Source organism: Carcharhinus amblyrhynchos, chromosome 1 (assembly GCF_965287045.1).
Source record: "Carcharhinus amblyrhynchos chromosome 1, sCarAmb.v2.hapA, whole genome shotgun sequence".
NCBI classification, from domain to species: Eukaryota; Metazoa; Chordata; class Chondrichthyes; order Carcharhiniformes; family Carcharhinidae; genus Carcharhinus; species Carcharhinus amblyrhynchos.
In genome coordinates, this window is record NC_137324.1 from 62,600,151 (window position 1) to 62,713,166 (window position 113,016).

The following is a 113,016-nucleotide window of genomic DNA, read 5'->3' on the forward strand; positions in this document are numbered from 1 at the left end:
CTCTTCAATTTACCTTTGACTACTTGTTTTCCTATAGAAGGATTTTAGATTAACTTCATGTTAGCTACCATTCCCTTCTTCTATTCTCTCCTTGTTTAATGCATTTTTCTCAATTCTGTTCTGAGCTTTTCAGCCAGGTTCTCATTCACATTATTAACCTGCCACACAGAGCCCTTTCTGCTTCATCTTACTTTCTACATCAGGCTTGTTGCCAACCTCCCCACATTGTGGGAATATACATTGACTGGACCTGAACCATCTTCTCTCTAATGGGAAGCCACTTTTCTGTTCCAATTTTTCCTGTCATTCTTTGATTCCAATTTATCTGAGTCAAGTTTGTTCTTGCCTTACCTAAATTGGCCCTCTTCAATTTAATTACTTTGGATTGCTTCTCTTCTGTAGCTCCCCCAAACCCTATGACACTATGATCACTGCCACTTGAGCCTCTTGAACCCATTTCATTGTCTAGGATGCTGCAGCACATTTCACAACTGTGCTAGAGACTGAAGTGATGTGTACGTAGGTAGTTCAATCTAATTTTTCTTTTGATCCAGATAGCATGGAAAAATTAAACGTAAAGGGAGGAATTTCCTCATCCCGCGTAGCGGATGGGACAGGACCATGCAAAGGCCCATTGCCTTCGGGTGGGATTTTTTTGGTCTGGAGCAAGTGCAAATGGAACATCCTGCCTAAAGATTACTGATATCAACATCTGGGAACTGAAGAAACAGGAGCCCATAGCATGGTGGGAGTGATCATCTTTGAATAAACTTAAAGCATTTTAAATTAATTTACTGCTGATTTGAAAAACTGCCCCACGTTAGTGCTGGAAGGAAAGGTTACCAAATTGTGCAAAGGTGAGAAACAAAATGCTCTCTGATCCAGCACAAAGAGCATCTGGTGAAAATTTAGCCAGCTATCTGATGAAACGGTTGGATTCTTTGAAAATTTTGAAGCGTCCTTTCATTATTGACTCAGCAATAGAATCAGTTATTCATTCCCATGTAAAGCAACAATAGAACTAAAAGGGAAGCTTGAAAGATAGAAGAAAAGAAACTGATTGCCAGAGTCATAATGCTCATAGCTTGGGTAAGTTCCATTGTATTAAGTGTGAAGACAAATGGACAGCTAAGATTTTGCCTGAATCCAAAAGTTCTTAATCAAGTGAAGTGAAAAATCACTACCCCATTCCAACACTGGAAGAGATCACACCAGCACTGACAGAGACAAAATATTTCAGTAAGTTTAATGCCTGAAAGGTTTCTACAACATACAACTAGGTGTGGAATCTTCACTATTGATAAAAGTCAACACATCCTTTGGATGGCACAAATTCCTGCATTTATTTTTTGGCCTTAAAGTAAACCAGGATATGTTCCAGAAAATAGATAAGACACATTGAGGATGCAAAGGAACAGTCGGCTTGGCAGATGATATCCAGATACATGGTGTTAATGAAAAAGATCATGACACATGAAGCCATGGGGAGAAAGGGGAAAGCTGGGATCAAATGAAATTGAGACAAATGTATTGTAAAAGTTGCAGAATGCGTGACAGAATCATACGAAGGTACAAAAATTTGAATTAGGAACAAGAGTAGGCCCCTCAGCTCCTCAAGCCTGCTCTGCCTTTAGTAACATCCTGGCTGATCATTTGGAGCCCTGAAAGAATCATAGTTATTGCATCACAGACTACTTTACCCAGGCCCTTTCCCCATCTTATAAATTCCTGTCCCTAATCCTATAAATTTACCATGGCTAATAGAAACAGAAATTAGAAGCAGGAGTAGGCCATTCGGCTCTTTGAGCCTGCTCCACCATTCATTTTGATTGTGGCTGATCATCGATTTCTGATCATCCTGATCCCTCCTTCCCCTCATTTCCCTGGACCCCTTTAGCCTCTACAGCTGTATCTAATAGGGAGAAAGTGGGGCCTCTTGAGGATCGACAAGGTCATCTATGTATGGATCCACAAGAGATTGGTGTGATCCTAAATTAATATTTCTCATCAATATCTACTGTTGAGAAAGGCAAGGATGTTAGAGAACTTGGGGAAATAAATAGTGATTTCTTGAGGAGTGTACATATTACAGAGAAGGAGGTGCTGGAAGTCTTAAAGTGCATCAAGGTAGATAAATCCCCAGGACCTGATGCAGTGTGTCCCAGAACATTATAGGAGTCTAGGGAGGAAATTGCGGGTCCCCTAGCAGAGATATTTGAATCATTGATAGTCACGAGTGAGATGCATGAAGATTGAAAGGTGGCAAATGTTGTGCCTTTGCTTAAAAAGAGCTGCCGGAGAAAGCCTGGGAACTGCAGGCCGGTGAGCCCCACATCTGTGGTGGGTAAGTTGTTGGAAGGTATTTTGAGAGATAAGATCTACAGGCAAGGACAGATTAGGGACAGTCAGCATGGCTTTGTGAGTGGAAAATCAAGTCTCACAAGTTTGATTGAGTTTTTTGAAGGGGTAACCAAGAAGGTAGATGAGTGCAGTGTAGTTGATGTTGTCTACATGGACTTTAGCAAGGTCTCTGACAAGGTACTGAATGTATGTTGTTGCGTAAGGTTAAATCTCACGGGATTCAGGATGAGGTAGCTAAATGGATACAAAATTGGTTTGATGATAGAAGCCACAGGATGGTTGTAGAGGGTTTCTTTCAAATTGGAGGCCTATGACCAGCAGTGTACTTCAGGGATCAGTGTTGGGTCTACTGTTGTTTGTCGTTTATATTAATGATTTAGACGAGAATATAGGACGCATAGTTAGTTAGTTTGCAGATGACATCAAGATTGGTAGCATAGTGGAAAGTGAAGAAGGTTATCTCGGATTGCAATGGGATCTTGATCAATTGGGCCAGGGGGCTGACAAATGGCAGATGGATTTAATTTAGATAAATGCAGGTGATGCATATCGGCAGATTGAACCAGGGCAGGACTTATTCAGTTAACGGCAGGGTGTTGGGGAGAGTCATAGAATAAAGAGATCTAGGAGTACATGTTCATATTTCCTTGGAAGTGGAGTCACAGCTGGACAGATTGGTGAAGAAGGCATTCAGCATGCTTGGTTTCATTGGTCAGAACATTGAATACAGGAATGGGACATCTTGTTGAAGTTGTACAAGACATTGGTTAGGCCACTTCCTGGAATACTGTGTACAGTTCTAATCACTCTATTATAGTGGCCTTTTGATTGAGCGTGGCAGCAGGATTCCAGTGAGCTGCCTTCACAATGAGCATTCATGAGATTCAAAAGTATTTATAAGTTGTTTCTGACATGGTGAGGCAGGAAACGCACTCCGCCATTGAAGTCTGGAGAGGATAATTGTTACCTGTCTTCACGCCAACATTAAATTGACTTTTGTGCTCTCGCAATATTTTCTGCTCCCACCTCCCATTATGCCCGTCTCTGACCAGAGTGAAAACTCCAGCCCACCATTCCTCATAGACTGGCTCCCACAGTATGCCACAGTCTAGGTGAATTTTCAATCATTATTATCTCTTTCTGCTGTAAGATGCTCTTTGCACCTGATCAGAGAGCATTTCATTTTTCACCTTCACATGATTCACTAGCCTTTCCTTCCGGCACTAATGTGGGTCAATTTTACAAATCAACAGTAAATTAATTTAAAATGCTTTAAATTTACTCTAAGGTGCTGCATGTAGACATATTTTCAATGCCTTTGTAAATGCCTATCCAGTGCACAGCCAATCTGACTCTGAGCTTACACTTCTCCATTCTCACATAGACTTTATATATCTTCTGGAGAATGCCTTGCCACATTGTTTTGGACATGATTATTGAGGTTCAAGTTGAGCAAGATTACCATCTTCCTGTGAGATGCTATGCCTGATAGACTAGAACTGCTGTATTGTTGATTTAATGTGTTTTTTGCATTTTATCAAGCCGTGTCTACGTCACTGACTGAGACAACAGATGTGGCCTCTCATCTCTGCTGCTCTTATCATTAATTTTGCTCAGCTTTGATGGTCATACATTTACTAGGCTTGATAGATCTTGATAACTAGATTTCTATTATGGGTTTCTCCTGTGGTGAGACCCAAGATAGTGTTTCTGCCAGCACCATTTCTCATTCTGGCTTGTATCTCAGTGTGAAATTGTAGCCCTGAAACCTTGAGGGCGACCTCTGCAGTCTTGCTGGTGCTTGACACAGATTCCTGGTGTAAACCTACTCCAGTGGACGATGATCTCTAACTAGGAGTTACAACAAACTTCAGCAGACAAGGTTGTCATAGTATAGCAAAGAGAAATCCAGCACTCTGCAAATATATGCTTCTATAACATACTGGGAACAGCCCTGGTATGAGAGAGAAAACTGATAGCATCCAAAGAGGGGCAGCACAATAGCACAGCGGTTAGCACTGCTGCTTCATAGTGCCAGGGACCCAGATTCGATTCTCGGATTGGATCACTGTCCATGTGAAGTTTGCACATTCTCCCCGTGTCTGCATGGGTTTCCTCCAGGTGCTCCGGTTTCTTCACACATTCCGAAAGGCATGCTTGTTAGGTGCATTGACCTGAACAGGAGACGGACTGTCTCCTGAGACAGGAGAGAGTTGGTGCAGACTAAATGGGCCAAATGGCCTCCTTCTACACTATAGGAATTACATAATTCTATGATTTACAATGTACATTCACATTTCATGTCAAGCCCTCTGGAGCATACAGCCTTGGGGCTTTATACAGTTTCCAACCCTTATTGTATCAAGATTTGAGGGCCTAGAGTGGCCTTTCACCATTGAGCCTTTACAACAACAGCCCCAAATGCTCCTGCATCCCTCAACAAATAGTTATGGACCATGGAATGTGCCAGTCTGCAGTATCCAATCATCAAAAGTACTTTGCACAAGAAGAGCAACAACTTTCGAGCATACCACACAGAATATTTCAATGAATTGATGGTTCTATAAGAGCAGTGCCTTCCCCCAGGAACACCCCATAGAGCAAAGAGATGTGCATTACAGTGATGCTTGGCATGACTGGCAACAAAAAACACTGTAGGAGCTGAACTTTACAGGGTGCTATGGTTTTCAACTGCCCGACTCAAAAATTGGTGACCAGGGTCAGATGGTGGAGAGTTCTGAATATGGCCAGAGCTATCCTTTGCAACATTGGAGACAGGTAGGACCTCAGCACATAGTGACACTGGGTATTTGTGTATCTAGGATCTGTGTACAGCTTGATTAAGCTGCACATAAAAGTGGCCATCAGAATGATGGAGTCATCTGAGTATGTTTCTTCTACTTTATAGCTTTCTATGCCACATCTGTGTGGATACAATCCATTGATGATCTCCAGATAAAGCAAAACATGTCTCAGATGACTACCATGGTGCAAGTGTGTATTATGGCCTAGACCTGCTCTGCAGAGAGCAGCACTGAGAGGCCCTCACACCTAACAAAGGGGTTTGTACCTGAGTTCCAGAGGGACAATCACCTTCACGTGTTCAGATTTTGTTTCACTGTGGCTATATGCTTTTTCCAGTTTTGAGTGCACATCGCGATCCCACCAAACCTTCAGGTTTTCCCAGCAGTAGTCTGATTTGAAGGTGAAGGGGGCAAAGGATTTGTCGCCCAGCTCCCAACAAACATGGTCTTGCTCTTGTTGCAAGAATCTTTGGTCCCACAAGGCCGGTTTGAAGTGGTTGAAGATGGAACTTTCAGTCTGTGAATCCAAGCACCATCATTCATACACACTGAGCACCTCCTTCATCTGGAATTGTCATTCCCAATTTCTTTTCTCAAAATATATTTATTCATAAAATCTGCAGAAGTACCATCTGAAGCATTTTGATCTGGACATTAGAGAAAATGCAATAAAATTCAACTTTTCTCCAAGCTGAGTTACCTCAATATAATTGCAATATAAATGGGCTGAAATTCTCCCGACTCGCCTGCCACAGGAATATTAGCAGGCAAGACAGAAAATTTGGTGGATCATCTAAAGGTCAGTTGAGCTCGGGTGAGAACTTCCAGTCTTGGAGCACGCATAGCTGGAGAATCCAACCCATGAACTTTACTATATACACTCAATGCAATGCATACAATATGAGGTGTTTTTTATTCACTGGATATGGACATCACTGGCTAGGCCAGCATTTATTGCCCATCTCGAATTGCCTTTGAGCTGAATGGATTTCTAGGCCAATTTGGTGGGCATTTAAGAGACCATTGCTGTGGATTTGGAGTCACATGTAGGTCAGACTAGGTAAAGGACATTAGTGATCCAGATGGGATGATTTTGCAACAATTGACAATGGTTTCCTAGTCATCAATAAACACTTAATTCCAGATTTTTATTGCGTTCTACTTCCTTGGAGTGGAATTTGAACCTGGGTCCCAAAGCATTACGCTGGATCTCTGATTAGTAATGCAGTGACAGTGCCACTATGCCACAACCTCCCGCTGCAACATTACCAACTCCTTGGTGCACTATGATTGAAAGGACCTAAAGATGGCAGACTTTCCCTGTTATAGATAGAAGGCTGGATTGAGTAATGGACTGGGCTTCATTCACAATCCTTTGTAGTTTCTTACAGTCTTGGACATAACAGGAGCCATACCGAGCTATTGTGAAGTTGTACGAATGAAGTAGTGGCATGATGGGAAAAATGGTCAAGTATTTGGTACGAAATAAGGAAAGCTGATCAAGCTATTCCAAAATGCTAGACCCCTGTAAGACTGACTCCGCATGACCTAAGACATGAATAAGACCGGAAAAGGTCAAGACCTGATAAGGCTGACTCCACATAATTTAGGGCTGGATGAGTGAGGCAAGATAAGGTCAGAAATGACAAAGTCATCTGCCTTCTTCTGTTCTATCAAAAGGACAAAATAAAAGTAGGAATGATGAGACAAAGAGGTCTTGGAGGTCACCGGGTTATAACACAATTAATGATGTTGCTTCTGTTTGTATTCCTACTCGAATTCCTGAAGTCATGTAAACTGATAAGAAAAAGGTCCAACTATTGAATTGATTCTTTATGTAAGGGCAGACTTGAGAGCAGGATTAGCAAGTCATAACGACGGCCCTCTGAAGTCAAGTTTTTGCCAATACTGCATGCAGTCTTTCGGAAATAAAGATAAGTTGTTCTGTTGGAACGAATTTTGTTGACTCTCTGTGCCACAGTTAAGAAGCAGGAAAAATTTCCACGTCAACACTGTGATAGAACCAGAAAGAATGCTTTGTATGGTGCATCTGTAAAAATTGGTGCGAGTCATAGCTGACATGCGAAATTTTGTCAGTCTCTTGAGAAAGAAGAGGCATTGGTGGGTTTTCTTAACTATAGTGTGTGCATGGAGGGACGAGGACAGGTTGTTGGTGATCTGGACACCTAAAAATTTGAAGCTCTCGACTATTTCCACTTTGTCCTCATTGATGTAGACAGAGGCATGTCCTCCACTACTGTTCCTGAAGTCAATGGCTATCTCCTTCATTTTGTTAACATTGATGGAGAGATTATTGCTGTCGCACCAGCCCACCAGATTCTCCATCTCACTTCCGTACTCTGCCTCATGTCAAACTTACAGACTCAGAGACCACAAAGAGAGAGGCATAGAGAGGGAAACAGGAAAACAGTAACTGCTGTGAACAGGAAAGATAAAATACACTTTTGGTTAGCCATCAGGCAGGATGCTGGTGAAAACTCATTCTCTGGTCTAAGAGATAGGGATTTCAGGCTTGTTAGCAAATTAAAAGGGGATAGCTTTTCTGAATATTCATTTATTAGCTGCCTGCTAACTAATGTTTAGTCCAGGTTGATTTTAATTTATTCATTACAGTAAAATACTTAAAAGGAGACATATTACAATGTGATTCTTTGAGTTGGTCACTAAGATATTTATATATCTTTTTAAAAGTTATCAGTTTCTATAGGGATCATGTGAATGACTTGAAGAACAGAAATTGCAGAACTGTGGAACTTGATTGATGGGTATTAATCCATGAGAAACGAAGAAAGGAAAATTGCTTTGGAAAACTCCTTTAGACAAAGCTTCGCTTATTTAACGTATGTAACTGAGCCACAGTGACTAGAAATGACCCAGATTTAATCCTTATGTCAAGTTAACAAACCTCACTCAGACCACATTGCATGTTACAATGTAGCTTTAGTGAAACAAAACCTGGAACATAAGAACATAAAGAAATAGGAGCAGGAGTAGGCCATCCAGCCCTTCGAGCCTGCCCCGCCATTCAATAAGATCATGGCTGATCTGTCGTGGCTCAGTTCCACATCCCCGCCCTCTCCCCATAACCCTTAATCCCCTCTCTTATCAAAAACCCATCAACCCGCGTCTTAAAAATATTTAGTGAAGTAGCCTCCACCACTTCAACGGACAGAGAATTCCAGAGATTCACCATCCTTTGAGTGAAGAAGTTCCTCCTCAACTCCGTTCTAAACCGCTCCCTTTGTCTTGAGGCTGTGCCCCCTAGTCCTACTGTCCTTTCTGAGCAGGAAGAGTCTCTCCACCTCTATCCTATCCATCCCATTCATCATCTTATAAGTCTCGATGAGATCTCCCCTCATTCTTCTAAACTCTAACGAGTACAAGCCTAGTTTATTCAGCCTCTCCTCATAGCTCAACCCCCTCAACTCCGGTATCAGCCTAGTAAACCTCCTCTGCACTCCCTCCAAGGCCAAAATATCCTTGCTTAAGTACGGCGCCTAAAACTGCACACAGTACTCCAGCTGCAGCCTCACCAATGCCCTATACAGCTGCAGCAAGACCTCCCTACTTTTATATTCAATCCCCCTCGCTATGAAGGCCAGCATCCCATTCGCCTTCCTGACCACCTGCTGCACCTGCAAGCTGGGTTTTTGCGACTCATGCACAAGGACCCCAAGGTCCCTCTGCACCGTTGCTTGCTGCAGTTTTTCTCCACGTAAGTAATAATCCTTCCTACCATTATTCCTACCAAAGTGGGCCACCTCGCACTTGTCAACATTAAATTCCATTTGCCATTTCCTGGCCCATTCGCCCAGCCTATCTAGATCCTTCTGTAGACTCTCCACACCCTCCACACAATTTGCCTTTCCTCCAATCTTGGTGTCATCAGCAAATTTCGACACCCTACACTCGGTTCCCTCCTCCAGATCATCTATATAAATGGTAAATAGCTGAGGCCCCAGCACCGACCCCTGAGGCACTCCACTAGTCAGCATCTGCCAATCCGAATAGCACCCATTGACCCCCACTCTCTGCCTCCTATTTGACAACCAATCCTCTATCCACGCTAACACCCTACCCCCAACTCCATGTCCCCTGACCTTCTGCAATAACCTCTTGTGAGGTACCTTGTCAAACATGGAGGAGTGATGGTCCCTCTACAACTCAGGTACAAACCTATTTGTTAGGTGTAAGGCTTGAATGTTCTTGGGTTGAGAAAAGAAAATTTAAAATATTTAATCACTATTCAGTGACCCTTTTCTGAAAATGCGCATGTGGACATCAGCTGCAAACGACATTAGGTTCAGAAGAAATGCTCCCTGCATTCAAATAGTCTGGCAAAACCCACCGGTCAAGGCTCATTCATGAATAATGGTTAACTCGTGGATACTAGAGGATGACTGTGAACCAGCTATGAGCCAAATATTTCAGGAAGATGGAAAGGAAGAAGCTGTCAAGGGAGAAAAGGCCTGAGAGAAACAGCAAGATTAACAGGAAGTAGAGACTCTGAAATGAGAAGTACAGATAGCATGTGCCATCAGAATATGAAACGTCTGTCGATGCAAACTCATAACACTATCGGCTATTTTATCTTTCACAATGCCCCTAAAGATCAGGCAGTATAGTGGAGGAAAATCAGGGAAAATTGAGACTGGAAGCCTATTCTAACATAGATTATGCTTCTACCATCTCAATAAAGAAGGCCACGGATAAGTGCTTTGTCCACAGCATGTAAATAACGCAGGTTGTCAGGGTCCAGTGTCCCATTCAGTTACCTACTCTCTGATATAAATGTTGCTGAATCCAGGAATCATTAGGAGAGGAGTGGTTGTAACCTCTGACACTGTGCCAACAGGCTGGTAAGTTCAATGACTGGAGAAAGAGACCTTACAGTAGCTGCCTTGCCCTCATTGAAAAGCTCCATTCTTCTCTGGCTGAAGGAAAGTTCTCCTTAGGCCAAGAATTGTATTAACATTTCCGAGGTCTGTGAGACATTTCTGGTCCCAGTAACATCAGTCCCCTATCTTCATGTGCTGCAACTAAAGTCCCACTGGAGTGCAGCATAATTCCCCACTCTACAGCAACCACCCTCCCCCATCCTTCCCTCCCCCTTCCTCTCTATGCTGGAGCTTACCCTCTGTGAATAATGTTCTTTCAAAACAGGAAGCTGGGTCAGGGTAATAACAGAGTCAGGAGAACATAGGGTAATCATGTCATATCTTCATCAGGAAAGTAATACAGTTCACTGAATTCTAGCTGTACAATAATGGCATAGCCATTATTATACTACTCTTTAATGATGGACGGCATTTTTGACAACGCTTGTTCACAGATGCTCAATTTGGCTGTCACAGGGCCAATCAGCTCTGGACCTCATTTCAGTCCTGGCTTAAACATGGACAAATCAGTTAAACGAAAGAAGTGAGGTGAGAGTGACTGCCTTTGACAACAAGGATACATTTGACTGTGTGGCATCAAGAAGTCCCAGTAAAACTAGAGTCAATGGTAATCAGGGGCAAACCTCTCTGCTGGTTGGAGTCATACCTGACACAAAGGAAGATGGTTGTGGTGGTTGGAGGTCAATCACCTCTGCTCCAGATTGGGGGGAGCTATCATCACATTTCCAGTGCAAGAGTTCCTCAGGGTAGTGTCCTGGGCCCAACTGTCTTCAGCTGCTTCATCAATGACCTTCCTTTCATCATAAGGTCAGAAGTTGTAGTGTTTACTGATGACAGCACAATGTTCAGCACCAATCACCACTCCTCAGATACTGAAATAGTCCTTGTCCATGTGCAGCAAGACTGGGAGAGTATTCAGTCTTGGGCTGACAAGTACCATATAATATTCACACCACACAAATGCCAGGCAATGACCATCTCCAATAAGAGACAATCCAACCATCTTCCCTTAATAGTCAATATCATTACTACCACTGAATTCTCCACCATCAACATCCAGGGAGGTGTCACTGACCAAAAACTCAACTGCATGGGCAAGCCATATAAATAATGTGGAAACAAGAGCAAGTTAAAGACTCGGAATTCTGCAGTGAGTAACGCACCTCCCGACTCCCCAAATCCTGTCCAGCACATGTCAGGCGCAAGTCAGGAATGTGGTGGAAAGCATTCCATTTACCTGAATGAGTGCAGCTCAAATAGTTCTCTAGATGCTTGAGTTCATAATGGAATACTTTCCTTTATTAGCCAATGCTTACAATATAAAGAGCAGGGAGGTTATGCTGGAGCTATGTAAAACATTAGCTATACCAGAACTTGAATACTGTATGTGGTTCAAGTCACCTCATTACAAAAAGGATATAATTTACACTAGAGAGGGTACAGAGCAGATTTATGAGGATCTTGCTAGGACTGGAAAATTATAATCTAGAAAAAAAATTGGATTGGCTAGAGTTCATTTCCTTGGAATAGAGAAGAAGGTTTGATTAACTATATAAAGTTGTCACAGCCTGGGTGGGAAGGCCCCAATACCCTAAACAGCAAGGTTAATGACTAGATGGTATACAATGTTTTTTTCATACAGAGGGTGGTGAGCATCTGGAACAAGCTGCCAGAGGTAGTCGTAGAGGCAGGTACAATTTTGTCTTTTAAAAAGCATTTAGATAGGTACATGGGTACAATGGCTATGGAGGGATATAGGCCAAATGAGGGCAATTGGGATTAGCTTAGAGGTTTCAAAAAAAAGGTGGCATGGACAAGTTGGGCCGAAGGACCTGCGTCCATGCTGTAAACCTCCATGACTCTATGACTCTAATTAAAGCGGTTGGTAGAAGGATTGGAGGGGAGTTGAGGAAAAACATTTTTCATGCAGAAAATTATGTGTCTGAAACTCACTGTCTGAAAGGGTAGTAGAGCAGAAACCCATAACCTATTTTAAAAGATGCATTAATGTGCACCTGAATTCCTGTAACTTCCAAGGCTACAAGCCAAGTGTTGCAAGATGGAAATAGGCTAGGTAGGTCTGTTTTTAGTCTACACAGTCACAACGGCAGAGTGGACTCCTTCTGTGCCATAATTTATTTGACATTTTCCAAATATCTGAAAAGGTGGAATCTGCAGGGATGTGGGAAGAGCCTCTCCCCACCATTCTCCCCCTCGAGTGGCAATATGTGAATTGCTTCTTAGGAGAGCCAACATGGACACAATGGGCCAAATGGCCTCTTTCAGTAATGATTCTATAAACTTGACACCATCGAAGACAAAGCAGCCTACTTGATTGACACACCATCCATCATCTTAAACATTCATTCTCTCCACTACCGATGCACAATGGCAACAATTTTTATTAACCACTAGATGGTTTGCAGCAATTCACCAAGACTCCTCCAACAGCACCTTCTAAACCTGTGATCCCGACCATCTTGAAGGACAAGTGCAATAGATGCATAGTAACACCACCACCTGCATGTTCCCCTTCAAGCCACTTGGAAAGATATTGCTGTTCCTTCACAGGGTAAAATTCCTAGAACTCCCCTATAAAAGCACTGTGGGTGTACCTACACCACAGGGACAGTAGCAGTTTAAGAAGGCAGATCACCACCATTTTCTCAAGGATAATTCAGGATGGGCGATAAATACTGGACTTCAGTGACACCTACATCCTGTGAAAGAATATATTTTCACTAAACTAAAATTGTAACAATTCTATTCTTCTTTATTATATTTTATATTATGTATGTTAATATAATTATTAAGGATAAATCTTTAGAGGACAGTGCTTTTCGTATGAGTAATCATAATATCATTACAATAACATGTATAATATACACACAATATTTTCAAGAAAATATTGCAAGTATGAAAACAGCTTGTGTTTTTATCAGATTACCTTCATATGTTAAATTATAAATTACAGCTAGTGTTAAAGCTGAAAAATAAAACCATGGTTTGTGGAGTAAATATAGCAAGCATGACAGACATACCACTGATAATTCTGTAATCTTGATGGCTGTTGCTGAGAACTATACAGCCAGGCATATATTTCAAATGCTTATTCTCTCTTACAATCAAAATTAAACAAAAATCTTAATTCTAGTGCTTGGTCCTCAATGGAATGATCTGGAAGATGCTAACGATATAAACATTTCAACTGTGCTTCGGGAAGATTGTTGCATGGGGAATGTTTGGTTAGAAAGCCTTCACAGAATGAAGAAACCTCATTAAATGGTGAGAAGACGATTCTTGAAATTGTCTCCATTATCGTACTTGCCTCACTCACAGTATTAGTACCTCCTTACGTGACTCAATTTCACAATGTTTCTGGGAAGTACCTTGGGATAGCCTGTGACATTAAAGGTGATCAATAACTAAGTTGCCAAGAAAGTAGCAATTATTCATTCATCCCAAAATATTTCTCAATTATTTAAAGAAAAACACAAGTAGAAAAAACTGTAAATAGAAACAGAAGATATAAATATATCTGTTGCCATCTTAAGGAATGACAAGTCACCATTGGCTGGTTTCCAGGGCTTCTTTAAAACTGATTTATTTACTTGCAGAAAGCTTTGAAAGCCGCTTGCTGTCTAACGTTGTCTGACAAATTCACCAAGTGATATTTTACAGCATGAGAAACATTACTAACAATTGTGATAAGATTTTGCAACCTGAATGGTGACTTGTCATTCCTTAAGATGGCAACAGATATATTTATATCTTCTGTTTCTATTTACAGTTTTTTCTACTTGTGTTTTTCTTTAAATAGTTGAGAAATATTTTGGGATGAATGAATAATTGCTACTTTCTTGGCAACTTAGTTATTGATCACCTTTAATGTCACAGGCTATCCCAAGGTACTTCCCAGAAACATTGTGAAATTGAGTCACGTAAGGAGGTACTAAATCAAATAACCAAAAGTTTATTCAAAGGAATAGGTCTAAAGGAGAATCCAAAAAGTGGAAAGTAAAGTAGAGAAGAAAGAAGGTGTATCAAAGGTACAGAGAGTATTCCAGCACTTGGGACCTAAGCAACTGCAGGATGAATAAGAGGCCAAAGTTAGATATCATAGAAGATTGTGGAGGAAGTAAACGGGAAAAAGGCGACCATGTAAAAAATACCATTAAATTGATTTTTTTAGTGGATTTTTGAAATACATTAAGACCATAGACCAGAAATCATAAGAAATAGGAACAGGAGTAGGTCATTCATCCCCTCAAACCTATTCCACCTTTCAATAGGAAATGGCTGATCCAACATTCCCCAGATCTGCTTTCCTGCCCTTTCCTTGCAACCCTTGATTGCCTTACTGATTGAAAATCTTTCTACCTCTGCCTTTAATATGCACCATGAATCTGCCCCACAGCTCTCAGTGACAAGGAGCTCCATAGACTCACAAACCTCTGAGAGAAGAAATTCCTCTTCTCTCAGTTTTAAATTGGTGACCCATTATTCTTGGTCTATGTCCTCTGATGCTAGACTTTACCATGAGGAGAAACATCCTCTCAGCATTTACCCTGTTCAAGCCCTTTAAGTATCCTAAACTGTGATTAAACAGCTTTAACTCTGTGAAAATGAAATCAATAATTCAGGATTCACACAAAAAATTGAAAACTGTCACAACTGGAACTGTTTAAGGATGTGGGTGGCACAGACAATTACCCATTAGCTTGAGAGCATCAAGGTAAATCTCACACAAAAGCAAAACATTCTGACAGTAACACTTATTTAGTTAGACAGCATCTGTGAAAAGATCAGATGTTAACCTGGTGTTGTGAGACTTCTTAGTGTGAACAGATCAAGTGATTAATATTGAACATTTCAACTGAACTGGGGGAAAAACACACTTAAAAGGAACAGAACAAAGTGAAGGAAGAATACAACAGAGAAGTGGAATGACTCATCATGTGTTTAAATAGAAAACTGGAGATGGTTAAATAGCTAAAGTGTTATGAACATGAGGCAATAGAAAGGAGCACAATAAAGAATTTAGAAATATCTAAAACACTCATGTGAATCGCTGAGGTAGTAGAAGAGGAGAAATGAAAGAGCAAAAGATGACAAAGCAGAGCAAGTTCCGGCAGCCTAGGAACTTAAGCATTCCTATGGTTCTTCATTTTCCATGCTGGCAGAGTCTTTCCTGGCCTAGTTAGCTAGATAAGATATCAGTGTCCAACCTTGATGCGTCTAATTAGAATGACCGGCCTCATCTTCTTCAAGGTGGCATGCTGTAAAAATCAAGCAGGAACAACAAGCAGTGAATAAACGGTTGGTGACCAACATGGTGGATCTGATTCCAGCAGGTTGTGTGGATTTGCGCTTGGCTCTTGACTCCATGATGCAATTGTTCTACATCACAAAATGGTTTTGGGGGTGGTGGTGGTGGTGGTGGGGGGGGGGGGGGGGAGGTGGCGGGCTGAGGGGTGATGAGGAGTGAAGGCTTGCAAGCCCCATTAGATTCCTTGGCTCCCACTGAATTCCAATGGGTTCAAGCGTCATTGGTGTCAAGTGGCCCATTAAATGGCCTTATTAACATCCCAACCCAGTGAGTGAAATTCCAGCATCAAGCCCTTCAAAAAGAGAGAGTGATTGCATGAGAGAGAGTGAGGAAAGAATTTTCCAGCACAGTGACTGGGTTCCATGTCGCTTTTTTCATTGGCCGGAATGGCAGTGATTCACTTCCAATTCTGTGTTTGGACACTCATTAAGTATGCGCAGGCAATTATCTTGCCAATTACCTGGAGGGTCAGTAACTGATTCATCCACATTGGCATTACCTGATGGGAATAAAGGTCCAGGTACTCTCCCATGTCATATTTAAATGTCACCCCAGCACACATATGCCACTCTCTCCAGCCAAACTGTCTCCAAAGGGATGTCTAGCAACCAGAGGAAGAAGGCTGCAAGCCACAAGAAGAAGAATGTGCCCCTGCTTCTGCCCTGATACCCTCAAGGCCTTCATCCAAAGAATGTGGCAGCATAGTGTTGTGTGTTATCCAATGGATAGCTCCAAGAAGCATACCAGCCTCACCTCTCTGGCAAGAGGTGCTGTTGTAAAGGAGGTCAGAGTGGCTGCCACTGGACCCACAATGTCATCTAGCGCAAGAAGAAGATGAATGATCTCATCTGCTACACCAGAGTAAGCCCTCTGAGCTCCCTCCAATATCGAACTCTCATCATGGCATCATGTACTCACAGTAAGAAGTCTGACAACACCAGGTTTAAGTCCAACTGATTTATTTGATAGTAAACTCACAAGCTTTCGGGCTTTCTCCCTTCATCGGGTGAATGTCCAGGGCCTTGGAGGGAGTACAGAGAAGGTTCACCAAGCTGATACCAGAGATGAGGGTGTTGGCTTATGAAGAGAGATTGAATAGACTGGATCTGTACTCGTTGGAGTTTAGAAGGCTGAGGGGGGATCTTATAGAGACTTACAAGATAATGAAGGGGCTGGATAGGGTAGAGGTAGAGAGATTCTTCCGGCTTAGAAAGGATAGCAGACCTAGAGGGCACAGCCTCAAAATAAGGGGGGAGGCAGTTTAGAACGGAGTTGAGGAGGAACTTCTTCACTCAAAGGGTGGTGAATCTCTGGAATTCTCTGTCCATTGAAGTGGTGGAGGCCACCTCGTTGAATACATTTAAGTCTTGGGTAGATAGATCTCTGATAGACAGAGGAATTAAGGGTTATGGGGAGCAGGCAGGTAAGTGGAACTGAGCCACTTCAGATTAGTCATGATCTTATTGAATGGCGGGGCAGGCTCGAAGGGCTAGATGGCCTACTCCTGCTCCTATTTCTTATGTTCTTATGTTAGGAAAGTTAAGAAATATTGATACAAGTTTGGGTCACATGTTTGCAATCGTTGTAATGTTTATATGATGTTTACATGAATAGCTTATTCATCTGATGGTATTGCGATTATATACACATGAATCTTCTTACTTCATAAGAACATAAGAACATAAGAAATAGGAGCAGGAGTAGGCCATCTAGCCCTTCGAGCCTGCCCCACCATTCAATAAGATCATGGCTGATCTGTTGTGGCTCAGTTCCACTTTCCCGCCCTCTCCCCATAACCCTTAATCCCCTCTCTTATCAAGAACCCATCAACCCGCTTCTTAAAAATATTTAGCGAGGCAGCCTCCACCACTTCAACGGGCAGAGAATTCCAGAGATTCACCACCCTTTGAGTGAAGAAGTTCCTCCTCAACTCCGTTCTAAACCGCCTCCCCTTTATCTTGAGGCTGTGCCCCCTAGTCCTACTGTCTTTTTTGAGCGGGAAGAGTCTCTCCACCTCTATCCTATCCATCCCATTCATCATCTTATACGTCTCAATGAGATCTCCCCTCATTCTTCTAAACTCTAACGAGTACAAGCCTAGTTTATTCAGCCTCTCCTCATAGCTCAATCCCCTCAACTCCGGTATCAGCCTAGTAAACCTCCTCTGCACTCCCTCCAGGGCCAAAATATCCTTGCGCAGGTGCGGCGCCCAAAACTGCACACAGTACTCCAGCTGCGGCCTCACCAATGCCCTATACAGCTGCAGCAAGACCTCCCTACTTTTATATTCAATCCCCCTCGCTATGAAGGCCAGCATCCCATTCGCCTTCCTGACCACCTGCTGCACCTGCAAGCTGGGTTTTTGCGACTCATGCACAAGGACCCCGAGGTCCCTCTGCACCGTCGCCTGCTGCAGTTTTTCGCCACGTAAGTAATAGTCCTTCCTACCATTCTTCCTACCAAAGTGGACCACCTCACACTTGCCAACATTAAATTCCATTTGCCATTTCCTGGCCCATTCGCCCAGCCTATCTAGATCCTTCTGCAGACTCTCCACACCCTCCGCACAATTTGCCTTTCCCCCAATCTTGGTGTCATCAGCAAATTTCGACACCCTGCACTCGGTTCCTTCCTCCAGATCATCTATATAAATGGTAAATAGCTGAGGCCCCAGCACCGACCCCTGGGGCACCCCACTAGTCACCAACCGCCAATCCGAATAGCACCCATTGACCCCCACTCTCTGCCTCCTATTTGACAACCAATCCTCTATCCACGCTAACACCCTACCCCCAACTCCATGTCCCCTGACCTTCTGCAATAACCTCTTGTGAGGTACCTTGTCAAACGCCTTCTGAAAATCCAGAAAGACCACATCCACCGGCTCTCCTCTATCCACTGCCCTAGACACATCCTCATAGAACTCAAGTAAATTTGTCAGACACGACTTCCCTTTAATGAAACCGTGTTGCGTCCGCCCTATCAAGCAATTCCCTTCAAGATGCCTCGCAATTTCCTGCTTAATGACGGATTCTAACATTTTACCTACCACAGACGTTAAACTAACCAGCCTATAATTCCCCGCCTTTTGCCTGGCACCCTTCTTAAACAACGGCGTAACATTAGCCGTTTTCCAATCTTCCGGCACTTCCCCGGAATCCAGCGACGTCTGGAAAATAACCACCAAGGCATCCACTATCACCTCCGCCATTTCTTTCAGAACCCTCGGATGCATTCCATCCGGTCCTGGGGACTTGTCCACAATCAGCCCCTCCAGTCTGTCGAGCACCACCTCTCTAGTAACAGTAATGTCATTAAGACCCTCCATTCCTACCACCTTTCCATCGCTAACACCCGGCAAATTATTCACGTCCTCCAGTTCAGCCATCCTCCCAGGCAGTGATATTCTCCCTTTGTTAGATTCATATTCATGTGACATTAAGTCTGTGTTTCATATACTTTGAAACCTTTTTCCTCACGACACCCCATTATGTGAGGACAGCTCAGCAGCTATGAGGGACCAGCAGCAATTGTGTCTCCTCAGTGGTAGTGCTCCTCAATGGAATGGCATTAAGGAACAAAGGAATGTGGCACCTCCTGTAGCCTTTGCTTTACTTTTCCCGGAATCTGGTAGCAATTAAAGCGTCATGGGCACATCTTCTATGTCATGCTTCTTCAAAAGCATCATCCCATGTAAACTGACCCTCATTACCCTCTTCAGCATCTTCGCCCTCTTGCTCTTCGAGGCACTGTCAACCTTTTCCAGTTCTCCTTCTGGCAAATCATCACCCCTTTGCAATGCTAGGTTGTGAAAGGTGCAACACATTATGATAAGGGTCACCTCCAACATCATGGTTTGATAGTTACTCAGAGGATGTGGCAAATGTGATCCACCAGAGCTTAGGACAAGCATACACATGCATGGTATTATTGCTCACTCATCTACATATGAAGGAGTCTTTTTCTGTGACCCTTGGTCTAGTAAGTCATCTCCATGGTCTGGGCCTCTCCTCCTGATCCTTATGTTCTTGCTGTGGTTGCCCTGCACCCTGGACTCAGGCCAGGCCTTCTCCTGAAGTTGCAGTTGGCACTGCCTGTCCCTTTTCCTCCTCCTCTATTTTATTAGGAAGGTAGCATTGAGTCTGGGATTGATGATTTTTTTGTCCTTCTCTCTGAAATGACAGATCGAATAAATGAATGATTCACATGTGAAGATGGTGAAGTTTATAATTTTGAACGAAAAGCAACTGTTAGTGGCTTCTGCTTCACTAACCTTCTCGTTAATGCAGTCTGTTTCTGAGGTGCTAACACACACATTGACGAAGATGCCATCCCTGAGATTTAACATCTAAATCCCACAGTGGTTGGAGAAGGTTTGAATGACATGCACAGTGAGATATAACTCAATTCTCCATTCTCAGATCTGGTATCCTAATTAATAATAAACTGCTCATGATTAATGTCCGGATGCCCATTGAGCTGTTATGAGTGCCAACTCTGAACAGCATATAAAAGTCTTTCGTTGATTGGATGCCAGGTATGCAGCACCTGAATCCCCTTAACAGTTACCTCCATTCCCAAATTTCACACTCCTGTTTGCTAATGTTGAAATGCAGTGACTGATATTAAGCCAGTAACTCCTACATTCCTCTCCCAAAGGCATTGGTTCCAATGCCTGGCTTCTCAAGACAGTCTTCTTCCTTTCTTTTCGATTTGATTTATTATTGTCACATGTATTAGTATACAATGAAAAGTACTGTTTCTTGTGCCTACACAAACAAAGCATACCATTCATAGAGAAGGAAAGGAGAGGGTGCAGAATGTAGTGTTACAGTCATAGCTTGACTGTAGAGAAAGATCAACTTAATGCGAAGAAGGTCCATTCAAAAGTCTGATGGCAGCAGGGAAGAAGCTGCTCTTGAGTTGGTTGGTATGTGATCTCATAAGAACATAAGAACATAAGAAATAGGAGCAGGAGTAGGCCATCTAGCCCTTCGAGCCTGCCCCACCATTCAATAAGATCATGGCTGATCTGTTGTGGCTCAGTTCCACTTTCCCGCCCTCTCCCCATAACCCTTAATCCCCTCTCTTATCAAGAACCCATCAACCCGCTTCTTAAAAATATTTAGCGAGGCAGCCTCCACCACTTCAACGGGCAGAGAATTCCAGAGATTCACCACCCTTTGAGTGAAGAAGTTCCTCCTCAACTCCGTTCTAAACCGCCTCCCCTTTATCTTGAGGCTGTGCCCCCTAGTCCTACTGTCTTTTTTGAGCGGGAAGAGTCTCTCCACCTCTATCCTATCCATCCCATTCATCATCTTATACGTCTCAATGAGATCTCCCCTCATTCTTCTAAACTCTAACGAGTACAAGCCTAGTTTATTCAGCCTCTCCTCATAGCTCAATCCCCTCAACTCCGGTATCAGCCTAGTAAACCTCCTCTGCACTCCCTCCAGGGCCAAAATATCCTTGCGCAGGTGCGGCGCCCAAAACTGCACACAGTACTCCAGCTGCGGCCTCACCAATGCCCTATACAGCTGCAGCAAGACCTCCCTACTTTTATATTCAATCCCCCTCGCTATGAAGACTTTTGTATCTTTTTCTTGATGGAAGAAGGTGGAAGAGAGAGTGTCTGGGGTGCGAGGTGTCCTTAATCATGCTGTCTGCTTTTCCGAGACAGTGGGAAGTATAGACAGAGTCAATGGATAGGAGAAAGGTTTGCAGAGCGTCTACTTAGATTAATAATTCGAGCTCTGTTTCACCAATACAGAATGATGAGATAGACCAGCCAAACCAGAGATTAAGACTAAGCATGATTTCAAACAGCTTCTAGTGCTTATCAACTTTGCTGGTTTTAATAGAAAAAAAGATGAAAGATTAGTGATTAAAGATTGCCTGTTAAGACAGATATAATCAATCTGGTCACAGATCACATCCAAGACAAACATTTATTGATAAAATCATATTAACAGACATCTCAGCGTGGTTAGATATTTAACAGGCTCAAAATAGATTACATTTTTAATTTAAATTATTTTCTCTGCAATTGTATTCTAAAGTACTGAACCCTCAGGAATATTTTACAGACATGTGCAAACATAGCCCACTTTCTCAGTGATATTTAATCAGACATGAAGATCCTATTATTGCAGCACATTGGAGAAGGTAAGCAAGTCCAAATGCTAGCATTTCTTAGACGACAAATATCAAACCAACAAGCGCTGAATGCAAGTGGAAATGCTGACAATATTCAATAGATCAGGTAGCATTAAAATTTCACTTGCTCATTACTCTATGACTAAATCGAATGCAATCCAGTATCCCATCAGCTTCTGGGCTCCCATTTCCCTTCTTACTGGAAGTACGTGTCAGACTCACAGTGGAAATACATGGAAGCGGACCCACTCATTGTGGTAAAGAAGGCGAATATTCAGAGGCTCTGGGGTTGGGTATCCTGTCAATTACTTGCAAAGGTCTCAATCACATCAGCATTAATTTTACAAAGCGGATGCTTTCCTTCTTGTCTCTTCCTTTTCATTTCCACGCATAAACATAACTTTCCAATACTGGCGGGTAGCAATTCATAAGAACATAAGAACATAAGAAATAGGAGCAGGAGTAGGCCATCCAGCCCTTCAAGCCTGCCCCGCCATTCAATAAGATCATGGCTGATCTGTCGCTGCTCAGTTCCACTTTCCCGCTTTCTCCCCGTAACCCTTAATCCCCTCTCTTATCAAAAACCCATCAAACCGCATCTTAAAAATGTTTAGCGAGGCAGCCTCCACCACTTCAACGGGCAGAGAATTCCAGAGATTCACCACCCTTTGAGTGAAGAAGTTCCTCCTCAACTCCGTTCTAAACCGCCCCCCTTTTATCTTGAGGCTGTGCCCCCTAGTCCTACTGTCTTTTTTGAGCGGGAAGAGTCTCTCCACCTCTATCCTATGGCAGGTCGACGCTGGGTATGTGGGAGTCTCTCAAGGGAAAACTAAAATCTTTGCAGGAAAGGCACGTGCCGGTCAAGAGGAAGGATGGGAAGGGTAGGATTAGAGAGCCGTGGGTAACTAGGGATATTGAGGACCTGGTCAGGAGGAAGAGGGAGGCGTACATTAGATCTAGGCATTTGAGGACAGAGATAGCGTTAGAAGAATACAGAGAATGTAGGAGAGAACTTAAAAGGGGCATCAGAAAGGCAAAAAGGGGCCACGAAATGGCTTTGGCGGGTAGGATTAAAGAAAATCCTAAGGCATTTTACTCCTATGTTAGAAATAAAAGGATGGTTAGAGGGAAGATTGGTCCTCTCAGGGACAGAGGAGGGGAACTATGCTTGGAGCCTGGGGGAATGGGGGAGATCCTGAATGAATACTTTGCGTCGGTATTCACGCAGGAGAGGGGCCGGATGTCTGGTGCTGTGCTTGAGGAGTTTGAGGATCCGTTGAGGGATATAGTCATCACGAGGGAAGAGGTGTTGGGACTTTTAGACAGTATAAAGACGGATAAATCTCCGGGGCCTGATGGCATCTATCCCAGGCTGCTAAGGGAGGTGAGGGATGAAATTGCTGGGCCTCTGACGCAAATCTTTGTCTCTTCTTTGGACACAGGTGAGGTCCCAGAGGATTGGCGCATTGCAAATGTAGTACCGTTGTTTAAGAAGGGTCAGAGGGATAACCCAGGGAATTATAGGCCGGTGAGCTTGACTTCAGTTATAGGCAAGCTAATGGAGAGGATCCTCAAGGATAGGATGTATGAATATCTGGAGCGCTGCAATCTGATCAGGGATACGCAGCATGGCTTCGTTACAGGGAGGTCGTGCCTTACGAATCTAGTGGAATTTTTTGAAGAGGTGACAAAAACGGTTGACGAAGGACAAGCCGTTGATGTCGTCTATATGGATTTCAGTAAGGCGTTTGACAAGGTCCCTCATGGTAGGCTGATAGAAAAGGTGAAGGCTCATGGGATACAAGGCCAGGTATGTAGATGGGTGGAGAACTGGCTTGGGAGGAGGAGACAGCGAGTAGTAGTGGAAGGCTCCTTTTCCAATTGGAGGCCTGTCACCAGTGGTGTGCCGCAGGGCTCGGTACTTGGACCTCTTCTATTTGTGGTATATATTGTGGTATAGGTGGTGTGATCAGCAAATTTGCTGATGACACTAAGATGGTTGGATTGGCGGGTACTGAGGAGCAGTGCCTGGCAATGCAACAGGACATAGACAGGCTGGTAGATTGGGCAGATAGATGGCAAATGGAATTTAATCCGGAGAAATGCGAGGTGATGCACTTTGGCCGGAATAATGTGGAGGGGAGTTATACGATAAAAGGTAGAACTATCCGGAGTATAGATACGCAGAGAGACCTGGGGGTGCAAGTGCACAAGTCCCTGAAGGTGTCGGTGCAGGTGCAGAATGTGATGAGGAAAGCGTATGGTATGTTAGCCTTCATAGGAAGAGGTATAGAATATAAGAGTAGGAGTCTGATGTTGCAGTTGTATAGAACGTTGGTTAGGCCTCACTTGGAGTACTGCGTCCAGTTCTGGTCGCCGTACTACCGGAAGGATGTAGAGATCCTGGAGAAAGTGCAGAGGAGATTTACCAGGATGTTGCCTGGTATGGAAGGGCTGTCTTACGAGGAAAGATTGAATGAACTTGGGCTGTTTTCCCTTGAGAGACATCGGCTGAGGGGGGATCTAATAGAGGTTTATAAGATTATGAAGGGGATAGATAGAGTAAATGGTGGTAAGCTTTTTCCGCTATTAGAAATGGATAGAACGAGGGGTCACGGGCTTAGAGTGAGGGGGGCTAGGTATAAGACAAATATTAGAGGGCAGTTTTTCACGCAAAGGGTAGTGGGGGTGTGGAATGCACTGCCGAGTAAGGTGGTGGAAGCAGGCACGCTAGGGTTGTTTAAGAGTCACTTAGACAGCCATATGAGCGGTCTACATATAGGGGGATATAGTAGGCCTTACTAAACATTGTAGGCTTGGGAATACGTTTTGCCTCAGGGATGTTAGTCTTTGCCTGTTTAATAATGAATTTTTTTGTCTCCACAGGCATTTAAGTCCAGCAAGGGGCATGCATGCGGCAGGTTGTAGTGGGCTGCTCTTGGACGTTGCTTCGGGAGTTGCCTATTGCTTCATGTCGTTAGTGTGCTTAAACTGGACCATCTCGAGGGCAACATGACAGCTCAGAGACTATCTCTGTTGCTGTGCGGACACATGAATTTGGGCCTGTGTCTGTGGGAGTTTGCACGTTCTCCCCGTGGTTGCGTGGGTTTCCTCCGGGTGCTCCGGTTTCCTCCCACATCCCCCAAAGATGTGCTTTTAGGCTGATTGATTGGGTACTAAATTGTCCCTAAATTGGACCTCCCTGATCCTCGCACGTTAGGTGTAGACTAAAATCATGAATAGGTCACTGAGACAGTGGGACGGCGGCGCGGGCTCGTTGGGCCGAGGGGCCTGTTTCCCGTGCTGTGTTGTTCTTTGTTCTTTGTTCTAATCTCCACCCACAACGATTCCACCCTCTGCTCCTTGGCTCCAATATCATCCCTTGCTACCACCGTGATGCTATCCTTAATCAGCATAGCTACGCCACCCCCTTTTCCCTCCTGCCTATCCTTCCTAAACACTTGATAAGCCCTGTACATTCAGCTCCCAGTCCCTGTCACCCTGCAGCCACGTCTCTGTAATGGCCACCAGATCATATCCATTTGTGTCGATCTGCGCCACCAGCTCATCCACTTTATTCCGAATGCTTCTTGCATTCAGATAAAGCGCTTTCATCCCAGCCTTCACCTGGACCCTATTTGCCGTAACGCCACCAACCATACTCACGCCCCCTACTCCCTCTATTATTGGGACATCCCCGGCCTCTTCCCTTACCTGTACCCTCTCCCTAACTTTAGACCTCGTAACATCACCTACCCTCGCACCCTCCCCCTCCTGCCCAAAATCAATGCACCTTTGGCTAGTCTGATCATTCTGCAGTTGAATTTAGCACAGTTATGGAAAAGAACAAAGCTAGACAATTGCCAAAGCTTTGCAGTGGATTTTCCGATGGCAAATGCGGCAACCCATTGAAATCCCCATTGTCTTCAGCAGGACCGGAGGTTCCTGTCAGAGGGAAGGGCCAGAAAATCTTGACCAATGACTGGGAACAGATGTTTAAAAGTAAATAGACATCAGAGCAGCCAGAAGTATTCGCACATAGATAGAAAGCTTCCCAAATCTAGGTCCCACTGGACGGTAAAGAGCAAAAAGAATAAGAAAAGGCAAAAATAGGATCTTCTGTCAGATGGTGAGGGATCAATCCAACGAAACACTTAAAGTCGTATAGAAAGGTCAGGAGTGAAATTAAAATGGAGATTGCAAAAGCAAGGGGAGAGCATGGAAAAACACAAGCTAGTAAATCAACTAAAACTCAAAGATAATTTATAAATATGCAAAATGACAACTAAGGATAAGTAGAAGAAGAAGATCTGGGCATAGTTCTTAATATATACATTGCATCTGTTTTCACAACAGAAGCGATTAATGAGGCATCGTAATCAAAGGAGAGGGATGTTGGATGGCAAAAACATAGTGAAAAAGGGTTTAGCATCCTGGAAAGTAGATAAATCACCAGACCCAGATAAAATGTATCCCAGGCTATTAAGAGAAGCAAAGGGAGAAATAGGGAAGGTGCTGAACATTATTTTTCATGCTATAGTATGATGCCAGAGGACTGCTGGATTGCTCACATTGTACCTTCATCTAACAAAAGAGACAAGGAGAGCCTGACTATTGCAAGCCTAGCACAGTTAACTGAGTAAGTTATGGGAGGGATTTCTGATTATAAATTACCATTTGGAAAGGCCTGGATTACTGAAGGATATTTAGAATGGATTTGTTAAGGGAAGGTTACGTCTGACTAACTTAATTGAATCTTTTGAAGAGATTAACAAGAAAGGGAAGGAGAATTAAAAAAGTATGCTTTGCCCCAGTGAAGAGCGTTTACTTCTCTCTGAACCAGCAGTGGGCCCCTGGGTTCTGAGTGTAGCACATGTACAGGGATCCCAAATTCCACTGATTTGCGGCATTATAGTTTTTTTCCCACCAGTATGACTGAAGCGATACTCATGTAAAGCAAAGGATGTGAAGTGAGGTGCATACTGATTAAACACAACGTTGACAATGAGAGCCAGACACTCCCTCTTCTTCCAATGTGTAAATATCCCTTTTGATTTTACCATTTGAAGTTGATGATAGTTCTACAAATGTAGAAATGATTAAGCAATTTTATAACTCGTTATAAAATATTTGGCATATATTAAATGGATTTAATCTTATCCCTGGGGTCATGGCAAGTGAACAAGCCTGATTTCAATCTTGCACCCTACTAAGGTGAAGGAGGGCTACTCATGCGGCCCAACTAGCAGCCTACATTGCCCATCACTGCTCTGGACTGTTTTGGGAGTTGGGAGTCAGCTAGAGCCAGTGCTGCGTCTCCTCCCTCTAGACACAACCACTTCATAGGGACTAAGGGCTCATTCATAGAAATGGACTTGGACTTATACAAGAGAAAAATCTACCACAAAGATTACACTGTTGCAGAAATCTACTGCAAAACCTTGATTCCAAAAACTCCATTGATATCAGGGAGTTTGAATGAAAACAAATAACTGAGAAATATTTATGTACAAAAACTACAGAAATCACTAAATACAATAGAATGGGAATGGCTACTGATAGGATTCAAATAAACTGTGGTAACATTTAGGAAGATAGCAAAAGAACTGAAATGTCATGTCATAAATTAACCCATAGCAATATGACATACATGAGAATCTATTGTCCTTCTTGATGGAAAGCTGTATATGTTTTTTTCTGGATGAAAGAAAAAGGTGCTTATTTACTGAGTATTTAACAGCTGGATGTTTTCCAACTTTGATGCAACAACTTACTGTCATTGGCTCCTTGATTATGATGGATGATTCTGGTTTCAGTCAATGCCTTGCAGAATCATCCCAGCCAAAAGATGTCTTTTTGCTTTGTATAAGTTTCATTCATTGAAAAAAATGGGCTTATCTGCTTAGCTGTAAAAACCTAAATTCAACCCAACTATTTAAAATTCTTCAAATTAGCATTTAAAATCCATGGACTGTTTCCCCTGTTTTAGACTCCCTGTTTTGGATCAGAAACATCTTTCTTGCATCTATCCTGTCTAGTCCTGTTAGAATTTTCTAGGTTTCTATGGGATCCCTCCTCATTCTTCTGAACTCCAACAGATACAATCCTAACTGACCCAATTTTTTCCCATACATCAGTCTTGCCATCCCAAGGATTGGTCTGGTAAACCTTCTCTGCACTCCCTCTATAGCAAAAACACCCTTCCTCAGATAGGGGACCAGTACTGCGCACTATATTCCAGGTGTGGCCTCACCAAGGCCTGTATAATTGCGGCAAGATATCCCTGCTTCTGTACTCGAATCCTTTCGCTATCAAGGCCAACAAACCATTTGCTCTCTTTAGCACCTGTTGCAGCTGCATTCTTACCTTCAGCAATTGGTTTACAAGGACACCCAGGTCTCATTGCACATTACCCTCTCTTAGTTTATAGCCATACGCATACAGACTGTTTCAGTATCTGACAAGTCGTGAATGGGAACACTAAATATGTCCTAAGTATCATCCGATATTTCATAGAAAATTCAAAATATAGATGATTACTTGTTCAAACATTTTTAAATAATCTCAGTGAAACTCCAGTTTCCTCATTCTTCAATGTCTTAATATTTGTTGCGATACTCTGATCAGCTTTGGATTGTGTCATGTGGTTCGCTGTAAATAGAACTGAATTACAATAGAAAGGTTGCAACCTCTTAGTGATGACATCAAAGATGACAAACCACATCACTTTGACTTTATTATAAATTAATCGAGAACTTCACTTGTAATCACAATAGAAGTGACGATGAAGTGGTTACAATATACTCTGTCTATTTCTTTGATTGTGATTTCCTTTACTCCAACCTGTAAGTAACAAAATATGCAACTTTTGTACTTGGTATATTTATATTAGGATGTATTATAATAATCCTTAAGCGGTAATAAGTATGTATTAAGAATTTTTATCATAATTAGCCAAAACTCTCAATGTCAAATATATTAATATATTAAAACATATTCCTTACTATATTTACATTTATAGATATTGAGAGTTAACACTTCAGGTTCAGATTATATTCACACTGTATGCTTTGACTCCTGATGAACCATCATTTCGACCTGAAATATTAAATCATTTTATCTTCACAGATGCTGCTTGACCTACTGAGTATTTTCAGCAAATTTTGTTCTTATTTCAGATGTCCACATTTGCAGCATTTTACTTCTGTGTTGTTGTTATGGATATTTACTTCCTCGTATTTGATGTCTTTTTAATTATTACTTTTAGAAAAACCAAAAATATTTTCAAACAAGGCAAAGTATCTCAGTATAGAGAGAAGTAAAATGTTGCCAACCTGTCTGATAAGTTGATGTGAGAAACACAGCTCACAGTTAAACAATTTAGTCAAGTCAAGTTCTGAAGGAGCAAGATTTTATTTGACGTTCTTGCAAGACCGGGTGTCTAGCGAAATAGGCACACCTCACATAGATTTGCAGCACATTTTATACCTTTTTTACAAGCATTGTGATGGCTTTGCAATGTGATGTTCTCCCCTAATTGGTGGTCCCTGTCCCATCTATGTGTTGACATTCCCCTATTGGCTCGAGGTGCCCTAAGTTCCTATCACCTCTACTCCCCATCTAACAATGTCTCCTGTTATCACAAGAGTGCATTAGCAAACTCATCCATCTTATCCAATACTGTTACATGTCCAGTTCAGATTGGCAGTAATCAATCCTTTGCCAACTTAATCACTGCTGTCCCGACTATCTCAGTGACCCCTTCCCCCTTCTATGCTTAGTTGTATAAACAACACATCTTGCAGACCATTTGCTTTTTATAACGTGGGCCTCTTACATTCCTGCAGGATGTGGTGTATGCTTCACTGCACATCACATCTCTGATGTTATCTCTACATTACAGGCAGTCTTTTTATTATCCCTAATTATTGCTGTGTTAGCAGCATCGAACCTTATGTCCTATGTTTGTGACTAAACTCACAGTTGTTTCCATAAAGTGGGTTATCAATGTGCCTGACTATATCCAATCTATTTAACTTTAAGCTATTTCTCTATGCTCTACAGATATATGTGTTAACAGCATCTTTACCTATTGCTCACAGTTGATAAATCTATTGATCACATTGAACTGAAATAACTTTGTGTTGTCCACTGTTCAATAGAATCTGAGAGTGATTACGGCACTGAAGGACGATACTTGGCCCAATGTAATCTATCCAGTTCCAGTTCTCACTCTAATCCCAGGTTCTGCAAGTTTATTTACCTCAAATACACACCCAATTTATAGATTTCAGTTCCATGGAGGGGAATTTAACTTCTCTGTTTTTCTGGGTAATGTTTTGAGACTTTATACCTTCTCTTGCACAAAATTGTTTCCAGGATATCTTCCCCACACACAGCCAACAATTCAGTTCAACATGTCCCCTTAAATAGTCTGTTTCCATTTTATCTTTGATTTAATGATCCTCAGCACCTCTTTGAACTTAGTCTTTCCAAATATATGTAAGTATTTAATGTTTTTTTTATGGCCCCCATTTTCAGGTCAAGTAAAATCTAATAACTTTCCCTTGTTTACTTATGATACCTTTTCAAACTGAGCGGTGAGCTTGTGAACAAACTGTGGGAGAGATGAGAGACATCCAGAGTGAGGGTGAAGCTATCGGGAATTTGGAGCTGAGTGGGAATGAGGTGCAGAGGGGAAAAGAGGCACCTTCTGCCTTTTCTCCTTGCTTTCTAACTTAAATCTCAGGAGTGGTTTTGTCCTACTGTTGTAGCCTACGACACAGGGGAAAGAGCTGATAGGTAAGTAGTAGGTAAGATCGTGTAAGCATTTAATAGTTTTATCACTTATAGTTATCACATAGTTTCAGAGGTAGCTTTTGTGGTTTATAGTTTGCAAGAGTTATATTCAGCAGTAACGAGGAGCAGGGAAGATTGGAATTGGATACATTCTGACATCAATCATCTTCCAATAGTTTAATTTAAAGGGGGAATGTCATGACAGGAGAACTCCAAGCCGTGGTCTGCTCCTCATTCTCCATGTGGGAGGCAATGAATATTTCCTGCATTTGACCAGGAAGTGTCTCCAGCTGCAGTTCTTGGCAATCTGTATTTCAGAGCTAAAGTGGCATCTGGGGACATGGTAGAGCATTTGTGAGGTGGAGGTATTGTTGATAGCAAGCACAGAGAGGTGATCACACCTCAGGCTCAGGCTCCATAGACATGAAGGGAATGGGTGTCAATCAAGCAGAGTAAAAGGGCTAGGCTGGAAGTGCAGGAATCTCCTGTGGCTATTCCCCTGCAAGACAGATATACCATTTTAGATACACAGGGAGCTGGGAAGCAAGCTGAAAAGTACAACCTCAAAGGTAGTGACCTCAGGATTACTACCAATGCCACATGCTAGTCAGAGTAGAAACAGCAGAACATGGGATGCATACGTGGCTGAAAGGATGGTATGAGGGAGAGGGCTTCAGATTCCTGAGGCATTGGGACCAGTTCTGGGGTGGTGGGACCTATGTGAACTAGGCGGGTACACCTGGGCAGGACAAGGGCTGATGTCCTTGGCAGGAGGGGGAGGGGGTGGGGGCAGAGTCAGATAAAGACAGAGTAAAAAATAATAGGAACGGGACAAGAAATGTTAAATGGGTTCACTTTATGGTTTTGTACCTGAATACTTGGAGCGTTCAAAACAAAATAGATTAATTAGTTGCGCAGATAGATGTAAAACGAGATGATATAGTTGGTGTTTCAGAGATTTGGCTCCCAGATGACCAAGGAGGGGAATTAAATCTTGAGGGCTATTCAGTGTTTAGTTCAATGCTCATCACTCACCTGATGAAGTGGCAATACTCCAAAAGCTTGTACTACCAAATAAACCTGTTGGACTTTAACCTGGTGTTGTGAGACTTCTTACTGTGTTTAGGAAGGACAAACAAAAAGGAAAAGTTGCATTGTTGATTAAAAAAGATATTGATACAATATTGAAGAAAGATATTAGTACAGATGATGTAGAATCTGTATGGGTCGAGTTAAGAAACACCAAAGCGCAAAAGACATTGGTGGGGGTGGTATATGGTGGTAATGTTGAGAAAAGCATTAGACAGGAAATCAGAGTTGCATGTGTTAACGGAACTTCTGTGATTATGGGTGACTTTAATCTGCAAATAGATTGGATGAGTCAAACTGGTCACAGTACAAAAAAGGAGAAATTCCTGGAATATATGCGGAATGGTTTTTTGGAGTGTATGCAGGATGATTTTTTTGGAGTGTATGCGGGATGGTTTTCTGGAGTGTATACAGGATGGTTTTTTGGAGTGTAGACGGGATGATTTTTTGGAGTGTATGCGGGATGGTTTTTCTGGAGCAATACGTTGAGGAATCGACAAGAGAACAGGTCATGTTGGCCTGAAATTGTGCAATGAGAAAGGATTAGTTGTATCAATATCTTCTTTAATCAACAATGCAACCCCATCATCTTTTCCTTTCTGATGTGTCCTTCCTAAACACCGAATAACCATCATTGTTTAGTTCCCGCCCTTCGTCACCTTGGAGCCATGTCTCTGTAATGCCAACTATATCATAGCCCTTTACAGCTTTCTGCGCAACCAATTCATCTACTTTATTTCGAATGCTCCACGTGTTCAGATACAAAATCTTAAAGTGAACCCTTTTAATGTTTCTTGTCCCATTCCTACTGTTTTTTACTGTGTCCATATCCGACTCTGGCTCTTGATTTCTCTGCCTATCACTTTTCTTATTCTCCCTGCTTTCTTTTCCTTTTGTTCTTGATTCCCCTGTTTTGGATCCTTACATAGGTTCCCATCCTCCCATCCCGTTTAAACCCTCCTCAACCATTCTAACTCGAACACTTCTGCTAAGGACATCAGTTCCAATCCTTCCCAGGTGTAACCCCCTCTAGTTTGTACAGGACCCTAGTTGTGAGAGGACCCTTGGAGATGAGTGACCATAATTTGATAGAATTCTATATCAAGGTGGATAGTGACTGCTGCCTCACAGCGCCAGAGACCCAGGTTTGATTCCTGGCATGGGTCAGTGTGTGGAGTTTGCACATTCTGTCCATGTCTGTGTGGGTTTCCTCCAGGTGCTCCAGTTTCCTCCCACAGTCCGAAGGTGTGTGGGTTAAGTTAAATTGCCCCATAGGGGTAGCTAGGGCAAATGCATGGGGTTATGGGGCTAGGGTCTGGGTGGGATTGTGGTCAGTGCAGACTCGATGGGCCAAATGGCCTCCTTCTGCATTGTAGGATTCTATGATTCCATAATGTAGTTGATTCTGGGACCAGGGTCCTGAATCTCAGTAAAGATAACTATGTTAGTCTGAGACATGAATTAGCTTTGATGGACTGGGAAACATTACTCATTTTGATTCACTTTGATAGGAAAAACTTGAATGCAGATTACAGGGCCAATGGCAGGGTTCTGAGGGATGTGGAGGAACAGAGATCTTGGGGTTCATATCCAGAGATCTCTGAACATTGCCACTCAAGTGGATAGAGCCGTGAAGAAGGCTTATGGTGTGTTAGCGTTTATTAACAAGGGATTTGACTTTAAGAGCCGTGGGGTTATGCTGCTTCTATACCGGACCTTGGCGAGACCACATTTGGAATATCGTGTTCAGTTCTGGTCACCTCACTCTGAGAAGGATGTGGAAGCAATGGAGAGAGTGCAGAGGAGATTTACCAGGATGCTGCCTGGTTTGGAGGGTAGGTCTTACGAGGAAAGATTGAGGGAGCTGGCATTTTTCTCTTTGGAGTGGAGGGGGATGAGAGGCAACTTAACAGAGGTTTATAAAATGATGAGGGGGATAGATAGAGTGGATGTGCAGAGACTATTTCCTCGGGTGGATGTAGCTGTTACTAGGGGCATAACTATAAGGTTCATGGTGGGAGATATAGGAGGAATGTCTGAGGTAGGTTCTTTATTCAGAGAGTGGTTAAGGTGTGGAATCCACTGCCTGCTGCGATAGTGGAGTCGGACACTTTAGGAACTTTCAAGCGGTTATTGGATAGGCATATGGAACACACCAGAATAATAGGGAGTGGGATAGCTTGATCTTGGGTTTGGACATAGCTCGGCACAATATCGAGGGCCGAAGGGCCTGTGTACTGTGCTATTCTGTTCTATGTTCTATTACTGAAAGTGAAGTGTGACCAAGTCCTTGCTGGTGAGTGTCTGTCCACTGTAAACCACAAGGTCGGACTGCTGATTGAGATCCAGGGTTGCCTCCAGGTCTATTTCTCACAGAACATTGCATTTTCCCCCGTTTTAATTTTGACTTTCAATTTGCCATTGGTTGAGATTATCTCTAGTGTACAGAATAATTTTCCTTTGTTGAGTGGTCAGTTCCACATTTTTGCAACACAACATGAATGGTTGCATTGATGCTGCCTTGGTCATTTCATTCAGATGACACTGAAACCCCCTGATCCGAGTTACATGCCTGTCCCTGGGGAAGTGACGGTCAGGGGTACTGCTGGCACTGGGGAGAGGCTGTTGTCGTTTGGATCTGCAGCATTTGGCAAAGTGATTTCACTTACCTCAGTGATTACACGTCTTTCCAAAGCGAGATATTGTGCCCTGTTTAGAAGGTGCTGGGTGCCCCCAGACTGAAAATACTTTAGTGTCCTGTTGAAATGGGCATAGTAAGAAGTCTCAGAATACCAGGTTAAATTCCAACAGGTTTATTTGGTAGCTCAAGCTTGTTGAAATGGTGCTGTTTCCGACTGTAAATCTTTATGTAATGTTGCAGATTGTTCATCAATTGATGCAGAGTGCCCTCTGTACTGCACATACTTCTGTTTCCCTCGTAAAGCATGCTGTTTCACGCCTGAATTGTCTGTTCAATCTCATGGACCGCTCATTTAAAATGCACATTTCTAAAACAGACTGTGAAGTCAGGTCCATCCGTTTCAGGAGCTGTTTTCTGAGTATATCGCTTTCGATGGCCTCTACCAACCAATCGCTAATGAATTTGTCAGTAAACGCTTCAGATGCACGTCATGCAAAGATCTTTAGTGCGATCACTTAGGACTGGATTGATCCAGCAGTCTGGCCTCCTTGTGACTCTGGAGGTCTGGCCCTCCCATGGTCCCAGCAGCTTGACCTCCCCATGACCCTGGCGGCCTGTCCTCCCTATGACCCCGGCAGTCTGTCCACCCTGCGACCCTAACAGTGTGTCCTCCCTGTGGCTCTGAACAATCAGCTATATTGCAACCTTTCCCTCGCTCCCCCCTCCCCCTTGCCTACCTGCCTGAAAACTTTTCTCCTCAGCAAACATGCTGCCGTTTGCAAGACTGTTTCTGTCCCACATTTGCTGCTGATAACATAAGAACATAACATAAGAAATAGGAGCAGGATTAGGCCATCTAGCCCCTCGAGCCTGCCCCACCATTCAATAAGATCATGGATGATCTGAAGTGGATCAGTTCCACTTTCCCACTTGCTCCCCATAACCCTTAATCCCCTTGTCTATTAGAAATCTATCTACCCGTGACTTAAATATATTCAACGAGGTAGCCTCCACCACTTCAATGGGCAGAGAATTCCAGAGATTCATCACCCTTTGAGTGAAGAAGTTCCTCCTCAACTCTGATCTAAACTGTCCCCCTCTTATTTTGAGGCTGTGCCCTTAAGTTCTGGTTTCCTTTCTAACTGGAAAGAATCTCTCTACCTCTACTCTATCTAGCGCCTTCATTATCTTATATGTCTCTATAAGATCCTCCCCTCAGCCTTCTAAACTCCAACAAGTACAGGCCCAGTCAATTTAATCTCTCCTCATAAGCTAACCCCCTCATCCCTGGTATCAGCCTGGTGAACCTTCTCTGTACTCCCTCCAAGGCCAATATATCCTTACACAAATAAGGCGATCAAAACTGCACACAGTACTCCAGTTGTGGCCTCACCAGTGCCCTGTACAATTGCAGCAAGACCTCCCTGCTTTTATATTCTAACCCCCTCGCTATAAAGGCCAAAATTCCATTCGCCTTCTTGATCACCTGCTGCACCTGCAGACTGGGTTTTTGCAATTCGTTCACAAGGACTTCCAGGTCCCTCTGTACAGTAGCATGCTGCAACTTTTCACCATTTAAATAATATTCCATCCTACTATTATTTCTTCCAAAGTGGATAATCTCACATTTGCTAATGTTATACTCCATCTGCCAGGTCCTCACCCACTCACTCAGCCTATCCAAATCTCTCTGCAGACTTTCCACATCCTCCACGCAATTCACTTTTCCACTCATCTTCGCGTCATCAGCAAATTTTGTTACCCTACACTCAGCCCCCTCCTCCAGCTCGTCTATGTATATGGTAAACAGTTGAGGCCCCAGCACCGATCCCTGCGGCACTCCACTCGTCACCAACTGCCAACCAGAAAAGCAGCCATTTATTCCAACTCTCTGCTTCCCGTTAGATAGCCAATCCTCAATCCACGTTAACACTTTACCTCCAACTCCGTGTACCCTAACCTTCTGCCACAACCGTTTGTAAGACACCTTATCGAACACCTTCTGGAAATCTAAAAACATCACATCCACTGGTTCCCCTCTGCCTACCGCACTAGTCACATCTTCATAAAAATCCAGTAAGTTCATCAAACACGACTTTCCCTTCATGAATCCGTGCTGCGTCTGCTTGATCGAACCGTTCTTTTCTAGGTGTCCTACTATTTCATCTTTAATGATGGATTCTAGCACTTTCCCAACAACGGACATTAGGCTACCCGGCCTGTAGTTACCTGCCTTTTGTCTGCTACCTTTTTTACCTCAAGTAAAAGTGGGCTCACAAGTTCCTCCTGAATAGTAGTGAGGTGAGGTCCTCACCACAGAGTACCCAGTCTGTGACCTGTTCTTGTGGCTTTAGTATTTTAACCAATCAAATAGCCTTTCAATATCTTTTTTAATACAGATCATGGGATGGAAATTATCGGAGGCCATGAAGTTAAACCCCATTCAAAACCTTATATGGCATCAATCCAAATATATGACATGACAATTGGCCACTATGTACATAATTGTGGAGGAGCTTTGATTGAACGTAGATGGGTACTGACTGCAGCGCACTGCAAATCGTAAGTTAAAGTGTGAATGTGTATATATGAAATATTACTGATTATGAATTCAAGTACAAAAACAGTATAACTCCCAAATCTAACTCATCTCAAATAATTACTTTCAAACACTACAGCCGTACCATTACTGGTACACAGGTACCTTTGATTTGATAAAAAGATCCAATTATTCACTTCCACCAATGGCTTTGTTGTAAGATGGCAAAATATTATTTGGTTCCCTAATGGTGAGAATGATTATATTTGATCAGACAACTATCTGCTATCCACATAAACCCAAGGTTGTGCCATCAAGAATATTTCTGTCTCCCAATGCTTGTCCAGCTGGAAGTGAACTGTCTGTTCAAGTGGCACAGTGATTAGTACTGCTGCCTCACAGAGCCAGGGACCCAGGATTGACTTTCAGCTTGGGTCACTGAATGTTTGCACATTCTCCCCGTGTCAGCATGGGTTGCCTCCGGGTGCTCCGGTTTCATCCCACAGTCCAAAGATGTGGAGGTTAAGTGTATTGGCCGTGCTAAATTCTCCCTCAATGTATCCGCACAGGTGCTGGACTGTAGTGACTAGGGGATTTTCACAGTAACTTCATTACAGTGTGAATGTAAGCCTACTTGTAAATAAACTTTATTAGGCCATTCACTTGCAGGATTATATGGATCCAAGTGGCAAGAATCCCTGTCCCTAATAATAGTCCTACCCCATAGATTCAATTAGTGAGTTCACCTACGTTCTCATTGTTAAAAACATGATTATATTAGAGACATCCCGAGCAACATTCAGGATAAATAAAATGACCACAGACTATTATTATATTACTTGTGTGAGTAATGGCCTGATGACACCAACATCAATTCCTCATATCAATCTAAAGTGCATTATAAGTATTCTATGAGGTTGTTTTGCTGAATACAGTCTATTCTTGAGGCCTTACTAACCAGGATAGAATTCTGTAAAAAGGGTACAGCCTCTGTAACCCTTCACTAGACACCTGGAGAGCCAGAAATTAACTTAGGACCTGAATATTTTAGTAAGGGACACTGCAGGGTAGGATGTAGACTCAAGCTGGGAGTTTCTGTGACCCATCAGTGTGAACATGATAGACAGTGGGACACCTGGCTATCCACATCATGGAATGTGTGTCCCATCTGAGGGTCCAGGTCCCAGAACAAACAGGATATTTATCCCAATCATTTAAGTGAAGCCCCTTTAGAAAGGAACTTCGGGTGCTGGTGCCTTCAGTCAGAGGGAGGGGTTCCTAAATAAGTTAAATTTATTTATTAGGCACAAGTAAGGCTTACATGATCACTGCAATGAAGTTACGGTGAAATTCCCCTAGTCGCCACATTCTGGTATCTGTTCAGGTCGATACAACTAACCAGCATGTCTTACAGACTGTGGGAGGAAACCGTAGCACTCAGAGGAAACCCATGCAAATACGGGGAGAATGTGCAAACTACACACAGACAGTGACCCAAGCCGGGAATCGAAACTGGGTCCCTGGCGCTGTGAGGCAGCAGTGCTAACCACTGTGCCACCATGCTGCCCCTAGCTCCTCCCATTGTGGGCATTCTTCTACACTACATATCCTCTGGCACACTGGTGGTATCTAAATATGACCCTAGTGATGTGGGAGAGCACCAGTGGTACACAAACTCATCAATGATCAACTGAGCTTGCAAACATTACCTAGTCATTGGCTAAGATGTGCTTTCCCAATAGAATTCCCTTAGGCTTTCTGGGGTGAATTATTTCACCAATATTTTATTTCCATCCTTTTGTTAAAATCCACACCTCAATCTGTCTGCACTTCTCCAGATTAAAAACTAATTCACTGCACTAGAGATCAAAAGAAAAGTTGTGATTACTGGAAATCTGAGGTAAGACTCTAGAAATGATGCACAATGGATCTGTCAGCATCTGAAAAAGAATTTGAATAAAATGCCAACTTTATGGATACTAAGTTGCTATTTAACTCCAGCAATCTGTGTTTTTATTTATCTAATAATCTGCCTTACTGTGTGTTGGCAAAAATCTTTTACATAGATGAAGGAGATGCGTAATGGAAGATATGGAACAGAGTGGGATGACATTGGGTGAAATTCCTGCTCCCGCCATTGGCATGGTACGTTCCTCAGCAATGTGGCTGGCAAACAAGGCAAAACGCCATTGACATTGATGAGACTGGAAGATCCTGCCACTGACCAATGGCGAGCAAAACAAGCTGTGTGGGGGAGCAGAAAATCCCACCCACAGAGGATAGAAGTAACTTCATTTCAACTAATGCCATTTGAACAAGTTGAGCTAAGTGGTCAATTCCTGAATTGGGTCAATTCAGTGTTTGATCAGTGGATGAAAGAAATGTTAAATAGTAAATATTGATTAATTTTGTTCAGCTTGATATTCTTACACTGTTTGAAATGATACTCATTCTTTTTTCATGAATTCATGGAAATCGCTTCTTTTTAATGAAAGCAAGTAATAATTGTCTCTGTTTCTGATGAAATACAGTTCTGAATTGACTCGAGTGGTTCTTGGAGCTCATTCTCTCAAATGGAATGAAAAAAGTCAACAAAAACTTGCAGTTAAGAAGCAACATTCCCATTCACAGTACAACGAAAATAAGCATGCAAATGACATCATGCTAGTCGAAGTATGAATTCTATTTCTTCTATTCAGATTTCCTTTTGATGCTTACAATTATTTCATTCAGAAAGACATCAGTGTTTAATTTCACAGGAAAGTTACAGCTTTACTTCTTTAAGTCAAGTTTATAGAAAACGTTTAGTGACATTCGCCAGTCATTTTGTTCATTGAAGAACTGACAAAGATGAGGGCTAAATTTTCCCATCCCACCTGCCACGGGAACTGTAGTGGGTGGGACAAGGACTGTGCAAAGGTCTGTTTACCTCGGGTGGGTTTGTCTGGTTTTGGGACATGCGTGGCCAGAAAATCGCTGAGACTCAAATATGCAGAAGATCACAGTGCTTTCATGTGTATTCTGTTCCAGTATAATGAGCATCAACAAGTTGCTTGGCCCTGTGTCTTCATCCTGAATCCACACTGGGGGCTTCTCAGCAAGTTATTAGATAACGATCAGAGGCCATGTTCATTTACCGATCTTTGTGCCTCAGGTTAGGACACCAACCCTGCTTCAATGGGGCATCAAACAGATCGTGCAACAGGTATAATGTGTCAGCTTGGTTTGTTTAGCAATTTCACATTGTTTTTCCCCTTAGGGACAGTGGGCAAATGTTGATTGGATTAGCAAGCTAATTACTAACCTGTTAAACCATATCATGATCACTTCCATGTCCAACATGTCCAGGAGTGAGAATTGATCCCAAAGTTTCTCATAGAATCATAGAATTCTATAGTGCCATTCAGCCTATTAAGTCTGCACCAACCACAATCCCACCCAGGCTATATCCCCACAACCTCATGCATTTACCCTAACTAGTGCCCCTGATACTCAGGCACAATTTTTTAGCATGGCCAATCCACCTAACGCACACATCTTTGGAGTGTGAGACAAAACCGGAGCACCCAGAGAGAACCCATGCAGACACAGGGAGATTATGCAAACTCCACACAGACAGTGACCCAAGCCTGGAATCGAACCCAGGTCTCCGGTGCTGTGCAACAACAGTGCTAACAACTATGCCACCGTGCCACCCCTGACACTTCTGACTCAGAGTCAGGCGCTCCAAATACTTAGTTACATGACTTCCTTGTCAAACGGGTCAGGTTCTATGCGTGAGGAAGCGGCATGCTATAGACAGAGCACAGTGATTCCACAACCAAAAATCAGATCAAAACTCTGCAGTCTTCCCACATTCTTTCATGTATGGTGGTGGACAATTAAGCATCTAACCAGGGGATGAGTCTCCACAAACACTGCCAAGCTCAAAGATGGTGGAATTCAGCATGCCTGTGCAAAAACAAAACTGACACTTTTGTAACCATCTTTGGTTAAAAATACTAAATGGATGATCCACCTTGAACTCCTGTTGAGGTCCCCACTATATATTTTCAGCCTATCCAATTCACTCCATGTGATATCAGGAAATCGCTGAGCACACTGGACCCAGCAAGAGCTGAACACTTGCTCTCCAGAGTTAGTTGTTCCCCTGTTCAAGTACAGGTACAACACTAACAATCTGGAAGGTTACAGAGGAATAAAAAGGTTAAATTTAATCCAGCATATTAACATTCCATTAGCCTACTTTCAATCAATAGTAAAGTGATGGATGATTTTATTCACAGTGTTATCAACCATGCGTCGAAAACAATAACCTGTTCACCAATCTTCATTTATGTTCTGACAGACCACATGGCTCCAGCCCTTATTTCAGCCTCCGTTCAAATCTTAAAAAAAAATTGAATGCCAGGGATGAAGTTAAAAGGACAACTTTTGACATCAAGCCTGCATTTCACCAAATGAAAGAGACGGAGTTGAAGTCAACGGGAATCAGGGAAATTTCTCCATGGGTTAGGATCATGGCTAGCACACAAGAAGATGGTTGAGGTTGTAGAGACCAATCATCCCTATAGCAGGATATAACTGTGGATGTCCTCAGGACAGGGGTCCTGGACACAACCAGCTTCAGCAGCTTTTCAAATTTATTCTATCATGGGGTGAGGTCATCACTGTCAGGCCAGAATTTGTTGCCCATGAGAAGTGGGTGACCAGCACCTTTTTGAACCACAGTAGGTAAACTCTGTGCTGTTAGGAAGGGGGTTCCAAGCTTTATACCCAAAGACAGTGAAGGAACTGCAATATAAGTCAGGATGGTGCGTGGATTCTTAGTCGCATTATAGAAGTATTTAAAAGTATGGTGCTTTTTGTCGCATTTCAATGCAAAAGATCAAAAGAAATTGGCAGCATGGTGGCACAGTGATCAGTACAGCTGCCTCACAGCACCAGGGACCTAGGTTCAATTCAGCCTTGGGTGACTATCTGTGTGGAGTTTGTATGTTCTCTCTGTGTGTGCGTGGGCTTCCTCCGGGTGCTCCAGTTTCCTCCTACAGTCCAAAGATGTGCAGGTTAGGTGGATCGGCCGTGCTAAATTGCCCCAGCGTGTCAGGGGGACTAGCAGAGTACAATGGAAGGGTTTCCGGGATAGGGTCTTTGCGGGATTGGTGGCGGTGCAGATTCGATTGGCTGTGTAGCCTCTTTCTGCACTGTAGAGATTCTGATTGTATGTTATCTCAATTATTGCAGTTTTACGCACAGACACGAGTTGCCTTGATCATTCAGGGTGAATCAGCAAATTCTCCACTCACCCTCATGCAAAACATTCAAGTATCTGAGCTTCTCCCATTTATACCAGATTTGTTTACTCATTATAGTTCTCATGTTTCTAAGCCTTCAGTTTGCATTTCTCCTTAACCACCCCAACATTTTTATGTTGTCAAAATATAAAATACCAAGGCTGAGATTCTCCCAAAAAAATTCTAAGTCTCCAATTTGCAGGAAAATGGGAATAAATCCTCTTGGTCTTTTTAGTGTAATTTCCAGAATGAATCTCCGACACTCTGTGCATCACAGAGTACATCACAGAGTGTATGAGTGGGATTCACCGTTGAAATTCGTGGATAGGGCCTATTCCCACCCGAAAGGCAACAGCATAGCGTTGAGTGAGCCGTTGCGAATGTGCTGATCTGTCAGCACCGAGAGGCGCGCATGTGCAGTGGCCCCACATTCCTGGCCACCAATTCGCTGGCCAGCCCGATCACTGGCCAATCACAAAACCCCCCTCGGCCTATCAATCTCCCTATCACCCGATTGCTGGCCTCACGGAACTCCCTGGGCCGGTCCCAATGTTCCACCACCCAGTCAGCCCTGATCTCCTTTACCCCCTCCTCCCCAACCAGCTCCAATTTCCTGATTAGCCCCTAACAGTCCCAACACCACCCCCCCCACTCCAGCAGCTCTGACTCCGGCCCCATTTCCCTCTGACACTCCCAACATCCCCCTGAAGCCAACTGTCCCAACCACCTCCCCAACAATTATGCAATCCTAACCCCACAGCAACCCTGGCCCCGCTCTCCCCCCCCCCCCCCCCCCCCGCCCCACACAACCCGGTTGGCCAGCTCCGTTCATCTCTTCCCTTCTTCTGCCTTTGATCCTGATTGCAGTGGGACCCTCCACCCACAACAATCACCCTCCAATGGCCCCACCCTATGTCCTTGCCCTTTGCCCTGTGGGCAGGTCAAAGGTGCCCATGGGCAGTGCCAGCTTTCCTCTTGTGCAGTACCAGGGTACCAGGCTGGCACTACCAGGCTGGCACGGCCTCCTTATCCACAACCTCCTGAAGGAGGCTTGAATGGCCTCTGTTCTCTCCAGTGGGATTAGCCGCCTGTTCCCCATTAGTGAGGAGCAGTTGTAAATCGGGCTGGCGAACTGCTCCTGGTGAGGGGGTTGTGGTGGTGGGGGTGGGGGGGGGGGGGGGGGTGGTTGGAGGCAGGAGGGCAGATGCTAACAGGCTTAAAGACTTCATTCCTGGGCCCACAGATGAAATGGAAATGAAGATTCCTATAAGCTAATCAGCTCAGTGCCAATTGCTGGTACACAGCTGATTGCTCTGTAAATCTTCAGCTGGGAGACACGTAGAGGCCCAGGCACCCAATGGGAAGCCCACAGAAGCTGATATCTTCCAGCTTGCTGTGCTCGAGCAACAAAGTGGGCTGGGAGAATCACTCCCAAATGTGAAAAGAATCAATGAGTAAATTTTCAGATATTTTACCTGCCTAATGGGAATAAATGATAGTTGAATTGCTTCAAGTTTTACTTTTCATCCATTCGAAGGTAGTCGCAGAGGAACATAGCATAGGTTCCATGGCACCCTTGGTGCTCCACCATATATATTGAGTTCTGCTGTTTTTATAAAGAGGCATAATTAATGAAATTAGTAGGAATTTTTCTCATAAGTACTAGTCGGCATGATAGGTTTAAATACGATATGTCATCTGAGGAAATTCCGTGGCACTGTGGACAAATAACCATATTTATCTATTCCATCCCCATATCCCTTCATTCCTTTTCCTTTATTTAACTATTCACCCTAATATTGAAGGTCAGAATTGTTTCTACATGAACAACTAAGCCTGGAATTGAGATACAAAGCCTCACAACAGTCAAAACAAGGATTGTTGAACTTCCCCATCATCTTTTGTATTAAAATATTTTCATTGATCAAGTCGTTCATTGCAATTGTATTTCTGCATCTCAAACAGTAACTCTGTGACCATTATTATGACTATAGCTCTGGATGGTTGTATAATGTATGTTTCTCCAGGGTAGCCTCATGCAAAGTGCTGCTGGGTTGCACAGTAGCACAGTTGTCAGCACTGCTGCTTCACAGCTCTAGGGACCTGGGTTCGATTCCAGCTTGGGTCCCTGTCTTGTGGAGTTTGCACATTCTCCTCATGTCTGTATGGGTTTCCTCCAGGCGCTACGGTTTCCTCAAGCAGTCCAAAGATGTGCAGGTTAGGTTGATTGGCCATGCTAAATTGACCATACCTGGATAGGTTAGAGGGTTAGTGGGTAAAATATGTATGGATATGGGGGTAGGGCCTGGGCGGGATTGTGGTTGGTGCAGACTTGATGGACCGAATGGCCTCTTTCTGCACTGTAGGGTTTCTATGATTTCAAAATCTCAAAAACCTTCCCATTGGGTGGAATTCAATTCTACATGTAATTCTCTAATTGAAATCTTATTAAGGTTTTAGTTTGGCTCATTATTGACTCTTAGCTTTTAATTTTATACCTCTTAGGATAAAGTCTAGAATTCCAGCTTTTTAAATCCATTTTATCAACTTGGGCTAATAATCTGTCAACTAAATCTTCCAGCTCATCTACAGAATTATGACTACTTCCACTCAAAATATAATTCCTACCTTTTTTAAAAACAAAATTTACACTTAACATAGAATCTATTGAACAGTTTTCCCCAATTCCTAACTCTTTGATTTTCTAAAACTAATTATAATATAATATTTGTGTATTATTATATTGTAATATAATTAATACTTTTTATATATATAATATATATATTAGTGATTTGGATGAGGGAACAAAATGTAGCATCTCAAAATTTGCAAATGATATCAAGTAGAGTAGGAGGATAAACTGTGACGAGGATGCAGAGATCCTTCAGAACGATCTGGACAAGTTGGGTGAGTGGGCAAATCAATGGCTAAATGTGAGATTATTCACTTTGGAAGCCAAAACAAGAAGGCAGATTACTACCTGAATGGCTATAAATTGCGAGAGTGGAGTGTGCAGCGGGACCTGGGATAAGACTTACCTGGATAGCCACATGAACAGACTGGGAATGGACGGATACAAATGAATGGTCTAGTTGGGCCAATGAGTGGTGCAGGCCTGGAGGGCCGAAGACCCTGTTTCCTGTGCTGTATCGTTCTTTGTTCTTTGGGTGTCCTTGTTCACTAGCCACTGAAGGTAAGCATGCAGGTGCAGCAGGTGGTAAAGAAGGCAAATGGCATGTTGACCTTCATTGCAAGGTGTATCAAGTATAGGAGCAGAAATGTGTTGTTGCAACTATACAGGGCCTTGGTAAGGCCACATCTATGAGTATTGTTTACAGTTCTGGTCTCCCTTTCTGAGGAGGATTGTTCGTGCTCTCAAAGGAGAGTAGTGAACATTTATCAAGCTGATTCCGGGGATGGTGGGACTGATGTTTGAGGAGATATTAACTAGGTTAGGATTGTTTTCGCTGGAGTTCAGACAAATGACGGGAGGATCTCATAGAGATTTAGAAAATTCTAAGCGGTCTGGGCAGGATAGATGCAGGGAAAATGTTCCCGATGGTGGGGGAGTCCAGAACCAGAAGTCACAGCCTGAGAGTTCACGGTGGACAGTCAATGGGGGACATTTTCTTCCATATGGATATCCACATATTGACGCACATATGGCTATCCATATGAAATAGATCACACACATAGATCAGGAAAATGCCAAATTCACGTTAATTACTGCCAGCTTGATCAGCAATTCTTCCCTACAAATGGTTTCAATCACCCTTGGATTGCAAACTGAAAACTAACCAACTGGGAATCCTGCTTCAGATTGTCTAGTGATTGCTGCTGTGTGGATGATGGATGTGAATTGGGTTGGGCTGAGTTGTGAACCTCCAGATAACAACAATCAGCATCACAGTCCATAAATGATAAACAACATCTGGAGAGACAGAGTAGAGATTAGTCAGTGCCCATGGAATCATTGCCTGATCCAAGAGGGGAAATGTTTCTGAGATAAGTTTCTCACAAGGAGAAGATTACTGATATATTTTGGAATAAATCAATACGATGAGATCTTCTTCACATTTTGAAGAGCAAAAATATTAATTTTTTTATTGTACCACAGCTGTCCAGTGAAGCAAAGATCAACAAATATGTGAACCTGCTCAAACTACCTGCTGATAAGGGTGCAGATGTGGAACCCGGAACTCGCTGTACAGTGGCAGGATGGGGGGCAACTAAACCAAATTCAAATTTTGCATCTGACCTGCTTCAAGAAGTGGATCTAACTGTGGTAGATCGCAAAATATGCAACTATATTTACAGGGGTAATCTTAACATTACAGAGGACATGATCTGTGCTGGTGACGGACAAGGCAAGGAAAGCGCGTACAAAGTAAGTGTACTGTGTTAGCTGGTATTGGTTAAAGTTACAATGAAACTTCTGTAATTACTTTAAAAATCCAGCTGGCTCACTGATGTCCCTTAGTGAGGGAAACCTGCTGGCTTCACCTGGCCCAGCCTATAACTGACTCCAAACTCACATCATCAAAGTTGACCCTCTGAAATGGCTTAAATGTCATTCGTAGAATTATAAAATCCCTATAGTGGAGAAAGAAGGTATAAAGCCCATCGAGTCTGCACCACTCTCTGAAAAAGCATCCCACCCAAACCCTCCCCTCCAGCCTATCTCCATAATCCCACACATCTCCATGGCCAATCCACCTAACCTACACATCTTTGGGCACTAAGGGGCAATTTACCATGGCTAATCCACCTAACCTGCACATCTTTGGACTGTGGGAGGAAACCTGAGCACCCAGAGGAAACCCACACCGACACAGAGAGAACATGCAACCTCCATTCAGTTGGATCAACAAAAATGCTTCACTAAATTTTCTGGAACTTTATATTTATGCATTGTATCAAGTTGATTTCATCAACTATATTACTGGGCCAACAAATCATAGATAATGGAGAGAAAAAGATGAGCTTTAGGATAGTATATGTGATGTAGGAAGCCCTCCCACCAAACTTGTTATTAAGTAAAAACATTTCCCTGTGTCTATGGTGTAAAGATTGTTGATGTTTAGTGACATTACATAACGACCAATTGGGCTGTTGGGTGATAAGGGCTGAATTTAGCAGCAAATTTGAGAATTGGTTAAAGACTAGATGATATATTTGATAGAGGATTACAAGAGCTATCATAGGATCTAATATTTCCTGGAGTAACCGGATTGATGCAATGTTATTTTTTTCAACATTCTTGTAACCCTTAACATGTACATAAATACTGAGCACAGCTCAACAGGACATGAATATATTGCAATCTAAACTGATTCAAATTTAGCTGATTCCATTTAGTTATTATATTTTTCTTCCAGGGCGATTCAGGTGGCCCTTTTATTTGCAAAGGTGTGTACAAAGCGATTGTGACAGCTGGACCTGACATTCCGAATGCCAATCAGCCTGGGATTTACACTCTCCTATCAAAGAAATACCTGGCCTGGATTGCGAAAGTAATTGGCGTGCAAACTTACAATATGACTGCTGAAGAATTATACTGAATCTTGAGAGCCTTTCTGTCACTCTGTTTAACTTCATAACTGGTTGAATTGCTTTGCTCAGAGGAGGACAAGAATGCTTTTGCCCAAAAGCTTTAGTACACTGTACAACTTTCTGCTATAAAATCAAATAAAAAAAAAACATGAAATTTTCAATGAGCAAAATTCATTAACTGAACCCACAGACGGGGGTCCGAATTGTAAAAGAGGGTCAAACAGTTCTTTCACAATATACATTAACAATTTGGAGGGAGGAACTGAAGACACTGTTGCTAAGTTTGCAGATGATACAAAAACATGCAGAGGGACAGGTAGCATTAAGGAAACAGGGGGCCTGCAGAAGGACTTGGACAGGTTAGGAGAGTGGGCAAAGTGGCAGATGGAATATAATGTGGAAAAGTGTGAGGTTATGCATTTTGGAAGGAGGAATGGAGGCATGGGCTATTTTCTAAATGGGGAATGCTTAGGAAATCAGAAACATAAAGGGATCTGGGAATCATTGTTCAAGATTCTCTTAAGATAATCATGCAGATTCAGTTGGCAGTTAGGAAGACAAATGCAGTGTTAGCATTCATGTCGAGAGGGCTACAATACAAGAGCAGGGATGTACTTCCCAGGCTGTATAAGGCTATAGTTTGACCCCATTTGGAGTACTGTGAATAGCTTTGAGCCCCATATCTAAGGAAGGAAGTGCTTGCCTTGGAAAGGGTCCAGAGAAGGTTCATAAGAATGATCCCTGGAATGAAGAGCTTGTCATATGATGAACGGTTGAGGACTCTGTGTCTGTACTCGTTGGAGGTTAGAAGGATGAGGGGGGATCTTATTGAAATTTACAGGATACTGCGAGGCCTGGATAGAATAGAACATAGAACATGGAACACTACAGCACAAACAGACCCTTCGGCCCACAAGTTGAGGATGTTTCCACTAGTAGGTAAAACTAGAACCAGAGGGCACAATCTCAGGCTAAAGAGACGATCCTTTAAAACAGAGATGAGAAGGAATTTCTTCTGCCAGAGGGTGGTGAATCTGTGGAATTCTTTGCTGCAGAAGGCTGTGGAGGCCAGGTCATTGAGTGTCTTTAAGGCACAGATAGATAGGCTCTTGATTAATAAGCGGATCAGGGGTTATGGGGAAAAGGCAGGAGAATGGGGATAAAAAAAAACAGCCATGATTGAACGGCAGAGCAGAGTCGATGGGCTGAGTGGCCTAATTCTGCTCCTATGTCTTGTGCTCTTATGGTCTAAGTAAGTGAAATTTTCATCTGAAATTATAGTAACAGCAGATCTGTTTATTCTATACAATCCTGCTTAAGATAAAATCTATTACTTTCTGCATTAAAGTATCAACTAAACCACTGACCTTTTAGATAGAATCTGTCACTTATAACTCCAGCACCACAATTCTACCACCCGCCCGCTATGGAATCGGACCAGGCGAGGGGCAGGCAATGGAAAGGTCCATTGTCCTCTGGCGGGATTTTCCGGTCTCGGGTCGAATCAGGTCCTAAAGTGCTACAGGAATTTAACTACTATTTTGGAGAGTTAGAAACCTTTCAGGGACCATCAGAAACATCTGGACCCATTATGGCAACAGCTACACAATCGAGTCTCCCAGCTTCACAGGGAGATAGGCAATGTGTAACATCTTCAGGATAGGTAGGTGCTGTTGCATCACAGGATTGAAGCTAGGAGGCAAGAAGGCTGGGAAATGAAAGGAGCTTTATTCACGAGGTGTGTTCAGTACAGGTTAGTTCTTTACCCTGCACAAGTACCCATGCTAATAATTGGTAATGTCTACTCGTCATGCCGTCATGCATATATCATTGTACAGTGCTCAGTGCAGCTTCAATGCTGCTTTTGAGAAATCAATATAAATACATAACATTTCCTCCCCCTTTAAATCAAATGTCCCCAAAAAATGTAAATAAGTGTAACATAAACAATAATCAGACAACAATAATCAATCTGTCAGACAGTTTGGGAGTCATCATTGTTGAATGATTGCTGACGAAACTCATGCATCTGCTCCTTGGCATAGCCGTAACCACTGACGTTTCTGACTTTGTATGAACGTCATCAGTGGTTGTTTTCATTGGTGTCGACACTGTAACTAAAGGTTGAACTTGTATTTGCTCTGAAGTTGAGGTGTTGTTTCCCTTAAAGGTTCTATCGGTATCCGGGTTTCAGGAAGGTTTAGTTCAGAATCTTGTACAGTTGAATTGGGATTAACTGTTGGTTCTATCTCTGATGGGATCAGTTTTCCCTGCCAACAGCTGGTCCATACGCCTACACAGTAAAAAGTCTGACAACACCAGGTTTTAGTCCAACCTATTTATCTGATAATATACTCACAAGCTTTCGAGGGGACTGCCTCTTCGTCAGGTGAATGGAGAGTTCTGGCCTCAGACAGAGCATATAAAGCACAGACAGTTTAGAGATTACTGATTAAAATGCGAATCCTTACACCTAACCTGCTGTTCAAGACCTGAAGTGGCTGATAATGTGAGTGGAAGGAGCACTGATCACAGTTTAAAGAGATGTGTATTGTCTCCAGACAGTACAGTAAGTGAGGTTTTGCAAACCCAGGCAAGTCACGGGGGTTACAGATAGTGCGACATGAACCCAAGATCCCTGTTGAGACCGTCCTCATGTGTGCGGAACTTGGCTATCAGTCTCTGTTCAGCGACTCTGCGCTGTCGTGTGTCGTGAAGGCCGCCTTGGAGAATGCTTACCCGAAGGTCAGAGGCTGAATGCCAGTGACCACTGAAGTGTTTGCCAACAGGAAGGGAACAGTCTTGCCTGGTGACTGTCGAGCGATGTTCATTCATCCGTTGTCGTAGCGTCTGCATGGTCTCCCCAATGTACCATGCTTCGGGACATCCTTTCTTGCAACGTATCAGGTAGACAATGTTGGCCGAGTTGCAAGAGTATTTACCATGTACCTGGTGGATGGTATTCTCACGTGTGATGATGGTACCCGTGTCGATGATCCAATGATCCAGCATGTCTTGCAGAGGTTGCTGTGACAGGGTTGTGTGGTATTGTGGTCACTGTTCTCCTGAAGGCTGGGTAGTTTGCTGCGAACAATGGTCTGTTTGAGGTTGTGTGGTTGTCTGAAAGCAAGAAGTGGGGGTGTGGGGATAGCCCTGGCAAGATGTTCGTCTTCATCAATGATATGTTGAAGACTCCGGAGAAGATGTCGTAGCTTCTCCGCTCCGGGGAAGTACTGGACGACGAAGGGTACTCTGTCCACTGTGTCCTGTGTTTGCCTTCTGAGGAGATCGGGTGATACGCCTACTCCAGAGGTATTACCCTGAGTCTGGGCAGTATCTATGATGATTGTTTTGAGTTTCGAAAGAAGACATCCTGACTGTACAGATAATGCCAATCTTCTAGTGGAGTATCATTTCAAGTCAAGTTTTGGTTCTGAGGTCTTGCACCTTGGCACCATATCTATTACCTCAGAGAATATTGGATCACTGCAGGTATACTTCTTTACTTGCACTGAAGCGACAGATGTACTAACTATCTACTCAAAGTAGAATATACTTCTGCTCAAACTATTTGCTGATGAATGATTTGGCAGTGGTTATCGAGAAAGCCCGTCTGCTTTACAGTGAAGATTGATTGTTGATAATTGATGACATTAGTGTCTGCAGACAAAAACAGTGCCCATCTCTGCATTCTGCCTGCTGCCAGTGATGGTATTTCTGTACGTGATCCAAAAATCTTAATTAATTGACGATGATCTGTCAATAGCATGAATTTTTGTCCATTCAAGGAATTTTACTCCAAAGATAATTCCAAAGGATTTTCCTTCAATTTGTGTGTAGTCACTTTCAGCTTTGCTCAATGTTCTGGACACAAAAGCAATGGTAAGATGTGGGAAACCAGCACTCCATCACCACAGGGAGATGTTTGAGATGCCAACTGTAGGTGTAGGTTTGGATCAAAACATGTCAGGGCTTCAGTTATGAGCAACTCTTCCTTGGCCGCAGTGGTTTAAAAGACAGCTCACCACCACCTTCTCAGCTACAATTAGGGATGGGTCATAAGTGCTGGTCAAGCCAGCGATGTCCCCACGCAGAGTAAAAGAGCAAAATCAAAATCTTAGGATTTCCACTTTGTTAAAGCTGCAAAAATGACAGCCTCCTATATTATTTTTTACATGGTGTATGTTCATTTAGTTATGATCATTATTAATGATGTATCTTTGGAGGGGAGTGCACTTTTGCATAAGAAATAAAAATACAATTACAATTTTAATTTCAAACAGAATATTACAAACAGTAAAATCTGATTGCCTTCACATGTTAAATTGTTAAATAATAATGAATTACTGTTAAGCTGAAAGGTGGAATCACTGGGGCAGGGAGAGGGGTGGTGTTTTCCACCCTGGTTTTTGGTGCACAGAAATGGCGCCGGGGGTGGAAAATCAAAAACTAAGATGGCTTTCACACCAATGGGATTTCCCCATTTGATTGTCCCTTCTCCCTGCCAATGGTGTTATGGTATTCCCACCATGAAAGCTCTGGCTCTAGGATTTAAATGTGGGCCTAACTTCCTGATTGTGAGTTGTGGACTGGCTTTCAGCTGTTAGATGTAAACTAGCCTGCCTGCTTTCATGGGTGTTGGCACTAATACTAATTCCTCTTTGATTCTTCATTCTATGTATTTGGCTGTCAGCATATCTTAAATTCCTAGACTTTATAAATTTTCATACGTATACGTCCATATCTCTCAGTTGTCTAGGTAAGTCAGGCGTGAGGCCATTAACGCAGTTCGCGCCTGCGTCCACACAGATACCCACTTTACCAAGGCCCGAAAATGGCCACGATCCGATTCGTGCAATTGCGTGCATTTAAATTGAATTAGTGGGCTGCCCGCCCAACTCTACCAGCATTTTCCCTCTTTACCATCGTATTTGCATGTCCAGATTCAGTGCGAAACAGACCTGCTCAGCAAAAGTCTGTTTTGGGCGCTCCAGCTTCTGAAGAGGTAAGTTTAGAGCTTCCGGCAGCTCTCTAACTCAGATCGGTGGTGGGGGTGGGGGGGGCGGGGGGGTGGGAGAGGTGGGTCAGATCATTTTCTGCTGGGTGGGGGGGGTGGGGGGGGTGTGTGGTGGGAGGCCCGATCATTTTCTGGTAGAGGAGGAGAAGGAGGCGGGTCAGATATATCTCTGGTGGAGGAGGTATTGAGTGAGGCCAGATCATTCTCTGGTGGGAGGGGTAGATGTGTCCGCTGCCACTCTGCGATTGTTGGGGGTGTAGGGGTTGCAAAGGGTTGCGATCAGTCTGGATAGCGGGGGTGTGGGCAGACAAGGGGGACAGTTATCTTGTGGGGATGGGGTGACATCTGGGGGCGGGGGGGATGTGGGGGGCAGGGGGGTGGGGGGGGAGGCATCGCTCCTGCTTTTCACTCCTGGGCCACTTTATCTGCTTTTTATGGCCCGGGAGCACTGTGACAGGAACGCATTTTCCAAATTTTTCTTCCTCACTGCGTATGTGCAGTTCAAAGCTCCGATTGTTTCAGGCATGCTAAGCCCCGCCCACAGCGTGATTCAGACCCACAATTTTGTTTTCAGGCTAAGTATGTATGAGAGCCTTGAGAACAGGTTTCCAAGTCGCATCTAAATTGTGCCCAAATTCAGCACTTAGAATGAAAATGGTAAAATTGGACCCGAAATGTTAACTCTCGTGCTTGGTCCTCTGTGGAATGATCTCGAAGGTCCTAACAGCATAAAGATTTCAACTGCACTTCGGAGAGATTGCTATACGGGAAACAAAATATTTGGAAAAAGTTCACTGATGGAATGAAGAATTAAAAATCTAATTAAATGTTGCTATGAGGGGTCTTGAAACTGTTTCTGCCATCACACTTACCTCACTCACGAAGGCCAGTATGGTTGGTTTGCTGGGTCTCTTTAAGACTGATATATTTATCTACAGAAAGCCTTGAAAACCACTTGCTTTCTAACGTTGACTGACATGTTAATCAAGTGATATTTTGCAGGGTGAGAAATATTGCTAACAATTCTGAGAAGGTTTTCCAACCAAAATGCTGACTCATCCTTCTTTCAGATGCCAACAGCTGTATTCATAATGGCCGTAATTTTCCAGCCATTCAGGCCACACTGCTATTGCTAGCGAGAATAGAGAACTTGGTTATCAGCCAAATCTCTATTCACTGCAGCAGAACCAGAGACTCACAGCTGCAAGCGAGGTCAGAGAATCCAGCCCGATATTTTCTAGTTCTATTTAAAGTTTCTTCTACTTGTGTTTTTACTCAAATCATTGAGAAATATTTTGGGATGACTGAATAATTGCTGTTTTCTTGGCAAACAACACCTTTAAATGTAATAGAATATCCCAAGGTATTTCATAGACACATTGTGATACTGAGTCAGGTAAGGAGATACTAAAAGTTTAAAGTTTATTTATTGTTGTCACAAATAGGCTTATATTAACACAGCAATGAAGCCATTATGAAAATCCCCTAGTCGCCACACTCCGCTCAAATGACAAAAAGCTTGCTCAAAGAAATAGGTCTTAAAAAGAATCCTAAAAGAAGAAAATAAGAGAGAAGCAGGAAAGTGTATCAAAGATACAGAGAGTATTCCAGCGCTTGGGACCTAAGCAACTGCAGGATGCATAAGAGGCCAGAATTAGAATGGAGCAGATGTCACAGACATTGTGGAGGAGATAAATGAGATCAAGGCGGCCACGTAGAAAATACCATTAAATTGATTTCCTAAGTGGATTTTTTTTAAAATGTGATGAAACCAGCTTTTAGTCAAGCATTTCTGCTCAGCATCAAGTTTTGTTTAATTACATTTCTACGAAGCTCCTTGGAATGTTTTTCTAGGCCAAAGGTTCTCCATCCAAGTTAGTAATTAACATAAGAGATGTCATGTAGATGGTTTGTTAAACAAGAAAGCAACACTTCTTTAAAATTTATTATTTATAGGTCACACTATATTCAAAAGGAAAATACATTTTGTCAGTCTTTTGTCCGAAATTCACATTTCCAGATATGCTCTATACATCTCGCAATGAGTCACACTGGGTCATGAATTTGCACATTAGGCATTGTGTAAACACATGACCCAATGGACTGACTGATGTATCCTTTCACTCACAAGTCATTGGTTACACAATACCAATAGAGTGGCAAAATCTGCACGATCTCCTGAAAATCAAAGGACTCCTGGCATTGATCATTTCCATGGACCCATTTCACTATATTTTGTTTTTTATATGATCTCAAGATGTGGGTGACACAGACAAGGCTGCAAGTAGTACTTGTTCTAATTGCCTGAGAGCATCAAGGCAAATCTGACTCCTAAACAGAAACTTTTGACGGAAATATTCATCTGGTTACAGATCATCTGTGAAAAGATCAAGAAATTAATATTGAACATTTCAACAGGACTGGGGGAAAATCACATTTGCAAAGAACAGAACAAAATGAAGGAAAATTACAAGAAAGAAGTAAAATGATCTGTCATATGCTTAAATGGAAAACAAGAGAAGCATAAGAAAGAAGTTAAAGACATTTAAAACATACAGGGAATATGTGAATCAAAGATTAGAGGAGAAGAAATTAAAGAAAGAGCAAAAGGTGGCAAAGCAGAGCACGTTGTGGCAGCTCAGGAACTTAAGCATTGCAGATATTAGTTCCTGTGGTGTTTGGCTTTCCCCCCTGAGAGAGCATTTCTTGGCCTGGTCAGCTGGATAAGCTACTAATATCCAAACTTTATGCACCCAATTAGATTGACAAGCTACATCTTCTCCAATTGGTATGCTGCAAAAATCATGTGGTAATAACCAGATATGAATCTTATTAATTTGGGGGAGGTGATGGCCTAGTGGTATTATCGCTAGACTGTTAATCTACAAACTCAGCTAATGTTCTGTGCACACAGGTTCGAATCCTGTCATGACAGGTGGTAGATTTTGAATTCAAAAAAATTGATCTGGAATTAAGAACATACTGGTGATCATGAAACCATTGTTGATTCCCACGAATGTCCTTTAGGGAAGGAAATCTTCCATCCTTACATGGTCTGGTGTACATGTGACTCTAGAGCCACAGCAATGTAGTTGACTCTTAATCAACTCCATGGGCAACTAGGGATGGCCAATAAATGCTGACCAACCAGTGACACCCATATTCTATGAATGAAAAATAAATAAATGAAATGTGGGTACAACAGTTCGACATCACAAAATGGGTTCAGTGCTATAATTGTTTACCAACAATACGAAGGGAGTTAAAAGCGTAACTTCCAGAGGCACTGGAAAGCTGTATGTTGTGTTATGGTGCCTGCATACTACTGTAATGTGCATGGCAGAGCAAGGGTTAATGTGGAACTTGTGAGCAACATGGCCCACAGTGTGAGTCACATGGTAATAGACTCAGAGAGAACCATCTACTGAGAGCATTCTGAAAGCAGTTTCCTGTATGGAAGCAGAGCTAGTGACAGAGGGGAGATGGTGACATAGAATCCATAAAATCCCTACAGTACAGAAGGATGCCATTCGACTCAATGGGTCTGAATGACCACAATTCCACCTGGGTTCTATTCCCATAACCCCACATATTTGCCCTGCTAATCCCCTGACATTAGGTCAATTTAGCATGGCCAATCAACATAGCCCACACACTCTTGGACTGTGAGAGGAAACTGGAACACCCAGAAGAAACCCACACAGACACGGGGAGAACGTGCAAACTCCACACAGACAGTGACCCGAGGCCAGAATTGAACCTGGGTCCCTGGCGCTGTGAGGAAGCAGTGCTAACCTGGAATTGTGTTGCCATGGTGGTATTGTCCTGAACTTGTAATCCAGACACCCAGGGTAATGCTTTGGGGACTTTGTTCAAATCTCATCGTGGCAGATATTCAAATTTCAATTCAATAAAAGTTTAGGCTATCTAATGATAGCCATGAAATCTTGTTGATTGTCATAAAAACCCCTATGGTTAACTAATATCCTTTAGGGAAGGAAGTCATTACCTGGTTTGGCTTACATGTGACTCCAGACCCACATCAATGTTGTTGACTCTTAAAATTCCCTCTGAAATGTCCCAGCAAACCATTCAGTTCAAGAGCAATTAAATGGCCTAGCCAGTGACATCCTCATTCCCTTAACAAATAAGAAAAAACCTGGGATCTGTAGTAAGTTAAAGGCTACCAATAAAACATTCATGTAAACTTGCAAGATCTCCTCATTGAGACTGCCCAGACTGAGGGGCTGAAGTGTATATATTTTAATGCAAGGAGCATAGTGAATAAGGTAGATGAGCTTAGGGCGTGGATAGCTGTTTGGGATTGTGATGTGGTGGCCATTACGGAGACTTGGATGTCTCAGGGACAGGACTGGGTACTTCAGGTGCCAGGCTTCAGGTGCTTCAGGAAGGACAGGGAGGGTGGCAGAAGGGGTGGTGGCGTGGCACTGTTGATCAGGGATAGTGTCATGGCTACAGAGAAAGAGGATGTCGTGGAGGGATTGTCTACAGAATCTCTGTGGGTGGAAGTTAGGAACAGCAAAGGGTCAAAAACTTTGCTGGGTGTAATCTATAGGCCGCCCAATAGTGACAGGGAAGTTGAAGTGCAAATAGGGAAACAGATTCTGGAGAGATGTTTTAATAACAGAGTTGTTGTGATGGGAGACTTCAATTTCCCAAACATCGACTGGAATATCCCTAGGGTAAGGGGTATAGATGGGGAGGAGTTTGTTAGGTGTGTTCAGGAGGGTTTCCTGACGCAGTATGTGGACAAGCCTACGAGGGGAGAGGCTGTACTTGACCTGGTACTGGCGAATGAACCAGGGCAGGTGATGGATCTTTCGGTAGGAGAGCATCTTGGATATGGTGACCATAATTCTATCTCCTTCACAATTGCGTTGGAACGAGATAGGATCAGGCAGGCTAGGAAGGTGTTTGTCTGGGGTAAGGGGAGATACGAAGAAGTCAGGAAGTTACTCGGACAAATAAACTGGAAGGAGGCGTTCTTAGGGAAAAGTACCGAAGGAAGGTGGCAGATATTCAAGGAATGTGTGTCTGGAGCTCTGAATGACAACGTTCCGATGAGACGAGGGGGTTTTGGTGGGTCGAGGGAACCGTGGTGCACAAAGGATGTGTTGAACCTAGTCAGGAAGAAAAGGAAGGTGTACAAGAGGTTCAGGGAATTAGGAGATGTTAAAGATCTTGAGGAGTATAAGGACTGTAGGAGGGAACTTAAAAGGGAAATTAGGAGAGCCAGAAGGGGTCATGAGAAGACCTTGGCGAGTAAGATTAAGGAGAATCCCAAGGCCTTCTATAAATATGTGAAAGGTAAAAGGATAAGAAGAGAAGGGATAGGACCGATAAAAGGTGAGGGGGGAAAGGTTTGTGTGGAACCAGAAGAAATGGCGGAGGTGCTTAACGAGTACTTCGCCTCAGTATTCACGGTGGAAGCCGATCTGGGAGATTTTGTTATGGATTTGCAGCAGATGGAAAGGATTGAGTACGTGAATATTAAGGAGGAGGATGTGTTGGAACTTTTGAATTCTATCAAGGTAGATAAGTCGCCGGGACCAGATGGGATGTACCCCAGGATACTGTGGGAGGCGAGGGAAGAGATTGCAGAGCCCCTGGCGATGATCTTTGCGTCGTCAATGGAGACGGGAGAGGTTCCAGAGGATTGGAGGATTGCGGATGTAGTTCCTATTTTTAAGAAAGGGAACAGAGATAGCCCGGGAAATTACCGACCGGTGAGTCTGACCTCAGTGGTTGGTAAGCTGATGGAGAGGCTTCTGAGGGACAAGATTTACGAACATTTGGAGAGGTTTGACATGATCAGGAATAGTCAGCATGGATTTGTCAAGGGCAGGTCGTGCCTTACAAGCCTAGTTGAGTTCTTCGATAATGTGACTGAACACATTGACGAAGGAAGTGCCGTGGACGTAGTGTACATGGACTTCAGCAAGGCGTTTGATAAGGTCCCCCATGCAAGACTTCTTGAGAAGGTGAGAGGGCATGGGATCCAAGGGCCTTTGGCCTTGTGGATCCAGAACTGGCTTGCCTGCAGAAGGCAGAGAGTGGTTGTGGATGGGGCTTTTTCTGAATGGAGGTCAGTCACCAGCGGAGTGCCTCAAGGATCTGTTCTGGGACCCTTGTTGTTTGTCATTTTCATAAATGACCTGGATGAGGAAGTGGAGGGATGGGTAAGTAAGTTCGCTGATGACACGAAGGTCGGTGGTGTTGTGGATGATCTGGAAGGATGGCAAAAGTTGCAGCAGGACATAGATAGGATGCAGGACTGGGCGGAGAAGTGGCAGATGGACTTCAACGCGGATAAATGTGTTGTCGTCCATTTTGGCAGAACCAACGGGATGAACGAGTACACTATTAAGGGCAGAAGTCTGAGTAGTGTTGAGGAGCAGAAGGATCTTGGGGTCCGGGTCCACAGGACTCTTAAATCGGCCTCGCAGGTGGAGGAGGTGGTCAAGAAGGCGTATGGTGTACTGGCCTTCATTAATCGAGGGATTGAGTTTAGGAGTCGGGAGGTAATGCTGGAACTTTATAAGACCCTTGTCAGGCCTCATTTGGAGTATTGTGCGCAGTTCTGGTCGCCTCACTATAGGAAAGATGTAGAAGCTATTGAAAGGGTGCAGAGGAGATTTACAAGGATGTTGCCTGGACTGGGAGGCATGCCTTATGAAGTTAGGTTGAGGGAGCTGGGACTCTTTTCCCTGGAGAGACGAAGGTTGAGAGGCGACCTGATAGAAGTTTACAAAATGTTGAGAGGAATAGATAGGGTGGACTCTCAGAGGCTATTTCCCCGGTTTGAAATGGTCGCTACGAGAGGACACAGATTTAAGGTGCGGGGAGGGAGGTTCAGAAGTGATGTTAGGGGTAAGTTTTTCACTCAGAGGGTGGTGAGTGAATGGAATCGGCTGCCGTCAGTGGTGGTGGAGGCGAACTCGCTGGGGTCTTTTAAAAGACTTCTGGATGAGTATATGGGGTTTAATGAGATTGAGGGTTATAGATAGGTCTGTAGGTTGGTAGGTGATGTGGTCGGCGCAACTTGTGGGCCGAAGGGCCTGTTTGTGCTGTAGTGTTCTATGTTCTATGTTCTATGTTCTATGTTCTATGAGACATCTAAAGAACTCATATTACAACATTGTGCAAGTCCCATTAAATTCCTGAAGTCCCATTGAATTTCAGAGGGTTCAAGGATAATTGGTGTCCAGTAGCTCATTAACCTGCCTCATTAACATTCCAACTCAATGGGTGAAATTCCAGCGTCAAGCCTTGCCCGTCCCCAGATTTTCAAGACACTGGAAATCTGATACAGAAAGTCCCAGATGATTGACTCCCTCTGCCATCATGCCCAGATCAGCGAGCTCAATTCAACTCCCCGCATGATTCTGTGATCTCATTTATAAAACCTCAGATGCCATATGGTCTTAGAGCAAGCAACGATATTAATATAGATCCCAAAGCAGTATTCCTCAGAGAAAGTAGCACAAGTAATGCAAAAAGATTTAGACTGCTTATGCAATGAGGCAAAAGATACAACAAAATAGTTAAATTAGTATTAGTATTAAGTACTAGACTATGGGTGGAACTTTCCTAAAAAATGAATAAGGGCAGGATTCTCTGATTGTTCACAACAGCAGGAAGCTCCTGTCCCTCTGCAGTCAAGAGATGTTTGGCTCAGCGTCAAATTCTAAATTCTCTGTCCTTTCCAGCAGCAGCAGTGGGGTGTGAGCGGCCAGAGAATTCTGACACAAGAGTCACTTTGGGCAAGAAAACCAGATCAAAATATTTTCACACTTAGGCTGAAATTCTCCCATCTCACCCACTACGATGGGTGCAAACAGCACTGCAGCCGGGAATCCTGCCATTGTCTTTTTTTGGAAGGATTGTGAATTTTGCACCAGTTCTGAGAGGGGCGGGGCCTTAGCATGCCGGTAATCCCGGCTTCACAAAAATCAGGCACCATTTTGAAAAGGCACCCCAATCTCAAATTGAAATTGAGGATATCCCCTTCCCCCTTATTAACATAGGATAAACCCTTCCCCTCATTCCTAACAAAGATCACCAGTGTCAGGGCATAGGGGCCCTCCCGATGGGTCCCCTTTCATGATCAATTTTTTCCCTGTTACTTGACATGCTGCTCTCCGAGCTTCTGCAGGACCCCTGCAGGCCTCCAATGCAAACTCTGGGACTCTATGGAATCCAGTTGAGTAAACCCTGAAATAGGCAATACTCCTACAATACTGGATAGGAAATGACCTTTTGGTTCAGTGACTCAGCTGCCCTGGTGTAGCTGAGGCGCAGATTGCATCACCATCCAATTAAGCATTCAGCAACCATCATTATTAGTAAAACCAAAAGCATATTTTACATGTTTCAGTTTGAAGCACAATTTACCACATCCTGGACAGAGATGTCCATAGAGCATTGCAAATGAAGCTATTAGCAAACAATCCTCAGTCAGCCTGTTCTAGTGTGGTTTTGTCTGCATTGTGTTTGATTCGTGATGCAGATCTTAACTAACTAAAACTATCTTTTCAGTAAATCCACCTCTGCCTGCAACCAAACAATGCATAATATTAGTGCTTCCAACCAGTTAACCTGGATATAATATTTACATTGGCACAGATTATGCCCACAGTAGTGAAGTACCAGCCATTTTTATTCACCTTGCTGGCAGCTGCCCAGTGTGGTTTTCCAGTGAGATTTCCTCTATCAAAGGTTCCAGTTGGCTGTCCCTATACTGAGGATGTACACAGTCTCTGAACAAGGCAACCAACAGGGGGCTCTTCAAGCAATCAGAGCAGACACTCACAGCATCTAAACCAGGAAATACGAGAAATTTAAATCAGATTGAAATGTTGCATTGGAAGCAAAATTAAAATTGGGAAATACACTGGATTAAGTGAGAAAGATAAAGTATGAAGAGAAAAGTGCTGAATTGTTTTAAGAATTTTATAAGAAATGATAGAAATGATAGTACTGAGAAGATTATAAAATTATTAGAAAGGGTAATTATAAAAGAAATATTGCAGCTAGGGCATTGAGCAGAAGGCTTCTATTCCTCTCCCCCAATTCAAGGAACTCTCTAGACAGTCAGAGCCGATACAGACACATGGCAGCCCAAGCCAGAGATTGGTAGTCAAAATCATCGCCGCAATTTTACTGCCACACCTGCCACAGGGATCGGAGCGGGCAAAGGATGGACAATGGGAAGGTCCGTTGACCTTGGGCGGGATTTTATGGTTTTGGGAAGAGTCAGGCTATAAAATCCAGCCCCACAACTCTAAACTAAGCCCAGGCACAAGACATTCCTAAGCATGATCACACAAAAAGAGTTGGGTTGATGAACCAGGAGAAATGAAGAGAAGGGTGACTGCATGGGTCGAGACAAAGATTTAAAAAGATGAGATACCAAACCCAGTCCTCTGGAAATAAGGTATAAAAACAGGCATCCTAGAGGACAGAGGTACATTGGACAACTGAGAGATTTCTGGGATAGATCCATGCTGCCTTTGGCCAAACATCCTGGTTAACACAAGAAGAAGTCTCACAACACCAGGTTAACGTCCAACAGATTTATTTGGCAGCACAAGTTTTCAGAGTGTCACTCATTCTTCAGGTGAGTGCAAGATTTATTTCACAAACAGGGTATATACAGACACAAACTGAACTTACAAGATAGTGCAATTGTAGGCTGTAGACCCTTGATGGCTCATTTATTGCATCTTTGAAGCCCAGTGCATCTCCACAGCCACTTTCACAGACATCCCAAACCCCTCCAAACATCCCGGTCAGGGTACAGGGAATGAGTGTCTGTTGTGAATGATCCAAGCAAAACACAGAGTACAAGGATATCGAAAGGTTCAGATAAAGGCAAAATACTGCAGATGCTGAAATCTGAAACAAAAACAGAAAATGCTGGAGAAACTCAGCAGGTCTGGCAGCATCTGTGGAGAGAGAATAGAGTCAACGTTTTGTGTCTGGGTGACCCTTCAACAGAGCTGAAAGCAAGGAAAATCAGACGAGATTTATACTGTGAGGGTGGGGGTGGGGGGAGTACTGTAATAGATCAAAGGAAATGGAAATGGTGGTGATGAAGGCTGAGAGAGCTACTAAAAGCTTCTGATCAGGATGTGTAAATGGCAGAACAGAGGTACAGATTGTTAAGGGACTATCTGAGGAAAGGATGGGGGGAATGAGGAGGAGGGTGCGAGGCTGTTGGAGACAAGATGGAGAGTGAGACTTGAGAAGTGGAAAAATAGAAGTAAGAATGAAAAGTGATGAACATGGATGAATGAGATGAAAAGAACCAATAAAATAACATAAATGGAAATGGAAATAAAATAAATGGAAATCTGCTGTTTCCAATGCGGTCTACTCTACATCAGAGAGATCAAACACAGACTGGGTGAGCGCTTTGCTGAACACCTGTTGTAGAAAGGGTCAGAGGTGGGCTGATGCAGCTCAACATAGAAAAATGTGAAGTGATAGATTTTGGAAGTAAGAATGCAAATCAACAGGATAGGTGGAGGTATTTGTCAACGGTTTATATACAAAGAACAAAGAACAACCCAGCACGGGAAACAGGCCCTTCGGCCCAACAAGCCCGCGCCGCCGCATCACCCTACACCTATTCTACCCTGCGTGTCTACGAATGGAACCCCTGACTTAGCCAGATTCAGGGGAGAATAGTGTCAATTTGGTAAAACCAGTCAGCCTAAGAGCACATCTTTGGGGTGTGGGAGGAAACCGGAGCGCCCGGAGGAAACCCACGCATCCACAGGGAGAATGCACAAACTCCCACAGACACAGGCCCAAATCCATGTATCTGCACAGCTAGCAGTGCTAGTCACCGAGCTGTTGCGGCGCCCTTCTACCGGTCCAGGATCAAGCACACACACCGACACGAAGTACTAGGCCACTCCCGGAACTTCCAAGAGTAGCCCACGCACGACCCACCGTGCGCATGCCCCTCGTTTGAGAACGAGGTGGACCTCCACCTGCGGAATAAAAGACAAAAACGTTAATCACAAGCCTGCCTTTCCGGTCTCTCCCGAGGTTCTAACCCTTATTTAATACCCCTACCATAACCCTCCATCCTCGTTTCACTCATGTGCCTATCTAACTGAACCTTAAACGAGTCCAATGTTCCCGCCTCCACCACCCTACTCGGTAGCACGTTCCATACCCCCACAACTCTCTGCGTAAAGAACCTTCCTCTCATATCCAAATTATATCTCTCCCCCCTCACCCTTAAATCATGTCCTCTTGTATTTGTTACCAATCTAGGGAGCAGTCTCTCACTATTGACTCTGTCTATTCCCTTCAGTATCTTATATACCTCTATCATGTCCCCCCTCAATCTCCGTCTTTCCAAGGAGAACAGTCCCAGTTTCTCCAACCTTTCCTCGTACCCCAGCCCCTCCATGCCAGGCAACATCCTGGTAAACCTCCTCTGCACCCTCTCCAGAGCCTCTACGTCCTTCCGGTAGTAAGGTGACCAGAACTGGACACAGTACGCCAAATGCGGTCTAACCGACGTTCTATACAACTGAAGCATTAGACGGCAGCTTTTAAACTCTATCCCCCTTCCTATAAAGGCTAGCATTCCATAAGCCTTCCTGACAACATCCTCCACTTGTGTCACAACCTTCATGGATTTGTGAACCTGCACTCCCAGGTCCCTCTGTGTTTCTATACTCCTAATTTGTCTACCTTTAATCACATAGCTCCTCTCTACATTATTCCTTCCAAAATGCATCACCTCGCATTTGTCAGGATTAAATTCCATCTGCCACCTATCTGCCCACTGCACCAACCTATCTATATCCTGTTGTATCACCTCACAATCCACTTCGGTACCCGCCAACCCTGCCATCTTGGTGTCATGAGCAAACTTGCTGATCACACCACCTACGCTATATAATTCCATTAGGGCTAAGGAGAAGGAGAACTCCCATAGTGTTGTCTTGAGAATTTTAAATTGCTTGTTGCTGTGAAATTGTGAGTTCTGCAGAGCATCTGCTGTTTATAAAAAGTCACCCTAAGTAACAGTAGCATTGTGATATGTGTTTATAACCAGTTTTTTAATACGGTGGTCCATCTAAAATGTGACATTTAGGGGAAATGAAGATAAGCGTTTCTAAATAAATATTGTAATACAACCTTTTTGTGTGGTTATGAAACAGTTCACCTGTTCATTTATATATAGAACATAGAACATAGAACATAGAACATTACAGCGCAGAACAGGCCCTTCGGCCCACGATGTTGCGCCGACCAGTTACAAAGACAATGACCCACTAGCCTATACCAATCCCTTTTCGTCCATAAACCTATCCATAGATCTCTTAAACGCCCCCAAACTAGGCGCATTTACAACTACAGCAGGCAGGGCATTCCAATCCCTCACCACCTGCTGGGTAAAGAACCTACCCCTGACATCCATCCTATAACTACCCCCCCTTAATTTAAAGCCATGCCCCCTCGTGCTAGCTTTCTCCATCCGAGGAAAAAGGCTATCAATATCCACCCTATCTAAACCTCTAATCATCTTATATGTTTCAATAACATCCCCTCTTAGCCGCCTTCTTTCCAACGAAAACAACCCTAAATCCCTCAGTCTCTCCTCATAGGACCTCCCCACCATACCAGGCAACATCCTAGTAAACCTCCTCTGCACCCTCTCCAAAGCCTCCACATCCTTCTTGTAATGTGGGGACCAGAACTGCACACAGTACTCCAAGTGCGGCCGCACCAGAGTAGTGTACAGTTGCAACATGATGCTGCGACTCCTAAATTCAATCCCCCTGCCAATAAACGCCAAGACACCGTACGCCTTCTTAACAACCTTATCTACTTGATTCCCAACTTTCAGGGATCTATGTACACATACACCTAGATCCCTCTGTTCATCCACACTATTCAAAGTCCTCCCGTTAGCCCTATACTCGACACATCTGTTGCTCCTACCAAAGTGAATTACCTCACACTTCTCCGCATTAAATTCCATCCGCCACCTCTCGGCCCAGCTCTGCAACCTACCTAAGTCTCCCTGCAGACTATGACACCCTTCCTCACAATCTACCACACCTCCGACTTTGGTGTCATCAGCAAATTTACTAATCCACCCAACTATACCCTCATCCAGATCATTAATAAAGATTACAAACAACAGTGGCCCCAAAACAGATCCCTGAGGCACACCACTCGTAACCGAACTCCATGATGAATATTTACCATCAACCACCACCCTCTGTCTCCTATCTGATAGCCAATTCCTGATCCAATTTCCTAGATTACCCACAATCCCATACATCTGCATTTTCTGCAGAAGCCTACCATGGTGAACCTTATCGAACGCCTTACTAAAATCCATATACACCACGTCAACTGCCTTGCCCCCATCCACCTCTTTGGTCACCTTCTCAAAAAACTCAATAAGGTTAGTAAGGCACGACCTACCCGCTACAAAACCATGCTGACTATTTCTAATCAATTCATTACACTCCAAATAACTATAAATCCTATCCCTAATAATTTTTTCTAAAACCTTGCCCACAACAGAAGTAAGACTCACCGGTCTATAATTCCCAGCAAGTCTCTGTTCCCCTTCTTAAACAATGGGACAACATTCGCTATCCTCCAATCCTCCGGGACTACACCAGAGACCAATGACGACCTGAAGATCAGAGCCAGAGGCTCTGCAATCACCTCTCTAGCCTCCCAGAGAATCCTAGGGTAGATCTCATCCGGACCAGGGGACTTATCTATTTTCAGCCCCTCAAGAATATCCAGCACATCCCCCTTATCAACCGTAATACTGTCAATTTTACACCCCTGCAACCCAGTGTCCTCCTCAGCTATATTCATGTCCCCCTGCGTGAACACCGAATGTACACACATTAAAGACTCTGGTTGTAAGTTTAACAGTTTTCAAAGATGTTTCTCACACATGTGGTAAACCATTGAATGTCAGAGAAGTTACACGCAGTCGCATATATGGAAACCTCATGATCTACTGAAACTGACCAATATCTTCCAGAAGGCTATTGATTCAAGAGCAGCTATTCATATGTGTCTAGAATGTCTGGAAACCTGGGCGAAACTGAGGTTGGCTGCTGTTCGGGGAATGGATAATGATTTGTGCCCAGAATTGATCAAGAGAGCTATTTGCACAATGCTCCCTCCCCACGTCAATTCATTTATGTAGCGATTGCCACAAAATATGTGTGCAATTGCTCAATGCATGGAAATTAGATTTTAATCTTGAAATGAGAACCCAGCCTGCACACCTCAAGAACAAGCTACTTCACTACATGTTTATCAAAGCTTAATACTTTTCTAAAATGTCTACAGCAGGAATCTATGCAAACCAGACAAAGCAGCAGCTGGTACTTAGCCAGAAGGGATTGGAAAATTTTAACTTGTAGAAAGTTCAATGGATTAGGGAGACACACATCCAGCTGCCCATGTATTAAATTCCACCTTGTGTTCTTGGTTTTTCATTAGAATAAAATTAATGAGCAGTTCTTTAGATTCTCCCAATCACACAATATAAATTCATTAATGTCATTGCTCTTTCGAATGTTACTTCTATGGGAATATCACCAACTGCAAGATCCCTTCTGGGTCACACACCACCCTGACTGAAGATATATCAGAATTCCTTCATCATTGCTGGGACAAAGTCCTGAAGATACCTCCCTAACTGGTCTTGTGGCACGGTGGGCAGCATCCCTGCCTCCAAGCCAGAACTTCTGGGTTCAAGTCCCACCCCAGGACTTGATGGCCAAGGAAGGTGTGTTCATAACGCAGTCAAACAGGTTGAGTAACAACCTGCAAAATCCTTCCAAACACACCAATGGCTGACAGTAGAAGTGGAAGAGATTCCTGATCAGCCAAGCTTGATGTGGAGTGGGGCCCCTCGAGCTATAAACCCCTTGCAACAGATCAGCAACCTGTTCTTGAAATTGCTAGCTATGGAAATGAACAAAAGTCTGCCTAAGTTCATTATATAGGTGCGGAGAGAGAATTGGATTGGGCTCTACTGTACCTAAACCAGATAGAAAACAGTGTTTCAAGTAGGCGGCTCACGAACACTTTCTACAGGGCAATTACTGATGGGCAAAAAGGTGCTTGTCTTGCCAGTGATGTCCACATCCCATGTGCAAATAAATTAAGGAAAAAGACCTGTTGGACCAAATTACTTATTTCTGTACAGGACAATCAGTTTAATTCTGTGTAATCAGACTATAATTTGTTCCCTTTTATTCTAAGATACTTCTTTTTAATATACACTAGAATTTCAAACAAAGTAGTTTATATATGCATAAAACAGAAGTATTATGAATTATCCTAGCTGAGTCGTTAAATTGGCTAAATAGTTGTAGCTGTCTTATTTAAATGGAGAAAGTACAACCTCACATTTTCAAAACTAAAAATAAACCACTTTATGCTGGAAGATGTAATTGCTAGTGTGTTGCATTTTATGAACAAAGTGATATGCAAATATAAAGAAAGACATGAAAAAAAAGCTGTTAGCTGTTTACAGTATATTACAAAGTGATATACTTAGTTGTCCTTAAAAGTATAAAAGGATGAAACAGGATAGTTGAATGGTCTAAATTAGAGGACCATTGATAAAAGATTAAATTCAAGAGATTTTAGAACAAAGAGTTTGTAAAAACCCCTTTTCCAGATCATTGTGAGCCTGTGGAAATTATTTCTAGGATTTCACAGATTTCATCGAACCTCTACAGTGCAGAAGGAGGCCATCTGACCCATCGAGTCTGCACCGACCACAATCCCACCCAGATCCTATTACCATAACCCTACATATTTATCCTGCTAATCCCCCTGATATTAGGGTCAATTTACCATGGCTTATCAATCTATTATTGATTGTTATTCATTGAAAAAAAAACTAAGAGAATGGAGTTCAACTTCATCAGGAGATCCAGGGATTCCTTTCCAAACATGGAAAGTTGGGGAGGTGGTGGCATGGAGGTAGTGACAATATCACCAAACCAGGGACAAGATTTTCTGCACCCCCCCTCCAACTCCCCATCCCCCCCACCCACACCCCCCCACCCCCGCATGGCATAATGGTGGTGCAGGGGGCCTGCCATTTGTCAACGGATTTTACCATTGTTCACACCTTCCACCGTTGGGAAATCTATGGCTGAACTGGACAATCCCACCAGTGGGAACGACTGAAACATCCCACCCCTGTAATCCAAAGGCCCATGCTAGTGATCTGGGAACACTGATTCACATCCCATGAAGGCTGGTGGAATTTAAATGCAGTTAATAAATCTGGGATTAAAGGTAACCACGAAATGATTGTTGTAAACATTCACCTGCCCTTTATGGAAGAAAATCTTCCATCATTACTTGATCTGGTCTACATGTGATCCCTGACCCATAGCAATGTGGTTGGCTCTGATGTGGCCTTTCAAGACATTCATTTCTATCAGACCACTCCAAAGCCGAAGCAGTTCACCCGGTATTGACCTGAACCCAGAACTGACAATGGCAACCCTGCAACTTTCTCCTTATTAACATAATCAGAAAATAGTCATGGAACATTTAAAAAATTATAATACAGCCAGAGTCAAATTTGCAGACCTGATAGAGATCTATAAAATTATGAGAGGCATAGACAGGGTGGATAGTCAGAGGCTTTTTCAAGGGCACAGATTCAAGGTGAGAGGAGGAAAGTTTAAGACAGATGTACGGGGAAAATGTTTCACACAGAGAGTGGTGGGTGCCTGGAAGGTGCTGCCAGAGGAAGTGGTGGAAACAAGCACATTAGCAACATATAAGAGGCATCTGGATGGATACATAAATCGGAAGGGAATAGAGGGATATTGACCAAATCAGGGCAGGAGATTTTAAGTATAGTTATGGCATTATGATCAACAGAAAATTGGAGGGCCGAAGGGCCTGTTCCTGTGCTATATTTTTCTTTGTTCTTTGTTCTTTCTTTTTCTTTGTTCAAAATGGTTTTATGAATGGGAATTGTCTGTGAAAAATCTATTAGAGTTTTCTGAGGAAGCAACAAGCAGGATGGATAAAGGAAAACCAACTTGTGGCATATCTAGATTTTCAAAACATACTCAATAAGGTGTCACATAAAGGATTTACTGCATGAGTTGAGATGTCATGGAATATATTAGCGTGGATAGAGGATTAGCTAACTGGAAATTGAGTTCAGATAAAAGAGCAATTTTCAGGATACAAACTAACTAGTGACTTGAATAAAGGGATTGAGTGTATCGTAGTCTGCACAAAGATAGGTGGGATAGCAAGTTGTGAGGAGCATGCATGGTGTTAAGGGTAAGTTCCTGGCATGGGCGGAGGATTGGTTGACTGGCAGAAGGCAGAGAGTGGGGATAAAGAGGTTCTTCTCAGGATGACAGTTGGTGACGAGCTGGTGCCTCAGGGGTCAGTGCAGGGACCATAACTTTTCACAATATACATTAAAGATTTGGAGGAAGGAACTGAAGACATTGTTGCTAAGTTTGCAGATGACACAAAGATGTGTAGAGAGACAGGTAGTATTGAGGAAGCAGGGGGGGCTGCAGAATGACTTGGACAGGTTAGGAGAGTGGGAAAAGAAGTGGCAGATGGAATACAATGTGGAAAAGTGTGAGGTTATGCACTCTGGAAGGAGGAATGGAGGCATGGACTATTTTCTAAATGGGAAATGCTTCGGAAATGAGAAACACAAAGGGACTTGGCAGTCATTGTTCAAGATTCTCTTAAGGTTAACGTGCAGGTTCAGTCGGCAGTTAGGAAGGCAAATACAATGTTAGCATTCATGTCGAAAGGGCTAGAATACAATAGTAGGGATATACTTCTGAGGCTGTATCAGACTCTGGTCAGACTTCATCTGGAGTATTATGAGCAGTTTTGGGCCCCATATCTAAGGAAGGACGTGCCTTGAAAAGGCCCAGAGGATGTTCACAAGAATGATCCCTGGAGTGAAAACTTGTCATATGAGCAACGGTTGAGCACTCTAGGTCTATACTCATTGGATTTTAGAAGGATAAGGGGGGATCTTATTGAAATTTACAGAATACTGCGAGGATAGAGTGGATGTGGATAGGATGTTTCCACTAGTAGGAAAAACTAGAAGCAGAGGGCAGAATGTCAAGCTAAAGGGACAATCCTTTAAAACAGAGATGAGGAGGAATTTCTTCAGCCGGAGAGTGGTGAACCTGTAGAGCTCTTTGCCTGGCTGTGGAGGCCAGGTCTTTGAGTGCCATTATGACAGAGATAGGTAGGTTCTTGATTAATGAAAGGATCAGGGGTTATGTGGAAAAGGCAGGAGAAAGGAGATCGGGAAAAACAATTAGCCGTGATTGAATGGTGGAGCAGATTCAATGGACTGAGTGGCCTAATTCTGCTCTTTTGTCTTATAGTCTTATAAGTCTTCAAATGGATATCAAGCAGTAAAATTAATGAGCAAAGTTTTAGTAGATAGGGTACAATGTAGGGAAAATGTTACATTATCCATTTTGGCAGGAAGATCAAAAAACAGAATATTATTTAAATGAAGAGGAATTACAGAATGCTATTGCACAAAGGGTTCTGAGGGTCCTTGTATGTGAATCACAAAATGTTAGCATGCATTTACAACAAGTAAATAGGAAAGCAATTTTCGGCCTGCAAAAGTAAAGAAGTATGAAATTCATTTGTTCATAAAAAACTTGAATATTGCTGAATAAAAATATTTTGTCAAAGCTTTTCATCTTGTAGGTGTTAAGACAATCACAAGAATACCACTGTTAGGAGTTATTTTCCCCTGACATTGCATTCTGGCAATTGTCCTGATGAGTACAAGATGAAAAACTTTGATAAAATGGGTTTTTTCAGCAATAATCAAGTATAAAAGTAGTAAAGTCTTTATACAACTGTGCAGGGCATTGGTGAAACCATACCTAGAGCCCTGCAGTTTTGGTCATCAGATTCAGAAGGAATATACTTGCGACACTTGTTTAGCAACAACCTGCTCACTGGGGCCACTCAGCTCTTGAACTCCTTCTAGCCTTGTTTCAAACATGGAAAAAAAGAGCTGAACTTCAAAGGTGAGGTGAGGGTGATTGCTCTTGACATCAAGGCATCTTCTGACTGAGTGTGACGTCAAGGAGTCCTTACAAAGCTCAAGTCAATGGGAATCAGGGGGAAAACTCTCTGCTGTTGGAGTCATACTGAGCACAAAGGAAAATGGTTCTGGTTGTTGGAGGTCAATCATCTCAACCCTCGGATATTCCTGAAGGAGATTCACAGGATGGTGTCCTAGGCCTGATCATATTCAGCTTCTTCATTAATGACCTCCCTTCCATCATAAGGTCAAAGGTGGGAATGTTCGCTGATGATCACACAATGTTCAGCACCATACTTGGCTTCTCCAATACTGAAGCAGTCCATGCCAAAATGAAGTGAGACCTGGACAATATCCAGGCTTGGGCAGATATGTGGCAAGTAACTTTTGTGCCAGATAAGTGACAGGCAATGATCATTTCCAACAAGAGAGAATCCAACCGTCACCTTTTGACATTCAATGACATTACCATAACTCTAATAAGAACATAAGAAATAGGAGCAGGAGTAGGCCATCCAGCCCTTCGAGCCTGCCCCACCATTCAATAAGATCATGGCTGATCTGTCGCTGCTCAGTTCCACTTTCCCGCCATGATATCCCCCATGATAACACCTTGGGGGTTATCATTAATCAAAATCTGAACTAGACTAGCCATATAAATACTGTAGTTACCAGATCAGGTCAGAGGCCAGCAATCATTCAGTGAACAACTCTTCTCCCAGTTCCACAAAGCCTGTCCACTATCTACATGGCACACATCAAGAGTGCGATGGAATACTCTACACTGGATGAGTGCAGTTCTCACAAAGCCTGACACCAGCCAGAACAAAGAAACCTGCTTGTTTGGCACCCCATCCACAAACCTTCAATCTCTCCACCAGCAACACGCAGTGGCAGCAGTGTGAACCATCTAAACAATACTCTTTCTAATATCCAGGCCAGAAAGTCCAAGGTGTTATATGAAGATAGCCTAGACCTTAAGTTTTTACATTTAAATTTGGCATGGGTGAGCATAAGGTATTTCACTCCAGGTATGATTCAAGTGATCTGCTAGGAAGCTTTTATCAAACAAAGTTTACTTAAGAACGCAGTTAAAATACAATAAAAAGAGTAAGCATAAATTTTACCAATTACAAGATTCAAACATGATACAGTACAAACTTTAACAGTTGTTCTACCATTGATGTTCCAAATCAAGCAACATCCCACAAATATACAACCTGTTCCCCTTTCTAGATTTGTCACAAAAAGCAAGTATGCTCATGTGAATTGGTCCTTTGAATGTTGGAACAAATCTCTGAAGCTTCCCAGTCCTGAAACTTTCCACAAACCCCCTGGAGAGAGAGGGAAAGAGGGAGAGAGGGAGAGACTGCCTTCTTCCAGCAACTTCAAACAGCTAATAAACTAATAAAAAAAAATTTGAACTTTTCTGTGAAAAAACTGTCCCCAGGCATCGCCTGACCTGTCAATCATCCCCGAATCAGGTTCCACTCAGTAAGCCCCAAAGACCATAAAACCCCTGGACATTGCATTAGACCAGATTAAAAATAAACATGATGTCATTTATACTGCCTCAGTAACAGTTACAGATAAAAGAGTGCCAATAAAATGCTAGGAGCTATTTGAAAAGCTTACAAATAAACCTGATTAAAAATATATTTCTTAAAAGCACAGTATCACCACACACTGCACAAACTCACTAAAGTTCCATTGACAACACCTTCCAAACCCACAATGTCGATCATCTAGAAAGACCAGCACAGCAGACATATGGGAACACCACCATCTAGAAGTTCCCCACCAGGCCAATCACCATCCTGATTTGGGAATACATCGCCATTCCTTCACTGTCAGGTCAAAATTGTGGAACTCCCTCCCTAACAGCACTGTGGGTGTATCTACACCACATGGACTGCAGCAATTCAAGATCACAGCTCAACACCACCTTCTCAGGGGCAATTAGGGATTTGTAATAAATGTTGGCATAGCCAGCTGTGCCCACAGCCCAAGATTGAATGAAAAAAAGGAGTTGTTGGCACTGAACTCATACAAATGTAGAATATTCCATCACATTGTTGACACAAGACTTGTAGGTTGTGAAAGATTTTTGGCAATCAGGAAGTCTTTTCACAGAATACCCAGCTCCTGGCCTGTTCTTTTCACCATGGTATTTCTATGCCTAGTTCACTTCAGTTTCTTGTCAACGGTAACCCCCAGGATCATAGAATCTACAGTGCAGAAGGAGGCCATTTGACCCATTGAGCCCACACTGACAACAATCCCACCCAGGTCCCATCCCTGCAACCCCACATATTTACAGTCCTAATCCTTCTGATACTAAGGGACAATTTAGCATGACCAATCAACCTAACTTGCACATCTTTGGACAGTGGGAGGAAACCTGAGCACCCAGAGGAAACACACGCAGACACAGGGAGAATGTGCAAACTCCACACAGTCACCTGAGGCCAGGATTTAACCCGGGACCCTAGCACTGTGAGGTAGGAGTGCAAACCACTGTGCCACTGGATGTTGATGTTGGGGGATTCAGTGATGGCAATGTTGTTGAATGTCAAGAGAAGATGCTTAGATTCTGCATTGTTGGAGATGGTCATCACCTAGCACTTGTGCAATGACCTAGAAAAGAATGCCTAGTAAAGAACAGTTTGATCAAGCAGATGCAGCACGAATTCATGAGGGGGAAGTCATGTTTAACAAATTTATTGGATTTCTATGAAGATGTGACAAGTGCAGTAGACAGTGGGGAACCGGTGGGTGTGATGATTCTAGATTTCCAGAAGGCGTACGATAAGGTGCCTCACAAAAGGTTGCTGCAGAAGGTTAGGGTACACAGAGTTGGGGGTAAGGTGTTAGCGTGGATTGAGGATTGATTATCTAACAAGAAGCAGAGAGTTGGAATCAATGGGCGCTTTTCTGGTTGGCAGTTGGTGACTAGTGGAGTGCCGCAGGGATTCGTGCTGGGGCCTCAACTGTTTACCATATACATAGACGATCTGGAGGAGGAGGCTGAGTGTAGGGTAACAAAATTTGCTGATGACAAGAAGATGAGTGGAAAAGCGAATTGCTTGGAGGGCACGGAAACGCTGTAGAGAGATCTGAATAGGCTGAGTGAGTGGGTGAGGACCTGGCAGATGGAGTGTAACGTTAGCAAATGTAAGGTTATCCACTTTGGTAGAAATAATAGTAGAAGGGATTATTATTTAAAGGGTGAAAAGTTGCAGCATGCTACGGTGCGGAGGGACCTGGGGGTCCTTGTGCACAAATCGCGAAAACCCAGTCTGCAGGTGCAGCAGGTGATCAAGAAGGCAAATGGGATGTTGGCCTTTATAGCGAGGGGGATAGAATATAAAAGCAGGGAGGTCTTGCTGCAACTGTACGGGGCACTGGGTGAGGCCGCAGCTGGAGTACTGCGTGTAGTTTTGGTCCCTGTATTTGCGAAAGGATATATTAGCCTTGGAGGGAGTGCAGAGAAGGTTCACCAGGCTGATACCGGAGATGAGGGGGTTAGCCTATGAAGAGAGATTGAATAGGCTGGGTCTGTACTCGTTAGAGTTTAGAAGGCTGAGGGGGGATCTTATAGAGACTTACAAAATAATGAAGGGGATAGATAGGGTAAAGGTAGAGAGATTCTTCCCGCTTAGAAAAGATAGCAGAACTTGAGGGCACAGCCTCAAAATAAAGGGGGTGCAGTTTAGAACGGAGTTGAGGAGGAACTTCTTCACTCAAAGGGTGGTGAATCTCTGGAATTCTTTGCCCATTGAAGTAGTGGAGGCTACCTTGTTGAGTATATTTAAGTCATGGATAGATAGGTTTCTGATAGACAAGGGGATTAAGAGTTATGGGGAGAAAGCGGGAAGGTGGAACTGATTCACTCCAGATCAGCCATGATCTTATTGAATGGCGGGGCAGGCTCGAAGGGCAAGATGGCCTACTCCTGCTCCTATTTCTTATGTTCTTATGTTCAATGCTAATGTTATCTGTCTGTTGTCCAGATATCGCTGCATGCAGGCATGGAATGCTTCATTAGTTGCTAAGTTGCAAATAGAATTGAACACTAAATCTTGCATACATGATATGAGAATATTTGATTGTAAAGGTCAGTTTATACATAAAATCTTAGATTCAAAAACATTCAAGAAATCTCAGTGAAACCTCAGCATCCTCTAAGTGATATCTTAATATTTGTTGCAATACTCTGGTTACCCTTAGGTCCTGTGGTTCTTTGTAAATGGAATCGATACACAATAGAAAGGTTGCCGCTTCTTAGAGATGACATCAAAGGGAGCAAACCACATCCCTTTGAGTTTATTATAAATTACTCGAGAACTTCACTTGTAATCACACTAGGAGCAACAATGAAATCATTACAATATATTCTGCTCATTTCTTCGATTGTGGTTTCCCTCGCTCCAACCTGTAAGTAAAAAAATTAGTAACTTTTATATTTTCTGCATTTATATTGGCATTTAATTTTATAATCGTTAAATGGTAATGAATATATTTTAAGCAGTTGCAATAATTAACCTAAACTTACATCAGCTAAAGTATTAATATGTATTCCTTTTTGCATTTATTACAATAGACATCCACTTTCCTACATTTTGATGCACTTTAATTTCTTAACATTTTAGGAAGTATGAAAATAGTTTTCCAACAAAGTAATAAATCCAAGAGTATTTTGCAGAGAAAAAATATATATTTTGCTACCAAACTACTTGATACTATTCAACATCAGAACTGAATTGTTGCTGTATGTTTGTTGAGTTAAAACCGTAGACTCATTCTCCTGGGGGTAAATTTAACTTTGTATAATCGTGCAAAGCAAGTGACGTCGAGTCAGCAGTCCATCTTACACCTCGTCTTATTATTTATTCCACTGTACATCATCCATGGGGCAGGATACAATATTGGATAGAGGTCTGAGCTCAGCAAAAGAAACAAATACCCCACCAGATCAAATTTCTCAGAAAATTGATCCTTTAGGTTTCACTGGGGGATTTGAGGGTCCAGAGTGTCTACCTCCTCCTACCCCATCCCCATCCTACCCCAACCCCCAAACCACTTATCTGACTATCAGTGGCCAATCCCATGGATTAACAGTGACTGAACAATTATTGACTGCCCTTCTGCACCTTCGTACAGCTGGTTTTATTGCTGTGTACAACTGGAGATAGCAATGTGTTGGAAAGAGGACAAAGGAAAAATGGACAATGATGATTTAGCAACTTGCTTACTCTCCCAAACTCGTGCCCTGTCTCAATTTCACCGTCCAGTCTTCATACTGAATGTCGTGAACTAACTTCTTGTTTTGAATTGACTCAAAATCACTCTGACCTAAGCACTAGGAGTGAACACCTTTGAATATGTTTTAAGAATTGACTTTTGAACTCATTAATGGTATTTGGACATAATGGATGAGGTCAACATTTATTCTGTGTTTCTGTAATGCTCTTAAGAAAGCTCTGATTGTTTCTTGAGCCACAATGTTCTGTGTGCTGAAGAGACTCACATAGTTCTATTATTTTCATGTCAGGATATTGTGTGGTATGAAAGGGAACTTGGAGGTGATATTGTTCCTGTGCACCTGCTTCCCTTGTCCTTCTAGATGGTCTAAGTTGTGGTTTGGGCTGTGCTGCCAAAGAGGCCGTTGTAAGTTTCATAGTACATCTTGTAGCCAACTTGCATCATTGTCGGTGGAAGTGAATGATTATGGATTGTTTTGTCCAAGATGGTGTTCAGCTTCTCAAGTGCTGTTGGAATTACAGTCATCCAGGTAACAGGCAGTTTTCCATTGTACTCCTGTCTTATGCATTGTACATTATCCAAAGGCTGCAGGGAGGTAGGAAATGAATCATTTACCTCAGCATATTGAGTCTTTCATTTTGGAGCCTCAGTATTCATGTGGCTGGTCCAGTTAAGTTGCTGGTCATGAATGATCCCCAGAATGTTAATGGTGGAGAGTTTCAGTGATGGCAATCCCTGTGAATGCCAAGGGGAGGTGGCTGACTCTCTTGTTTAAAAATGGTCATTGTTTGACACTTAGCCTAAGCCATTAGGCTAAGCTGTATGAAGGTGCAGAAGGGCAGTCAATAATTGTCCATGCCTTGCTGTATGGTTCATTATATAAGCATTTGTAGTAGAATTGAACATCACAATAATCACCAAATAGCTCTGCTTCTTAACTTATCTTGGAGGGAAGATCATTGATGAAGTAGTTAAAGGTGGTTGGGCCAAGAACAGTACCCCAAGGAAACCCACCGTGAAGTGTTGGGGCTGAAATCACAAATTGAATAAAATAAGGTTTGATGTCAACTCCCTCTCACCTCCCTTAAATATATGTGATGCGACTGTGCCTTTAAGAAATATATTTTTAAATCATGTCCTCTGCAGTTTGTAAGCAGCCTTTTCTTCATTGTTGCTGCCTGTCTGCTTAGTTGTCTTTTTATTGCTGCTTAATTCGATAAAATGGGGTTCTGTTTATTTTTAACCTGGGCCTAATACAATGTTGTAGAGTTTTTCGCGTTTACAACCCTTTAGAATTGTTAGGGGGAAGAGTGAATGACAGTTCAAGTGACAAGGGTTCTTTTACTATCAGTTTATGGCTGCTGGTTTCTATTTAGTTAGCAGGTGTGTGGACTCCTAGCTAAAGGCACGTACGGGTCTCTCTCCCTGTTATTAGAAATTCTGCTGTGATGGAAACAGTTTTTCTTGCCTTTCTGGAGTGAAAACAACAGTGGCTTTGTGTCTGCCTTGAAGTCTGCTAGAGATTGTAGGACTGGGAAGTCAGAATTTCAGTTCTGTCCAAAGGATTGGTTCACATCAGGTATTGCTCTACAGCAAGGCGACTTGAGCATTCTTATTTTCTGTGCCAAGCCTGCGGCAGGTGTATGTTTGTAAGGAGGTTTGTTGTACTGGAACAGTGCATTTGGTTGTTGTTTATAATTGGTAAAAGTTATTGCTAATTTTCCTTCTATGTGTTAATTGTATTCTTAAATAAACTTAGTTTGATGGGGGCTCCCAAGTGGGTCATTTGGACCATACCTGCAGTGAAGCATTTCATGTTTACCCCACCTATATCCAAAGTGCAAAACTTATGGTCTAGCCTGACTTTATAAAATACCTTGGAGTTTCTGACCTGAATTATAATGGGAGGAAATTTTCTGGTCCCACCCACCAGGGAAATCACCTCAGGCAGAGACAGGAAGTTTGACGGATCATTGAAAGTCCATTGACCTTGGACATGAATTTCCGTACTCAGGTCGGATGGGATCAGATTCCATCCTTTCCATATTCACATATGTAAAGATCTATATTTAATATTTCATGCTCATTTCAACTAATAAAACAACATGTCACTCTTTTTATATCTTTTTAATGCAGATTATGGTGCGGAAATTATCGGAGGCCGCAAAGTTAAGCCCCATTCAAAACCTTATATGGTGTCTATCCAAGTTGGTAACAAAAATGGCCACTATGTACATAAATGTGGAGGGGCTTTGATCAGAAGTAAATGGGTACTGACTGCAGCACACTGTGAAGAGTAAGTTATAGTGTGAACATGTTTTACTGAAGCATTGCTATGATTATTAATCCTCATTTGGAAACTACTTAGCTCCACAACTAGACAACTTTAAATAATTGCTTCCAAACACAGTAGTGACACCATGAATGTTAAGCAGTGGAGGAAAGACATTTTTACACAGCAAGTGGTTAGGGTTTAGAATGCACTGCCTGGGAATGTGATGGAGGAGGATCCCATTGAGGCATTCAAGAGGAAACTGAATTATTATATGAAAAGAAAGAATGTGCAGGGCTGGAGGAAGAAGGCAGGGGAGCGGTACCAGGTGAATTGCTCCTACTGAAAGTCAGTGCAGAATTACAGGCTGAATGGCCTCTTTCTGTGCTGTACCAATTCTATGATTCTGTCACCTCCATCTGTCTGCACTTCACAAATAACTAAACCACTGCTTTTACACTGCAGATCAAAATAATAAATGACGTTAACAGAAATTTGAACTAGAACAGAACATCCTGGAAATGCACAACATGTCAGTCAGCATCTGATGAAGAATTCCACTTAAACTTCAACTCTTCAAACACTGACTAAGCTGATATTTAATTCAGTCTTTTTTTTATTTGCATGATAATCTGTCTTATTGTATGTCTGAATGAAATGCAGAAGCTGTACATACACGAGGGAGAAGGAGGTATATGGGAAGAGGTAGAGTGGAAGCAAGTACATGTGGAATATTAACACTGGCATAGACCAGCTCAACCAAGTGGCTTTCCTCTGCACTGTAATATCAATAGCAGGAATTCTCCGGCTGTTCACGACTGTGGGATTCTCTGGTCCTGCCAACGGTCCAACCCCACCACGGGTTTCCTGACAGCATGGGGTGGCTTCAATGGAAGATCCCATTGACAGCAGCTGGATCCAAGGATCCCGTTCCCAGTCAACAGCACGCCAAGAAAAATGCGGAGAATCTTTCCCATAGTTTGATGTAAGAATGAAAAAAAGTACATAGTAAGGGTTGGTAATATTTTTTCAGATTGATATCCTTACACTATTTGAAACTTTGATTGATCTTTTTCTCCTTAATTTTTAAAAATTGTCTTTTTTAATGAGAATAATTATCTCTTTTTCTGACATGACTCAGCAAACGGCCTATTCAAGTAGTCCTTGGAGCTCATTCTCTCTCACGGAATGAGACGAGTCAACAAAAGCTTCAGGTGAAGAGGCAATATCCCCACCGAGGTTTCAATGGAAAAACTCCAGAAAATGACATCATGCTGCTCGAAGTATGAACTTCATTTCTTTCATTTGGGTTTGTTTGTGGTGTTTAAAATCATTAACTTAAAAAGACATCAATGTTGAGTTTCACAGAAACATTTTACATCTTCAGTCTCTTGGCAGAGAGGGTTTTGGCAGATAATGAGTGAGGTCGGGCAACACTTTTATTAGTTACATTACTTTCAAAGACTGAAACTCAAACATTCAGAAAATTACAGTTCCTGTGATGCAATTCTTCACATACGTGTTGATCTTGGATATCAGCAAGCTGCCTGATCCTGAGCAGGTATCATAATTGAGCCTAACCTTGTCTTAACTCTGGTCCGATTAGTTTTCAGCAATATTCGTTTGACAAGGAGTAAGTGCCATTTTCTTAAATGAACCTTTTCTTGTCAAGCCTGCAAACCAACTCTGATTCAGTGAGGACTGTTGGAGAACATACAGAAGCAACACCAGCCACACACCCAAAATGAGGTGCCAACCTGGTCAGGCTATGACACTGGGTTATATGCATTCTAAACTGTGGAAGAAGCACAGAACCGACAGAACTAATCAGCATGCACCTCACTTCACATTTGCTTGCTTTATGTGCATATCACTTTAGTCATACTGATTAGAAAAGAACTGTGTGGATGGAAATCAATTCTTGCCCACCACTGGCTTATACAGTTCTCTAACGGAAATCTCATTAAGATTTGACATCAGCTCCTAAACACTGCATGGTCTTTATTTTCTGTATCTCTTATGATAAAATCTAGAATTCCATTATTTATTTTTACCTCTTGTTTCCATGCTACACAGCACCACATCTGCCTCCATTCAATTATAATTGCTACAAGTATTTTTTAACCAAACTGGTGCCACTTAAACACTGAAGACATTGGATTTTATCAGCCACGTTTTACCCAATTCCCACATTCCTTGCATTGGTTTCTTAAAAAGAATTAGAAAATGATACCTACTCCAAACCATCCAATGGGAGATGTTAAATTTCTTACACATTTCTACGTGTTGATGAACAGAGTAAATAGATCACACACAGGTCAGGAAAATCCAAGATTCAAGTTAATTACTGCCAGCTTGGACAGCAGTTACTTTCCTACAAATGGTTTCAATCACCCTCTGACCGCAAATCAATTAGAATCAACTGGGAATCCTGCTCCAGATTGTCCAGTGATTTGCTGCCGTGTGGATGATGGATGTGAATTGGGTTGGGCTGAGTTGTGAATCTCCAGATAGCAACAATCACCATCACGGTCCATAAATGGTAAACAACATCTGGAGAGACAGAGTAGAGAGTAGTCAGTGCCCATGGAATCACTGACTGATCCAAATCAGAGTATTCAGTCCTGGAGGGGAGATGTTTGCGAGGCAGGTTTCTTACGAGAAGATTATAGACCTATTCTGGAATAAATCAATACAATGAGATCGTCACATTTTGAAGAGCAAAAATATTAAGTTTTTCTTATTGTCCCATAGCTGTCCAGTGAAGCAAAGATCAACAAATATGTGAAACTGCTCAAACTACCTAAAGACAAGATTGCGGATCTGAAGCGTGGAACACGCTGTACAGTGGCAGGATGGGGAACAACAAATGCACGTTTCAAAGATCCATCTGACACACTTAAAGAAGTGAAGCTATTTGTAATAGATCGTAAAACATGCAACAGTAAGGATTATTACAATCATAACCCTGTAGTAACCGAGGACATGATCTGTGTTGGTGACAGCAAAGGCAGAGAAGACACAAGTTTGGTGAGTGTACTGTGTTAGTTTATTATTTGACTACTAATTTAAACACTTTCCAAGCATTCAAGATTAATGTGATAAACAGAAGTTGACTCTTAATTCTCTTCACAATCTTCCTTTATTTAACACTTTAGGTACCAAACTGAAACTAACAACAGTTGCAACATTTTAACATTAACTCTTCACCAAAGATTAACTCTTCAATGAACATTAGCTCTTTAACTCTAATTCTTTAACTGAAAATAGATACTACCTGGTTTAGAATGGAATGGCCAGGTCTGTTCCCGATGTAGAATCTATCCTCATGTCTTCTTTAAAGGTACTCTTCAGGACACTGCTTACGATGGTTGATCTCTAGATTTATCACTAGAGACAAAGGGCTGCACATCTTTTTTAACCACAAATTGTTTCAACTTTCCAGAAGGTTCTCTAACACCCAGCCAATGGTGTAACCAGCAACAGATCACATTGCTCAAACAGCCAATGGAATGAGTTTTAAATGACTCCGTAATGCTTGGTTCAGATAACATGTAGCTCACATCACATATGGGTAACCCATAAATTTTGGTGCCATAGATCTAACTCCAGCTGAACAACTCCCTTCATTTTGGTCAACACAGGAAGCTTTAGACCACAGTTCCCAGACCAGGTCACTATTCCCAGTAATTCTGCAGCTTGCAGCAGTTTCTAATTACATCTTGATCAAAAATCCCAGCATGCTTGACTCTCAATTACACCATTGCTTTTTAAAGGTAATCTTGCCATTATTATAATTAAAATCATTGCCATAGTTATCCTTTCTCCATCCACTAGCTAATATCAGTGAAAATAATCACAAACTTTTAGAATTTCTGTAAAAACATATAGGTTCTGGAAGGAATCCTGTTCTTCTAAGGTGCTTTGGCTTGTTTGTGACTACAAGCTCACTTCATCAAGGTTGACCCTGAACTGCCCTTGAAGTGCTCTTGGAGGTCACACAATTTTATCATTAAAATGCTTCAAGTAACCAGCCCACCATCATCACCATCATCAAAGTGAAAATATTTATCCAATTTCTGATAAAATAGGCATCTCAATTTAATGCATGACACATAAAAGATAAATGCCTTCAGTGTAAGAAACTCACAGATACCTGTTATATCATAGAATTATAAACACAAAAAGACACCAGTTGACCTGTTAAGTCTTTATAAAAGTAATCATGGTCAGCCTCACATCTCAGCTTTCTCCAGTAATCCTTAACTTCCTTATCACCTGTCCAACTCAACTTTAAAATTATTTATGTTATCACCTTCGACCATCTTTCCAGGTAAAATGTTCCAATTCCTGATAACTTTGTGAGTGAAAGAAATTCCCCCCATCTCTCATTGAATCATAGAATCTCTACAGAAGGAGGCCATTCAGCCCATTGAGTCTGCACCAATAACCATCCCATACAGGCCCTTTTCCTTGCCAACCCACATAATCCCCTTGACTCTAAGGGGCAATCCCATCAGGCTTGTTTCCCATAATCCCAAGCATTTATCACACTAATCCCCCTAACCTACACATCTTGGGACACAAAGGGGCAATTTAAGAACATAAGAACATAAGAACATAAGAAATAGGAGCAGGAGTAGGCCATCTGGCCCTTCGAGCCTGCCCCGCCATTCAATAAGATCATGGCTGATCTGTCGTGGCTCAGTTCCACTTTCCCGCCCTCTCCCCATAACCCTTAATCCCCTCTCTTATCAAAAACCCATCAACCCGCTTCTTAAAAATATTTAGCGAGGCAGCCTCCACCACTTCAACGGGCAGAGAATTCCAGAGATTCACCACCCTTTGAGTGAAGAAGTTCCTCCTCAACTCCGTTCTGAACTGCCCCCCCTTTATCTTGAGGCTGTGCCCCCTAGTCCTACTGTCTTTTTTGAGCGGGAAGAGTCTTTCCACCTCTATCCTATCCATCCCATTCATCATCTTATACGTCTCAATGAGATCTCCCCTCATTCTTCTAAACTCTAACGAGTACAAGCCTAGTTTATTCAGCCTCTCCTCATAGCTCAACCCCCTCAACTCCGGTATCAGCCTAGTAAACCTCCTCTGCACTCCCTCCAAGGCCAAAATATCTTTGCGCAGGTGCGGCGCCCAAAACTGCACACAGTACTCCAGCTGCGGCCTCACCAATGCCCTATACAGCTGCAGCAAGACCTCCCTACTTTTATATTCAATCCCCCTCGCTATGAAGGCCAGCATCCCATTCGCCTTCCTGACCACCTGCTGCACCTGCAGGCTGGGTTTTTGCGACTCATGCACAAGGACCCCGAGGTCCCTCTGCACCGTCGCCTGCTGCAGTTTTTCGCCACGTAAGTAATAGTCCTTCCTACCATTCTTCCTACCAAAGTGGACCACCTCACACTTGCCAACATTAAATTCCATTTGCCATTTCCTGGCCCATTCGCCCAGCCTATCTAGATCCTTCTGCAGACTCTCCACACCCTCCGCACAATTTGCCTTTCCCCCAATCTTGGTGTCATCAGCAAATTTCGACACCCTACACTCGGTTCCCTCCTCCAGATCATCTATATAAATGGTAAATAGCTGAGGCCCCAGCACCGACCCCTGGGGCACCCCACTAGTCACCAACCGCCAATCCGAATAGCACCCATTGACCCCCACTCTCTGCCTCCTATTTGACAACCAATCCTCTATCCACGCTAACACCCTACCCCCAACTCCATGTCCTCTGACCTTCTGCAGTAACCTCTTGTGAGGTACCTTATCAAATGCCTTCTGAAAATCCAGAAAGACCACATCCACCGGCTCTCCTCTATCCACCGCCCTAGACACATCCAAATCCACCTAACCCACATAACTTTGGACTGTGGGAGGAAATCAGAGAAACCTGCGCAGACAAAGGGAGAACGTGCAAACTTCACACAGTCACACGAGGCCGGAATTTAATCCAGGTCCTTGGCGTTGTGAGGCAGCAGTGCTAACCATTGTGCCACTGTGCCACCCTCTCCTCTCGACCTATCACTAAAATTTTGAATCTGTGATCTCTGGCTATTGACCTACTGTCGATGGTAGCCAGGATGTGGAGATGCTGGCATTGAACTGGGATAAGCACAGTAAAAAGTCTCACAACACCAGGTTAAAGTCCAGCAGATTTATTTGGCAGCACAAGGTTTCAGAGCACTGCCCCTTCATCAGGTGAGTGGGAGTTGTGTTCACAAACAGGGCATATAAAGACACAAAGTCTGTTTACAAGATAATTGTTGGAATCCGAGTCTTTACACTCTTTACCTGATCTCAGAAATGGCTTGTCTACTGTCTTTTCCAAAGCAATGAGGAACAAATTAGCTTTGTATCTAAGTATAAATGTTAATTTGATGGTTTAGAACACAACTGCTTACAACCTGAAACCTGTAATATCTTTCTAAGACACTAGGAAACTGAGGGTCTATTCAAGATATTCTCAAGGAATGTAGCTATTGTCATTAAAGTATAAATATTGCATACTTTCCTCTCAGTAACATATTGTGAGCCTTCTTTCGATCTCTCACAATCAAACCACACAGCTTTCTGTCAGATAGACTCTAGAACAGTTCACTTAACCTATTTTCATTTACCCTAAACTTAGCAAAATATAATAATCTTAAAAAGCAAAAGCTGCAATCCTAAAATGTATTTTTTAGCCCTTCATGTGATATGGGTGTTGCTAGCAAGATTTGAATTCATTGCCCATCCCTAAATGTGCCTGAAGAGGTGGCGATAAGCCACTTTCTTGAATGACTGCAGTCCATTTTGTAGCAGTTTAGTAAAATTAAGCGGCTTGCTCGCCCATTTTGGAGGACAGTTCAGAGTCAACCACATTACTGTAGGTCTCGAGTTACACATAGCCCAGAACAGGTAAGGATGACAGATTTCCTCCCCTGCACGAGATGGGTTTTTACAATAATTAACTATATTTCACACCACTGGGTTTATATCCTAGATTTTATTAATTTAATTTCACTTGCTGCTAAGGTGTGACTTGAAATCATGTCCCCTGGGTATTAGGATGGGCCTTTGGATTACAAGTCCAGCAATATTATCACTACACTGAAATCTCTCCTCACAAATTAACCCAAACAATTGTAACAATTAAACTACATTTTCAAAGGGAGGAATGAGCAATTAGGTAGTAACAGCAGATTATAGCAACAAATTCAAGAGTGGGTTGGTTAACCACAGGATAATATGTTCAACAGCAAGATATGATGGGAAATGATACTTCTTGGACCAATGAGGATAATTACAAAGTATATTTCAGGCATGTATATATTGATATTCTTGTAATCCTTAACATGTACATCAATACAGAGTATTGTTCAATTTGACATGAATGTATTACAAATTGAACAGGTTCAAATATGACCAATTCCAGTTGAAATCACCCTTCTCGCTTTTTCATTTTTCTTTTCCAGGGTGATTCGGGTGGTCCTTTAATTTGCAAAGGTGTGTACACAGGGATTGTGTCATACGGACCTAAAAAACCAACAGAAAAGAAGCCTGGAATTTACACTCTCATATCAAGGAAATACCTGAAATGGATTCAGGAAACAATTCGTGTGCAAGCTTACAACATGATGACTGAGGAATATTTTGAGTTTTGAGTCTTAATGTCACCCTGTTTTACTTCATAGCTTGTTGAATTGTTTTGCTCAGAGAAAAGCCAGCATGTTTTTATCTTGTACATCGTACTGCATTAATTACAAAGTGGAATAAAAACCTGAAGTATGAAATTCTTAATGTGTGAAATGAGTCACACTGAATCCTCCAACGGCATTATTAAAAAACAAAGAACAAAAAAAATTACAGTACAGGAAAGGCACTTCGGCCCTCCAAGCCGAAACTGACCATGCTGCCTGACTTAATTAAAACCCCCTACCCTTCCAGGGACCATATCCCTCTATTTCCATCCTATTCATGTACTTGTCAATATGCCCCTTAAAAGTTATTTCCGTATCCACTTCCACTACCTCCCCCGGCAACAAGTTCCAGACATCCACTACTCTCTGTGTAAAAATCTGCCTTGTACATCTGTTTTAAACCTTGCCCCTCACACCATAAACCTATGCCCCCTAGTAATTGACTCTTCCACCCTGGGAAAAAGCTTCTGACTATCCACTCTGTCCATGCCTCTCATAATCTTGGAGACTTCTATCAGGTCTTCCCTCAACCTCCATCACTCCAGTGAGAACAAACCTAGTTTCTCCAACCATTCCTCATAGCTAATGCCCTCCATACCAGGCAACATCCTGGTAAATCTCTTCTGTACCTTCTCCAAGGCCTCCACATCCTTCTGGTAGTGTGGCGAACAGAATTGAACACGATATTCCAAGTGCAGCCTAATTAAGGTTCTATAAAGTTGCAACATGATTTGCCAATTTTTAAACTCAATACCCCAACTGATGAAAGCAAGCATGCCATATGCCTTCTTGACTAGCTTCTCTACCTGCATTGTCACTTCCAGTGACCTGTATACATGTACACCTGTGTACCTGTAAAGATTCCTTTGTTTATCAATACTCTTAAGGGTTCTGCCATTTACTATATATTTCCAATCTGTATTAGGCCTTTCTAAAATGCATTACCTCACATTTGTCTAGATTAAACTCCATTTGTCATCTCTCCACCCAAGTCTCCAGCTGATCTATATCCTGCTGTATCCTCTGATGATCCTCATCGCTATCTGCAAATCCACCAACCTTTGTATCATCCGCAAGCTTACTAATCAATCCAGTTACATTTTTCTCCAAATTATTTATATATATTACAAACAGCAAAGGTCCCAGCACTGATCCCTGAGGAACACCACTTGTCACAGCCTTCCATTCAGAAATGCACCCTTCCACTCAGGTCCTTATGCTTTTAATTTCGCTATCTGCAAATCCACCAACCTTTGTGTTGTTTTAATCTTTTCCTGGGTAAGCATTCTACTAAGAAAGCCAGAAACATCCAAAACCTCCGATTTCAATCACAATATTGGATGATTCCAGGTGAAAGATAGTTGCCCATCAGAAGTTTCACTTACCCGACAATTTCCATACAGTTTTCACACTGGGACCACTGGGGGTGTTCTCCAGTGCATCTTCTGAGGTACTTCTGGGATACTGTGCTCTGGGTAATGGGAGAATTGGGTTAATATATCCTTATAGAGATGCATGCAACCGAACCCATTTATTAATCAGAGTTTTATTCGACTATAACATTGTTTTGATATTATAGTGTTTGATGTCAAAGATGTTGGATGGTGTGGCACAGTGAGTAGCACTGCTGCTTCACAGCACCAGGGATCTGGGTTTGATTTCTGGTTTGTGTCACTGTCTGTGCAGAGTTTGCACATAGTCCCCATGTCTGTATGGGTTTCCTCCGGGTGCTCCGATTTCCTCCTACATTCTGGAAGACGGGCATTGACCCGAATAGGCCCCGGACTGTGCCGGAGAGGAATTTCACAGTAACTTCATTGCAGTGTTAATTTAAGCTTTATTTGCGACTAATAAAATAAAAAATGTTAAAACTTGAAAAGAGTTCCAATCCCTTGTGATAAAGGCAATGTCAATTAGGCATTTTAATTATTTTCTTTGTAACTGTCTACTAGTTTTTACAGGTTTCTGTACATCGACCTAAATGGCTCTGTCCTTTCTCAGTTCCTGCTTTCTCACTACTTAGTGCCATAGAAAGAAAGATCAGTATTTTCTAAGTGGATGATCTCACTCTTTCCACACTAAACTTTAATTGTTGCAGTTACCCCACTGATCAAATCTATTAATGTCCTATTGAAATGTCCTTTCAACTCCCATCTACAATAATTGCTCTGCCACCTAACTTAGTGTCTACAATTTTCATCCAAATTTTGAACTCGCTGCTATCTCATCTAAGTCATTGGTAAATATAGAAAATAACAAGACTTCAAGACAGATTTGCAAGAGGCAGTACTAGTCATATTCTGTCAACTGGATTATATACACATATGATAAAAAACAAGTTACATTCTTGCCATAGAAATGCCAGGTAATGTCATTCTCCAACAAAAGAGAAGCTAATCATCTCCCCTCGAAATTCATTGAATTTCCATCACTGAATCCCCCACTATCAACATCCCTGGAATTACCATTGACCAAAAATTCAACTGAACTAGCCATATAAACACTGTGGCTACGAGAGCAAGTCAGAGTTAGAAATCCTGCAGCAAGTAACTCAGCTCCTGACTCCCCAAAACCTGTCCACAATCGACAAGGCACGAGTCAGGAATGTAATGGAATACTCTCCTTTTACCTGGATGAGTGCAGCCCAACAATACTCAAGAAGCTTGACACCATCCAGGACAAAGCAGCCCACTTGACTGGTATCCCTTTCACAAACATTCACTCATTCCACCACCAATGCACAGTAGCAACAGTGTGCACCATCTACAAGATGTATTGCAGGAACACACGCTTCAACAGTGCCTTTCAAACCTACAAATACTATCATCTAGAACACAGGAGGAGGAGATACATGGGAACACCACCCCCTGGAAGTTGCCCTCCAAGCCACCTTGACTTAGAAGCATATCACCATTCCTTCACTGTCACTGGGTCAAACTCCTAGAACCCCCTTTACTAACCACCTTGACTGCAATGACTGCAGCTGTTCAAGAAGGCAACTCAACATGACCTGGACACTTAGGACACTGAATGCTGGCCTACCCTGCAAAACCTCCATTCCATGAATGAATAAAACAAAAATCAGGCTGTCTAATCAACTAATTGGAGCAAGAAGACCTTACAATGGCTGTCTCTTCCTCATTAAAAGGACTTAATCTCCACCTCCTGAAGGCCAAATCTTGTCCAAAGCATTAATTCAAAAATGTTCTCAGATCTGCAAGATATTACTGCCACCTTTAGCACCAGCTTCCCCGCTTCATGGTCCCACTGGATTACAGAACTGTACTCCTCCTCCTTCTCATCAGCAGCAACAGCTCCCTTCATGTGAAGGAGCCTACCATATAGAGTGAATGGACTCTAAAAGAAGGGAACTGGGTCAGGGTCACAACAGGGTCAGGATAGCGTGAGAAATTTGCACCACATCTTCATCTCCAATGAGAGGAAAGAAATCCAGTTCACTATATTCTGGCTATAAATAATAACATAGACAGTCTTATACTAGTGTATGAATAACTCAGGATTTAAATTTTATTGCAGAATTTCAACTTTATTAAAGCCACCACAATTTTACTCCCTGATCCTGTTCTCTCTATTACGTTTGTTCCCATCTTTATTAAGCATGATTTTTTTTGTCAAAGCAATCATAGATGATAGTTCCAAATCTTTCTTTTAAGCAGAATATTGCAGCATAAAAAGGTTTGTTTGTTTTCTTACTCCACCTTCATACATGAAATGATTATAAAGTACAGGCTGTATTCAAGCTGAAATGTAGAATCATTTTGTTGTAGAGTAAACATAGCATGTGTGATATGCACATCATCGATCCTCTGTGCAGTCAAAACGGCTGCTTCTGAAAACTGTGTGGCTGGAATAATGAGACTTTGCAGTTACAAAAAAAATCATATCTGATTCACTGTTTAACCACATCAAACTTTGTTCGAATTTTAAAGATTAGACATTATGACTGAATGTTAGCAGTAACAACCTAAGCTTTAAGAAATGACACATTCAGGTTCGAACTGAATATATATGAATCATAGTTAGCATTTATAACTAAAACTGAAACAATAATTTCTCTCTAGTGCTTGGTCCTCAATGGAAGAATATTGACAGTATACTGCATCTGTGCTTGGGGAAATTGTTGTGTGGGAAGTATGTAGAAAATTCTTAACAAAAGTAATGGAGAATTTAAAACCTCATTAAAAGTTAATGAGAGGATTGTTGTATCTTTTACCACACTTCTGGCAAGATTGACTCATGAAGTTCAGGGTGGTTGGTTTGCTGGCTTTTTCTATAACATTTATCTACAGAATGAATTGAAAACCTTTTTCTACCAAACACTGAATGAAAATTTAACCAAGTGATATTTTATAGAGGGAGAAACATTGCGGACAACTCTGATGAGGTTTCCCAACCGAAAGGATGACTCATCTTTCTTTCAGATGCTAACAGACGTGCATTTTATTTACGGTACTTATCTGGTTAGACTTAAAGTTTCTTCTGTTTGTGTCTTCTCTTCAAGTGCTGAAAAATATTTTGGGGTGGGTGTTTGCTTAACTGGAGTTAATAGTGGAATATTTTTTCAACTGTGATTAAATCAGTTTTTAGTTATACATTATAACCCAGCATCAACTTTTCTTAAATTACATTTCTGTGAAGTTGCTGGGAGTGTTTTATTAAAGGTGCTGCATCAGAGTTATTGTTATTTAATATTAGAGATGCCATTTAGCTGGTTTAAACAAACAAACAATGCTTTAATATAGTCATTTATTCATAGCTGATACTAGATACATTCTAGAAATTCATTTTGGAAGCCTTTGGTCTGAAATTCACCTTTCCAGACATACACCGTATACTTTAGACACTGGGTAAATTGATGATTCACTATCTGTAGTGCTTCACTCTCTCAACTGTCAATCTACATCGTATAGAAATCATAGAAACTCTACAGTACACAAATAGGCCATTTGGCCCATCGTGTCTGCACTGACCACAATCCCATCCAGGCCCTACCCCGATATCCCTACATATTTACCCACTAATCCCTCTAATCTACGCATCTCAGGACACTAAGGGGCAATTTTAGCATGGCCAATCAACCTAACCTGCACATCTTTGGACTGTGGGAGGAAACCAGAGCACCCGAAGGAATCCCATGCAGACACGAGGAGAATGTGCAAACTCCACATCGACAGTGACCCAAGCCGGGAATCGAACCCAGCTCCCTGGAGCTGTGAAGCAGCAGTGCTAACCACTGTGTGACTGTGCAGCCCCAAAAAATAGAAGCAGAGTGCATACAAGTCCATACCTGGATGATTTCCTGTAAACCAAAGGTCTCCTGGCATTGCTTATTTCCAGGAAATGTGCCCCACCAAGAATGTTGTTAGTCAAAGCATTGATGCTGCTGTCTAATTAAAAATGAAACCAACAATGCAGAATTCACAGTGCAAACTGCACGATAGCACAGTGGTTAGCACTAATGCCTCATGGTGGCAGGGACCCAGGTTCAATTCTGGCCTTGAGTGACTGTCTGTACGGAGTTTTTACATTCTCCCCATGTATACATGGGTTTCCAGGTTCTCCAGTTTCCTCCCACAGTCCAGAGATGTTCTGGTTGGGTGGGTTGCCATGCTAAATTGCCCCTTAGTGTCCTAGGTTGTGTTAGAGGGATGGTAAATGTGTGGGGTTACCGGGATAAGATGGGGGAAAGGGCCTGAGTAAGGTACTCTATCAGAGAGAGTTGGTGCAGACTCGATGGGCCAAATGGCCTCCTTCTGCACTGTAGGAATTCTATAATACTGAAATTTATTTTATTTGTCCTTGGGATATGTGTGACATAAGCAAGACTGTATTTATTACCCATCCCATTGCCCTGAGGGCATTAAGGCAAATCTGACACAAAAACAAAAAATGTTGGATCAGAGGGCATCTGTGAAAAATCATGAAATTAATATTGAACATTTCAACAGAGCTGGGAAAAACACATTTAAAAGGAACAGAACAAGGTGTAGGAAGAATTCGAGAGAATTAGAACGGCCTGGCAAATGTTGAAACGGAAATTTAGAGGTGGTTAAGATATTAACATGGAACAACAGAGTAGCATTACAAAATAAATTTAAAACGCCTGAGACACACTGAGAGCACGTGAATAGCCGAGGCAATGGAGAACAAATACAAGAAAAGGTGGCAAAACAATTCCAGCAGCTCAGGAACTCCAGCACTCCGGGTAATAATTTTCCTGAGCCTAATTTTCTATTTAGAAAGTGGCTTCCCTGGGGCGATCAGTTTGATAAGATGGCAATGCATGACCTTGATGCCGCCAACCAGAGTCACCTAATCTCTCCTGCTGGGAAATCGTGTGGTACCATCCTATTCAGTAGCCACTCTCCACATTTCTAAGCAAAAAATAAAAGTTAGGATCTATCAACTCAGGTTCCACCCTGGGATATGACCTGTCCAATAGTATCAGCTGCCATCATAACAATTGTTATTACTGTTGTGTCTGTGTCTGTTTAGTCATCCTGTGAATCCTGATGCAAAACCCAACTCTGATCCTAAATGAAATTGGACAGTATGCATGTCTACTTTTAATATAAATGTTATCAATTCCACTGACACAGGATCACAGGAAATAGGGGCAGGAATACATCACACAGCCATCAAGACTGTTCCAACATTCAAAATGATCCTGGCTGATCTCAGGCTTCAATTCCACTTTCCCACCTATTCCCCATATCTCCTGATTCTCAGAGATACCAAGGGCTGCATCTTACTGCCCTTTTGGACATGGTATGGGGGGATCGCACCCAACAATTACAGGTGGATTGTCCCCTGTCTTCCCACCCAACCCTGAACTATTCCCCATAATCTGATGGGTGGTTAAGGCACCCAGTGGCCTGCCTGCCCTTAGTCTTTTTGAGATCCTTAACTGCCCAATTAAGGGGCAGTTGAGCATCTGATTCCATCTCCATAACATGGGTGGTGGTGATAGGCGGACGAGAGTAGGCAAGCCACTTTTTCATCAGCTCTGTTGAAAAGTCAGGAAGAAAGAGGAGGCACCTCTTTTGGGGGTGCTCTATGTGCACCCCATTCCCTTAAAAATGGTATTCTCCTTTGTGCCTTCCCCAGCAGAGCTCCAAAATGTGACCCTCCCCCCTATTCCCTGCTCCTTTCCCAGGGGATCCTTGATTCTTCACCATCCAAAACAGTCCCAACATAGTCCAGCATCCCTGACCTTTATTGCCGGGGAGTCCCTTGTAGTTCCAGCAGAGGTCACCATTTGCTTCTTACGCTGACGGGACGACACAGACCGACCGCCAGCTCCCAAAGGTGAGATTTCCTGCCACTGAGGAGCAGAAGTCCCACGTGGAGCTTATTAAGGCACCTGTAACATATTATCATTGTGGGGCAGCCTTATGTAAATTGTTCCCCAATAACATTCCTAACTAGAGGATCAGCAATACTGCCCCCCGCCACCCCCCAATAAAATCTAGCCCCATAAAACTGTCTATTCCAGCCTTAAATGATGGAGCATCCACAAGCCTCTGAGGTAGAGATTTCCAAAGATTTACAACCATTTGAGTGAAGTGATTTCTCCTCATTTCAGTCCTAAATGATTGGTCCCTTTTCCTAAGACTGTGGCCCACATTTTAAATTCTATGCTCAACAGAAACAGTCTCAGCATTTAACCTATCAAACCCCTTCAAAATCTTGCCTGTTTCAATGAGATCGCCTCACATTCTTCTAAACTTCAGAGAATATAAGCCTCAGCCCCTCATCAAAGGACAACCTCCCCATCCGGTGGACTAATTTAATGAACTCTTGCTGTACCAAAGCATTTCCTTCACACAGTGGCCGCGATTCTCCCAAAGTCGCCGACTTGGCGGGAAAACTATTCTCGATCCCAACTGTTTTGTCAGTTCAGCTTCTCGTCTGAATCTCCGCACTCTGTACACTGCAGAAGCCCCAGTCATGAATCTCATTAAAAATCTGGTAGGGGGGGTCTATTCGTGCCAGAGTTTGAAGTTCTGGAATTCTGAGCATGTGCAGTGGCCACGATTTGTCAGACACCCCGTTTGCTGGCCAACTGGGGACCCCCGCAGTGCTGCTCCTAAAGCCTGATCACGGCCCCCACAATTCCTGTTGTCCAGCCCAACCCTCCCCCCAGCTGTGGCGATCCCTGCATCCCAGCAGACCCCCCCCACTCGAAGACACAAAACCCCCCCCAGCCCATCCCAATTGCCTCCCTCTCTCCATCCCAAACCAATCCTGTCTGCAGAGTGGCAGGGAGCCCCCACCCCCACCGATTGCCCCTAGGCCCCACCCACAATAGGCTCTGCCCCCTTGGCACTGTCCCATGCCTGGTGGGAAGTGCCAAGGTGTCCCCTGGATATGGGCACTTTGCCCCTTGGGCAGTGCCAGGAGGCACAGGCTGGCACTGCCAGTATGTCTATGCCCAGGGGACACCACTCCCCACAGCCCAACCCCCTGGGGGGCCCCGATTGCCCCATCCCTTCATTCTGGCAGGATTTCCCACTAGTTCCCCAAACATGGGGAGCTAGACTAAACCCTACCAGAATTATGTACTCCTGACGGGGTGGGAGATTCAATCGGGACCGGTAAGTTCCTGTTAATTAGATTTAAATGACATTTAAAACATATTTTTAAAAATTCAAATTTCTTACCCACCTTCCCGCTGGTTTCCAGCATGATCTGACTGGTGACTGGCTCTGTAAGATGCGCATGCATTTCCAGTTCATGCGCAAATCCCGCAATATGGCTGACGACGCGCATTTCCCACTACAACCCACCAGAAAAATTGTGGGTCGTGATGGGAGAATCGTGACCAGCATTTCTGGCATGATCTCACCAAAACCTTATACAATTATAGTAAGATTTCTTTATTCCTGTACTCCAATCCCTTTGCAATAAAGGCTAACCATGCCACTGCCTTAAAGGCTTGTGTATCTGTATGCTCACGTCCTGTGTTCCATGCACAACTACACTCAAATCTCTTGGAACATCTTTACAAGTTTCACAACTATTCTTTCAAAGAATCAAGAATGACAGATTTCATAAACAACATATTTTGGAACAGTAATGACTATTCCAGCATTTCAAAAGATTTGTTTTTTTTTGGAATAAGTACCTTGTCTTCGACAGTCAATATTGCGAATCCTCAGGTTTGATGGTTTGCATTACAAAGTCCATTTTACATCCAGCGTCTGCTCACTGGCAGTGAGACAGCTCCATAAACAAACTGTTTCATCAGCTGCTGCTGAAAACACAATGTTGCCATCGGGACTTAATGCCAGATGCAGAACCCTCCCTCTGTGACCTGCAAAATGAGGTTAAGTAGAATGAAATGCATTAAACATAGAAAATAGATGTATGAGTAGGTTATTCAGCCTCTGAGCCTGCAACACCATTCAGTACGATCATGGCTGATCATGGACTTAGTATCCCAATCCCACTTTCTCCCCATACCCATAGAACCATAGAACCATAGAACACTACAGCACAGAAACAGGACTTTTGGTCCTTCTTGGCTGTGCTGAACCATTTTTCTGCCTAGTCCCACTGGCCTGCACCTGGACCATATCCCTCCACACCCCTCTCATCCATGTACCTGTCCAAGTTTTTCTTAAATGTTAAAAGTGAGCCCACTTTCATCACTTCATCTGGCAGCTCATTCCATACTCGCACCACTCTCTGCGTGAAGATGCCCCCACCCCTCCCCGAATATTCCCTTTAAACTTTTCCCCCTTCACCCTTAACCCATGTCCTCTAGTTTTTTTCCCCCCGAGCCTCAGTGGAAAAACCCTGCTTGTGTTCACTCTATCTATACCCATCATAATTTTCTACACGTCTATCAAATCTTCCCTCATTCTTCTATGCTCCAGGGAATAAAGTCCTAACCTATTGTGTCTAGGGCAGTGGATAGAGGATAGAGGAGAGCCGGTGGATGTGGTCTTTCTGGATTTTCAGAAGGCGTTTGACAAGGTACCTCACAAGAGGTTATTGCAGAAGGTCAGGGGACATGGAGTTGGGGGTAGGGTGTTAGCGTGGATAGAGGATTGGTTGTCAAATAGGAGGCAGAGAGTGGGGGTCAATGGGTGCTATTCGGATTGGCGGTTGGTGACTAGTGGGGTGCCCCAGGGGTCGGTGCTGGGGCCTCAGCTATTTACCATTTATATAGATGATCTGGAGGAGGGAACCGAGTGCAGGGTGTCAAAATTTGCTGATGACACCAAGATTGGGGGAAAGGCAAATTGTGCGGAGGGTGTGGAGAGTCTGCAGAAGGATCTAGATAGGCTGGGCGAATGGGCCAGGAAATGGCAAATGGAATTTAATGTTGGCAAGTGTGAGGTGGTCCACTTTGGTAGGAAGAATGGTAGGAAGGACTATTACTTACGTGGCGAAAAACTGCAGCAGGCGACGGTGCAGAGGGACCTCGGGGTCCTTGTGCATGAGTCGCAAAAACCCAGCTTGCAGGTGCAGCAGGTGGTCAGGAAGGCGAATGGGATGCTGGCCTTCATAGCGAGGGGGATTGAATATAAAAGTAGGGAGGTCTTGCTGCAGCTGTATAGGGCATTGGTGAGGCCGCAGCTGGAGTACTGTGTGCAGTTTTGGGCGCCGCACCTGCGCAAGGATATTTTGGCCCTGGAGGGAGTGCAGAGGAGGTTTACTAGGCTGATACCGGAGTTGAGGGGGTTGAGCTATGAGGAGAGGCTGAATAAACTAGGCTTGTACTCGCTAGAGTTTAGAAGAATGAGGGGAGATCTCATTGAGACGTATAAGATGATGAATGGGATGGATAGGATAGAGGTGGAGAGACTCTTCCCGCTCAAAAAAGTCAGTAGGACTAGGGGGCACAGCCTCAAGATAAAGGGGAGGCGGTTTAGAACGGAGTTGAGGAGGAACTTCTTCACTCAAAGGGTGGTGAATCTCTGGAATTCTCTGCCCGTTGAAGTGGTGGAGGCTGCCTCGCTAAATATTTTTAAGAAGCGGGTTGATGGGTTTTTGATAAGAGAGGGGATTAAGGGTTATGGGGAGAGGGCGGGAAAGTGGAACTGAGCCACAACAGATCAGCCATGATCTTATTGAATGGCGGGGCAGGCTCGAAGGGCTAGATGGCCTACTCCTGCTCCTATTTCTTATGATCTTATGATCTTATTCAACCTTTCTCTGTAACTCTGTTTCTCAAGTCCCGGCAACATCCTTGTAAATTTTCTTCGCACTCTTTCAACCTTATTAATATCCTCCCTATAATTAGGAGACCAAAACTGCACACAATACTCTAAATTCGGCCTCACCAATGTCTTATACAACCTCACCATACAGAAAAAACATACCATTCATAGAATACATAGGGAGAAGGAAAGAATAAGGTGCAGAGTACAGTTTGCAGTTACCGATAGGGTGAAAAGAAAGAACAGCTTAATATATGATACCACCATTCAAAAGCCCGATGGCAGCAGGGAAGAAGCTATTCTTGAGTTGGGCAGTACATATTTTCAGAGTTTTATATATTTTTCTCAAGAGAAAAGAGTATGTCTGGGGTGAGTGAGGTCCTTGATTATGATAGCTGCTTTTGAGGCAGCGGGAAGCTTAGACAGAGTTAATGGATCGGAGGTTGGTTTGCATGATAAACTGGGCTACGTTCACAACCCTTTGCAGCTTTTTACAGTCTTGGCCAGTGCAGGAACCATACCAAGCTGTGATACAACCAGAAAGGATATTTTCTGTGATGCATCTGTAAAAATTGGAGTCATAGTGGGCCTGCCAAATTTCCTTAACCTTAACCAGAAATTTGATGATGACACAAAGATAGGTAGGAAAGCAAGTTTTGAAGAAGGCATAAGGGGACTACAAAGAGACATAGTTATATTAAATAAGTGGACAAAGGTCTGAAAAATGAAATATACTGTGGGAAAAAGCAAAATTGTCTATTTTGGCAGGAAGAATAAAAAAGAAGCATATTATCTAAATGGTGAGAAATTGCAAAGCTCTGAGATTCAGAAGAATCTAGGTGTCCTTGTGCATGAGTCAAAAAAACTAGTTTTCAGAAAGCTAACAGAATATTAACATTATTGTGTGGAGAAATGAATACAAAAGTAGGAAGGTTATGGTTCAGATGTACAGGTCACTGATGAAACAACATCTAACAGTGTGTACAGTATTCATCTCCTTACTTAAGGACGTAAATGTGTTAGAAGCAGTTCAGAGAAGACTTCAACCAGGGTTGTCTTATGCAGAAAGGATGAGCAAACCAGGCTTGAATCCACTGGAATTCAGAAGAGTAAGAGGTGATTGAAACTTTTAAAATCCTGAGGGGTATTGTGATGCAGAGAGAATGTTTCTTTCAATGGGAAAATCTAAAACTAGGGGTCACTGTTTAAAAATACAGATGATGTGGAGATGCCAGTGTTGGACTGGGGTAAGCACAGCAAGAAGTCTCACAACACCAAGCCAAAGTCCAACAGGTTCACCCAGCAGCACAAGCCACAAGCCCCCGGAGCACCACTCCCCCATCACCTGATGAAGGGGCAGCGCTCCGAAAGCCCACGGCCCGCGCCACCAAGCAAACCCGCTGGACCCCAACCTGGTATTGTGAGACTTCCCGCTAAAAATACAGGGCCACTTACTTAAGACAAAGATGAGGAGAATTTTGTTCCCTCAGGTTGAGAGTCTCTGGAACGCATCCTGAAAAGACAGTGAAAGCAGAATCTTTGAAGATTTTTAAGACAAAGGTGGATAAATTCTTGATAAGCAAAGGAAGTGAAAGGTTATTGAGGGTAGGCGGGAATATGGGGCTGAGGTAAAATCAGGTCACCCATGATCTTATTGAATTGTGGAGTAGGCCCGAGGGGCAAAGTGGCCTGCTCCTAATTCATATGTATGTTATAAAGAGAAAGTTGCAAGACCTTTTATTGAAATAGCCTAGAATTTCTCCCCTTGATCTCTTTAGCCACAAGGGCCATATCCAGCTCCCTCATCTCAGTTCTGAATGGCTTACCCTTTATTCTTAGACTCTGACCCCTGGTTCTGGCTTTCCCAGCTGAAGAATATTTTTCCCGCATCTAGCCTGTCCAGTCCAATCAGGATTTTACATGTTTCTAAGAGATCCCCTCTCATTCTTTTAAATTCCAGTGAGTACAAGCCTGGTCGGTTCAGTCTCTCTTCATATGTCAGTCCTGACACCCAGGAATCAGTAGGTGAAACTTCACTGGACTCCGTCAATCTCGGAGATCAAAACTGCAGACAATATTCAAGGTATGGCCTCATCAATGTCCTGTATAACTGCAGCAATGATGTGGGTATGCCGGTGTTGGACTGGCGTAAACACAGTAAAAAGTCTGATGTGTTGTCAGACTTTTAACTGCAGCAAGACATCCTCTCAAATATTCAAATCTTCTTGGTATAAGGGCCAGTATGCCATTACTTTTCCTCACTGCCTGCTGTACCTCCATGCCAACCTTCAGTGACTGTTTCATCCTGACACCCAGGTCACATTGCACTTCTCCTTTTTCTAAACTGCCACTATTCAGATAATAATCTTCCTTCCTGTTTTTGCCACCAAAGTGGATAATCTCACATTTATCCACATTGTATTGCATTTGCCCTCGGTCAGCCTGTCCAAGTCACCCTGCTGCTTCTTAGCATCCTCCTCACAGCACACACTGCCATCCAGTTTGATATCATCTGCAAATCTGGAGATATTACATTCAATTCCTTCATCCAAATCATTAATGTGAATAGCTGGGGTCCCAGCACTGAGCCTTAGAGGGGACATCAAATGAAGTTTCGTTGGTAAAGCTTAGGAATATATAGGGGCAGCCACATTGTTGGGTATTTATTATAGACATCCAGGTAGTCAGAGGGATATTGAGGAGCCCAGAGAACCATGGATGACCAGAAATATTCAGGATACAATGAGAAGGAAAAGAAAGGCTTTTAAAAAGCAGAAGGCCAGCAAATCAGTGGAGGCATTAGTGATGTATAGAAATTGCAAGGTGGAGCTTAAGAAAGCAATTAGGAAAGCAAAGGGGGGTCATGAGAAAGCTCTGGATCGTAAAAGATATTTTATAAGTATATCAATGGGAAGAGGAAAGAATAGGGCCCATTAAGGACCAAGGTGGCAATCTGTGGGTGGAGCTAGAGGACATTGGTAGAGTGTTGGATGAATACTTCACATTCGTCTTCACCCAAGATAGTATGGAATTCAGGGAGCAAGATAGTGAGGTTCATGAGCAAATTGACATAGGGAACGACTAAGTATTGGAGGTGTTGGCAGCTTTAAAAGTGGATACATCTTCAGGTCCAGATGAATTGTGCCCTAGGCTGCTGTGGGAGGCAAGGAAGGATATTGCAGGGGAATTTTGAATTCCTCTCTGGCCGCAGGGGAGATGCCAGTCGACTGGAGAACATCTAATGTGGTTTCGCTATTCAGAAAGGGTTGTAGAGATAAACCAGAGAACTATAGACCAGTGAATCTCACATCAATAATAGAGAAACTTTTGAAGAACATCTATCGCCAATTGGAGAGGCAAAACTTGATCAGGGATGGTCAGTAAGGCTTCGTAGAGGAAAGTCATACCTAACAAATTTGATTGAATTTTTTGAGGAGGTGATCAAGTGTGTAGGCAAAATGTAGTTGTAGTGCAATTGATATTGATTCATATCGATTTCAGCAAAGCCTTTGACAAGGTCCCACATGGGAGACTTGTAAAGAAGGTAAATTCACATGGGATATGGGGTAATTTGATAAAATGGATTCAAAATTGGCTCAGTTGTACGAGACAGAGGGTGATGATAGAAGGTTGCTTTAGTGACTGGAAGTCAGTATCCAGTGCCATTTATATAAATCACAACAATGAATGTGGGTGGTAGGATTAGTAAGATTGACCAGGTGGTTAACAGTGAGGCGGAGTGTCTTGGGCTATAAGAAGACGTAGACACAATGGCCAAATGGGCAGATAGTGGCAGGTGGAATTTAATCCTGAAAAGTGTGAGGTGATACACTTTAGAAGGGTAACTTGACAAGAAGGTTTTCAATGAATGGTAGGACACAAGGAAATTTTGTGGAACAAAGGTACCTTGACATGTTTATCTACAGATCGCTGAAGGCAGAAGGGCATGTTAGTACGGTGGTGAAAAAGATATATTGGATACTTGCCTTTATCATAAGAACATAAGAACATAAGAAATAGGAGCAGGAGTAGGCTATCTAGCCCCTCGAGCCTGCCCCACCATTCAATAAGATCATGGCTGATCTGTCATGTCTCAGTTCCACATTCCCGCCCTCTCCCCATAACCCTTAATCCCCTCGCTTATCAAAAACCCATCAACCCGCATCTTAAAAATATTTAGCGAGGTAGCCTCCACCACTTCAACGGGCAGAGAATTCCAGAGATTCACCACCCTTTGAGTGAAGAAGTTCCTCCTCAACTCCGTTCTAAACCGCCCCCCCTTTATCTTGAGGCTGTGCCCTCTAGTCCTACTGACCTTTCTGAGCGGGAAGAGCCTCTCCACCTCTATCCTATCCATCCCATTCATCATCTTATATGTCTCAATAAGATCTCCCCTCATTCTTCTAAACTCTAACGAGTACAAGCCTAGTTTATTCAGCCTCTCCTCATAGCTCAACCCCCTTAACTCTGGTATCAGCCTAGTAAACCTCCTCTGCACTCCCTCCAAGGCCAAAATACCCTTGCGTAAGTACGGCGACCAAAACTGCACACAGTACTCCAGCTGCAGCCTCACCAGTGCCCTGTACAGTTGCAGCAAGACCTCCCTACTTTTATATTCAATCCCCCTCGCTATGAAGGCCAGCATCCCATTAGCCTTCCTGACCACCTGCTGCACCTGCAGGCTGGGTTTTTGCGACTCATGCACAAGGACCCCGAGGTCCCTCTGCACCGTCGCATGCTGCAGTTTTTCGCCACGTAAGTAATACTCCTTCCTACCATAATTAGGGCATAGATTACAAAAGCAGGAAAGTCATGCTACAGTTGTGTAGAACTTTGATGAGGCCATAGCTAGAGTACTGTGTGTAGTTCTGGTCACCATGTTATCGGAAGGATATGATTCACTGGAGGGGGTGCAGAGGGGATTCACCAGGATGGAACATTTAAGTTAAGAAGAGAAATTGCATAGGCTTGGGTTGTTTTGTTGGAGCAAAGACTAAGGGATGACTTGGTTGAGGTGTACAAGATTATCTTCTTTTCCGTCTTTTTAGTGCAGAAAGAGGCCCTTCGGCCCATCGAGTCTGCACTGAACACAATCCCACCCAGGCCCTACCCCCATATCCCTACATATTTTACCCACTAATCCCTCTAACCTACACCTGGAGATGGCAGCTCGCAAGAGCCAAGCATCTGATGTGAAAAAGGTTGTTGACACCTTAGTACAACCTATGAAGCAGTCATGTTCAGTTAACATGGCTGGGTACCCAAGATATTGTGTGGAAGTTCAATGCACAGGATGTTCTAGGGCACAGGAATACGGAAAGGAGAGAAAGCATTGTTTGGGAGAAGATTCCAAACATGTTCTTCAAGAGTGGAGTTTGGAGACCCTCGTGTGCAAGTCAGAGTTCCAATGAAATCAGTTGACTGACAGTGTAACCATCTGGGGCATTTGATGAGAAATCCACAGAAGTTACTTTGGGTGGCATCTGCAGTTGGTTTCAGAGTGTGGGGTGAGTCTGACCACACACAGTTCACCTACTGGTTTGAATGGACTGTGTACTCACTGTGAATATTGGAGTATAAGATTTACTTTGTAACTTATGTTTTCATAGACAAACACAAATTTGTAAAGATAAGATAGCCAGATTGAAGGAGTAGTATATTATAGTTTATCTTTTCTTGTTTAATCAATGTTTATGACTTTGTTAAAATTGGCCGAGATGTGACTCTGTTCATCCACATCTCTAAACAAAAAGTAAAAGGTAAGATCTGTCAAGTTAGGTTCCATTCTGGGGCTGGATTGCCCAGTAGTAACATTAGCTGGGATCGTAACATTAATATTTACAGTACAATTGTGTTAAATGACCAAAAATGTTCTGGCCTCTTCCAGTTTGGTACCGCAATTAAATTAATATTTAATATTAAAATATAGCTATTCAGAGAAGTCGAGCCAAATAAATAGAAGTAAGAAACATAAGAACATAAGAAATAGGAGCAGGAGTAGGCCATCTAGCCCTTTGAGCCTGCCCCGCCATTCAATAAGATCATGGCTGATCTGAAGTGAATCAGTTCCACTTTCCCGCTTTCTCCCCATAATCCTTAATTCCCTTGTCTATCAGAAACCTACCTACCCATGACTTAAATATATTTACCGAGGTAGCCTCCACCACTTCAACGGGCAGAGAATTCCAGAGATTCACCACCCTTTGAGTGAAGAAGTTCCTCCTCAACTCTGATCTAAACTGCCCCCCCACTTATCTTGAGGCTGTGCCCTCTAGTCCTGCTATCCTTTCTAAGCGGGAAGAATCTCTCTACTTCTACCCTATCCACCCCCTTCATTATCTTATACGTCTCTATAAGATCCCCCCTCATCCTTCTAAACTCCAACGAGTACAGACCCAGTCTATTTAGTCTCTCTTCATAGGCCAACTCCCTCATCTCCGGTATCAGCCTAGTGAACCTCCTTATTTATATATATTTATTTATAATATTTATTTATAATAATTTAAATATTTATTTCTAAATAAATATTTCAATTTATGTAATTTCCAAGTATCACAAGTTCATTTTTATATGCACATAATGGGCTCAGCTTGTAAATAGGAAAAATTCAAAGACATTCCTCGTACACATGATCAACCATTAAATGCATTCACACAGTCACATATGTACAAACCTCAAAACCTACTCAAGCTGACTAATGCTTTCAAAATGGCTCATGACTCAAAATCAGTCATTTATGCTGGCCGGTGAAGTGTAAAAATACAGGGGAAATGTCCACATGTAGGAGGTCAGCTGTTGTTGCAGCAAAGATAAAAGATTTAATCAGGAGAGGCATTCACATTAGACTTTCAGAGGTCAACTCAATTAGATAGCGATGACCATAAATCCTGTGCAATATATACATAGAAGTTAGAATGCTGTCTTAAAAAAGGGTAGTGTAGTATGCACACCTCAACAACAGGCTACCTCACTGCGCACGAGTCAATCTTTAACAATATATCATGATTCTATGCATCAAGCAGCCAGACAAGGCAGCAGATCATGGTACCAAACTGGAAGATTCCAGAACATTTCTGACTTGAAACATAATGTAAAGAGTTCAAACTCTCTGAAGGAGTTGCATGAAGAAGCCACAGATTTCTCGATGTCCATAAATAAAATTCTGTCTTGTGTCCTCACTAGTTAATATCAGAGCAAAATCAATTAACAACACTTTGGATTCTCCCAGTTGCAAAACACAATCATAAAATCATTAAATACATTAACGTTATGGTCCTGTTGTACATTATCTTATTGTCTTACTTGTGATTTTGTGTCCACGTTTCGAATGCAGCTCCCACTCTTTGTATCCCATATGCGCAGATGGCCATCTTTCATTCCTCCCCCAACTGCAAGAATTCCAGATTGCCAAGGGCACCAGTTCATGGCCTATTGAAAAGGAAATTCAATATTATGCTTTGTCAAATGACTACCTTTTCTTGCAATTGGATATAGAAACATTTATAATATCAGAACTATGGTACTGGATCTTTGTCTCAATGATCCATTTTAACCTTGTCATTTCACAATGGGTTCATTTGGCATCCAGTACATAATGCTACTTTCTAGAATGTCTTTCTGCCTGTTTAGGTGGAATAGAAAATCATCTTTTCACTAGGAAGGTGTTTCTAGAGGTTGGGTGGTAAGGTTTAAATATTACATGCATGTTTTAGTTCAATTCCTAATTTCCTCAGGTCTGATGCCACTCCCTGTGATTTTCCCCAGCAATGTTTCCAATTGTCAACTTTAGAACCTTTGAATATATATGGGAAAATGTTAAACTACTGTAAAGAAGGAGCTAGTTTCATCTTTTCTGATAGCCTCATTCGATAAAGACAGAATGTAGTGTGCAATATAGAGGTTATTTAGTACATGGTGTGCGATTAGTTGTTCCTCTCAGTGCTGGGCACCTGCGCAGTGAGGCCTGTCTCAGTGACAATGACTTACATCCAGAACTGGGAGAAATTTGTCAAAGTGGCAGAGAAACTCTGCCTGACCAAAACCATGAAGGTTCATGTGGTCATTAAGTATCGGCACTGTGCTGGGCTTCTCTCCATGAAAGTGACTGATGATGTTTTGATTTGATTTATGATTGTCACATGTATTAACATACAGTGAAAAGTATTGTTTCTTCAGCGCAGACAAAGCATACCATTCATAGAGAAGAGTACAGAATGTAGTGTTGCAGTCATAGCTAGGGTGTAGAGAAAGGTCAGTTTAATGCAAGGTAGGGGTCCATTCAAAAGTCTGATGGCAGCAGGGAAGAAGCTGTTCTTGAGTCAGTTGGTACATGACCTCAGACTCCTTATCTTTTTCCCAACAGAAGAAGGTGGAAGAGAGAATGTTGTGTATTGTGTTGTAGGTGAAATAATACCTCAAAGACTGTTAGTGAGTCAAAATACAGGGGTTTTTATTCCAAAGCTTTGGGGAGAAACAGGCTCCGATTAAGGCTTACCAGACTTCTCACAGAACACAAACACAAGTGAGTATTTATACATTATGAGCTCCAGCAGGAATCACGATTCAAAGTTCCAATTCCTGCCAGACCTCCAGTTCTTCCTTCCTGGGTCGTGATGCAGCCCCAGAGTTAATCAGGAATTACAGTCCTGCAGTCAGGACACAGGAAATTCCTTCTGCAGCAGTACCGGCATCCCTTCTTTAAAGTTACTTGTGCAATCGCGGATGTCCCAGCAGGACTCTTCCTGCTAAAAGCCAGTACCGTAAACTACCATCTGTGTAACAAAGTCTACTAACACAAATAGGTAAGATTTACAAAGTCTACCAAATAACAGTCACATTTAACTATCAGCGGTTATAAAAATGAGGGTTAAAGTATGTGAAACATTTACATTAATGCCAGTAGCAATGTAAGTCTGGGAAGATCAGCTATGATGAAGGGCCATATTTGTGATACACTCTAGGTACAAAATTCATTAACCCTTTCCCTCCTTCAATTGTGTGAGAATGTTGACGTTGTGTGCCTGCAGTACAAGATGTCAAGAAGTTTGAGAAATTCCAGAACCAATTGATGCATCTCATGGTTTCCTGAGAATCACAGAAACCTGATGGAGATGGACTAAAGATCAGCATTTGCTGATTTGCAAAACCCCCCGATGGATAGGACAAGAAGAATTTCTGTGAATAGAAGCTATTGGAAACTGAAGGGGGTGTGGAACAAGGGCTAACAGTGGAGACTGGAGATGAAGTTTCTCTGAGGAGGCTCCAGTGGGAGCTCAGGTTTATTGGAGTTTTGAATTTACTCCTCTTGGTGGATGGACTGGGATTGGTTTTGCCAGCAAGTCTCCGATCTGTGAATTCTGGTCATGTATCGTGTTACGCTTCTGCAGTCAAAGAACAAAGAACAAAGAACAAAATCAGCCCGGGAAACAGGCCCTTCGGCCCAACGAGCCCACGCTGCCATCTCAACACCACCTCTCTACCCATGACCCCTATCTAATGTTTTATGGCCATCCAGATTGAGGGAAAACTGATCTAGGGACAATTTATTCCTGCCAATCAGCCTAACAGCACATCTTTGGGGTGTGGGAGGAAACCGGAGCACCCGGAGAAAACCCACGCAAGCACGGGGAGAATGCGCAAACTCCCACAGACTCCAGCCCAAATCCATGTGTCTGCACAGCAATCAGTGATAGTCACTGAGCTGTCGTCTTGCCCAGTATCTTGTCCAGTTTAGGCACACACCAACGACAAGACAGCCTCAGGCCCCACTGGGCAGGAAGCCATACAGTCTTTCACAGGCCTGGGTCCAACTCCCTGAATCTTTCAGTCAAACATTACGGGAATAGGTCTGACACATGGCCCAATAGAGTGATCATCGATGCTAAGGTAATTGTTTGGGAGAGGGTTTGAGGATGATCTGAGGTAGGGGCAAGCCTGAGGTTGCTGGAGGTTTTGTTAGTGAGATCCAGAGGACCTCACCATGCAAGACTGAGGTTAATACTGCAGTCAGGTCCCAATGGCATCATCAGAACCTGACCTGAACCCACTGCCTTCCTGCTTGCTTCACAACACCAGCATTAATATTGGGACCTATGTGAATTCAACGGGACAGTAAGTAGCTTGGTGCATTTTAAGCACTTGCCTGCCCTCTATGACTGGTGGTGTTAGAGCACACAAAGCATCCTGGGCTTGAAAATCAAAATAATCTTTCCATTTATGTGAAAATAATAACACAAATCAATAAGATCTACACAAACAAGATGTGCCCAGAAGGACTGCGGAATTCTACTTACACTTTTCAAATTGGTTCTGAACAATGCAATATTTAACGAAGGATAACGAAGGAGGTGAAGGGAAGTGTTATATTAAAAGCAGAGGCGTTTAGAGTAGCTAAGAGCAGTGGGCGAGAAGAGGATTGGGAGAGGTTTAAATGTCAACAAAGATTGACAAAGAAATTGATAAAGAAGGGTAGGAGAAACTATGAAGCTGGGCTAGCGCTTAATATAAAAAAGGATAGCAAGAGTTTTTATAAGTATATAAAAAGGAAGAGGCTGGCTAGGGTGAACGTTGGACCCTTAGAGGATGAGAAGGGGGACTTAGTGGTAGGGGATGGGGATATGGCTGAGGTCTTGAATAACTTTTTTGTTTCGGTCTTCACGGAGGAGGACGTGAATAATTAGAGATGGAAAGGTGGTAGGACTGGAGGGTCTCGATGACATTACTGTTACTAGAGAGGCGGTGCTCGACAGACTGGAGGGGCTGATTGTGGACAAGTCGCCAGGACCGGATGGAATGCATCCGAGAGTTCTGAAAGAAATGGCGGAGGTTATAGCGGATGCCTTGGTGGTTATTTTCCAGACGTCGCTGGATTCCGGGGAAGTGCCGGAAGATTGGAAAGCGGCTAATGTTACGCCGTTGTTTAAGAAGGGTGCCAGGCAAAAGGCGGGGAATTATAGGCCGGTTAGTTTAACGTCTGTTGTAGGTAAAATGTTAGAATCTGTCATCAAGGAGGAAATAGCGAGGCATCTTGAGGGGAATTGCTTGATAGAGCAGACGCAGCAAGGTTTCGTTAAGGGGAAGTCGTGTCTGACAAATTTACTGGAGTTCTATGAGGATGTGTCTAGGGCGGTGGATAGAGGAGAGCCGGTGGATGTGGTCTTTCTTGATTTTCAGAAGGCGTTTAACAAGGTACCTCACAAGAGGTTACTGCAGAAGGTCAGGGGACATGGAGTTGGGGGTAGGGGTGTTAGCGTGGATAGAGGACTGGTTGTCAAATAGGAGGCAGAGAGTGGGGGTCAATGGGTGCTATTCGGATTGGCGGTTGGTGACTAGTGGAGTGCCCCAAGGGTCGGTGCTGGGGCCTCAGCTATTTACCATTTATATAGATGATCTGGAGGAGGGAACCGAGTGTAGGGTGTCGAAATTTGCTCTTGACACCAAGATTGGTGGAACGGCAAATTGCATGGAGGCTGTGGAGAATCTGTAGAAGGATCTAGATAGGCTGGGCGAATGGGCCAGGAACTGGCAAATGGAATTTAATGTTGGCAAGTGCGAGGTGGTCCACTTTGGTAGGAGTAATGGTAGGAAGGATTATTACTTACGTGGAGAAAAACTGCAGCAGACGACGGTGCAGAGGGACCTCGGGGTCCTTGTGCATGAGTCGCAAAAACCCAGCTTGCAGGTGCAGCAGGTGGTCAGGAAGGCGAATGGGATGCTGGCCTTCATAGCGAGGGGGATTGAATATAAAAGTAGGGAGGTCTTGCTGCAGCTGTATAGGGCATTAGTGAGGCCGCAGCTGGAGTACTGTGTGCAGTTTTGGGCACCGTACTTACGCAAAGATATTTTGGCCTTGGAGGGAGTGCAGAGGAGGTTTACTAGGCTGATACCGGAGTTGAGGGGGTTGAGCTATGAGGAGAGGCTGAATAAACTAGGCTTGTACTCGTTAGAGTTTGGAGGAATGAGGGGAGATCTCATTGAGACGTATAAGATGATGAATGGGATGGATAGGATAGAGGTGGAGAGACGCTTCCCGCTCAGAAAGGACAGTAGGACTAGAGGGCACAGCCTCAAGATAAAGGGGGGGCGGTTTAGAACGGAGTTGAGGAAGAACTTCTTCACTCAAAGGGTGGTGAATCTCTGGAATTCTCTGCCCGTTGAAGTGGTGGAGGCTGCCTCGCTAAATATTTTTAAGAAGCGGGTTGATGGGTTTTTGATAAGAGAGGGGATTAAGGGTTATGGGGAGAGGGCGGGAATGTGGAACTGAGCCACGACAGATCAGCCATGATCTTATTGAATGGCGGGGCAGGCTCGAAGGGCCAGATGGCCTACTCCTGCTCCTATTTCTTATGTTCTTATGTTCTTAACATGGAGAGCATAAAGCTACGTTTTGCAAAAAGGAGAAAACATCAAACTCAAAATAAATTTGTATTATTTTGTTTTAAATTTTAGTTCCAGTTTCTGCTTTTTCCCACTGGAATGGTTAAATACGAGGTTCTCTCAGTAACTATTTCAATCTGAACAAAACTGTGTCTCGAAACTAGAAACTACCCTGATTCTGCCTTCTGCCCATATCCCCTGATCCAAAGAAAGACATAGAAGTCTAACACATACAGTAAAAACCCAGAAAATGCCATCAGTCAATTTATACCTGTTTAAGGAACACATAAGTGCTTTGTCAAATTAAGTTAAAATGTTTGAAACATGTGAGTACATATAAGTTTAGGTGGTGTTTGTGCAACCAGATTACTAAAGACATACCTGCTAAGAATGTAGTCATTGCAGCTCAGAGCACCAACCATGGAGCTATGTCGATGCATACTTCGTAATTTCCTCATCATTTCAACATCCCACAACTTGAATTTAAAGGAAAAATTGTGAACAAAATGTATCCAATCTACCACAATCTGAAATTTTGCATGCAACATATTCAATGACAATTATTAATCTCCAAATGTCATCCTACTACACCTTCTCTCAACAACCCTCGAATCTCCCACCATCATGTTTGATCCAGTGACAGTGACCGTTAACCTTTCATCTCTCATCTTCAATCTGCCTCCTATAAGCCTCTCTCCATCATTCTTAATCTGCCTTCTGTGGTCCTCAATTCGCCCTCAGACACCATTGACCTGCCCTTTCTCAAGAAGGGCTTTCCCTCCATTATGCCTCAAGTCCTCTCTCATTTGAGCTGCCTCACTTAAATACCCAGGGCTTAACATTGAACATTGGAACTCCCTGGGAACATTGGATGCCAGTCTGTAGGCCAGACAACCGCTCTATTTAAACTACTTTCTCCTCTGCCACGCTCCACCCCTCCACACCAATCATTCAACCGGTCGATGCTCCATTGTTGCTCCCACTGTTACTTTGACTCCACCATGTGTAAGCCCTGCTCTTGCTCCTGTTCAGGCCTGACCCCAACATGCAAGAACCCAACACTGCTTCATCCTAGTTGTTAATGACTACTCCTATTCCCCATCCCCTTTTCCTCAGTGTTCAACATAGACAACCCATCACTTCTGATCTGAATGAACCATCTCACCTGCTGCATGCCATCTTTAACCAGTTGTAAATCATGTGGCATTTTTGTCGCTGGTTAAACCCTGAAAGCGTAACTTAATTTGGAGTATAGAATCATAGAATCCTACAGTGCAGAAGGAGGCCATTTGGCCCATTGAGTCTGCACCAACCACAATCCCACCCAGGCCCTAATGCCATGCATTTACCCTAGCTAGTCCCCCTGACACTAAGGAGCAATTTAGCATGGCCAATCCACCTAACCCGCACATAGTTGCAAATTATCAACTCTACATGGCATACAAATATATGGAAATGAGATTCTGGCCAGACACACCACTGTAACACTGCCAACTTAATTCCTTCAACTCAACCTGGCATTGGCAAGATTTTGGCTCCACCTGATTAAATCATCCAACCTGCTTCTGATAGTCCCATTACATTCCATCCATCAACTTCTGCGAGCTGCTAGCTGCAGTCCTGTGATGCGGACTGAGGGGAAGAGGCCTGCTGAGGGTGAAATGTCCACTGCAACCTGGAGATGGCTGATCTCCACTCAGAATCCATTGAAAATCTGCAAAGACCCTGGTTTGGGACTGCTTTTATCCATCCCAAAAATGGCTCCAAGTGCCAGATGACCAAAGTCAAGTGGAGAATTCTCCCTTCAGGAATTTTCTGATCATTTACACCAGCAGGATTTTCTCATCCTGCCGCAGCGTATGGAGATTTGACTTGCTACCAAATTCTCTTCCTTCACTACAGTGGCAGTGTGCCGTGAATGGACGGTAAGATCATGCCCTTCGAGTGACCTTTACACCAGAATGAAAAACGCAGGGTCCACCTCTCCTGATTATACAATCTTTATTGCAGATGTATTTCTGTTATCACTTTTATAATGGCAGAGCTTATTAACGCCAAATGAAGAATGCCAGAATTTATCGCATGCGACATTAAAGTGTAATGAATTTGATTTAAACAAATAATAATGTCTATAATCTATTTGGTTACTCAAATCAAGCTGAAAAGATGATAATTAACATCCTCTTACCTGCGCATCTGCAGCACTGGTTCCAATTGCAAGGTTGTTTCTATCCTTAATCCAGGCGACTGATGAGATGAACCCTGATTCCAAATTTATGGTTTGCTGCACTCCCTTCTCCGGGTGCCAGAGGTACACTGCATTGGAAAGTGCAGTGGAAAGTGGAACGTTGCAAACCTTCCAGTCAATCAAGTTAAGGTCTAAAAAAGTTAATACAGAATGGGTACAACAGCAAAAAACTACATTTCATATAGTGCCTTTAGCATGAAATGACTTGGAGGAGCTTGCAACACTCGCTCAAAATGGTGACAGCCTGTCCATCAAGCTGTACCATGCTTTGAGTGACAATGTCTTCATGATGAGGCAGAGTATTAGAAGATCCAGAAAGAAAAGGAAGAAAATCCTG

The 113,016-nt window shown here is 43.0% G+C and overlaps 2 protein-coding genes across 2 annotated transcripts; both read left to right on the forward strand.

The window, feature by feature from the left end:
* The first annotated feature begins 28,353 nt into the window (after nucleotides 1–28,353).
* Nucleotides 28,354–47,621, forward strand: LOC145341064 (granzyme K-like). The gene is made up of 5 exons (XM_080185841.1): nucleotides 28,354–28,414; nucleotides 36,498–36,660; nucleotides 39,169–39,310; nucleotides 46,049–46,318; nucleotides 47,310–47,621. The coding sequence occupies exons 1-5, from the start codon at nucleotides 28,354–28,356 to the stop codon at nucleotides 47,490–47,492; spliced, it is 819 nt and encodes a 272-aa protein (XP_080041967.1). The 3' UTR covers nucleotides 47,493–47,621.
* Nucleotides 47,622–76,009: 28,388 nt separating this feature from the next.
* LOC145341068 (granzyme K-like) lies at nucleotides 76,010–86,929 on the forward strand. The gene is made up of 5 exons (XM_080185857.1): nucleotides 76,010–76,070; nucleotides 79,035–79,194; nucleotides 80,312–80,453; nucleotides 81,925–82,200; nucleotides 86,640–86,929. The coding sequence occupies exons 1-5, from the start codon at nucleotides 76,010–76,012 to the stop codon at nucleotides 86,826–86,828; spliced, it is 828 nt and encodes a 275-aa protein (XP_080041983.1). The 3' UTR covers nucleotides 86,829–86,929.
* The last annotated feature ends 26,087 nt before the right edge of the window (nucleotides 86,930–113,016 follow it).

What these genes read in the sequence shown, in the direction of transcription:
- LOC145341064 (XM_080185841.1), top strand. Translation starts at nt 28,354, where the DNA reads ATGAAGTGGTTACAATATACTCTGTCTATTTCTTTGATTGTGATTTCC. An exon ending in GATTTCCTTTACTCCAACCT is followed by an intron (nt 28,415 to 36,497) that starts GTAAGTAACAAA and finishes TTTTTAATACAG; the next exon opens with ATCATGGGATGGAAATTATC. An exon ending in ACTGCAGCGCACTGCAAATC is followed by an intron (nt 36,661 to 39,168) that starts GTAAGTTAAAGT and finishes GATGAAATACAG; the next exon opens with TTCTGAATTGACTCGAGTGG.
- LOC145341068 (XM_080185857.1), top strand. Translation starts at nt 76,010, where the DNA reads ATGAAATCATTACAATATATTCTGCTCATTTCTTCGATTGTGGTTTCC. An exon ending in GGTTTCCCTCGCTCCAACCT is followed by an intron (nt 76,071 to 79,034) that starts GTAAGTAAAAAA and finishes TTTTTAATGCAG; the next exon opens with ATTATGGTGCGGAAATTATC. An exon ending in ATGACATCATGCTGCTCGAA is followed by an intron (nt 80,454 to 81,924) that starts GTATGAACTTCA and finishes ATTGTCCCATAG; the next exon opens with CTGTCCAGTGAAGCAAAGAT.